General features: G+C 30.8%; 1 protein-coding gene across 1 annotated transcript; it reads left to right on the forward strand.

Moving 5' to 3' along the window:
* Positions 1-3,089: 3,089 nt before the first annotated feature.
* Positions 3,090-89,129, forward strand: m (zona pellucida domain-containing protein miniature). Its single transcript, XM_088257382.1, has 10 exons — positions 3,090-3,256; positions 44,088-44,207; positions 70,997-71,144; positions 74,430-74,528; positions 77,331-77,507; positions 80,043-80,165; positions 82,008-82,116; positions 83,274-83,486; positions 85,873-86,233; positions 86,334-89,129. Exons 2-10 carry the CDS (start codon positions 44,112-44,114, stop codon positions 86,991-86,993), a joined length of 1,986 nt encoding a protein of 661 aa, XP_088113508.1. The 5' UTR covers positions 3,090-3,256; positions 44,088-44,111; the 3' UTR covers positions 86,994-89,129.
* Positions 89,130-128,090: the final 38,961 nt, after the last annotated feature.

Consider the following 128,090-nt stretch of genomic DNA (forward strand, 5'->3'; position numbering starts at 1 on the left):
AATTGTAGTAAGTCATTGTTTAATTAATATTTTACGATTATGCATAGAAATAACATAAAAAAAATAAAAATAAATTCTGATAAGGAAAATGAACTTGTAAATACAATTTGTTTAGTAGCAATTATTAAATATTTCAAATGCTAAAGACATTCCTTCAAGACTTTCTTTCAGTAAATTATTAGCCTGTGTCGTGGATAATGGTCCAAAATTGCTAGATGAAATGATGTATGCGTATCGCTTATTGTGTTTATTATCCATGTGTTGAGGTAACATGTGCTCCGTTGGTATGTAGATATAATATATTGTACGTTTAATATTCGCTATAGTGAATAAACCAGTTTATTTAACATATTCGTTTTATATGATAAAAAAAAACGTACTATTGGGCGAGTTAATTATTTAGAACTAGCACAGTTACCCACAAGTTTAGATTGTATGGAAAAATGACAGTGTAAATTTTATGAAAGCAAGAAAAATAATGTTTTTTCGGTTTCTTTGAGTATTTTGTGATGTGTTTTTCTTATTTTCATTAAAAACACTTTGTTTACTGACTATTAACAATGCCGTCAAATCAAAACTCACGGGTTGAATACTGATAAATATTAAAATTAAAAAACACAATAGTATTAAAGAGAACTTTAGTTTGTTTATAGCTTTAATTTTATTGTTAGGATTTATTGTTTTATTTGACAATCGTGAACATTTAAAATTTGTGATTAATTAAAAATAATTAACATGATTTAACAGAAGGACAGATTTTTTAACATTTAAATATTTCTGTGTAAACTAGAGTTATAAAGTGACAAAAAAACAGTAGTTAGAAAATTTTAATTTATGTTAAAATAACTACATTAAATAAAATTAAAAAGACCTTTAATATTATTTGAGTTATAATAAGTCCATCGTATACCAATGCAGCATTTATAATGCAGGTCAAATACCAATAATATTTCACACATCCCTACAATTGAATACAATTGAACACTTCCCTACAATGAATATAAAGTGACAAAAAAACAGTAGTTGGAAAATTTTAATTTATGTTAAAATAACTACATTAAATAAAATTAAAAAGACCGTTAATATTATTTGAGTTATAATAAGTCCATCGTATACCAATGCAGCATTTATAATGCAGGTCAAATACCAATAATATTTCACACATCCCTACAATTGAATACAATTGAACACTTCCCTACAATTGAATATAAAGTGACAAAAAACCAGTAGTTGGAAAATTTTAATTTATGTTAAAATAACTACATTAAATAAAATTAAAAAGACCTTTAATATTATTTGAGTTATAATAAGTCCATCGTATACCAATGCAGCATTTATAATGCAGGTCAAATACCAATAATATTTCACACATCCCTACAATTGAATACAATTGAACACTTCCCTACAATTGAATATAAAGTGACAAAAAACCAGTAGTTGGAAAATTTTAATTTATGTTAAAATAACTACATTAAATAAAATTAAAAAGACCTTTAATATTATTTGAGTTATAATAAGTCCATCGTATACCAATGCAGCATTTATAATGCAGGTCAAATACCAATAATATTACACACTTCCCTACAATTGATAAATAAAAAGTTTTATCATATAGATTGAACCTAATAAAAATAGTCCAATATTTATTTAGATATTCAGTCAGACGGGAATCGACCGGGGCTTCTAGCATGGGACCCAAATGTGCTAACCACATCGAGTTGAGTAGAGGTGGTTTCATTATAACAAAGAGATGATAAACATTACAGATTGGATGCTGTAAAACCATTGCCCAAATTTGATAACATTACCCACGAAATGGTTAATAAATGATGGGTAATTCTCCTTCGTGGCTAGAAGAATCAATATAATATGATGTAATATAATATGGGAAGGTAATATTGTTATTGTTATTGGCGCGTAGACGTCATTACTCGCGGTGCTGATGGGTTGCTCATGACCACTATAAAGTTACGGACATTAATACCGCGATACACGTCACGTAATTCTTACCGTAATGCGATGTGGTACCGAAAACGATTCGGCGATTGGCCCTCTTTCAACTTCTGCTCTCCTGGGAATATTAAATATTGAAATTTAATTATTATCACAAAAAATATAACTGCCAGTGCTCAAAATTGCCACTTCTGGGTATCATGTCTAATGGTCTAAAATGAATGAATACCCAAAGCTCTTTTTGGAGTTTTGTTGTAAACTGTATTTGTTTTCTGTGATCAGAACTTATTTGGTGTAACTTTTACGATTTTTAACACATATGAACAGTAAGTTCTTCTACCACCTATAGAGAAAGAAAGAAACGGTTTAGTGTGATAACCATTGAAATTTTATTAACAAAGTAGCTTGTCCAACATTTAAAAGCTTACTCGAGTACAGGTATGCAATTTCGAGCGCACTGGCCATTGCTGGTATTTTGACCGTTTAAATTAATAGTACCTACCTAACTAGAATTCCTCTAGCATTTCCTTATTCATATAACGGTAATGCCCATCTTTTAAAGTTCCTTCACTCACGTCACTTGTATATCCACTTATCTGCATCATTTTCTATTCATATAATGAATATTGAGTCAACATTGGTGCACTATGTATTATTAGATGCAGCGTAGGATAAAATGAACCACATTTTAATTAAAATTTAAACGAATTTAGTTATAATTTTTTTAAACATGATTTTAGATTTATTTTCATATTCTTTTTATTTTATTTAACTTTTATTTAACTTGAACTAATATCAAAGATACCTGTAATTTTCATAAAAAAATCTTTTTCCTCCTAACTTTTATCTAACTTACTTATAATTATTTTTGTGATATTTTATTTTATTATCATTTCGTAACTATTTTTAGTGAAATATATTGTGTAATTTTTATAATATTATTCTAAGCCAAGAATATCTTCGACAGATTTAAAAAAAAAAATGTATTCATCAAATTTTGGCCTATTAAGTAACATTACAAAATATTTGAAATTATCATTACAGATCGCGGATCATTAAGCGCGCACCACATCCTGCCATCTACACCCAAAGAGAACGAGTCACACCGAAGACGAATAACGAAATAACATCATTTTTGATAAACCTAAAACACTACCGACAGTGATTGAATCAAGTTTAAAAAAATAGTGGTGTTGTATACATTTTGAATATCAGTTTTCCTTGGAGTTAAGCGGCAAGCATTATATGGACATCCTTACGATCGAGTTGTCTTCATACTGATCAACCTACATTAGAACTGCAGGTATGTTAAAATATTTTTTATTAACTTTTTTAAAAGTTTCATTTTTTCATTTAAATTTTGTATATTATCCACGTATTTATTTGTACATTAACTTAATAACCCTCGTAATAAGCCTGTGTACAGTTAAACGATATATATATATATATATATATATATATATATATATATATATATATATATATATATATATATATATATATATATATATATAAATATATCTATAAATATGTATATATAAATATATATATATATATATATATATATATATATATATATATATATATATATATATATATATATATATATATATATATATATATATATATATATATATATATATATATATATATATATATATATATATATATATATATATATATATATATATATATATATATATATATATATATATATATATATATATATATATATATATATATATATATATATATATATATATATATATATATATATATATATATATATATATATATATATATATATATATATATATATATATATATATATATATATATATATATATATATAGTAAGTTGAATCCGATTGGTACGAATATTATATTCGAATTATTGCGGTAAATTTTTAATATGTTCCTGAAATACAAGTAATTTTATATATGTATATTAATAATAAAAATAAAAAACTTATCCACACCCCAATGGTGCAAAGGGCACTGTGTTATATAAACCCAGTGTTATTTTGATCGTTTACACATGAAGAAAGGTAATCAGCCCTCCGCTTCAGGTACCAGTCCATGGTAATATTGAATAAATATAACAGTGAAAAAATCACTAAAGTATGAAAAACGTATAGTTTATACAAAGGCCGTAAAAGTAGAAGTTAAACAGTAATTGAATAATTAATTCCAAGTCTGATAAATTCACTCAACCTTTAGTGTAAACGCTGAGGACCGTTTTGTTAAATTTAATTTTAAACCTTTTAAATTTTAACTGAAAACTTACTACTTCCGGTCGTTAATTAGTTTGGCATTTTTTCAATTACCTGAATGCCCATTTGCAACAATGATAGTCCCAGGTATGAAATTAAAATTACGAATTCCAATTATTTAACAACTCGGCCAACTTTTTTCATAGCATGTGAATTCATACAAAGTAAACATTAAAAAAATATTAAAGTTGAATTAATTCAGGTTCATACAACATTTTTCTTGCGTTCAAAATTAGGATATATTATTTAATAATAATAAAAATATAATATAAAAAACACTATGTAGTTTTTTCCACACATATTTTATTTGAACCATGACCGGGTTTCGTCGTTTGCCAACATCATCAGTCTGGTGATGTCGGTAACAACTAAACCCGATCACTGGTCAAATAAAATATATGTGGAATAACCATTATGCTTATAATTTAATAATAAAAAATGCAGTTAAAACAAAAAATGTCATTACTAAACATTAAACTAAAAATCTTATTAATATGAATACTTATATGCAAGTGTTTCTTAGTTAATATTCTTAAATCCCTTTAGTCTTTCGTCCGCCCCGTAGTGTAATGGTCAGCATGCTCGCCTACCGTTCTGGAGGTCCCGGGTTCGATTCCCAGGGGGGTTTAATAAATATAAGTGATTTTTTCACTCCAATATTTATTCAATATTACACTGGACTGGTACCTGAAGTGGAGGGCTGATCACCTTTCCTTCATCTGTAATCGATCGAGATAACACTCCGTTTATATAAAGCAGTGCTCTATGCACCATTGGGGTGCGGCAAGGGATTATTATAGTCTTAAGTTATTAGCCAAAAATATTGTATTTTAACTCAACATTATATTCAAATATTTATTTAACATATTATATTTATCTTTATAAATAATATTATGAATATTCGTTTCTTTATATCTTTAATCTCCTAAAGTTAGTCATCTATTAGATGTTTAAAAAAATGTGTTTAACTGAAATGGCAGTACCATCTATTGAACGTAATAATTAATATTGCTTATGGTGGACTGCGTGCACCTTGACAGCTGCGACACTTATCATTGTCAATGTTATTATTTCATAAGACAACTTCACAAGAATTGTGAAATTGAGCATATTTGAAATATAGGTGTTTTGTTTGAAATATTTCTTTTGCATTTAACTAGAATGAGCCGCAGAAACTGGTGGCAATGGATACATGTAGAAAAAAAAACAAGTACGTTTTTGTGATACATTAGATATATGGCAAAGCTTCCTCTCTCTCTTATGTTTCAATTCATACGATGGATGAATGAATCTACATAGATTTGAATTTATTAAACAAGCCCACTTAACATAATTTTGATGTGTTGTTACATTATTATGGAAGTAGTGCAAGAAGCGCAGGCGTTTCGATAGTGAATTTAAAACGACCCATATATTAATACCTGTTCATATTAATATACACCCCATATCACTTCTTGAATTTAAATAATTAACACCGCCTCCGTAGTGTAATGGTCAGCACGCTCGGCTACCGTTCTGGAGGTCTCGGGTTCGATTCCCAAGGGGGGTATAATAAATATAAGTGATTTTTTCACTGTAATATTTATTCAATATTTTCATGGACTGGTACCTGAAGCGGAGGGCTGATCACCTTTCCTTCATGTGTAAACGATCAAGATAACACTGCGTTTATATGACACAGTGCCCTATGCACCACTGGGGTGCGGATAAGGGTTTTATTATTTATTTTATTAACAAGAGTATTTAAAGAAACAAATAGAATTAACACGTTTTCCAGATTTACAGATTTATTATGTAGAGCAACCTTCATTGGCAATCTTTTGAAAATTTTCAGCGTAAACGCTTGTTAGTTTAATTTTAATTAATTAACTAACCATCAACCTGCTTCTCTTCAAGATAGAAAGGGCCAAAACGACCCGCGAAAAAATTTCCGATCTATATTTTAATGTCTTACAGCATCCCACATACTCTCCAGACCTTGTTCCTTCAGATCTTTACCTCTTTAAGTTAATGGAGCAATCATTACTGGAAAAAAATTATAAATTTGTAAGACGTCGAAAATCATTTAGATTTACATTTCAAGTCCAAACAAGCAAGTTTCTACAAAAAAAGGATCGAAAAACTATCCGAGAGATGACAGATAGTCAAAGATAATAGAGGAGAATATATTTTGCAATGTAAAAAGTCTTATGCGAAATTTATGATAAAAATATGTCTCAAATAAAAATAATGGATTTTTTTTCGGTACCCCTGATATATATATATTGTATATGTATATACATATATATATATATATATATATATACATATATATATATATATATATATATATATATATATATATATATATATATATATATATATATATATATATATATATAATATATATATATATATATATATATATATATATATATATATATATATATATATATATGTATATATATATATATATATATATATATATATATATATATATATATATATATATATATATATATATAAATATATATATATATATATGTACATATATTTATATATATACATATATATATATATATATACAATATGTATGTATATATATATATATATATATATTATATATATATATATATATATATATATATATATATATATATATATATATATATATATATATATATATATATATATATATATATATATATATATATATTTATATATTTGATAGCAGCTGTTTTATTTCGTGATAGGAGCTTAACGTTTGAACATCTGTTGATTATGATTTCCTTACCCAATAATAATTTTACAACTACGATGTATTCAGGGAACCGTATTGTTGATTTCTTTGGAACACGATCGCACTGACCGTTATGCTGTACAGAGCCAAGCAACAAAAAGGTGAATTATCATGCATTATTTTATTATATTTAACATCATTCAGCGTATGAATCGCGGACAGTAAGTAACACACATAATTGTGAATTGTAACAAACGCCTAATTAGCTTCAGACGAGCCACATATGCGCGGGGCTAGATGCAAACTCAACTATCTCCATATTTTCGTTTTTACTACAACATTTGCATTTATCTTTATAATAAGCTTAGACATGTTTGCTATCGTACATAATCATGCAAGAAATCTGGGGCCAGATGTAACTCGAATCCAGGCATGCAAAAGTAAATACTTTTTCTGCGTGGATTTTTTAATTAAAAGAGTAAGAATTAAAATTTATAAATGGGAACAATATTTTTTTTTTCAATATGCGCCCAAATCAAAAATAGTTCGGTTTTTTAATTTTTTTATTTAAATTAACATTTTTTATACTGTCATAAATTTAAAATCATAATTTTTCTGGAACAAAGCCGTCGCTTCGATTTTATATGTAAAATATAAACGCAACCCGATTCTGCATGTACATTATGTTGAAAGTGGGAAAATTGGGAGTTCATCATCGTTTCTATGCTTTTGTTTGTTCAAAGAAAAGTCAGTTTGTTTCTCTTAGTTATGGCATTTTTAAACAACAAGGCGAAACAATTGTCACAATACAAAATTTTTATTTGTTTTTCAAATAAAATACAACTTTGTAGAATCAAAAAATCTGTGTTTGATTTAAAAATATAAACATAAATTATAATGGAGTTCTACAAATTAAACGCTAAATAAATAAATAAAAATGTGGAGGTAAGTGAGTTTGTTTATAGACCCCTCATGTGAGACATGAGCCTCTCAGGTCTGAAGCCCCAATAACGGTTCCCTTGAAGATGAATATTCTGACTTTCGTTTCACTGTATTACGGGAAATATTACCTGCATTATTCATTACCACGTTATTTCCGCTATCCGAGCAGATAACTCGAGATGATAGACTCTCACATGTGAGCGGTAAGTAGCCCAAATAATTGTGCCTCTTGCTAACCGACTCAACGAAATTGATTCCTGAAGAAGAACCAATCAATTTGCAAGTCCGACGTAATATATCGTACGGACGGTGGCGGATATACCTGCGACAGAGGTGGCAAACACTATTGGTTAAATTAAATTAAATTAAGGTTTAAATCATCAGACAGGCACCGTGGCGTAGTTAGGTAGACACTTAACTGCGAAACTGGCATCGCGGGTTCGATTCCCGCCGATTGCAAAATGAATTTAAGAAAGATTTATTTTCAATTGGTCTGGGTGTTTGTGATGTATTTTTCACATTTACCTTCCCTATCCTTACTATCCTACCTGCAGACAAGCATCTAAAATAGAGGCTTTGCGGGTTATTTTTTTTTTAAATTATCACTTTAAACTTCAAAAGGTGTAACCATTCACAATTTTACCTATGATTGATTTCTCAAACTTCGAAAAGTTCTCTATATGTATAATATGATACACATATTATTTTTTGACATATCAACATAGATAAAGAAGGACATGGAGGTCTGGGCATTTACGGGGCTTACTACCGTTATTGGCTGGTTTAAGTGATCACTTTACACACGTGTAACATTCACCAATTCTACCCATGATTGACAACCACACTACTCAAATTCTCGGAAGTTCTATATGTATGATCTAATTTCGAAACATTTTTCTTGGATCACTAGAATTTCGCTGGAGACATCTAATGGTAAAATGAAAAGAAGCTTTTTATTGAGCAGAAACTCTTTTATTGTTATGTGAGGTCCGAATGCTAGATTATAATCACATACATGAGAAACGCTAGAAAATATTATTTTCATTTTTATTATTTTTTAGTTTATAATTTGACCAGTTAATTTATTTACAACATTTTGAGTGTGTCCAAATACTTTTTCCCAAATCTGTTTTATTTCCAATAAGGAGTTATTTTCATGTTATTTTTGACATCTCAACATAGATGAAGAAGGATATGGAAGTCTGGGCATTTACGGGAATGCCCAGACTTTCATATCTATGTATATTCGAAAATAGGTAGAATAGTGAATGTTTATTTAATTATTACTTTTAAAACAAAATGGCAACGGCATTAATTAAGCATAACATCAACACGTGCAAAAAATAGCAAAAATAATTTATGGCAGAGAGCGTGCTTCTTAACAGCTACTATAATTTTTTTATGTTTTCAAATACATTGTTGTCTCATTACTATTTAATGCCATTGCTCACAAGGATTTTGAAATTAAACAAACTACAAATGTGTGCTTTCTTTTGTCTTTCTTTCCCATACGGATAGTTGAAAGTAAAATACGCATCAGAGTAATGGAATTTTGAATTTAATTTATTTGGGCAAACAGTACATATGGTAAAGTGTAACTTTTAAAAAGATCTCGCACTTTCACATACAATTATTGTTTTTAATGATCTGTCTTATTCTGATGATTATAACTAGTGGTCATTAGACGGATTCTCGATTGATGTCAAATAGCGGATATGAAATCAGAGGTTCACTCTTCATATCCCCATATGGCGCTAACATTTTAATAAATACAGTCTTGTTTAAAAAAATAACATATATCATTGAAATATTTAGATTAAAAGAACTTAACTAAAAATTTTTAGCAATGATTGCAATCATAATTTCACTCGCGTATTTTGGTATGTAAAACTTGAGAATTTGTTGTTATAATATAATAGTCTATTTTGTCCGCCTCCGTAGTGCAATGGTCAGCACGCTCGGCTACCGTTCTGGAGGTCCCAGGTTCGATTCCCAAGGGGGGTAAAACAAAAACATAAGTGATTTTTTCACTGTAATATTTATTCAACATTACCATGGACTGGTACCTGAAGCGAAGGGCTGATCACCTTTCCTTCATGTGTAAACGATCAAGATAAGACTGCGTTAATATGACACAGTGCCCTATGCACCATTGGGGTGCGGATAAGGTTTTTATTATATTATTATTTATTATTTTAGTCCAGTGGTCTTTATTCCTTTTAAAAATGTAAATAATGATTGCAATCATAGTTTTAGTACAGCATTCCGACATTTGTAAATTTAAAATTTTGTTACTTTTTTAAAAGAAGTCCGTTTGAAGTTCAGTAGTCTTTATTTCTTAGAAAAATGATGTACATAAGTGATAACTGCAATCATAATTTTAGTTGCGTATTTTGGCATGTAAAACATTAAATTTTGTTATAATATAAGAGTTTGTAGTTCATTGATTTTTATTTCTTAGAAACATGGAAGTGATGATATCAATCATAGTTTTATTTGCGTATTTTAGCATACAAAACTTTTAATTTTGTATTAAATTTTCATTTTCTGTTATAATATAAGAGGCCGATTGTAGTTCTGTGGTCTTTATTCCGTTGCATTCCGTTAGAAGTTCATAGATCGACCTCACTCCGATATATATTGATTTCTATTTTAAAATTCAAGTTTAAGGACTTATTAAAAGCATCATATAAACTGTATATTGGCTTGAAACGGCCTTAATTCCCATTAAACACCTTTTTAAATACGAGTATAAGTACAATAATTAAAGTTGGGAAGAACGTACTCGTATATTACTTGAAAACGATTACTTTTATAATATATGACATAAGTTGAACGTGGATTCATTTGTCCTGTCGTTTATTTTTCATTAAATTTTACGAAAAAAACTCAATAAAAACACAATTTAACTAAATATGATTACGTATTAACAATATTGAACTTTATATGTATGGTATATTAGTATTTTATGTTTATTAGTTTTCGTTCTTTTCCTCTCGTTAAATGACGGGCTATTTTAAAATAATAACGACGGTTTCATAATATGATAAAATAATTTTTGTTTTACAATCTCATATTGATATATGATTGATATAAATTTACTTTAATTAAGTGTCAGCCTCCGCAGTGTAATGGTCAGTACGCTCGGTTACCGTTGTGGAGGTCCCGGGTTCGATATTCAGGGGGAGTCAAATAAATAAAAGTTATTTTTTCACTCTAATATTTATTCAATATTACCCTGGACTGGTACCTGAAGCGGAGGGTTGATCAACTTTCCTTCGTGTATTAACGATCAATATAACACTGCGTTTAAATAATACGGTGCCTTATGCACCATTGGTGTATAGATAAGGGTTTGATTGATTGATAATTATAAAGTATACTCCATTTCTTTTTAAACCACAAACGCACTAAAATCAATATTTTTAAACAAGTGGAACCAGAACCACCCTTCAATGCAGACATAAATAATTGAACAATCTATTAATTTCTCGACTGCAATTCTTTTTCCTCTATCGTATTTCTTATACTAGCTTCCTAATTGCTAATTACGCAAAGTTTACTTCTCGCGCATTCTCATCAATCTCTCTTAAACTTCATTATGTCATCTTCTTGACGGCAAATCATCATTTCTTATCGCTGATGCAGATCTATACTACCCATTCGATCATTATCTTAAAACATCTAAGGCAATGTATCATTCAAATAAGAAAATTCTGGTTTGAGGCATCCAAAAGGACATTTAATTAAAATAATTGTCACATACGCTTAACATCCAAATTAAGAACAACATTTTGAGTGTGTCCAAATACTTGTTCACAAAATCTGGATTATCTCCAATTACATGAGTTATTTTCATATTATTTTTTAACATCTCCTCAAAGAAGAAGAAGAATATGGAAGTCTGGGCATTTACGGGGCTGACGATCGTTATAGGCTGGTTTAAGTGATTACTTTACACACGTGTAACATTCACCAATTCTACCCATTATTGACAACCACACTACTCAAATTCTTGGAAGTTCTATGTATATGAACCAATTTTGAAACATTGTTCTTGAATCACTAGAATATCACTAGAGACATCTATTGGTGAGATGTAAAGAAGCTTTTTACTAAGCAGAAACTCTTATATTAGTATGTGAGGTCCGAATCCTGGATTATAATCACCAGAAAGTACCATTTTCATCTTTATTATTAAGCTTATAATTTGACCAAGAACAATTCAAGAACAATGTTTCAAAATTGGTTCATATATATAGAACTTCCAAGAATTTGAGTAGTGTGGTTGTCAATAATGGGTAGAATTGGTGAATGTTACACGTGTGTAAAGTGATCACTTGAACCAGCCTATGACGGTCGTCAGCCCCGTAAATGCAAAGACTTCCATATTCTTCTTCATCTTTGATGAGATGTTAAAAAATAATATCCAAATTAATAAATTCAAGCCTTAATGTTTTAATTTTTTCACAAAACTTTTAAGTAAACTTTTTAACTTTTCGTTTTTTTTTATCTTAGGAATAATTTGAGGAAGCAAATAAGATAAAAAATAGTGTACGTTTGTACAAATATACTGGATTTAATCCCGTAAGTGTTTTTTAATCAAGATTTTATGAATAAATGAGATTATAATATGAAAAAGTCTAGGAATTTACGTTATGTTTTTACGAGTGTATTATTAACAGTTCTATCCACAAAAAACAACCAAATACCTTAATTTTTCGAAACTTGTATGTAACAATTACGTTACATATTTTCAGTGCTACTATATGTTCAATAATAATTTATATCATTAATTTTGCATATGTATTCAGGAATGTCTCACTCGCTTACAGAAGAGAGTAATTTTCTTAAAATTATAAATTATAAATTAAACAGTATTTATCGATTTTAGTAATCAATAATAATTTTTTTTCCTACTTGAAATATTTCCTCGCCTTCAGAGCAAAAATAATTTAATTCCCAAGGAGCTCAAAAATAAATACGAGTACTTATGTTTATGCGATTTGTATACTAATATTGATTTCATATTGCCCTTTACTTTGTTTTCTGATCCTGAAGCACAATAAAAGATCTAATATATATGGCACTGTATCGATACTATACAGTTTCCTATGAAAAATCGGTTACGGAAAAGCTTGTAGGAAGAAGACATACAAGTAAAATAAAATAAATAAATAAATGTATGCATGTATGTGCATGTTTGTACATATATTTATAAAGATAATAAAGAAAATAAACTTATAATTGATGGTTGAGACCTAAGAAGTTATCCTTTAAATTATTCCTAGATAAATTCATTAATCTCAGATTTTTCCAACGATGTATACCGGTAAAAAAAGTGTATTAAACTCGCTACTTTCCATCATATCAGATGATAATATGGGATACAATAAAATTTCATATTTAAAATTTTGAAAATGAAGGCAAACTGATTCATTATTGCACGTTTCGTGCATAGAATCACGCATCACGCACAAAACACGCGGAACTAATGCTAGTTGCAAAAAATAGTACTTCCTTCACAGTCCAGTTGGTTTTCAGACTCTGACTGTTTATCAATTTGAGTAATTTGTCATGGAATGATGTATAAAAAGAGCTTTGTGCTTTAATTACTGAGCATAATGCCTATTAAGAATAGCCGCGTGCTTGCGGAAGAATTGGAATAAGATCCGAATTAGGTTGTGAGATAATTTTAACTTACTGCAATGCATTAGTCAAATATCCGTATTTGCGAATTCCGATAATATTTGATCTTGTACTGAGAACTTCATACAAAAGAGATAAAAGGTGGATATTTACACCCAATATATTACCAGTTACAAGATCTCTGTTGGTTTTTGTCACGTGGGTCTAGATCAGTGGTCGGCAACATACTACCCGGGGGTAATTAAATTACCCACTACGACATTTTAAATTACCCACCAAGAACACACGATGATGCTATGTTTTTTTAATGAAATTATTTATGTAGTAAATCTCGATTCCTCTATTTGACTCAAGTTCCCCAAAAGTTGAAAAAACTTTCTTGGAAAATTCAAAACCAAGGGAACCACGAATAAAGCATATTTTTCATAAATGTTTGTTTTACAAAATAAATTTGTATTTGCACACACATGTATATATTTTATTATAAAAAATATGTTTTTTTCACTTAAAAAAATTATTGTAATTATTAAACGTACTTTTACCCACTTATCAAATGAAATTTTCAAAATTTAATTTTGAAAATTACCTAGTCTCTCAAAAGGTTGCCGACCACTGGTCTAGATCAAAGGTTTTCAAGCTAGGCAATATCGCCCACCTCTGGGCAATGGAGAAATCTTGGTGGGCTATAAATAATTTTCGGCAGAATTTGGTGGGTTATATGAGGAATCAAGTGGACAGTAAAAGATTGTTGAAAAACGAATATGTTTTTTTTACATGTTGAAATTTTAACCTTGATGAAAAAGAACATGAACTCTGGGTATTTACAGAGCTTATGACCTATCATAAGGTGGTTAAGTGATCACTTTACACACGTGTAACATTCACTATTCTACCCATGATTGACAATCATACTACCCGGATTTTAGGTAACTCCTAGATATATGATTAATCTCATGACACAATACATATAACTCCACAACAGCCATCTATGTCAGGTTGAGAAAGCTTTTATTTATCAGACACCCATTTATGCAAGATCCAAACATATGTAACATGTGAACACGTGTAACATTCGCCATTGACAACCACTGTACCCAAAATTATGGAACTCATACGTTTATCATAAATCTCGTGTTGCTTCATGTTTTACTAAGTTGATTGAACCAATTTAATTATTCACACCAATTCAGCACTGGAATTCTCGGTCCTAAGCACAACAGGTACAACGTCTCGTCTGGTTTATTTGACGCATACTATTTTGAACCTGAAATGGAAAATGTGGATCAATCATTGTACGGTTTGGTTCTGCGCCTGTGTCTGCGCAAATAGTGCTTTCGTCAGGATGGCAATTTGATGTGATGCTTAGACGCTACAGGTCGTTAGGTATTACCGGTTAATGTGGCTCGAGATAACCACAGAGGTAATGCTCATGCGTGTTATTATGTATCAATAATACTGAAACAAATATGAATACAAATATCATAAACTTATGTACACAATCTTGAGTATAATTTCGTTTACAGTTCATACGAAAAGGTTGTCTTTTCTTGTTATTGTAAATAATTACATGTAGTTTTCACGAAGTAAGAAAATTGAAGTGACATGGTTTATTGATGCGTTTAAGCTCGAAGGCTTTTATGCATATAGTATATATTTATAGTAGATATATATTGTTAGATTAAAACCAATATTTTTAGCTTTTCCACTTTATTTTTATTTGACCAGCGACCGGGTTTCGTCGTTACCGACATCATCAGACTAACGACCAAACCCGGTCACTGGTCAAATAAAAATAAAGTGGGAAAGCTAAAAATATTGGTTTTAATCTAAAAATATATTAAAATGCAATTCCATCACGAAGTTTCAGTGGATAATATAAATCTATTTATAGAAGAGGCAAAAGAGGCTAAATTAAGGGTGAATAAAATGTATGTTTTTGTTTCAATTTTTATAAAGAAAAACGATGAAGAGAATAGAAGGAATATATTAACCATTTATTTGGCATTTACTTTATGGAATAATATGATGATTTATTTATAAAAATAAATTATTTTCAAACGACATTTTTTAAAGAATATTAGATGTCCTCAAGACTAGTCGTGTTCACATTAGAATGCTCAAAAAATGGTCTTTCTTATATATGTATTTTGATGTTATATATATTATAGAATCAACTTATATATGAAAGAGTGGAATATTTCATAAATCATTTATTTTTTAAAAATAGATCGAACTAAGAGAAAAAATCATAAAGACACTCAAAGTGTATCGAAACGACGATAAATGAGATTATAATATAAATATTTTATTCATTATACTATAGAGAGAAATAATATGTTCTATTTTTCAAAGTTTTAAATGTTTAATACTTTAATTTTTTTTTAACTACGTACATAAGAAAAAAATCAAGCACCCTACATACTCGTAATAATGATAAAAAAAACGTTGTCAATATAATATAAAAAGTCGATGGTATAAATACCCAGCTTTATGTATCATATAAGATAAAGAAGTAATATATGTTGATTAGATTTTTTTTAAATATGTATATTAGTTTCCATTTTTAACTACATACAAAGAGAAAAAAGAATTGAAACACCCTAGATACTTTGAATGACGATAAAATAAAAAGTTTCTAAAATAAAATTAAAAATTTGTTTATATTATATATACAGCTTTATTTCTTTTAACGGGGAGTCAATTTATAACTCAAGAAGGCCTGACAAATAACAGCCTTGATGTTACACCATTAAGATACCCGAATGTGTTAAATTTGATAATTTTACAAACTACGCCATTGAATTTTGTTTAAAAGCCGTCTCCTCCAATTTTACGGGCATCCGCAAAGCATTCCTGATAAGAAAATACGATTTTTGTTAGCGAAATATTCAATACAAATTAATGTAATCGGCGAAGAGGCATTATTTTTGTGTTTGTGGTGAAATTTGCATGTATTATATATGTGATAAAATTTGGCGTATATTACATTAATTTTTAATCAGTGGCGATCCAAGATGACGACGTAATGTTTTCTTTTGAATGTGTACCCAATAAAAAAAACTTTCTACATAAATTTAAACGTAAATCCGAGTGTACAACATTTTTGGTGTGTCCAAATGCTTATTCACAAATCTGGATTATCTCAAATTATAGGAGTTATTTTTCACATTATTTTTTGACATCTCATCAAAGGTGAATAAGAATATGGAAGTCTGGGCATTTACGGGGCTGACGACCGTCATAGACTGGTTTAAGTGATTACTTTACACACGTGTAACATTCACCAATTCTACCCATTATTGATAACCACATTACTCAAATTCTTGGAAGAATGGATTTTATAAATTCCAAAATTCAGGAATATGAAATATTTGTTTTCATAAAATTGGTTCATATTATTTTTCTAAGATAAAAATGTGTTTTTTCCTACTATTATTACTAAAAAGATTTTGCCATTTAAAATATATGTAATCTTAAATAAGACACTCGAATATATATACAAAACTATTAAATTTGTAACATTCATATGTATATTATATAAACGGTTAATTTGTGAGAATTCACATTCAATCTCGTTTATTGCGAGTTTCGATATTTACCGTGCGTTGAAATAATATTGCAGCCTGAAGAAAGCGCATGATATTACAACAATATTTAACTGGCACTGCGATGTTACATTTTTAAAAAATCTGACTTTTAAATTTACTTAATGATTTTCTGAGATTATTTAAATAAATGATGCATATTCAGGGTAAAAGTAATGCGTTTACGGGTAAATCATTGTGAATTACTACTACATATTTTAGGACTCGTTGTTCACAAATCGCTCATTCCTTTCAACAACGTCACATATCAAAAATCGTCAATTTTCAGTTGTGCATGTTTTCGGAATGCCCAGAAAATGTACTTTATCCCAGCAAGAGCGGCATATTTTAAACCAAATATACATTTAAACTTACTTGCATATTTTTAACTTACACCCGCTACAGGGCAGAAAGTGTTGTTTTTGCATTTTGGTTAAAAGGTATTGTTTAAACAAATGGAGAAAAAATATTCAGATTTTACCTAAAAAGATCTGTTGCACAGTAAAAAGTTCAATAAGTGGGTTGATATTTATTTTTAATACATTGTATTATATTTTTAAACATTAAAAACGACCTCCTGAAAAATCAAGTTTTTTGATACATGACGTTGTTGAAAGGAGTGAGCGATATAACTTGTATATTACTGTGAGATGTAGGAATTCCTGGATTTGAAACCGATTAAACCATAAAAAATCATTTTATCTATTCTACGAACCACTCAAAACTAGGTTTATTTCATTTGTTGCTATTTCAATTTAATTTTTAACCGCTGAACGAATCTAAATTTTCCTCATACTGTGGCGAAACTGATACGTTTATTTCTAAGAAATTTACATTGTACATTGTTTTATAGTTTATCTTTACATATAGGGGAGATCGTGTATGATTATCAAATTATGTAAAAAAAATATAAGTATGAAAGCAGGCTCCCTTTTTAAGTACCTTCACATAATGATTTGGTGAAATTGTAATGATTAACATAAGTGCTCGGAACGGAAAACTTCAGACAAAAAATCAGGTATTTTGGAGCAAAGCTGGCGGCGCCGTTCATCGCTTAGTACAGTACCGATAAATCAACTTCTCATCACAGCTCTCGAGATACCCCAACATATAATCAAATTCCGTTCCAACTATAGGACTGAGGTTTACGGTAAAGTTTCCTAATATCGCCTTTTTTACGTATTGTATCCTTAACATTGATCACATGAATATTATATCATGAGAACGCAAAACGTAGCCTTTTCATATGAATATTATTTTCATACGTAAAACTATTAAAAAAAACTTGAACTTCGAATCCTGTAAAGCAGTCAGGAATGTCTGTTTTGGTTGTATTTTTTCAGAATTAACCAAATAAGTGTTAAAGAATTACTTTAAGTTCTTTTTGAGAACAAGTTACAAGTTAGTCTTCGAAGAAAAAAATCATGAGTTTATTAATATTTCTTATTCTTGAAAACAGTATTAAAAGAATAAGAAATATTTATATCACAGAGAAATAAGCTACATTTTCATGAATTAATTACTTTTTAAGTATTTCGTGTAGTTAAGAATGGTTTTAGTAATATCCTATCTCAAATATTTATTTTTATAAGGGATTATAAATTGATCAATACTAGCTGCATCCAATGGATGTATTTTTTTCTTCACACATATAACACCTTAAGATTAAGACGATAATCGGAACTATTACCTTAATACCTTAGCGTCTTACTAAGTCGTTCGACAGTAAACAGAAATTTGTATTAAAACCTATGTTTACAGGTACATTACTCTCAATGTCGGGACTAAATAAACAAATTTAATCCATTATAAGGGACCGACTGCACAATGTTTATTATTTAAAAAATGAATTAAAATCATGACTTTTGACCATATCAAAGTTTTAGGAATTATGTCGTACGTAATGTTATATTATGTTTTCCAATAAAACATAATTAAATCAAATAACCAGCCTATTACAAGTTATAAGCCTTCTAAATATCCAGGCTTTCTAATTCTTCTTCGTCTATGTTGAGATGTCAATTTTTTTTTAATGACTTTACATATTTTGAAAGTATTTATCCGATATTTTGTCGCACATTACATGAAATGTCTAAAATAAACGTATTTTTTGTACTTTTTCAATACCTTGTCTTCTTCAGAAATGGATAGATACCATTTTACTATTTAATTTAACAAAATAAAATTTAATTTATTCTTAAGTTTATACGAATACGATTTTAACATAAGAATTCATTTAAAAATTCTATTGTTTTATGACACATTGTAATAAACTGGTGAAAATTCAAATGTTTTTAGTATAATTTATTATATATTTATTTTTATTATTATATTTATTATTAAAAAAAAAAATTATGCAACATTTTTTTGATAATATGATTATAATAATGCAATTCTAGAAACAAATTTTTTTTTTTTAAATATATCCTCAAAGTTTGTATGTTTTTAGTGAAAATATTTAAAAATAGGGATAATTTGAAAAAACGATTGATTTACTACAATTTGATATACCAATATCAAAGCTTTGATGACTTTTTGTAAGAAATTAAATTGAACAATTATTAAAAATTAAATATGTTATAAGTACATGTAGAGGGATTGGAATGCTTAACAATAACGGGAAAGTTGGAAGAAGATGTACCCCATATGGGTAGTACATTAGCTGTACCTAGGGACAATATCTGTACGTAGTATAAATGTATTGGTAGGAACACACAACCAGTTTTTTTTCAAGAATGTGCCTTAGTGATTCAGACACAAAGCTTGACATTATTATTTTAAAGGTATTTACTGTAAAAGCTACAACACCACTTGTATTGCATTATAACAGGAGTAGGGTGTTGTGTATACTCGTACAATTTTGTACCCATTTTTATGTTCAAATATATTATTTTTAAGAGGAAGAAGAATATGGAAGACTGGGTATTATTTCATCTATGCTGGGATATCAAAAACAATGTTAAAAAACTCATATTCGGAGATAATCCAGATGTGTGAACAAGTATTTGGACTCACACACTCAATATTTTGTTTATTGTTTTAAATTAAAGTTTCACTTGGTAAATACCACTAATTCTTGATATTTATTATGACACATGTTTCGGTGCATTACGTATCATTTTCAAACTCCGTTTGTGATGCTAAATTTTTTGAGTTGTTTCCTTGAGACGTTGAAAGATGAGGAGGGGTGTTTCTTATTTTACCAAGTAAAAGTTTAATTCAAATTACATTGATATTTCCACAAAGTAACAGTCAGATCAATTAAAGAAATGATTTTTTTATTGTAATGTGATTTATGCGTTTGTAAAAATACGTGTTTTTAATGTGAGTAAACGATATTCATCATTAAATTATTTTTATTTCTTAATTATTAGTTAAAAGTAATATAAACTTAAGTACTGTATATTAAAATATGGATAAATGGAACCAATATAACCCTTTTTACAAACAGCAGTAAACTTTTTATTTATTCATTTATTAAACTTACTGTACATAATGTTGGTACATTAGGGGATTAATACAATTATTTGAAATAAGTGGATAGACAGTCTTTGTACATAGGTAGGTATAAACAAAAAATATCCAAATTATAACTCATCTCGGTATTAATGAACAAATAGTTGTAATACTTTAAATTTATGAAAATATGGAAGGTAAAAAAAGGATCTCGTAAAGAGTTGAGAATAAAGCGACCCAAGTGTAGGTTTTTTATGAGGGTAAGGCGATAATTTAAATTTTATTTACTAACACCAGCAAATATCATATGAAGAGCGACTAATATATATATATATATATATATATATATATATATATATATATATATATATATATATATATATATATATATATATATATATAATATATATATATAAATATATATATATAAATATATATATATATATATATATATATATATATATATATATATATATATATATATATATATATATATATATATATATATATATATATATATATATATATATATATTTACTAAAACATGCGATAACTCATTCCTGTGATGTAAGTTCATATAAAAAATCAACATTGATTTTTCTTTTTTCCCATTATAAGACTCTTTAAAGCGATTTTTTGACTAACAAATTACTTGCGTGCGCCCTTTTAACACTTCATGCGACTTTTGTTGATAGCTGTATAAAATATAATTATAATTACCGATTCATTTAAAATAACTTAAAGCGTGTCAGACTGTTGAAAGATATCATTTTATGATTTATTTAAAAAAATATATTGTACCTTTAATCCGCGACAGGTGAATTTTCGCCTGTCTGCATAAAGTGGCAGACATAAAAATGAATTACCCCCGAAGAAGGCGTTCTAAATAAGTATACCGGTATCCCATAGCATTCCATAATGCCACGTTACACGCTTAATTGCCCTTTTGCCATAGTACACCCGTTTCACCAGTTACTACAAAACGAATCAAACTTACGCCAGCTAATAGGCACACACACAAAAAACCCAAAATGAATTATATAAATAAATAAGATATTACATATTTTTTTAATGAGTGCCGTAATTTTCTATGCCCGGGTTGTAAGCGGGGAAAATTAGACGGTTGCAGCCGCGCAAAAAGGCGTAAGCGGGCTATGTAATTCCGGCATAATATTTATACTATTGATTGGGGTTTTTTACTCGTTGGTCATGGATCTGGCAGTAAGTGCCTGGCTCCAGCCCGGCTTGATGCGTGAGAACATTCCTCCGGTGGCGGCGTGTGTGCGCCCGCGGCGCTGTTTCAGCCGACCGACTGCGAGCCGCAATCGCCATTACTCCACCGCACTCGCCCAAAACTTAACAGTCAGTTCGCCAAAACGACGACAAAAAATAATCGGAGCATCGCGGAGGGAGATTGATGAATTCGCCCACATTTAAATTATGAATAAAGAATTTGAGAAATTAAATTTCCGCTACTTTTATTACCGTCTTGCATATATAATGTACCTGTAATAATTTGGAAGAGGGTTCCTCTCTCGGAATTGACATGAACATGCAATCATTTGTTTTACATCGAAATTATTTGAATTTTTCAACTGCTAATATTTTTATATGGGTAATATTAAATCCTAAAAATTATGAAATTAAAAATAGAATAAATCATAAACTATATTTGTAAACAATAAAATAAAAACACATATATTTTATTTGACCTATGACTAAATTTTGTAATAACCGACATCATCAGACTAGCCAAAAAATCTGTAAACTATATAGCTAGTTCCACTTTTATTTTATGGTATATATTATACGCACATTGATGTCTCAAGATAGCTAACGAAGAATATTGAAGTCGGGCATTTACAGAGCTTTCGATCTTTCACTGGCTGGTTTAAATGATCACTTTATACACTGTCTAACATTCATCATTTTTTCCATGAATTACTATTCTACTCAAACTTCGGAAGTAATATTTATGGTTCAACTGCATAGATCTTAAGTATGCGATATCTATGATTACAATTAGTAAGATTTTTTCATTGGCAAAAACCTTGATGAATTTAATTTCTTTAATATATTATTTCGTTTATTTGATAAGTGACCCAGTTAAACCCGTTCAAATAAAATTGAGTTAGAAAAAACGAACTCTCAACTCCTGTCCTTTATATGTAACAGAAGACGTCTTAAATGATGAAACCCGGTCATTAGTTGAATAAATTAAATGTGGAAAAACTAGAAAGTTATTGTTTTACTGTACTTACTGAAAGTTCTGTTCACCAAAAAGTAAAAAAAATCTAAAGTAAGGTCTATTTCGTTTGTTATTGACCCTTTTTAAAACATATTTTTCATTATTCGCTTACATTTTTGCAATGTATGTATGTACATATGAATATATTATTTAGTCATAATTGATTTTGTTCCTACCTATATGAAATAATTTTTTTTTCTCTAATAATTTGACGCGATTGTAAATTAACATTTTTTATTATTTTTGTGCGCTGGGTGGGAATTTTAATTTCTATAAATGAATTGTAAAACCACCTCGATATTATGACAAAATACTCATATTAAATCTACTTTGTTTTTTTTTGGAATGTTTAGTAAAATTCAGTTATGTAGTTCAATTGTCAACCGGGGTCTTAAAAAATGTCACGGCCCAAAGAGAAAACTCTTCATTTACATAACTAGTTATGTTGGAACGTGCTCCGTTCTCGATTAGCATAAACTTGCACAAATTCTTCACTATTCTCTTAATTTTCGGAACATATGAAAACATTACTCTAGTGATTTTCGAAGATTTCTTTAACATATGAATTATTGAAAAAGCAGTTCAGATTAAATATGTAGGAGCAAAATATTTAAGTTCCTTTAATTGTTATTATATTCATGTCAATTCTGTCTCTGAATTCAGACGTAATTCAATTTACGATACATTTAAGAAATACAAATTAATTTTAAATTAAATTCTCATGAACAAAAGTTGTGATCTCGTATGCATAACAGATTTTTTAGTTTATTCATGTTAACACTACTAGTTTCGAGAACTACAGACGTTCTCATAATATGAATACATACTGTCTCAGCATGTTATTCCATGTATAAATGTGTATTTACAATGTTTTTTAAATAAACTTAATTTATAAAAATGTACTCGGCAATTGAACTGACCTGAGAAAATGTTTAAAATACATGCAAAATTAATTATTTTTATTTTTAAATATCATATTATGATTTTAATCTTTACAATTTTTTCAGTATTTTTGTTTCAAATCAAGAAATAAAAATGGGTAGAAAATATGTTGGGATAAAATATTAAGAGTTATAAAATGAATCATTTACACAAAACATATATTCTTTGACAGATTATTTTCTTCCAATTTAATAAAAATAATCAAGAATTACTACATTGTATTATTTCTCGATCAAGATCATTGGTCCTTTTTATCCGAATCGGTTTCTGGCGTACTGGCATCTTAAACTTTTCTCAATTCTCTACGTAATGACTATAAAATTAATATATATAAAACTAAGTATTTCATTATTTATTCGCTAGCCAAGATGGTTTAGACTCGAAATAAATTTAGTTACGTCTATATCTTCTAAACATAAATACAATATTTTTAATCGTATAATGATTTAATGGTATAGTACCGCGGTCGCTTGTGCTTACAATTTACGATTAGCCCGTCGTTTTATTATTGGAATTAAAATTTATGTTAAATTGTTTTTCGTGTAATTTGGTTCTTTAAAATTAAATGCTACCTACATCTTAATTAATATTATTATTAACTTGAGTTGAATATGTACAATAATTATTTTATTTACGAAAAAAAAATTGAGTAGGTCAATTTTTTTTTTTAAAGTTTGATTTTGTTCCACTTGTAGAAGTTATTTGTATTTACAACATTTTGGATGTGTCTAAATACTTATTAATAAATCTGGATTATCTCCACTAAGAAGTTATTTAAACGTTTTTTGGCATTTATAAGAATATGTAAATCTGGGTATTTATGGGGTTTATGACCTATGTGGCAGGTTAAGTGATTACTTTACACACGTGCGAAATTCACCAATTCTACAAATAATTGACAACCACACTATTAAATTTTTTGGTACTCCTAAGTATATGATAAATCTTACTACACAGTACATATGAGTTCACAACAACCATCTATGTTGGATTGAGAAAGCTCATATTAAGAAGAGTCCCCTTTTTTTGGATATTTGCAAAATCCGAACCCCAGATTATTTTTACATACTGCAATACGCCTAAAAACATGTTTTTAAATAACATATGCAACTTATACTTTTATATATACCTATTTCTTGAATATTTTTCGTATAAAATTTGCACTTTGACCAGTTATATTTATTCCTAAGTTTTTGATTGTGCCCAAATACTTGTTCAAAAATCTGAGTTTTTCCGCAAAGACGACCTTACCATAGAAGAATATGGAAGTCTGGGTATTTACAGGGTATGTAATGGTTAAGTTCTTCTTCATCTATGATGAGATGTCAAAAAAATTTAATAAATCACTCCCGGATGGAGAAAACCCAGTATTTGGAAACACTCAAAATTCGCAACATTTTGAGTGTTTCCAAATACTTGTTCACAAATCTGGATTATCTGCAATTACAGGAGTATTTTTCATATTATTTTTTGACATCTCATCAAAGATGAAGAAGAATATGGAAGTCTGGGCATTTACGGGGCTGACGACCGTCATAGGCTGGTTTGAGCGATCACTTTACACACGTGTAACATTTACCAATTCTACCCATTATTGACAACCTCACAACTCAAATTCTTGGAAGTTCTAAATGTATGAACCAATTTTGAAACATTCTAACATTAGTGAAGTTCTAGTGATTCAAGAACAATGTTTCAAAAGGTTCATATATATAGAACTTCCGAGAATTTGAGTAGTGAGGTTCTCAATAATAGGTTCTTCAATAATCAGCCTATGACGGTCCCTTAAATGGTCAGACTTCCATATTCTTCTTCACCTTTGATCAGAACTCAAAAATTGTATAAAAGTGTTGTTGACGTCTCGAATATTTTTTCTTGTTTCGGAATAAGCGGTGCTTTACGCCGTATCGAGGTTATGTCTGCACCGCGAGCTCCCCAGATTGCGTGTGAATGTTACATATTACATATTACGATAATATGCATACATAAATAATAGCAAGCGCGTGCGTTGTGCGTTCGTTTCGCCTCGAAGGATCGCCGATCATTAACCTGGATTTACGTCTGCTCTTGAAATATAATTGAAGATCACGGGAAAAACTCGTTAATTCGAATAAATGCGTTAGCACGCTTTTTCTCGAAATAAGCGGTAAACGAAATAATAAAAATGCACCGTTTTAGTGCTGAGATTTTTTTCTTATATTGATATAAAGACTTTTTTTAAATTGTCCATTTCAAATTTAGTAGACATTATCCTTATAACGAAAACAATAGGTTTTTACATATAAATGTTTTTTTCTCTCACTAAAAATGAGTTGAATTTAATTTAAGTTTTACTTCGTTAATACCACTATTTATTAAAACCTATTGTAATACGTGTTTCGATGCATTTCGCATCATTTCGTCTGTATATCGACGGCAAATCATGCTAGAGACGATTTTCAGCATTTAAACGGATAAATGAAGAAAAAAAGGTTTTCCACTGATATTTATTGGTGGAACTGCATTTTATATAATAAGACAAGAATTTTATACCTTTTTTCACTTTTATTTTATTTGACCGGGTTTAAACTAACCGGGTTTTGTCGTTACTGACATCAACAGAACGGTTTTGCAAATTTTTCCCATGGATTTAACTTTATGTTTATTTTATAAAATTTATATTGATAAAATGCTTTCTAGGCTACCTTATCGTAATGGTTCACACGCTGTAGATATTAGGATGTGCTACGACATATTTGATTTCAATCTAATTGATTATGTTGAGGAAGTGGAAGAAAGTAGAAAACTGGCTTCACCTCTTTTATTTATATTTTCAATAAAATATTTTCACAGCAAATAAATCATCAAATATTTCAGTAGACAATGTCAAAAAAATAACTCCTAAGCGGAGGACTCAGATTTGTGAACGAGTATTTGGACACACTTAAAATGTTGTGAATAAATATAAATTACTGCTACTCATTTTAAAACTGTCACTTAGAATTGTATAGCTACATAAGGACCGTCAATCCATTCGATCTTCACATTCATTTGATAATGACATAACAAGGCGAAAGAATTATCACAATATTAATTTTATGTGCTTTTGTTAATAAAATACATCTTGGTAGACTCAAAAAATCTGTGTTCGATTTAAAATTAACACATAAAATAACTGATCAAAGTAAAAGCTGCATAAAAAATATTTTCAAAACCGGGTTTTTAGGCGTTTCCCAACATGTTAAATAATCCGGGTTAGGATCTTGTATACAAATTAAATAATCTCTTCTAAATGAAAGCTTTCTTAAAGTAAACAAAGATGGCTGGTATGAACTCAATTACGGAGCGTTATAAGATGGATCATATACATATCGCTCACTCCTTTCAAGAACGTCATAAATAAAAAAAATCATCAATTTTCAGATGTGCATGTTTTCGGAATGCCCAGAAAATGTACTTTATCCCAGCAAAAGAGGCATTTTTTAAACTTAATATTTACCCGCTACAGGGCAGAAAGTGTTGTTTTTGCATTTTGAAGAAAAGGTTTTGTCTAATTATTTTTTTAAATATACCTTTTATTTTTCAAATGGAGAAAAAACCTTCAGGTTTTACCTTAAAAGATCTGTCGGACAGTAAAAAATTTCAATAAGTGGCTTGATATTTATTTTCAATATATTGTATTATATTTTTAAACTTTAAAAACGTTATCCTGAAAAATCAAGTTTTTTGATTTATGACGTTCTTGAAAGGAGTGAGCGATATGTATGATTTCCAAAAAAAATGAGTAGTGTGGTTGTCATATCAAGGGTAGAGTAGTGGTGCGTTTAGACTGCTACTTAGCGATATTGCTATTACCGATATCACCATGTCAAGATACTTGGATACGCTACCTGTTACCAGATACTAGTCTGCTAATCACTCTGGTTCATGCTCCTCGTATCTTGTACTGTGCGCTAAATCATTCAATATCGAAATATCTGTGATATTTCGTATCTCCGCGTATTTCCGAACTCGGTGAGTCCTGAGCCGAGTAATATTTAACACGCCATGACTGACATCGTCTCTTTTTATCATTTGGATCTAATAATCCAATAGACTAAGAAAGAGATAGCTTTACAATATACAATACAAAACGACTGACCGGCAAATGATTGATAAGCTAAAATTAGTTTTATGTTTTATGAGTGACAATGTTATCGCTGGTATATTCGTTTGAAATAGATTTGTGAGATTTGACTAATGGCTAGTGGCTAGTACGTATTACAGCTCCATACAAGTATCATGATATAATGATCTCTTGACGTCTCATAGTATTTGTACCTGTGACTGATATACTATGAACACCTCTAGGGTACAGTAGTGAATATTACGCGTATGTAAAGTGATCACTTAAAGAGCCTATTACAGGTCGTAAGTCCTGTAAGTACCCAAACTTCCATATTCTTATTATTTTTTGTTGAGATGTCAATAACATTTAATATTAACCAGGACGCAGTATTACTTTGAAATATTTCAAATGTTTACAGGCAATTCAAGATTATCAATACATTATATTTTCTATTTAATCTATAAAAAAATACCTTGATAATTAAAACGACAATTATGGTCAAGATCATTGTCAGAAACCTTGGCTTTGTAATGTGAATAGCAATAACGGTCATTACATTATAATATGAGAATAAACATTCAGTGCACTGACATAGTAAAAAAGCATCTACACAACAATACACATTAATTTTAAATAATAAAATAAAACTACCCTTTTTACACTATTCTCTTACTGTATATATATTTCGTATCGGTTGGATCTAGTTCAACGTCTGATATACAGGTACCAAACGATTGTATGTTGAGCTGGCAAAATTATGACCACCAAACAAAAATGTACTTTTTATTTATTTATTCCGTGTTTTTTGGCTAAGAATTGAAGTTGTATTTTTTTACTGAGCGCCTTTTGGCTTCCTTTGAACTGTGTTGTTATCGCGTGGCACTACAGAATATAGGACACCTGATCAGCAGACAAGAAATTCTCCATGAATGTACAATAAATACATGTGTGAGTGGAGTAAAATGGGTGTTAGTTTGCTGAACCTGAGTAAAAAAGAATACTAATATTCAGATTTCCCACGCCGTAGTAATGTATTTTTTTACTAATTGGTCATATTTTGACGGAATATTTGTATTCCATCAAAGGTGACTCATTTCGAATTCTGATTCATCGAAGATCGTGTGAAATTCATTGAACTTGGGTTTATTGTGAATAAATTATATGAATGGTGCCATTTGAATATTTTAATTTGTAATAAATACATTTGAATTAATTTATATTTTCTCTTATCTAGCCTGCTGTTGCAAACGAATTAGCTATGTAGTGAAGATAAATTTATTTCTTGACTTTTATTTCTTACGACTTTGGTATTTTAAAACCGGTCCTTCTGTGTTGGAAGGAAATGATTTTTACCAGAAAAATAAGTGTTTTTTTTTAAATTGAAGTAAATTTAAATTGATCTGCGCTACGTTGATGTAGCGTCTATTATCGAGGCCTAGATATGTGCTATTTAAGAACATGAGGGTTGATTTTTCACCTTCTTTCTTTGATTTATATATTTATACACACGCACACACACATATATATTCTTCTTCTTCCTGGATATGTCCTTACATATCGTCTATGTAAACTATTAGGGTCAGCTTTCTTCGTTTTCAGGTTGTAGATACTTTTATCATGGACAACATTAGTTTTCGTATTTTTTCACTCGTCAAGTGACGGGCTATTTTAAATAATTCCGGATATTCCATAAAATTAAACAATAAAATTAATATTATTTTTTGACATCTCATCAAAGATGATGTAGAATATGAAAGTCTGGGCATTTACGGGGAAAATATGAAAATAACTGTAATTGGAGATAATCTAGAATTTGTGAACAAGTTTTGGACACATTCAAAATATTGTAAATAAAATTAATATTGCTTTACACTCTCATATAATGTGCCTTGAAGGTAAAATTAAACGCTGATTGTAACAGCCGTTATAAACAAAGTGCATCTGATGCTTAACTATTTTTACATTACGATTAATTCTAATTCATTAAAAACATTTGTACTTATATTTAATTTTAATTATTCTATTACACATAGTTACAAAAGTAAGCAAGTTATGTTTCAAGAACATCTATACTTCTCAAAAGTAATCGTTTTTACGTTGATAAACTCAAAAGTAGCCTTTTGCGAATATTTGATTGATATTTTTTTATCATTGTATTTATAAAATACAATGATTAAAATAGTTACAAAGGAAAAACTAGGTATTTTAAGTTTAATAACGATAACGTAAAAACAACTAAATATAACGGAGGTCAGAAAGCCAAGGAATGGTAGGAGGTATTGCTAGCAGGGCTGTTGACTCGGTAGAAAAAAACACGACTCCGACTCTACGACTCCACGACTCCGACTCAAAAAATCTCAATATTTCAGTTTGTTTCCTACCTTTCCATATAGCCATTTTTTTGTTATAACATTTTCGTTGACTTTATGCATGAAATGGATCTCGGTGATTCAACATATCAACGCGACTTGCGCCTGCAAGACTAATATTTGTGCAAAAAACACATTAATTTTAATGATAAAAAAGTATTTTAAATTCGAACGAAAAAGTAGTCGAAGTTGCTCATTTTTTACGACTCCTACTCCGACTCCGACTCCAGCTTAAACACCGCGACTCCGGCTCCAACTCCGAATCCGACTCCACAGCCCTGATTGCTAGGCATATTTACAGAGGTCTCTACAGGCGATTCTCTGCATTTTCTAGTATTGCAGATCTGTCAGATGCATAAACACCACATTATCTCAAATAAATCTAGTACGTGAATCATAGATGAGCGTAGTTATTCATAGGCAAACCTAAACTGTATGTGTGCTAGCATTACCAGTATAGGTGTGTAATAATGTATGCCTTAATTAACAGTTGTAATTTACAATCAATTTGTTCACGGTCATAAAAAAATCTTTTCAATGTATTATCCGATTCCCTCCACTTAAGTAATTATTACCTAACGGAACGTAATGTGAGATTTTAATTTTCTTTAAACGTTGTTGTGCCTTAAAAAACAGTATATTCAAAATGATGAATTGGCTATTGATTTGCCGTGGGAGTTGAATTGTAATCCCGTATTTTGTAAGTTTGGACGATTACCGCACAGCTATCTTTTTCAAAAAAAAATTCATAATAATAATGATATTTGTTTAAATATACATGTACAACCCTTGCCTACCCCTGCGGGGAACCAGCGTGATTAAAGTAATAGTAGTACAAAACGAATCACATTAATCAATTTATAATATTAACAATTTCTTGGGATTTCAGCAAATGTAATTGTGATTTTATTTTTATTGAAATTTTACAGTGTTGTAACACGTGTTTTGATGCATTCCGCATCATTTTCAAACGTGGTTTCAAAACAATGATATTTGTCAAGTAAAACATATATTTTTAACGGTTAGATGAAACCACAAAGTGACTGCCGAATCAATGAATGAAAGTTATGATTTATGTTATTTTAATTTTAGTTGGTTACTACTGTTTCTTAAAATCTAATGTGGCACCTGTTTCGATTCATTTTGCATCATTTTCAAACACTGAAATGACGCGGAATGCATCGAAATACGTGTCAAATTAGATTTCAAGAAATAGTCTTATTTTCCTGCTAAAATTAAAAATGGATAAATCCACAAAGCGACTGCCGAATCAATTTCGGATTATTTTTTAAACCATAAGCATAGTGTAAACTTTAGTCAGTTATTTTCCTTAGGCACTTATTTCATAACGGTATGTACAATATATCGTTATTATAATCGTTTTGTAAAATAAGTGAATAAAATTATGCTTAATAAGTTATAGGTTTAAATAGGTAACATGAAAACTACTATTCTTGCGAAAAACAAATTGTCTTATTGTAAATTTTTAATTATATTTGTTTTTTCAGAAATAATATATCTTGATTGACTTTATTCAAATCTGGCATTCATGGTCTATAAGTGATGATTTTTTTCCTTATTCAAGTGACTCATCGATGCATTCGTATAGAAGTTGAGAATGGCGTGAAACACTTATATGGTACAATTTTCGAAAGCTTTCAGCAAATAGTTCGTAAATCTTATAAATACAGACCGAATAACGGGGGGGTTGATTGGTCACATTCCGTTTCATTATCTATATGCTTTCCTTAGTAATTACTGAGTGCAACTTTCTCACACCTAGAGAAAGCTTAGAAATGCTCATTTGTAGGATGTTTATCATTTCTGAAACAAGTTCCTTCAAGTATAGTTTACATTTGCACCTCATAATCTAATAAATTTATTACAACCTGATAACTTGCTTTAACCGACTTTGAAAATAGTAATTAAGTGTAAGTTCTGTTGGATTGCAAATGAAACACTGACTATCTTTATTTTTATTTATAAAGCTTCGAAAACGAAAACAATTTCTAAAAAATCGATATAGGTACTAATTTAAATAATCTCTGGTTAAAAATCTTAAATCTCTTCACGCTACGATGTTCTTATACGAAACTAATGTGAGGCTTATATATTTATATATATTTATATAAACTTATATAAATCAATTGAGTGCTACCTATATAAAAATAATTATTAAGGAACTAAGGAGTGTCAAAGGTTTTAATATGCCTACTTAGTGTTTTGAGAAATATGTGACAAGTTAGGTGTCTTTTGAAATGTGAGAATCTAATGTGATTAAAATACTGGTATATTTCCATTTCCGCTAGGCGTGAGAAATCGGTTTTCAACACATTTCCACTGCTTAAAGAAGTTCGATTGATTAATTAATAAAAAAATTAAACGACGTGATTATTTAATTATTTACTCATATATTGCTTCGATTAATTTATTAGTTTATGATTAAAACGGCGCTATTTATGGATGAAAATAAATTTATTTGAATTAAATTGACTTCCTTATATAGATGGAGTGGAATAAAGCAGTCTGGGTATTCACAGGGGTTACCACCTGTCGTATGCTGGTTTAAATGATCACTTTGTACACGTGTAACCTTCTCCATTCTACCCATGATTTACAACCAAATTACTAAAATTTTGGGTGTTGTATTTATCCTTCAATTGATATCTTCTTTCACATGCGAGTTCTAGGCACGATCTATGGTTGAGTTCAGTACGTTTTATTTTTATATTTTATCAGAAATCTTTATGAAATGTTTGTAAGATTCTTCTCAAATTATTTTACGTACTAAGATACGCTTTGAAAAGGCGATATGATACAGTCAAAATATTTTTTTTTAATACGATCCTTATCATTAATCGTTCACTCCCTTAGATCTATAGTCTACATTTGACCCGATGATGGAATAATTATTCCGAAACTGGTAGTCATGAAGTAGTGTTTTTAAGTGGTATTACACAAAATGAACAATGAATGATAAAGAGAGATGTTATATTATCATACCAAAAAGTTAAAAATAAGAAGTTCCCCGAAGGGACTTTTACATATCAGCAAATATCTAACTTACGAAGCTTGTACAAATGCGTATGTGCAACCCCAAGTGCTTTAGATATTTCATATATTCTTACTTTCTTACCAATCAACTCTCCCCCGTTCTTTTTTCCTATACATAATCAATATTTTTCATCTTGCACTCCTTCACAAATAACACATAATTTAAATTCTTTTAAATACATTATGCTTCTAGATCAAAAATTTAAAATGTAAGCCTGATTACCTTACATTCATATAATTATGACTTTTATGATGGCAAAATAATCAGTATAGTTAATTTATTGCGATGCCCTATATACCATTTAGATGACGATAGAGGTCAAACAAATATACGAGTACTTACTATATCTCGATGTCTGTAATAATAAATTTGGTACAAATTTATTTAATTATTATACTTTCTTAGCCATTAAATCGTGATTTTGAGTGCTCCGTCATTATATAACTGTTCACTAGTTATTATAGTTCTCTGCCGATCTTATCTTGTAACAATGCGATATTATACTTTATAGTTCAATGATTATTGGACTGCGAGTCGTGATTATCAGATTATACGCAGTGTCATCACAAAGTTGTTTATTCGTTTTTTTAACGCGCGCCAAAATAAATACGCGTACCTATGTAAATGTACATAGGACACTTTTTCTTGATAAGGTAGTGTTTATTTTGTAGATGTTGATTTTAAACAGTTATCTAAATAAAACAGAAAAAATATACTTCAGTCATCGTTTTATTCTTATCTTTGTGGAATTACTGTATTCCATAAAAAAATAACAATTATCGTCCAATACCTGATGATTAACGTCATATTTTCTCTTATTTTACTTGTATGTGCACAATTATCAGTCAACACTATCAGTAAGATGATTTTTCATTAGAATAAGACTAAACTTTATCATGGATTGAAATAAATCATTTTCAATACACAACATTTTTGGTGTCTCCCAATCATTATTCATGAATTAAAACACACGATACTCGTAGTTTAAAAATAAATATAAAACACTTGTTTAAGACCACTTTTAAGTTTTATTATTATTAAGGGAAGCGGTGTGATGGTTAGTCAGTTAGTTCGTTGGTGTTTTAGTATGGGTAAGGTTCAAATGATTTAAGCACCAAATATTGATCATTAATTTATTATCGATCCGCCATAGAATCGAATCTGGGACGTCGTGCATGGTAGTCAGATAAGATAACCGCTACGCCACGGAGGCGGGAAAATCCATGAAATATACGTATTTACAAGAAGCACCTACCAAAAGAGATTTCTTTTGCGGCATGGATCTGATATGAAATATTATTACACAGTTTTTCTAGGAATTCTTCCTTCTCTACTCTACCGACGTTGATTATTTATTTATCTAGACCGCGTAGTACGTAGCTCAAATACGCCCGCTATCGAAACTTAATCCAATTACACGATCGTGAAAATGTGCATGCGACCAAAACTAGGCTTCAAAAATGGACGATAATTATTATCTGAACAATTATAAAAGCTTTTCGAGCAACCACAAAAAAGATAACATTCGAGGTGATTTATATAATGCTTTTACGAGGCATGGGGCCTATCAACGATCAATATTATTTTTTAAACTAAGCACTTGTAAAGTATCTTATTCTTCTTCTTTTTGTAGATCCTTAGGGATCTGTTTGTGTTTCCGCATGTCGCATACGCGTGGAAGTCTGTCTTCTGACATTCTGTTTATATGTTCATTTCAGTATCGCCTTCGTTGTCGTCCCCACCTTACGATATCCTCTGTCTTACACATGCTCCAGATGTCGGTATTTCTTACTCGGTCTCTTACTTGTAGAATATAAAACCACTTATTGTGTTTTTTTCATTACATACGACAAGTTTCGAAAACTGGAGATTTTTTCATCAACGGGTGATTACAAACATGATTATCAATTTTTATAACGCTTATAATTTGACGCATTTTTTTATTCACAACATTTTGGGTGACTCCAAGTTCTTGTTCACAAATCTGAGTTCCTTCACTAATGAGTTAGGTATTTTTACACTTTGACATATCATTATGGATTCTCATGGTGAATATTCCACAGTGAACAAAGTGATAATGATTAAAGAAAACACTTGTTTTTTACCACTTGAGTTTTATTATAGACTACATGTTTCAGAAGTTAAACTTCCATCATTCAGGTCTGTATAATAACTAAAATATAAAATATAAAATTGTTCTATAAATAAGGATTCCTTATTTATAGAACAATTTTATATTTTAGTTATTATACAGACCTGAATGATGGAAGTTTAACTTCTGAAACATGTAGTCTATAATAAAACTCAAGTGGTAAAAAACAAGTGTTTTCTTTAATCATTGTAACATGTCTTACCACAAAGTTAATGCCGAAACAATAAATAAAAAACAAAGTGATAATTTAATTTAGCCAATGTCATGTTCATGTTCTGGGAATGCCAAGATTTAAACATTACTTTCCTATAAAACAATGGTATTTTTAAGGAATAAACTTCAAAGTCCAAAGGAAAGTAGGAATAGGGAAGAAAGATATGAAAAATACATCAAAAACACCCACACCAACAAAAATAAATATTTCCAATGACCACGAATCGAATCCGTGACCCCAGATTCACAGTCGAGAGTCTTTCGAGCTACGCCACGGTGCCTACCTTGGAACAACCTGTCATTCAACAGTTGAATAAATAAAACATTTTTATATTTTCATCTGTTTGAGAGATCATCTGTAGATCTTGAAATTAGTAGTATATTGATTAATAAATTGTCTTAAGGTGGAGACTGACCGGAGCATTTCTGAGTGCTTGAATGCTCACATCGTAAAGTGTTACGTTACGACAAAATGCTCTGGTCAGTCTCCACCTTAAGCTGTATACTTAAGTGTTTTATTTTAATATTATTTTTTGACATCTCATCAAAGATGAAGAAGAATATAGAAGTCTGAGTATTTACGGGGCTGATGACCGTCATAGGCTGGTTTCAGTGATCACTTTACACACGTGTAACATTCACCAACTCTACCCATTATTGACAACCACAATACTCAAATTCTTGGAAGTTCTATATATATGAACCAATTTTGAAACATTTTTCTTGAATCACTAGAACTTCACTAGAGTCATATATACTGGTGAGATTAAAAGAAGCTTTTTATTCAGCAGAAACTCTTTTATTTGTATGTGAGGTCCGAATTCTGGATTGTAATCACACACACGAGAAACGCCAGAAAATATCATTTTCATTTATATTATTTAGGCTTATAATTTGACCAGATAATTCATTTAGAAAATTTAGTGTGTCTAAATACTTGTTCACAAAATCTGGATTATCTCCAATAACAGGAGTTATTTTCATAATATTTGTGAAAATAACTCCTGCAATTGGAAATAATCCAGATTTTGTGAACAAGTAATTGGACACACTTAAAATGTTGTTTTATTTTTACATTAAAATCTAAGTTTTACAACTTAATTTTCTGAATGTAATACGATATTGGAAACAGTTACCGTTGGTAGTCTATGTTCATAAACATCGCGATCCAATTAAAGTCGGGATTTATTAAATCAAGCGATTGCAATCAATGTAAAATATTACTATAGCCCGTATTCACAAAAATTGTCTATTTATGAGATGCTCCAATTGCAACTTTTATCTGTAGATAAAGCTCCTTTTTAATAAAAACAACTTTGTTTTAACCACTTTTTATTGGTACATTTTTTCCAACTGGTTTCGACAAGAAACTTGTCATCATCAGGGCTTACGTACTAATTCTAAAACATTGAAATACTCATAGTAAGGTTTTAAAATTCCTGTACTTTTAAATAACATTTTTTAAAATCACTTTTTCATATGGTGTACGGAGTGCGTGGAAGTTTTGGCATCGTAAGGGAAGGGTAATTAACTATAACCTTACTATGAGTATTCAATGTTTTAGAATTAGTACATAAACCCTGATGATGACAAGGTTCTTGTCGAAACCGGTTGGAAAAAGTGTACCAATAAAAAGTGGTTAAAACAAAGTTGTTTTATTTTATAAAGTTTACATATTCTTCCTTTTGTATGTTGAAATGTAAATAATATTAATTCATGTAGAACATCCGTATTTTTTGCTGATGAATCATTATTAAATGGCTGTAAAAAAGCTATCAGTAATAAATTATGTATTTCGTTACCGGGTCAAAAATATGACTGATACTTTTTATGGTGAGATGGATACTGAAGGTGGTACCACCATGAGAAATTTCTCGTGATCTTTGACATCGAATGCTGGGAAGACTAAACAGTGAACACAGGGAACGATTTTACACTACTGAATGCATAGCCAATGTAATTTATTTATAATCGTGAGACCATGGGTTCGATTCCCGCCACCCGTAAGACAAGCAGCTATGCAATTTATTTATTGTTTTGCAAATGAAATCATATGCATTTGCAGTGGGTTACTAGAACAAGTACATCGATTCTTAAGGCGGGATAGTAAATTGCCCACAACTTAATTTATTTTAAACTCAGGTACCATTTACCGTTTTTTTTTTAAATAAAAAGATAGTGAAAGACGTTGGTAACATAAACCAAAGCACGACACAAAATGCCGAACCTTTTTCTAGTGGAACGAAAGGTCTGTTGATGACAGTCAACAGTCCGCCTTCTCCTGAGGAGTTTTACGTAGTTTCCTCCCAGCAATGAGCAAATGCTGAGGAGTTCCTGTTTGGTCCACACTAGATTATACCTCCTGTTCCCAACACAGATTCAAATAAAAACATATTTAATTAGCTAGAAGAAATAAAAATCCATTAAATGATCTGTAAACCTTGTACATAATAAGCAAGGTAAATAATAAATGCAATTCCCATCTAAAAAAACATTTAACGTAACTGCATTTTTTGCTTGAAACAGTGTTTTTGTATTGATAAAAGAAGTTTTTATTTAAAATAAATTTATGGTTCTGGAAAGGAAAGATTGATTGAAAGGGAAGGAGTTTTAAATTGTTTTTTTCCTAATTCCAATATATATCTAAAGAACGGTGTTTCGAGAAAAAATTCTATCACCTTAAATATTAACACTCTCCTTATCTTTCACTTTGTGTAATACCACTTTAAACAATAATGGTAACAACATAATGTAACAAGAGCTAACAATGCTTTTAATACACAAAATACCTGAAATATTACCTAGGTAAAGATGTGGGCTATCGAATAAGGAGGAAGAATCTCGCCTTAAGGAGATTTAAAATTTATGAAGTGAATGTAGTTGCGAATAGGAGCAGTGAAAGACCGAAAAAACTTAAACATTAAGAATTAAAAATAATTCAAAGTAGTCAGGGCAGGAGTCAGAATAATCGATGTGTATGTATGAGGAGAAGATATGTTGAAAAGAGGAAGAGGCGAAGATTGTTTTCAAGACTGGTGTGGCTTTCTATTCTTTCTGTCTACCCCTACAGGAGACGGTTAGTTTATGAGTTTCTGTTATATGATAATACTATTTAAGGTACTCATCCAATAAAATAAATATTTTGTCTTTTTTAAAGATTTTAAACATTAATATTTTACCGTGTTAAAATTTCAAAGTAATCCGTAAATTAAATTGCCGTTAGAAAATAAATAGCAAAAAACAAACACGAAAAATAGTTATTAACCTTTTACGTGCCGTTCCCCAATATTTATCATGTGAAATATGTGTTGAATAAATATCCGACGACAAAATAACTCACGACCGTTAAAATCCCCACGTGGCCGATGAACGAAATGGAAGGTGTGTTCCGAATCAGGAACGGTACTTCGGGCCGGACACATAAAATGTTATTATTTTTATCTCACTGCGTTTCAGCAGGTCTTCCGCACAGAGTGAGCAAAGAACTTTAAAGAGTACGATTTATACTTTTTTTAAATTATAATTTTTTTCTTCAGTACTTTTTCGTCGACTTCCTCAGCTTAATGGTTATCAAGTTCAACTAATTTGATTTCCGGAGAAGTCAATATATTGTTATGACAAAAGAGATGGAAATGGTGAAAGATAAATTGTTAATTAAGAAGTATAAATATAAGTGATCCAAAGATAAAAAAAATGTAATAATTAGCACAACCGTGACTACTAATTTGACTACTATGCTGGGGGTTTGGGTTTGTTTTCCAGGGGGGTAAAAAAAGTGTTTTTTCATTCTGATATTTAATCAATAATACCTTGATGAGAAAATTACACACTTTTTAATGTATTGAATCACTAAGTATATAGAAGTGTTTCATTTTCTCATCGATTATTGGAAAAATATTGATGGCTTCCTTAAAAATTCTTCAGCTCTATTTTATCGCAATATTTACATAAGCGAACATTGACTTATGCCTTTATCTCTTAGTGCGTGTCGTTAATGGCTTTGGATACTAATAATAATTTTCCTGAATGGGCCATTTGAAACTGTATATTTGTACCTACTCCTCTACAAACATTAGACATTAAACAACAATAAACCAGTTATTTATTACGATTTAATGTACGGATTTAGCAAATTCGATGTTTATCTTATCGCTTTCCGACACCTCATACAATGCATGAATGAATGAGTGAATGGAACATGTGTGTGAAATGTTACATGCTATCAAATCATACGATATTTTCGTAATAAACTCGCCATAAAATTCATACATCTTTGATTTGTAAGAAATTCAATTTTATATTACAACCAAATTTAACAGTATATTATAAACCAATGTGAATTTACGATTGCAATAAAAAATATTTGTTTAAAAGTTAATATAATTAAATAAGAACCAGTTTTTATTTTTTTAAATATTAACTGGCGTTGATACAGAAGTTTGTTTAGTGACTATATAGTGAATCAGAAGCACATCATGTCAAAATTTACCAGCATTTCAAGAATTATAAAACCTAAATAATGAAATACAAAAATTGATACAAATTTTGCGAGTTAACCACCCTACTCTCGAGTTATTTTTTGAGTTAATTCTGTAGAAAAAATCATATTTTTTGTACAGAATTATGTAAACACATTTTTTTTCGCCATAATAGGTGCTTTTAAGACGGAACTGATGTACTTTTTCATTAGCGCGTTCCCTCTCTCTGTCTCGCATTAAATATTTTTGCCACAGGGTTAGCGCAATGGTGCGGAAAAAAGACGCGTATCGTAAAGATAATAAAAATGAAAATGGTATTTTCTGGCGTAATAAAAATAATAAAAATGAAAATGGTATTTTCTGGCGTTTCTCATGTGTGTGATTATAATCCAGGATTTGGATCTCACATACTAATATAAGAGTTTCTGCTTGATAAAAAAAAAGCTTCTTTACATCTCACCAATAGATGTCTCTAGTGAAGTTCTAGTGATTCAAGAACAAAGTTTCTAAATTGGTTCATATATATAGAACTTCCAAGAATTTGAGTAGTGTGGTTGTCAATAATGGGTAGAATTGGTGAATGTTACACGTGTGTAAAGTGATCACTTAAACCAGCCTATGACGGTCGTAAGCCCCGTAAATGCCCAGACTTCCATATTCTTCTTCATCTTTGATGAGATGTCAAAAAATAATATAAAAAAAAAAAAAAAAAAAAAAAATATCGTAAAGATATTGAATACATTAAATCTATTGTATTGTTTTTAGGAATCAACCTAAGTAATTTATTGACTTATACATACAATCAGTATTCTTTTTACGAAATACAAACTAAATATGTTATATGTAAATCTTTGTACATAATAGGCAAAAAGAGATTTTCTCAGGCACCTAATAAATATTTTAAAAAGCATTTACATGCGTTATAACATACTACAATTGAAACTATATTGTTGATTATTATATATTAAACCATATCCGCTCCCTAGGTGGAGCATATAGAGTCAACAAACTGTCTCCAGGCTTTTCTGTCGGGTGCCCCTTGCGTCCTCTCAAGTCAGACCCGCGTCCCGAAGTTCTGACGAGAACTGCCGAGGAATTGTCAGAAGTGGTCGTCCTGGGCGGCGCGAGCCTGATGCCTTATAAAAGAGGCAATCTTGATTAAGGGTCTCAATAGGCATGCGGAGTACATGGCCAAGCCAACTGAATCGGCTTTTCTTGACGACAGTTGTGACCAAGATTTGCTGCATCCTACTCCTTATCTCTTCATTCCTCACAAAGTCAAACCACTATTGTTAATTACATTAAATAATTGTGATATACACATTTTTCTTTTAGAAAACGTACATTGACGTGTTTCCTTTAATCTTTGTGAGGTTGTTTTATTTATATTTTAAAATTTCAGCATGAAAGATTGCTATGGAACTCGAGCGTTAAATTTTCTAAATTCGCGGTAAACGCACGTTAACCTTTATAAGAAGCATGAGAAAACCTTTTAGAAATGAATGACGCGGCGCATAGCAGTGAGAATAATGTTGACTAACACAAAAAGGCTGTATAAAATGGGTAACCATTAGGTAAAAGCAGAAAATTCTCTAAAGTATGCGAGCATAATTGGGTGTATTAGATTAAAGTGTAAGAAATTTAATAGACAGCTTTAATACGTATTTTCATTTGTAAAAACTTAGTTGAATAAGACTATAAAGACTACTAGTTTGAGGTCTTAAGATATAAATGGCTAGAATTGATAATTTGAAACAATAAAACCTTATGCAAATTAGTACCTCAACGGAATTATTATGTTTTTATTTGATTTTATATTAGACATGGGAAAGAAAAAATGTAAAGCATATTAATGTCTATTTTATTGTATGCTTACGTATTTTACGTAGTTGTACAAAAGAAATGCAGAATATCACCTGCAAAGACCTCCATCATGATCACATACCTCCCAAAACAAAGATAATTCTTTTGGCTTTCTATCCAACATTTTAGTAAGTGACTTTAAAATCATTGTTGCTAGATAAGAGGTTTCAACAGGCCTCTAATAGAGGTTTTGCGAGTCATCCCTATATAAAAAATAATCATATTAAAAAAATACATAGGTATATATTTTTTAAATAAATAAAATTACTTTATAAAAGCATATTAAAAAATAGTAATAATATGAATACAGGTTTTTTTTAATAAATATTAAATCAATCCCATGGTCTTTCGGTCACGATGGTCCGTTCCTTTAGTGTTGTTGTCAACGCGTTTGGTTACTACATTGAAGGCACCGGGTTCAATTCTTAGGAGGGTTAAAATAAAAAAAAATCACCATAATAATTATTTTCTATTACCCTGGACTGGTATCTGAGTAGCAGGACTGATCATCTTTCTTTAGTGTATTAAAGAATCAAGATAACACTGCTTATGTACGATGCAGTACCCTATCCGGCACTGAGTGCGAATAAGGATAAGAAGAAGAAGAAAAAAACTGACTTACTAATTAATCATCATGCCGCTTCCTTGAAAGATATTTATTTTTATTTTTATAACCCTTATCAGCACCCTATGGTGCATAGGGCACTGCATCGATTTGACGCAGTGTTATCTTGATCATTACTTATACGAAGGCAAGGTGATCACTCTTGCGCTTCAGGAACCAATCCAGGGTAATATTTAATAAATATTACAGTGTAAAATCACTAATAAATCATTAGTAAAATCCTTGAAGGATAGGCGGAGAGAAAATAACTCCACATAACTTTTCCTTTAAAAACCACTTTCAAGTATTTGAAATATTTGATCAGGCCATGTTTTCTTCGCCTTTTCTCTGCTCCTACTTCCGATTTCATGCAACTTGTAATTTTGTTTAACCGTTCTATAAGAATAACAAAATTTACTTAATTTTTTCGAGTAATTTTTTGATAAATCACAAAAAGTGGGCCATAAAGACAATTTTATTTTAAACAGTGTGAAAAACAAAAATATTTGTTGTTTCGGCATTTACTTTGTGGTAAAACATGTTGAAATTATAAAGAAAACACTTGTTTTTTTACCACTTCAGTTTATTTATGACGACTTCTTTCGGAAGCTAAGCTTCCATCTTCAGGTGTAGATGTTTACATTTTGACCTGAATTATGGAAGCTTAGCTTCCGAAACTAGTCGTCAAAAATAAACTCAAGTGGAAAAAAACTAGTATTTTCTTTAATAATTTTAAATAAAAACATGACACACATGAAAAAATGATTACCCTTTTAAAAAGTATCGTGCACATCAACTTTAACATTTTCGATCTTTAAATACATAAAAAACGGCTATAAACCTGCAATACACTATTTTTTTAGTTATGTTATATAAATATGAGAGTGAAAAATCACATGTAATATTTATTTTTTGTCCGCCTCCGTAGTGTAATGGTCAGCACGCTCGGCTACCGTTCTGGAAGTCCCGGGTTTGATTCCCAGGGGGGGTTAAATAAATATAAGTGATTTATATTATCCACTGACACATCGTGATGGAATTGCATTTTAATTTATTATTAGATTAAAACCAATATTTTTAGCTTTTCCACTTTATTTTTATTTGACCAGCGACCGGGTTTCGTCGTTACTGACATCATCAGACTGGGGTCTGTTGATGTCAATGAAATCCATCCCCCCAGTCTGATGATGTCGGTAACGACAAAACACGGTCGCTGGTCAAATAAAAATAAAGTGGAAAAGCTAAAAATATTGGTTTTAATCTAATATTAAATATAAGTGATTTTTTCACTCTAATATTTATTCAATATTATCCTGGACTGGTACCTGAAACGGAGGGCTGATCACCTTTCCTTCGTGTGTAAACGATCGAGATAACACAGCGTTTATATGAAACAGTGCCCTATGCACTATTGGGGTGCGGATAAGGGTTTTATTATTATTATTATTTAATATTTATTTTAAAACCTTTTTAATTTTTTTTTATTTTTCATTATTTTCAGGGTCAAGACAACCCTGGCTACATCATGAGACGAGCGAGAATAAAAATGGCAGACAGGGGTCCGGGAATATTTTTCAGGAAATACCTGACTGGAACGTGTCTCGCTTTTCTCATATTTTTGGTAAGTCACTTATTTAAAAATCTAACCTATCATCTCACAATACAGTCTTAAAAGATTATTTATTATTATTATTAAAAAAAAAAACATATGACAATAATACTTAAGGCAAACATAAATAATATTCTCGACGAGTAATTTGCATTATAGGAACATTCTGTTAGCCTAAGCGGCTCATTATTAGAAATATGTATTGAATTGTGGTAGAGTGGGTTCGAACCGAGAATCTCTGACTTAAGAGTGCGCGACACTAACCACGGGACCACAACCCGACACAATTTAACAACGTACATGCAAAAATAACACAATTTTAAAAGAAAGTAACTAAAATAAGTATATAAAATAAAAGCGGAGGGTGAAATATAGTAAAAATTATAAATAAATATTTTAAAAACATATTTACGACAATAGTAAAAAATAAACAAGACTGAAACACAGAAAAATAATTATGTATTGATTTAGCGTTGTAAATTTATAGAACTCTTTTTATTTATGTTTTAATTTTAAATCAAACACAGATTTTTTGAGTCCACTAAGTTAAAAAAAAACGCATTAAAATTAGTATTGAGGCAATTATTTCGCCTAGTTATGACATTTTCAAACGAATGTGAAGATTAAATGGACTGACGGTCCTTATGTAACTTTACAATTCTAGGTACTTAAGTGATAGTTTTAACATGTTCAGTAATAATTTATGGGAGTCAACAATAGTTAATGGGGGATGTAGGTACGAACGCTTATATTTATTTTTCTGGGAAAGGAAGAATCTATTGACATGGCAATTTGTGATAGAATTAATGTTTTGGATCATAATGCAATTGTTGGTAATATTATTTTGAAAAATTTATTTACATATGTAGATATGTATAATTGTATTAAAAATTATTAATTTATTATTAGATTAAAACCAATATTTTTAGCTTTTCCACTTTTTTATTTGACCAGCGACCGGGTTTCGTCGTTACCGACATCACCAGTCTGATGATGTCGGTAACGACGAAACCCGGTCGCTGGTCAAATAAAAAAGTGGAAAAGCTAAAAATATTGGTTTTAATCTAATAATAAATTAAAAATGCAATTCCATCACGAAGTGTCAGTGGATAATATAAATCTATTAAAAATTATTAGTTCATCAATAACGCATCATGCAAGCGTTTAGAATTTATGAATTGTATAGCTACATAAAGGACCGTCAGTCCATTTAATCTTCCCATTCGTTTAGAAATACCATAATAACTAGGGAAAACAATTGTCACAATACTAGTTTTTATGTATTTTTTCAATAAAATACAACTTAATAGACTCAAAAAATCTGTGTTTGACTTAAAAATTAATAAAAAAAGTAAAAAGTAAAATAAAGAACTTAACTATGAATATGTTGATGTTTTAGAATTAGTACATGTTTAACCCTGATGATGACAAGGTTCTTGTCGAAACCGGTTGGTGAAAAAATATACCGCTGTAAAAGTGGTTAAAAACAAATTTGTATTATATTATAAAGTTTATAAAATGTGCCACAAAGTATCTGCGAAAAACATTCCAATAAATGTAAAGTAATCACTTAAGCCAGCCAAATGCCAGATCGTAAGCTCTGGAATACTCAGACTTCCATTATATTCTTATGAAAAACAATAGATACTTCGTCTACTTAGAGACAACTGTTATATATAACTAATGTAATGCTCAGGTTGATACAAAATACAAGCATTTGTTTCATGCACAACTCAACGCATGGATAAGCGCGCAAACTTTAAAAGAAAAACATATTTTTCTGAAGATATATACTTTTTGCCTATAAAAGCACTATTTGTGTGGCCATCCTTATTTGGAATAAGTAACTATAGACTTATAAATCATCGAGACAATGCTATAAATTTTTCAACACGCAGGTACGCTGATAAATGTGAGTAAAAATTCTAAATTGCCTCATTTTACCACCATTTTGCCACCAGAGACAAATAACATTGTGATAATAAACTATTTCAGGAAGCTTCATATCACATTGTTTTAATTTATTCTACTTCTTTATTTATTGCAGTCAACCTACGTTTGCATTTGACAAGCAAACAAATTAATATTTTTTTATAAAAAAAGACGTTTTAGATAGTTTTAAAAAAAGGTTGAAATGATATTTGAATTTATTGTAAGAACTTCCTCACATAAATAATTACTTTGATTATTAATTTAATTGAGCGATTAATTAATTATTAATTCTTCTACTGCCATCATGTCGTTTCTCTGCAGGGGTAGGATAACAGGATGGAACGCCACACTCATCTGTCCTGACGTACACTCGTAGCTTCCTTCATATCCATACATTTATTAAAACATGCCCTCCGATTACATAGACTTTTGACATCATCAGATTTTAGGTTTTAATTTATCTGGGAGTGAAGTTTTTTTATCTGTCCCGTTCTGTTCTCCCGTTCACATTTGCCCAAATATACTTTCTTGGTCATTTTATCTCTATCTATTCGCTCCATATGTTCATAATACATATCTTAAAGAACTTTTGGAAAGATCGTAAGCCCTGTAAATGACCTAGACCTATGGACAATTTTGTGGTGATAAAGGTAAGAAGAAGTAGAAGATATTTCCGTCACTGTTTCTTTTATGTACTTGTACCAGCCTATGACAGGTTTGAAGCCCTGTAAATACCCAGACTTCAAAACATTTAATTTTATATACTTTGTTCATGTTGAAATATCATTGAAAAATCCTATTAAGCAAATTATTCAAGATTTAATTAGCTGTCGAATAATTGTTTATAAAACCACTTATATCCACACTTTTATACAAACACTTAAGTAGGAACTCGAGTATTTATTCAACAAATAACTCAAGTATTTGATTAAGATAGTGAGCAAATTGACATAAAATATTACACTAATTTAAAATCGTGCGGATCTTTGGGCCGATAAATGCCACTTTTAAATTAAATCTATTCACGGGTAGCCCATTGAGATAAATAATATGAAATATACGAATTTTCACATACTTTTTTTATATTCATAAATAAGTATTTAAAAATAAATTAAAATAACTTGATAAGTGTGCTGAGTAATAGCCCAACAATTTCAACTTAATATATTTTGAACAAATATCTATTATTTTTGCTATTTATTGCTTTGGTTTTAACTTTCTCGAACAGAACGAAGATATAAAAATGTAAAAATAAAACACTTGTACCATACCAATATTTCAGGTTATTAATGAAAACGCGACAAGTTTCAAGAACTAAATATGATTTCATCAACTGGTGAAAATACAAACTGTTAATGAAAACATCCGTAGTCCCCAAAACTTGTCGTGTCCACACTAATAAACTCAAAAAAGTAACCATATCGCTCACTCCTTTCAAGAACGTCATAAATCAAAATACTTGATTTTTCAGGAGAACGTTTTTAAAGTTTAAAAATATAATATAATGTATTGAAAATAAATATCATGCCACTTACTGAACTTTTTACTGTGCAACATATCTTATTAGGTAAAACCTGAAGGCTTTTTCTCCATTTGAAAAAAAATTAGTATATTCAACAAAATAATTAAACAATACCTTTTCTTCGAAATGCAAAAACAACACTTTCTACCCTGTAGCGGGTAAATATTTAGTTAAAATATGCCTCTTTTGCTGGGATATAGTACATTTTCTGGGCATTCTGAAAACAGCACAACTGAAAATTTACGATTTTTGATTTATGAAGTTCTTGAAAGGAGTGAGCGATATGCCAGTGTTTAAATTTTTATAGGAATATTGTAATACTGTATGCTTTAAAGCCCACTTTGTGATTAATCGTAACTTAATTTATTTTTAACCCAGGTAACATTTGACGTAGTTGATTTTTAAAAAACTTAAAATACCGTTTTTGGATTGAAATAATGAGTTTTTCTTCGAAATAAATATATGGCTTTGAAAAAAAAAGGTTATTGAAATGTAAGAAGTTAAAAAAATACAATATTTTAAAATTATGTTTAAAAAAAACAATTACCAATGTACATTTAAAAAAAATTGAGCGTGAAAATACGTCTAGGTCCTAGAAGGACGTTCGACATCTCAGCCTGAATTAACTCAAAAAGTTGCCGAATTTCAGTTTTTTTTTATTTTTCCAAATAAATAAATCATTATTTTATTCGACAAAGTTATTGCCAAATGAATAAAATATATACATGATAACAAAAAAGTCTAATCCAACAGTTTTTGTATTTTTTAAATACACAATATGGCTATCTATTGATTCTTTGTGAATTAGTATTTGGACATACTTAAAATGTTGTTAATAAATTATCTGGTCACATTATAAGCTAAAATAAAAAAAAGGATATTTTCTGGCGTTTCTCATGTATGTGATTATAATCCAGGATTCGGACCTCACATACAAATATAAGAGTTTCTGCTCAATAAAAAGGCTTCTTCATCTCACTAACTAACTAACCATCACGCCATTTCTCCGCAGGAGTAGGCAGATAGAATCGAACGCCACACCACTCTGTCTGTGCATACATTCTTCACCTCTTCTACATTCATGCATCTCCTCATACATACTCGACGATTATAACGACTCCTGACCCGGCCGCTTTCAAGTATTTGACATACCTGATTGTGCCAAGTTTCCCTCGGTCTTCCTCTGCTTCTTTTCCCGACTACGAATAGATATCACTACTGTAAATTCTAGTGATTATTGTACAATGTTTCATAATTGGATCAAATATATGGAACTTCCAAGAATTTGAGTAGTGTGGTTGTCAATCATGAGTAGAATTGGTGATTGTTACCCGTGTGTAAAGTGATCACTTAAACCAGGCTTCTATATTCTTCTTAATCTATGTTGAGATGTCAAAAGTAAAAATAAAAGTTTCTTTAGTAGTTTAGTTTATCCACCAATTTAAAGTTTTTGTAAGATTCGACACGTAATGTGAGATAATAGTAAAGTACTCGGAGGTAAGCCGTGAGTAGTTGGAGCGCGCACGATTCTCGCTCTAGTTGCTCCTGCGTCCCACCTGCCCAGGTAGCGTATAGGTAGGTAACACACATGTTCCGTAACCTCATCCAATCATCATTGTAAATCACATTACATACCCGGCGTTACTCGTCATAAATTCTCGATGAAAATAATAACATGTAATATGGAATCGTTAAAATGTAAATATTTCGACCGTCAGTCAAAGTTTTAAGTCCGTCGAGCGGATTTATTATTAAACATTTATGTATGATGAAAATTTCTTTCTCTATGATCGGAATATAATTGATTGTAATTTAATATTGAGCAAAGTTTTTTTTTTCTATTTTTAATTTTATTTTAACCACTCAAAGGATTTTTCTGCCAGTGTTAAGTCTATGAAAAAAATAACGATTATTTTTTTGACATCTCAACATAGATGAACAAGAATAATTAATTCTGGGCATTTACGGGGCTTACGACCGTCATAGACTGTAACATTCACCAATTCTACCCATTATTGACAATCACACTACTCAAATTCTTGGAAGTTCTATATATATATGAACCGATTTTGAAACATTGTTCTCACGAATATATGTGTGGTTGTCAATAATGTTTAGAATTAGTGAATTTTACACAAGTGTAAAGTGATCACTTAAACCAGCCTATGACGGTCGTTAGCCCCGTAAATGCCCAGACTTCCATATTCTTCTTCATCTTTGGTGAGATGTCAAAAAAAAGAACATAACTCCTGTAATTGGAGATAATCCAGATTTTTTAACAAGTATTTGGACAAACTCAAAGTGTTGTAGATATAAATTTCCATTTTGCAAGCCAACCCGTTTCAGATTACTACATAACATTTTCTGTAGCAAATGCCTACTTTTATACGCCTTTAAAAAGGTTATAAACGATTTACGTCGAACTAACTCCTAAGATCATCTAACGAGAATGTGATTATACGCATATTAAAAGATTTTGATTGGACATAAAATTCTTTGTGACTCCTGCATTCCTGAGCGTTTAATAAAATCGGTAAGCTTAAAGTTATGACATGGAAATAAGGCCCTATTAAACGGAACTCATACCTGTTGGCCGTAAATGCAATATAACTTGCTTCTAATAAATCTCAGTACAGTAAGTTCTCCAGTTACGTGATTTTGACTTATGCGAATTCGTACTTTCACGATTTAAGAAAGAAAAAATCCGCTAAAAGTCGTTTACGTAAATTATTCTTTTGATGTGATAGTAAAAGAGAATAAGAGAAACGGCATTGGCACATGCCTTATAACCACCTTCCGCCATTACTGTCCACAGGATGTGATTAAGGGCTAAGTCATAATTTTGATTTATTTCTTGTTAGTTACGTGGTCAGGATACTTTCCATGTTTTAATTATTTACAAAAAAACATTGTTTTGAAAGAATTAACCCACAGAGTCTTTAAAGACTTGTCTGTAGGTAGAATACTTGGGATAGGGATGGTTGATTACGATAATTATCAAAAATTAGGAAATTTTAAGAATTAATAAGTATATTTTGTATATGAAAAGCATTGATAACTTTGTGGTTTGGTAATAATTGGTAATAATAAATAACACTCTCCTTATCATCCATTAATCACTTTGTGTAATAATAAATTAAGTAATTTGTACTAAAATGTGACTATGTATTTACACATAAATAATTGTAAACGTATTAATACTTGAAAAAATAATAAAGTTTCATTAAATAATTGCATATACATCTATTATATTATTAAACAAAATACTTGTTTTTTTTACCACTTGAGTTTATTTTTGTGACGGCTAGTTTTTAAAGCAAAGCTTCCATCTTCAGATCTAAATGTACAAAAAAAACTGTATTTACATTTAGATCTGAAGATGGAAGCTTAAATAAATAGTCACATAAATAAACTCAACTGGTAAAAAATAAGTGTTTTCTTTAAGTATATTATCTTACCACAAAGTGAATGCCGAAATAAGAAATAAAATACATCTATTCTGTTTTCTCATATCGCTCACTCCTTTCGAGAACGTCATAAATCGAAAAAACTTGATTTTTCAAGAGAACGTTTTTAAAGTTTAAAAATATAATGCAATGTATTTAAAATAAATATTAAGCCGTTTATTGAACTTTTTACCATGCAAAAGATTTTTTGAGATAAAACCAGATTTTTTATCTCCATTTGAAAAATATTTAGTTTTTTTTTAAAAACAATTAAACAATGCCTTTTCTTCAAAATTCAAAAACAACACTTTCTGCCCTGTAGCGGGTAAATATTAAGTTAAAAATATGCCGCTCTTTCTGGGATATAGTCCATTTTCTTGGCATTCCGAAAACATGTACAACTGAAAATTGTCGATTTTTGAAATATGACGTTCTTGAAAAGAGTTAGCGATATGCATGTTTATCTTTTAAAACTAGTACATATTATTGTACGTAAAAAAAATATTTTCGACTTACACGATTTTCCGATTCACACGAAAACCTTTGGATCGAATTAATCACGTAAGTAGAGAACGTACAGTAGATTTATGCGATTAATTAAACAGTATAATTTTCAGTACATGCCAGACGATTGTATGTAACTACTGCTAGTATAATATTATTCTTATGACTAGTGGTATGTTTCAAAGGTTGCAAGTTCAAATTCCAACTCATCTGAGAAAACAGTTTATGAATTAAAGATGCAATTTGCATATTATTACCATAGAGTTTAGTGACATGATGTTTATGACTAAGATATTATTTAATTACCTGTTCTCACGTTCATATGTTTTATTGAATAAATCATATAATAAATTCTCAATTCGCGTGTAACAAATTAAATTAATATTTTAAACTTTATAAAATAAACAACTTTGTTTTAACCATTTTTTTATTTTAAGGACACTTTAACCTGCCGGTTTCGACAATAACTTTGTCATCAGCAAGGTTTATTAAATTGTTAAACATTAAAAATATTAAAAAAACTCATGATTATGAATATGAGTATTTTAATATTTTTAATCTTTTAGAATTTAATAAATCCTGACGATGACAAGGTTCTTGTCGAAACCGGTAGGTTAAAGTGTACTAATAATAAAAAAGTGATAAAACAAAGTTGTTTCATTTTATAAAGTACATAAAATGTGCCACAAAGTATCTCCGAAAAAATATTTTTTAATTATTATAACAGTTGAAGCCCCCACATAAATACAGAAAAGCATTATGAATAAAATTAAGAAAGGTGTGTTGAGATGGTTTGGGCATATGGAAGAAATGAGTGAAGAATGAGTAGTAAAATAAATTCATGATTTGAATGTAGTTGTAAATAGGAGCCGGGGAAGATATATTAAAACATGGCATTACCAATTAAATACTCGAATATGGTATGGTCACGAGTAGAAATATTCGGCGCGTAAGTATGAGGAGATGCAATAATGTAAAATACTTGAAGATTGTTTGAAATGACATATTTGTGTTGCGTTCTATTCTCTCTGTCTACCACTACGGCGAAGCAGCGTGATAGTTACTTAGGTAATTAAAAAAAACATTTTTTTATTACAAATAACCCTGTATTTGTGCTCTGATTCGTGTGATAAGGTTTAAAACAAAAACCGATTTTTTTAACGATTTATTTTTAAGAAGTCTTTATTCGGTCGGTTTTTAATTCGATCGCCCATATCTGAACTACATCCGTTTTAAAAGATTTTTAAAATTACAATTAACACTGTATTTTTCCACAGATTTATGTGACTGATTTTAAAACAAAAATCGAATTATGTTATGACTTATTTTTAAGAAATCTTCATTCATCGCCCGTGTCTCTACAGCCTACTACATATCTCTACATTAATTTTAAAAGAATGCTTAAAATTACAAATAGGCTTGCTAAGAGCTTTTAATCTGTTAAAAGCACAACGGTGATAGGATGCGGTTACACGTTGAAGAAAAGTGGAATGGTGTCACGGCGAGTAAAAGCGCACTTGACCCGGCAAGCGCTTTCCGGTTGGATGGCCTTTGTTGACATTCCTCCGTATAGTCGGATGAACCCAGGGCGGAGCATTACTTCTTGCAGCGCCACATTACACACGCTGCAGGTACGGACTTGGAATAATGGCGAAGAAAATACATTTAAAAAATAAGATGAAAAAAACTTTATGGAATCTCTAACGAATGAAGATTTTCAATGACACTCTTCATGTTAAAATGAATGATTCTTCTTCTAACCCTGATCTTACACCCTATAATAGTTTATAAGGCAATGTATCATATAGCTGCAGTGTTATCTTGATCTGTAATGACATGTATGAAATGTGATCAGTTCTGCGCTTCAGGTACCGGTTCAGTTATAATTCAGTATTACAGTTCAGTATTAGTCCAGCAAATATATATTTTTTACTATCTGTATATTTTACGAAACACAATTGATTTATTTTTGAGTATTTTTTAATAGCGAGTCGCTTCTCTACTTGCTCGTTTAAGGCAGGGAATAATACCAAAGTTTTTTCATAATCCCTTGGTAAAAAAGGATTTTTATATAAAATATTTTTTCATAATTTTAGATAAAAGGGTATTCACATTATGTTTTTTTTCTCTCACCTTAGTAATATGTTTGTACAGTAAAAGTAGCCGAATAAAAAAATCTAATTTTTGTTTTATTTTTATATTTCAATTTGGAAATATTCCACAAAACATAAACACAAAATTGTTATACGTTATTTTGAAATTTTTGTACTAAAAATTATATTTGTTTTTAGTATTTTTTTGTTGCTCTTAGAAAAAAGTACGTCGATACATTGATTGGGTGTAATTTTTTTAAATGTTAAAAATACGAAAAAATAAATTGCGTCCCAAGTCTGGCCCTGAGTGAGATGTTAGCTATTTGTCTTCATACGCACAAATGGTCACTGCGGTCACTTCCTCATGTAGTGTCATCTTATGGTCAATTAATATCCCACTGGGAAACGGTGAACAAGTCAAACATTCAAATAAATAATGTATTTCATTCTACGTTCGAACGTGGCTCACATAGTGGTAGAAAACTGTGCACATAATGGTAGAAAACTGCGCACATAATGGTAGAACATTGCGCACATATGGCAGAAGCGCACGTAATGGTAGAATACAGTACACATGATGGTACAACACTGTGCACATAATGGTAGAACACTGCGCACATAATGGTAGAACACTGCGCACATAATGGTAGAACACAGCGCACACAGGGGCGTGCCTTCCATATAGGCAAAAAAACAGTGCCAATCCTGACTTACCCGCGTGACGTATAAAAAGGCAATCAGTACCTACCTACCCTACTTCAATCAGCTCACCTTACTACCTACCTCTACTTACTACCCTAGTACGTAGTACCTAGCTTACCTTACTACCTACCTCCACTGCCTACCCTAATTAATTCTCTGTGCACGCTACTTAGCGCACATAATGGTAGAACACAGCGCACAAAATGGTAGAACACTGCGCACATAATGCTAGAACACCATAACAGTCGCCCGTGCTCATATTCTCAGAAGCTAATAACCAATAACTAATAACACCGCTCTTGCGAGTACAATACGAGATGTATGTAGGTACCCATTGCTAGTAGAAAAAGGTGCAGTAAGCAGCTACTCAGTGAATGGAATGCATAATGAGCGCATGTTACTCGTCTAATTAGGATGCATACAATCAAGTGGTTTATTTGCGATCATTACAGTACTTTTTTCAATTGTTTTAGAGATTTTTGTTCGAGTGACTTCACCGCTTGGCTACCGTTTGAGCCAATATTGTGAGATACGTAAATGTTATACTACAAGCTAACTATCATGCTGCTTTTGTAACTATAGATAATCAAATAAATTTTAAATACTTGTTCACAAATCTGGATTATCTCCAATTATAGGAGTTCTTTTTCATATAATTTTTTGACATCTCATCAAAGATCAAGAAAAATATGGAAGTCTGGGCATTTACGAGGCTGACGACCGTCATAGGCTGGTTTAAGTGATCTCTTTATACACGTGTAACGTTCACTAATTCTACCCATTATTGACAACCACATTACTCAAATTCTTGGAGGTTCTACATATATATATGAACCTGTTTCGAAAATTTGTTCTTGAATCACTAGAACTTGACTAGAGACATCTATTGGTGAGATGAAAAGAAGCTTTTTATTGAGCATAAACTCTTTTGTTAGTATATGAGATCTGAATCCTGGATTATAATCATCAACGCTTCTAGTTGCACCTAATGTATAAAACGATTGCGTGTAAATACGAATTAAGCTTTCTTGCAAGTTGATGGTTTATGGCTGTTGTGAAAGAATGGCGGATGCAAGCTCGCCAGGCATGGGGAGATGGTGTATAAACACCATTGTTGCTAAACGTTTGTATGAATAATGCGGCATTGTCAGAAAGACCTCCTTTCCGTACGGCAGTGGTTGACAGGTAACAAGACATGTTTGCTTATTTCCCTACATACCGGACCACCTGAGGCTTAATGACAAAATGCATCAAGTCAATTTGAATATTTTATTGCCGGGAATTCGGTAACCGTTAGACGTATCAATTATGATGATTTTTAATCAATTTGAGACGTTGATTAACTGCTGTCGTATGTGGAGCCGATTCTCAAACGTTTTATTATCATATTTGTTTGAATATTCAATGAATAGTCAGTGTTTTGTGTTTATTTTAAAGTAAATATGTACGACTATTTCCTTAAATCAATTGTCACACTTTTTTTTTATTTTGCATTATTTTTGCTTGAAAATAATGCAGAATGAATCAAAATACACGTTACAATAGATTTTGAGAAATATTGGTATGTACTCTGTAAAAGTTAAAATTTTTCGTCTCTTAAAATTTCAATAATTGATTGTAACTGAGGCCTTGTCCTAAGTTTTATACTTATGTAGTATTTTCCTATGTAAATAAATATACTTATAAATAAAAAAGTGTAATACCATAGAAAATATAATTATAGAAAATATAAAATAAATTAGTAGGTAATGAAAAATAATAAACTTCCTGCGTTGTCTTCATTTAAGCAATGAGGTTTAAAATAGTGTTTTAAAGTAGGTACTTACTATTTTAAGCAAAAAAGTATTGCCATTATAAATAATTCCCAAACAAGCCCTCTAATACGTGTGAAATAGCGTATAAAATAAGTCGTGTATTACTAGTCTCAACATATTTTCTTTCGGTGGGAATAAATAGTACCTGGGTAATTTTGTACCCACCTGTTCATTGTACACGCCTTCGCTGGGCCATTTTCTTAGAAAAAAAAAAACACATATAAAACTTAAATTAAAACCGCAAAGGTAATCGACTTTATACACTCAACACACCTTAATTTCAACTAGACTATTTTATGACTATTGAAGTCTTGATAAGTAAATGATCAGTAATATATATTTATATTAAGAGAATATGAACATTATAAAAGCAAACATTTAAAGTTATAACAAAAAGATCATCACCTTAACACGTTAAACACCATGGGGGGCACCGGTGACCTCGCCTGTGTTGGACCGCAGCGCCATGGGAGGCACCAGTGACCTCAATCAGGAGCTATATTCAAAATGCTTTAACTATGGAACCCATCCTCAAATAAAATAAATAATATATATTAAATACATAATATTATTAAAATACTTAATAAACCGATTATGTTTTTTAAATTTCAAAATTGATAAATTTTAGTACTAGCATTTAACGCTTTAACAATAAAAATCTCGAAATAGTAGATGAATATACGGCTGTCCAAACTCAAAACATAGTAAGGGACATTTTAGATACTCAGTAGATTCTACTTTGTCCAAAAATGCAAAAAAAACGTAATACAAAAAAATGTCCCTTACTGTGTTTTAAGTTTGGACAGTCGTATATCGCTCACTCCTTTCAACAACGTCATATATAAAAAAAAATTTTTTCAGGAAATCGTTTTTAAAGTTTAATAATATAATAAAATGTATGAAAAATAAATATCAGCCACTTATTGATTTTTTTACTGTGCAACGGATCTTTTTAGGTAAAACCTGAATGTTTTTTCTCCATTTGAAAAATTATTAGTATATTCAAAAAATAATTAAACAATACTTTTTCTTCAAAATGCAAAAACAACACTTTCTGCCATGTAGCGGGTAAATATTAAGTTTAAAATATGCCGATTTGCTGGGATAAAGTACATTTTCTGGGTATTCCGAAAACATGCACAACTGAAAATTGACGATTTTTGATATATGACGCTGTTGAAAGGAGCAAACGATATATTTCTTGGTTAAACTGGATGAAAAAAAGCAAACGATGGAACTTCCAAGAAGAATAGAAATGACTTGGGCAGCTTTTGGCAAACTTAGACACATACTAGATAAATAAAGAGATTCCGACTTGTCCAAAAAGGAGAACATATTTTTCATGTATAGAACCAGTGAGTACATATGCATTAGAGACCATGCCTCTTGACAAAAAGAAATGTAGAAACGCTCAAATGCACACAGTGATCCATGGAAAGATCTATTCATGGTATAAGCCTAAGAGATAAGAAATAAGGAAGTTAGGTGCAGAACAAAAATAGCTGATATCATGGATCGCTTTGCAAGACTGAAATGTCAATGGGCAGGACCTCATAATATGGACCCGAAAAATTGTCTGGAAGCAGCAAGCGACCAAAAAAAGTGGAAGGAAATAGAAGAGTACTATATTCAGCAGTGAAGGATTGTTGAAGGCTGAATAATAAATGGAGGATGAATTTAATATTATTCATTCATTCAAACCATTATTCGCATCCCAATGATGCATAGGGTACTGCATCATATAAACGCGTAAACATATGAAGGAAAGGTGATCAGCCCTCCGCTTCAGGTACCAGTCCAGGGTAATATTGAATAAATATTACAGTGAAAAAATCACTTATATTTTTTTGACTCCCCTGGGAAACGAACCCGGGACCTCCAGAACGGTAGCCGAGCGTGCTGACCATTACACTACGGAGGCGGACAAATTGTGAATTTAATATCACCTACGCCAAATTACATTTCCTTGACAAACTTCACCGTAGTAAATACGTTAAAAGATTTTTTTAAAAGTTTATTTTAAGATAATATAACCAGTAGGTATAGTTTTGTTCATCGCACGATGCTGGTCAGTTAAACTCTGCATCATATTTATCTTTGGTGAGTTATGTTCGTGAACTTCGCTCGTGATAGTTGACTGGTTGATGAAAAACTCGTCCAATGCTTAGGATTGTTTAAGTGGCCACTGTACGATTATTTAAATTACAAATTTCCGGCGCAACGCAAGAAACCGAACCGCTTATTGCTAAGTATAACATCATTAATCATTGATTTACTAATGGTTTTCCGTTTAAATATATTACATAAGTCCTATTATTAACGTTAAAGTGAATAATCTAACGTGGAGATTATTTTGTACTACAATATTGATAGCGGTGGTTACTTGATACCGCTTTTTTCAATTTTGACAGCTGAGATACTGGTGTTGTTTGAATGTGATAAAATACGGGCTTTCCTTTTTGTGAATATTCCATTTTTATTGTTTTGTTGCGCAGATAAAGATTTTTATAAGTATAAATGATATTTTAAGTGGTGTAATAGTTAACACGCTCGGCTACCATTCTGAAGGTCCCGGGTTAGATCCCCAGGGGGGGGGAGTCAAATAAATGTAAGTGATTTTTCATTCTTATATTTAATAAATGTGATCCCGGACTGGTACCTAAAACGGAGGGCTGATCACCATTCGAATAATGAGCGATTATTCGAGTATTAAAATTATAAATATATGAATCTTAAAAAAGGACATCCTTGATATTACAAAATATTTTAAGAACAACTTAAAGCAACGCCAAGCTTTTTCAACAAAATTTTAACAATTTATAGGAACAAATATTTTTACCCCCCCCCCCGATCGGATATCAAAGAAAAAAAATTGAATTATTAAAATACTTATGTGGTGAATGTGGTTGATAATAGATGCAGAGAAAGTACGAGGAAAACTTACTTAAAACAATAATTTGTACGAATATGAATAATCGGGTACGTATGAGAAGATACCTGAATGTGGAATATTTATTTATTTTAAAACATTTTACATACATGAGTTACATATATGTATGATATTCACGATGAGTAAATTCCATAACTCATTTTGGAGAATAAGAGATGAAGATTGTTTGCAAAGACTGATTGGTATGGCGTTCTATTCCCTCTGCCTTTCCCTGCGGGAAAGCGACGCAATGCCTAGTTAGTCGGTTAAAACAAGACTGGAATAAGATACAGATATTCTGCGCATGCGCTTTGATGTCCATAAGTTATAACTGAATACCTTTTATGGAGTGTTTGACTTATGATAAGGATAAAACTAATGTGATTTGCTAGTTGATTTGCTAGTCGATTTGCATCAATTATTAGCTCTTTTAAAAGCTTACACCCTTTGTTCTACAGACTTTATATTATTAAACTTTAGATCTAGTCAGTCTACGCGGAGTTTGCAAGGCTTGTCGATGAAATTTATTTCCCTCAGATAAACTTTTACGAAACAACGTAATTCAGTCAGTTGTATAGAAATGTAACGTACGAGTATATTATCCCAAGTGGTTTATCAATTGAATTATGGTGCCGTTATTCAACAGTTATTTTACATTTATACTAACTATTACCGCGTATTTATGACCAGAGTCAGGGAAAGAACTAGACTTTTGAGTAATATAAACCTTTTGACCATCAAATTTATGCAGCATCATATACTGTTATTGCTTACAACCTGGCCAAAATTTACTGACGATTTATGTCGAAAGACGTGTTAAAGAGAGGTCTCGCAAACATATTATAAACCTTATGGATTTCGCACGATAAAAGTAAGACTTCTGTACAATATGGTTTGTTTATAATAAGAGCCGTTAGTTAATTTTGGCTGGACTGTAGGAATCTTTTATAATGATTTCAGGCATAAACATTGACAATTGTAGTAATATCAGGTATTTTGTTTTTATTTTTTATTTTATAAATATAACATACTTAATGGTATGTTATTTAAACATATAAAATGTATACAGACTTGACACGATCAGATTAATCACAACCTAAAATCAGGTGGTGTCAAAAATCTGCATAATCGATAGGCATTTATGACTAGATGTATGAATATGAAGGAAGCTAAGAGTGTATGCCTAGAGCAGTAATAATGCATCGGCGTGATGGTAATAGTAGAAGTAGAAGAAAAAACTGTTAATAAACACACACCCATTTAAATATAAATATATACACACGTTTACATATATATATATATATATATATATATATATATATATATATATATATATATATATATATATATATATATATATATATATATATATACGTATACATAATTTACAATCATTTAACGTTATACGCAAAATAGAAATTGTAGATACAAATTCGATTTCTTAACGAAACAACGTTAACTAAATAAAAATTACTCTCTGAAAATCAAATTAATTTTTACGTTTTACAAGATTGATTAAAACAGACATTTTAAGCCGCAAATGTGGTAAAAGACTCCATTGAAATTAATAAACATTAAAATAAGGTCAATATAACACTGCTTTTGTACTACATATCGCTCACTCCTTTCAAGAACGTCATAAATCATAATACTTGATTTTTCAGCAGAACGTTTTTAAAGTTTAAAAATATAATTCAATGTTTTAAAAATAAATATCAAGTCACTTATCGAACTTTTTACTGTGCAACAGATCTTTTTATGTAAAACCTGAAGGTTTTTTTTCCATTTGAAAAATATTTCGTTTATTTAAAAAAAACAATTAAACAATACCCTTTCTTCAAAATGCAAAAACAACACTTTCTGCCCTGTAGCGGGTAAATATTAAATTAAAAATATGCCGCTTTTGCTGGGATAAAGTACATTTTATGGGCATTTTCTGGACACGCACAACTGAAAATTGACGATTTTTGACTTATGACGTTCTTGAAAGGAGTGAGTGATATGTACTACCCATGCAAAATTGGGTATGGATAAAGGGAAGAAAAAGAAGATGAACCTGTGATACGATAGTATTAAATGTAACGCTTCTTACAAAAAATAATAATTTGAGTTGAAGTAGTCTCAATGCTTTATACATCTTGAACCGAAGCATTGACTTCTCGGGTGAACTTGTCTATAAAATATACATTAAAAAGTTGACTCAGCGTATAAAAGCCTTACTTCGCAATGTTGCTAAGATCACAGTTAATATACCAGTGGCCACTGCTACGAGAATCTTGTAGCTTAGTTGAGATTTTTATCATATACTAAACCTACCTGACTCGAAGCATTAAATATTGTATTTCATGATGAGTAAAATGCTATTTATTTATTTACTAAAGTTCTTGTAATGAATGTATGTACAACATTTTGAGTGTGTCCAAATACTTGTTCATAAAATCTGGATTATCTCCAATCACAGGAGTTATTTTCTAGTGAAGTTCTAGTGATTGAAGAACAAGGTTTCGAAATTGGTTCATATATTTAGAACTTCTAAGAATTTGAGTAGTGTGGTTGTCAATAATGGGTAGAATTGGTGAATGTGACACGTGTGTAAAGTGATCACTTAAATCAGCCTATGACGGTCGTTAGCCCCCTAAATGCCTAGACTTCCATATTCTTCTTCATCTTTGATGAGATGTCAAAAAATAATATGAATGTATGTAAATTGTTAAACTTATTGTTTTGAGGGATTTTTTTTTATTTAAGTAGGACTTGGTAAATACCACTAATTCCACTTGTTTTACTTGGTAAATAGTGGTATTTGCCAAGTAAAACTTCAATAAAAATGGATGTATATATATTACTACAAAGCGACTAGAGAATAAAATAATGAAACAACCAAAAATAAACGTTATAAATGTACGTTCAAGGTTTGTACCTTATACAGCTGATTAAAGTTAGTAAATTCTAACTAAATAACTAACTTACCATAAAGTCGGTTCCCCGTTAAGGTAGGCGGAGAGTATAGAGCGCCACACTAATCTAACTTTGCAAATCAATCCTCCCCTTTCTCACATTCATACATCTTTTCATACATTTCCGACGATTATGCCGACTCCTGACCTGACCACTTTCAAGAATATCAATTACTTGATCATGCCAAGTTTCCTTGGTCTTCCTCTGCTTCTATTATAAACTATATTAACCTCATAACTTCGTTTTACTGTTCTTTCTTGAATCATACATAGTAAGTTCTTGCATCAGTATATAGTATATACTCGTAAGCATATTTGTAACATGTAAATGGCAACGTAAATTAATGAAAGCGAGGAAGACGAGGAGTAAGAATTTTACGTCTGTAAAAATGTTTTTTTTTCATTAAAAAATATGCCTCTAATATCATATATTCGTTTTTATGCATAAAAATTTCTGTTTTTTGTATAAAGTATAAAGCAGTACAGCGTGTTTGAATTTTAATACAATGTTTGATATTGATTAATTGTTCCTTTTGCTTACATTCCAGAGCGTTAAGGAATGTGTTCATCATTTATACAAGGAAATAGATAAATAATGCTGAAGTCATGATTTCTGCAGCCCATTTGTTAATAATCCGTTAAACCGGAAATGTACCTTCCTTCATAAATTTATGACTGACTGAAATTGATACCTCGACAATAATTAATCTCCTACTAAAATATCATCGAACCCGCGTGAGAAAACTACAAATCTTAGAATTTTATTTATTACAAAAAATCTGTATTTTTTTTATTTCCTCTATATCTTAGAATTACTTATCTTTTGTTTATAAATATCCTTCCTGGCTCCATCGTAACTTATCGTCTCTGTAGACAATTGGGGTCAGCTCTCCATGTCCTCAGATTGTAGGTCCTTCTATCATCAACAATGTCACCTAGGCCATGCCTTTAAATCATATTATTTTTCTGTAGCATCCATGAATTTTTTACTCTTATTTTAGATGTCTTTCGAAAAAAATCCATGATAATCGCCTTGTTTACAATGTGTTCATTATCTATTGTACATAAAGTAAATAAACTAAATATTTTTTAAATGGAGAAAAAATCTTCAGGTTTTACCTAAAAAGATATGTTAGACGGTAAAAAGTTCAATAAGTGGCTTGACATTTATTTTTAATACATTGTGTTATATTTTTAAACTTTAAAAACGTTCTCCTGAAAAATCAAGAATTTGATTTATGACGTTCTTGAAAGGAGTGAGCGATATGTACCTACAGAGATATGAAGTTTATGATAAATTTACAGATATATGACGATTTCTTAAAAATTTGTTTATTTTCTTGAAACATTGAATTTTATAAAATGTAAATTGTTAATTTTGTAAACGAAATATAGCAACATGAATATATTCTACAATGTAACATGAAGTTAAATATCTCAAAATATTAAATATATGTTTTATATTTAATATTACGAGTTTCGCGTGCCATCTGTTGGAAAGCCACACAAACACTTAAAAAATTTCTTCTTATGATATACGGGCGTCTTTAGAATGTGCTGAGAAAGGCATCTGAGGCGGTTATAAAATGGTTGTAATCTTATTTCAAATCGAGATCTGTTCCCGGGGGAAGTGGAGTGCTGATGATCACTTGTTTTCTCGCAATATTTTGTATTTTTTCCCTTACGTTTTATGTCTTTTTGACGACTTTGGTTCTTGGAACGGTACCGGAGAGCTAGGGGGCCCCATATTGCAATGTCTGCACGTATGCGACTGCAAGTATCCCTCGTTCGGAAAGAATTCGATTAGAGCGATGGAGAGTAATTAATCTCCGCGTCCTATCATTAAGGATTCCTCGCTATGTCACCCGCCTTTTCGTGGAATTGTCGTCGCGATTTACGACCGACGCCGCGGACATTCCTAGCGCGGGCAGAGACGCGGGAAAGAGCGGCGGAACCTGCGCGCGCAGATGCCAGCCGGATAACTGTCCAGGGCTGCCATAACGCGGACACGCCAAAGCGCGGTAGCGAGTACCTACCCGGTAGCGAGGCAACTTTTTTCAACTCATTCAAATTCATTCAAACCCTTATCCGCACCCCAATGGTGCATAGGGCACTGCATTATATAAACGCAGTGTTATCTTGATCGTTAACACACGAAGGAAAGTTGATCAGCTTCAAGTACCAGGGTGATATTGAATAAATATGAGAGTGAAAAAATCACTTATATTTATTTGACCCTCCCCTGGGAATCGAACCCAGGACCTCCAGAACGGTAGCCGAGCGTGCTGACCATTACACTACGACGGCGAAGAAACACACAGAAAACTTGCAATTATTTTATGTTAACATAGTCTCAGTGCTAATTTAGTGTCATCCATAGAAACGTAACCTCACCAGATGTGAATTTTATTTCGAACGTTCGTTTGTATTTTCATTGACTCTAAAGTACAATTTAAATAAGTCAAAATATAAGAATTGATCACTGATAATTTTCACCGTATACAATTGATCAAAGTCGAATAACAGTAAAGATATTACGTTAACTACGTAGTATAACTATAAAATAAATAACATCTAAAAATTTATTTATTTTCAAATCAATATTTTCCTGATAATGCTGATTTATTGTTAATTTAAAAAATATGAAATCCGGAAGTAATGTTGAAGTTATCTAAACTACAAAGTTATCTATTCACCGCACCCTGTTCTAAAGACTGATAAAAACTTTCCACCCTTGAAAAAATGGCTTAATAACTGTTTTTAATTTTCAGATACGAGTAATTTGACAATCTCAAACATATCAGACATTTATATAATATGTCCAATCACTGGCGGTATCATTTTATTAGATCGATATTAGTATCCTTATCATTGCAAACTTTACAAAGCATCATCAGCTTTGATAATGATACAATTTGGTTTGTATGTTAGGGTAGTTATGTCTAAAGTCTCACAATGCTGGGAAACCCTATCATTCTATGGTTTTAAACAGTGTTCCGTCAATACATGTAAGCCTAAAACTCCCTTAGTTAAAATTGGAAAATAAGAACGTTTGGAATCATTTTAGAAATAGTTATTTTTTTAACCTTTATCCATTTATCTTTCATAGGCCTTGAAAATATCTGATTAACCTTCCATATAAAAAGTACTTACTCATTCGTTGAATAGGTGGCAAATAAGTACCTATTTGGTAGCCAGTAGGTACCTACCTGGTGACAAGTGCCATCTCGGGGTGTGCTATGCGCTATGCTCGATTTATCTTAAGATCTATTTGATAATTAGTCTGAGTAGATGCTGGAAAAGGAAGACCATTACAAACAGGCTGGTACTTGTACCATTCTATTATGGAGACACAGTTAACGCCTAAATAAGGCTAAACTCGTACAGTAATGCGACAACGTAAATTTCAGAATCAATCAATGCCTTTGTCTAAAAAATATGTTTTCTCTTGAATTTCTAAAAAATAAAGCAGTCAAAACAATTGTTACGGATAGGGTGAAACAGATGATCTGTCTCATTTCTTTTGATTGAAAAGGCTATATGGCAGAAAATAATAATAAGTAACTAAAATGTAGATAAAAAAATATTTGAGAATGGTGAATTTCAAGTAAATAGGAACGTAATAATAACCTATATCGAAACGTCTATCATTTTTATACGAAAGAGAGAATCTACGACTAATATTTGAAGTATTATTTGGCTGGCTTTAAATGACCACTTTATTTATTTGTGATCACCATTATGTATGTTATAGAACATCCGTGTTGCATTATTTAAATTATTGTTGTTAATAGATTACTTTCGTATGTTAGTTGAAATTTTGATAGATGTGGAATTTTGGTTGACGGTAGTACTAAGAGTTGAGAATTTGTGAAATAGATAGCTTTTTCAATGGGAAAAAGTTGAGATTTATTTTGAATTGGTTAAAGTGTATTTTTTCAAGTTTAATCCAGTGTATGATGATATGTGATTTACTTCATATAAATCACTTAAAATTGTATTTTTTGTGATCCAGAGAGAAAACCATAAATGTTTTATAATCACAATACCAAACTTCATACCACGATAAAAATATGTAACACAAATATTAAAATGAAAACATTATTTACATACTTTTGTATAATTTTAATATGTAAGTTTCCATGTGGCTAATATGAATATTTGCAGCTTTTTGTATGTTTATATCACGTTCAGACACCATAAAATTACGCACAGAACTGGATTGTTTTAATCAAATGTAAAATGGCGTACGCGTCTAAAAATAACCATTCATAATCAGTAATAAGTGCCAGTCGGTGTTTGATTTATGGCAACAAAAAAAACTTAATTAAAAATCAATTTCGATCAACTTGTTATATAGCCATTTGCTTTACCTCCTATTTCTAATGAAGATCTAATTCACGTTTTCTCATTTGCTCCCATATCAAATTCGAGTATAAGGGAGATAACGTTATCCAGGGGTGATCAATTTTTGACTGGAGGGATGCTTTTAAAATTATTTATGCCTGAAAATACTTAATATAATCTAAAATACTTGATTATCACCAAAAAGCATATACCTGAAATTGTATTGTAAACACTTAACAGTCAAAGAATATGGAAGTCTGGGCATTTACGGGGCTGACGACCGTCATAGGATGGTTTAAGTGATCACTTTACATACGTGTAACATTCACCAATTCTACCAATTATTGACAATCACGTTACTCTAATTCTTGGAAATTCTATACTTTTATATGAACAAATTTTGAAACATTATTCTTGAATCACTAGAACTTCATAAGAGGCATCTATTGGTGAGAGGAAAAGAAGCTTATTATTAAGCAGAAACTCTTTTGTTAGTGTCAAATTGATGAGATTTAAAAAAATAATATGAAAATAACTCCTGTAATTGGAGATAATCCAGATTTTGTGAAGTATTTGGACACACTCAAAATGTTGTAACAGTCAAACATTATTTAATGATTTTTTGTTTGTTTTAATTTTATGTTGTTGACTTGGTCTTTCTTCTTCTGTGCGTGTCATATCACGTTTCCCTGACGTCAACTATCACTTGAGAGTAATTCTCCTTGTCGTGGGCAGCTCTAAACAGCGTCTCGACGGTCCTGAACCCTCGTATATTCCGGACCCAGCTGCCTTCTGCCCATACCTTGTCGATCCTCTATTTTGCCTTTTATGATTTTAGGTGCAATGGCTTGTACTTATCTCTTTTAAGTATATAACTCAGATATGATACCTTCCAAACCTTTATATCAGTCAGCAACTATTTCCTCCTCTTGATGTTTGGAGCACATTTTTATAAACTTAGTATTAGAGTTTATTTATTCTTTGTCGTCCTTAAAAAATAAATATCGACAAAAATAAATAAATATCGATAAACATTTTTTGTGAAAACGTTCATAGAAGTTGTTGTCTTCTTCGTCACTTTGGTCGTGAAACTCTAAGGAAGTGACGATATTGACAAACGTCTGATTCGACCTGATCCTATTTTTTTCTCTTATTCTTCTCTATCTTTCATTTTGATAACATCTTCGTAATAAGAATTTCTTTCGAATATATTTTTTAAATTTATTCGTTTTTATATCTTTAAAAATAATAATAATAACCCTTATCCGCACCCCAATGGTGCATAGGGCACTGCGTCATATAAACGCAGTGTTATCTTGATCGTTTACACAAGAAGGAAAGGTGATCAGCCCTCCGCTTCAGGTACCAGTCCAGGGTAATATTGAATAAATATTACAGTGAAAAAATCACTTATGTTTATTTTACCCCACTTGGGAATCGAACCCAGGACCTCCAGAACGGTAGCCGAGCATGCTGACCATTACACTACGGAGGCGGACCTCTTTATATCTTTAGAATAGAGAATTACACTGGGATCAAATCGAGATCATTTAAAGTTTGAGATAATTAAACAAATATCTCCTTCATCCCCACTTCATATTTTATAATATTCTCTTTCTTTAACATTAAAAATATCCAGAAAAGAGAGGAAAATACATAAATCCTTCAAAAGATACGGGCCACAGTTTGCACAGGCCTGGCATAGTCCGATCGTTCATATTGGTCGCAGCTCACATGACGTAACACCTAATTTAATATCTCAAGCACTAGGTTTTATTAACTCTTAACACAAAATGGAAACTGGTTTAATGCTTTGCCGATGAATGAACGTCTACGAAATTTCAGTCACAATATTGTTTTGTTTTTATCTTTTTACGACCAGTGTTCAGCCAATGTGCTAAAAGTGTTAAAAAAATACATATTGATATATTAGCTAGTTATTTTCTCTTGGCTGACTCACCAGTTTGCGTCAATCATAAAATGTTGGTATTTATGGCGGGAGGTATTTGAGTGTATTTATATGGTGCGTAATCGATCGATGATTTCAATTTCGAGGTTGTCTTATTGTGCTGTTCAGACAACTCCATTGGAAAATTGTTTTGGATGCTGTCTTGACGAATCTAATTGCATTTTTTTCTTTTAAAAAAATGCATATTTTTCAATTTATTTATTGACATGTAAAAAATATTTCGGGTCATTGACAATAGCTAGTCAGAATTTTAAATAATTTTTTAAGATATTTTAAATAAGTGTTATAAAATTTCACTTATTAGAGATTGATAAAAAGCAGTTATTTAACCATATTATAATCAAATACACAATATTCAAGTTAGCTCTAGATAAAAGGTTTCATTAAGGTTACAAAGTATTATATCAAATAATACTTTTATTAGAATCCTTGGATTTATAATAAAATATAAAATTTACAAAAAAACTATAAATTAATTAGAATAAACTATAAAAACGAAGAAAGACAAACCGAGGAAAGCTTAGCATATAAATCAAGTTGTTGTGGTATTAATTTAATGATTAATTAAATGAAGGTGATCAGTCTAGTATGCCAAAATCGCAGATATAGGAGTGGAATACGAGTATGAAATACTTAAGTAAGGAGTTAAAGTGTGAATGGTATTTTTTTAGGTAAAAGAAAAAAATGAAGAAGTTATTTAAGTTAGAAAAAAGATAAAAGCGTATTTTTGGATATTAAGGGAGTACTCGCAAACCCAAAATTCAGTACGCGATCGGCTGTGTAAAAAGCCACACGTGTTTTTATGCACACTTTTTAAAGAATATACTGTACTCGTTTATTGGAATAAATTTTTTTTAAATATTTATTTAAATGAAACTTTTTAAAATTCCTTACCTTTCAATAACTAATTTTTTTTTTATTACAAAAAATGGTGTTTTAAACAAAAATATAATTACCTTAAATGTAACCTGAGTTTCAAAAACATTAAGTTGCAGACTATTGAATCTCTAACCATATTTTTTTCAAATTCATAATAAGTTTAATGAATTTAAAAAAAATGAAATTGAAAATATTATATTTAAGTATAAAATAATGTAAGAAATTATATTTAAACATAATTATTGATACAAAATTATATTTTTACTTGTTATACGTTTGATGTTTACCATGTATTTATTGAAAGGGGTAATAAAATATGCAATTTAAATCCGTAACGCTTTCATTAATGCCTGTGTTTAACTTGTCCCTCATGCTGTTAAACATCGTTAGGTCGACAATGTTTCAATCGATTCTAACCATAGGATACATGCATACTCTAAGCAGTATCTTAACCATGATATTATGTGGGTGGCAGACCAACCCATAAACATTGACAGATTTATGAAGGTTTTGGAACATGTGCATCCTCTTGTTCAACCAATGATAATTATTTTTACACAATCATTACTATCTTTATGAGTATTTCAAATACTTAAATGTAGTCAGGTCAAGCGTCGGACTAATCGGCGTGTATGTATGAGAAGATGTATAATTTATAATTTTTAATATAATTTTTAACATAATTTTTATATTTATTTCTTTAATAAGCTTATATTACACTAATATAAACTATTATTTATACTTAATTTACATCATATATCGCTCACTCCTTTCAAGAACGTCATAAATCAAAATACTTGATTTCTCAGGAGAACGATTTTAAAGTTTAAAAATACAACACAATGTGTTAAAAATAAATATCAAGCCACTTATTGAACTTTTTACTGTGCATCAGATCTTTTTAGGTAAAACCTGAAGGTTTTTTCTACATTTGAAAAATATTTAATATATTTATAAAAACAATTAAACAATACATTTTCTTCAAAGAACAAAAACAACATTTTCTGCCCTGTAGCGGGTAAATATTAAGTTAAAAATATGCCTCTTTTGGTGGGATATAGTACATTTTCTGGGCATTCTGAAAACATGCACAACTGAAAATTGACGATTTTTGATTTATGACGTTCTTGAAAGGAGTGAGCGATATATGTTTACATCTTTTAACAGTACACAAAACATTTATTTTAAAATTCTTTGAGACTCTTTTCATTCTTCATACATTCAGGCATCTCTAGTCTAGTGATTCAAGGACAACGTTTTGAAATTGGTTCACATATGTATATAGAACTTCCAAGAATTTGAGTAGTGTGGTTGTCAATAATGGGTAGAATTGGTGAACGTTACACCTGTGTAAAGTGATCACTCAAATCAGCTTATGACGGTCGTCAGCCCTGTAAATGCCCAGACTTCCACATTCTTCTTCATCTTTGATGAGATGTCAAAAATTAATCTGTAGATAATTCGTAGACGAAAGTATATTAATATAAATATATATGTATAAGTATATGTACATACACACATAAAGCTTTAAATGCAGTTATTTGTATAACAACAAAGTATCTTTTTAATTCATTTATGAGTACGCTTTGTCTCATATGCCATTAAAATTTAAGAGTTTCCTTATCGACTCGTGACAAAAGCGGCCATCTTTGGTGAGGTAACTTTCTTCAAAGGACTTGTTGAGTTATTGTATGATCGTTGTTCCAGATATCATCCTGCGGAGGAGAGTTATGGCCTTTGGAGAGGCCAGAAGGGATGCCTGTCATCCAGTCCCTGGAGGTCATGTGCGGAAAGGATCACATGGATGTGCATCTTTCTTTTTCACACCCTTTCGAAGGAATCGTCTCATCAAAGGGTAACTAACCTAATATTATTTTTATTGTTATTTTAGAGGCTTGCCCGCAGGTAGGATAGTAATAATTGGGAAGATAAATGTAAAAAATACATCACAAATACCCAGACATGTTGAAAATAAATCTTTCTTCAATTTATTTAGCAATTGGTGGGAATCAAATCCGCGACGCCAGGTTCGCAGTCAAGCGTCTACCCAACTACGCCACGGTGCTTGTCTTTGATTTACGCCGGTCGTTGATTCGGCATTAAGTTTGAAGAATGATATATTGATTATTTTAAAATTAAACCCTTATTATAGTACCACTTAAGAATTTTATTTCATTACACACGACTTGTTTTCATCGACAGGTGATTACTAAAACAAAAATTAATGTCAGTTTTAGAAATCACTTGTCGATAAAAACAATTGTGGTTTTCGAATTTAGTCGTGTGTAATGAAATAAAAGTCAAGAAGTGGTATTATACATTTGTTTGATTTTTCAAATAATTAAATATTATATTTGTCTCGTTTTACACACCAACATACGATGAAATACAAAAAAACCCATCATTTTTATTTTAACTGAATATTCTCTTTGTAAGAAAGTTACAGCATACTAGTAAATGTAAAAGATAACTTTGCATTTTGAAATCAACACAAAAATGTATGATTATTTACTGATATAGTAAAACCAATTTCACCTTCATTGATAAATGTATTAAACCTTTCATTATATTTTCTTCCTCAATTTATTTTTTCGTTTATTTATGCCCAAATCTAATTAAAAAAAAGTGTTTAAAATTAAAAAAAGGAGATTCATGGCGATTGCCTGGTTCTCAATATGTGGTATTCTGCATCCTATGTGCTTTTACCGTCTTAATTGCATTTCCTTTATCTTAACAACCATCTATATGAAACAAATATTGGTCATTAAGTGAGAACTGACTAACGATTTGAAGATATTGACCCTTACTGTTTCCAGCTGTTAGTCTATTTCCAAATAATGTTACCCAATTCTCTTGTTTCCAGCAAAAATATTATAAATTTAATTTTTCATTAAACTGACAGTGCGAACCGTTTTATCATAATCGTAAACTGGAGTGAATTAATTAGCCGAGTACAATACATTTTTCATTGTGTGAGTAATTAATTAAACATGATTTATATATTTTTAAATATATTTATACACAAGTATTCAAGTGCAGTCATAAAACAAACAATGCTTGATAGCTCATTGAATTATTTTACATTAACTAATGAGATCATCTCATTGTTCACATTAAAAATTATGACTTAATATTAATTCGATGCGATTAACTTGTTTAAATAAGATAACTAATTAAGAACGATCATTGAATTTTATTTGTTTTTAACGAAATGTTTAAAATTTTGCGTAAATATGTTAACGATATGTTCAAAGTATTTTCGGTGTGTTCTACTTTTTTATTACAAATTCTGGATTTTGCTCTATTTAAGAGATTTAATATAATGAATATTTATTAATATAATTAATATTAATAATATTTCAACATACTAGTAGACGAATTAGAAAATAGAGGCCTGAGCATTTAAAGGAATTACGACCTTCTATAGGCTAGTTTAAGAGATCACTTTATACACGTAACTCAATATAAAATCTTCACATTGATTTATTACTTAAATGAATAATCAACAAAAAAAATATTTGAAATTTTTTTTAAACACACAGATATTTTGTGTTGATTTTAAAGGTATTTGTGTAAATACAATGAATTGTAAACATATTTTATAACCATAGAATGCAAAATGTAATTTCATTCTTTTGCATACCATATTGTTCACTCTTTTCAAGAACGTCATAAATCAAAAAACTTGATTTTTCAGGAGAACGTTTTTAAAGTTTAAAAATATAATACAATGTATTAAAAATAAATATCAAGCCGCTCATTGAACTTTTTATTGTGCAACAGATCTTTTTAGGGTAAACCTGAAGGTTTTTTCTCCATTTGAAAAATATTTAGTATATTTAAAAAAATGACTAAACAATACCTTTTCTTCAAAATGCAAAAACAGCACTTTCTGCCCTGTAGTGGGTAAATATTAAGTTAAAAAATATGCCGCTTTTGCTGGGATATAGTACATTTTCTGGGCATTCCGAAAACACGCACAACTGAAAATTGATGATTTTTCATTTATGACGTTCTTGAAAGGAGTGAGCGATATATGTATGGATGTTAAATGTCTCTAGAGGTTTTTAATTACTTTTTCCTGATACTTATCACATCCCTTTACTGCGTTTTAGTGACATGCATTTAACATTATCGATTTCAAAACACGTCAAATGGATTGAAAATTACTGAAGCCAAAGGCAAAGGTTGTAAAATGTAATCTTTATAGCCAGATAAACCTATTTTTCTATGCTAATGACCCCAATATCGGTTAAGATAAAACGCAATAATATATTTTTATAGCTCTAAAAAGGTATATTAGCCAGATGTTTCTATATTTCACTAGCACTAAGCCCTTTTTAATTACTTAAAAAAATTACTATAGAATTGCAATTGTAAAGCTTAATTCATCAGACTTAAATTTGTCTTGTGTTAAGTCTGTCAAAAAATTGTAAAAAAGAAGAGATCATTTTACATGTAACATAAATATTTTATACATATTTATTGTATATATTTACAGTGACATGAGTTTTGTCCGCCTCCGTGGTGTGATGGTTTGCGAATTTAGCTGCCGTACTGGAGGTCCCGGGTTCGATTCCCAGGGGGGCGGGGTTGAAAATAAATATTAGTGATATTACACGCTAATGTTTAATTAATATTTTACCCTGAAGCGCAGGAGTGATTGCCTTGATTGCCTTGCCTTCGTGTAAGTAACGATTAAGATAACATTGCGTCAATACGATGCAGTGCCATATTCACCTTTGGGTGCGGGTAAGTGTTAGGAGAAAAATATTATGTTTAGGACTGAACACAAAGAAGTTACTGTAAAATTTTCAAATCTCAATATGTCCTCTTGAAAAAATATCCGATGAAACGAGTACTAAGTACGGGACATAAAGTAAGTGGAACAGTGAGGATTAAAAATATTTTTTAATGTGTGTTTGAATAAAAAAATCCATGTAAAATAAAATGAATATAAAGTTAAGTCTCAAATGAAATGTGTGAATAAAAAATACCGTTTATTTGAAGTAAGCTACAGTGAGATTCCACGAAAAGTCTTCACCAGCTCAAATGTAGAAGAAGTCACATTAATTTTATCGATGGACATAAATTTTAGAGTGTTGAGATGGTTAATAAAATATTCGGTGTTGATCTTCAGGTCAGCACGGTGACCCGAGGTGCGTGTACGTGCCCCCTTCTACTGGACAGACCTTCTTCTCATTCAGAATAGCGTATGCTCGCTGTGGAACTAAACCAGGTATGTTGTTACACCAATTAACTCCTAATATTTAACGTGTGAAATTATAACAGGTATGTTTTCACACATTTCAAATTCTAATATTCTAAATGTGGAACTTAACCAGGTATGTTGCTACACCAATCAACTCCTAATATTCAACGTGTGAAATTAAACCAGGTTTATTTTCACACATATCAAATTCTTATATTAAAAATGTTTAATTAAATCAGGTATGTTGCCACAACAATTAACTCCTAATACTCAACGTGTGAAATTATACCAGGTATTTTGTCAAACATATTAAATTCTAATATTCGAAATGTGAAATTAAACCAGGTATGTTGTCACACCAATAAACTCCTAATGTTCAAAGTTTAAAATTACACCAGGTATTTTGTACCACATGTGAATATCTGATATGCGAAATGTGAAATTAAATCAGGCACATTGTCACACATCGCTCACTCCTTTCAAGAACGTCATAAATCAAAAAACTTGATTTTTCAGGAGAACGTTTTTAAAGTTTAAAAATATAATACAATGTATTAAAAATAAATATCAAGCCACTTATTGAACTTTTTACTGTGCAACAGATCTTCTTAGGTAAAACCTGAAGGTTTTTTCTCCATTTGAAAAATATTTAGTATATTTTAAAAATTATAAAACTATACCTTTACTTAAAAATGCACAAACAACACCTTCTGTCCTGTAGCGGGTAAATATTAAGTTAAAAATATGCCTCTTTTGCTGGGATATAGTACATTTTCTGGACATTCCGAAAACATTCGATGTAAACTGAAAATTTTCGATTTTTGATTTATGACGTTCTTGAAAGGAGTGAGTGACATATCAAATTCTAATATTCAAAATATTGAACTAAACCAGGTATGTCGCTACACCAATTAACTCCTTATACTCAACGTGTGATATTATACCAGGTATTTTGTCAAACATATTAAATTCTAATATTCGAAATGCGAAATTAAACCAGGCATGTTGTCACACCAATAAACTCCTAATATTCAAAGATTGAAATTACATCAGGTATTTTGTACCACATATCAACTTCTGAAATACGAAATGTAAAATTAAATCAAGCACATTGTCACACGTATCAACTTCTGATATTCAGAGTATGAAACTTAACCGGGTATATTGTTTCGTTTATCGGTTTTCTTAACTCCTACTGTGAGATAAAACCAGGTAGGTGTGTTTCTAGAACAATTAACTCATAATATTCAAAGTGTGAAATTAAACCAGGTATATTGCTACACATTTCTACTTTTAATATTCAAAATGTGAAATTGAAACAGGCATATACGGACGAAAAAATCTCAGCAAGAATGTGTTGCTTTTTAAAGAACACGAGTTAATATTAACAAAAAATACCAGCGTGTAGATAAATATTGTATTAAACTGTGTCAAATTTCTATTTTAAATTAAATTCATAGTTGGCGTTGTACATTTTTGAAGAAATTGAAAGGAATTCTGATGAATATGAGAGTTATCGATCTCGTCATAGGAATGTACAATTCGCTTTGACGATATTATATTAATCCAACCGGAAAAAATGGAAAATAAAAAAAGGCTTCAAGTGGATTTTGTGTCAATCCCATGAGAATCCCGTTAACAAAGGTGTGTCGATGATTCAGCGGTAACTACACACGTATTTTGAGCAATCAGATGCCATTTTTCATCTAGTGGTCATCGGAATGGGTTTATTGACATTTGTCCGCGAAGATCACCCATTGGTCCATCTGTTTCGGAATTCACTAACAACGCTGGCAGAATACAGATTGAACTGTGTTTCTATTTGGTTAAATTGTTCCACTTACTTTTCGGTCCTATTTCGGATTATTGAAGCATTTCGAATCAGGGTTTTGATTATTACATACATCCTTTATTTATATTTGATATACCATAATATATCACAACCTTTTGAGTGTATCGAAATACTTGTTCACAAATCTGGATTATCTCCAATTACAGAAGTATTTTCCATATTATTTTTTGACATCTTATCAAATGATTATAATCAAGTGATTGTAATTCAGGATTCGGACCTCACATACAAAAAGAGTTTCTGCTCAATAAAAAGCATATTTTCATCTCACCAATTGATGTCTCTAGTGAAGTTCTATAAATTTGAGCCAATTTTGAAACATTGTTCTAAATTCAAGAACAATGTTTCCAAATTGGTTCATATATCATAGACATCTCAATATTGATGAAAAAGAATATGGAAGTCTGGGCATTTACGGGGCTTGCGACCTTCATAAACTGGTTTAATTTTACACACATGTAACATTCACAAATTCTACCCATGATTGACAACCACACTACTCAAATTATTGGAATTCCTATAAATATATTTGGTTCCATTTTGAAACATAGTGCTTTTATCACTAAAATTTCACTAGAGACACCTATTGGTGAGATGAAAGAAGCTTTTTATTGAGCAGAAATTCTTTAATTTGTATGTGAGGTCCGAATCCTGGATTATACATGAGAAAAGCCTGAAAATATCATTTTCATTTCAATAGCAAATAATTTGACCAGTTAATTTATTTACCACGTTTTGAGTGTGTCCAAATGGAGATAATCCAGATTTTTGTACAAGTATTTGCCCAGACTTCCATGTTCTTCTTCATCTATGTTGAGATGTCAAAAAACAAAGATAAAATTAGATACCGATGGCTACCCAGCTACTAATGGGTGGCCCATAACTGTAATGATCACCCGGCTTACGTTACGATTTTATCTTCCGAAATATACTTCCTTACACTTTATCTTCGTATAATCTTCCGCTATCTGTTTCAGACCTCCACGGGCAGTTCTATGAGAACACGGTGGTTGTGCAGTACGATAAGGATCTGCTAGAAGTTTGGGACGAAGCCAAGAGGCTGAGGTGTGAGTGGTTTAATGATTACGAGAAAACTGCCTCCAAGCCGCCAATGGTCATCGCAGATCTAGACGTCATACAACTCGACTTCAGAGGTAATTTTTTCCATAAGAAAATGAATTGTTCCCCTAAGATTTTTGGTATTTACAGGCATAAGTATAAGATTTTTAGAACTCGACCACTTCTTATCTTCCCTCCCAATTGTTAATATTTTAACAGTAAATATTTATGTGAGGAGATACATGAACATTGCACGAAGCCATGCATTTACTGAATTTAAGTAAAGTTGAATTATTCTTCACGTAAAAATATTCCGTGTAATATTTTTTCCGTGTAAGTTATGTTGTTGGTAAATGAATGTTTTTTTTTGTGAATATTAAAGTACATAAACTAAATAGTTATTTATTTTAAATAAAACGCATTGTGGCATTCTTTCTCTGTTCTTGAATGTTTTCCGCAGATACTTTGTGGCACATTTTATAAACTTTATATAATTAAATAACTTTTTTTAAACCATTTTTTATTAATACAATTTAAACTACCGGTTTTGACAAGAACCTTGTCATCATCATCATGGTTCATTTTAATTAAAAAACATTAAAAACATTAATGATACTAATAATAATAATAATAATAAAACCCTTATCCGCACCCCAATGGTGCATAGGGCACTGCATCATATAAACGCAGTGTTATCTTGATCGTTTACACATGAAGGAAAGGTGATCAGCCCTCCGCTTCAGGTACCAGTCCAGGGTAATATTGAATAAATATTACAGTGTAAAAATCACTTATATTTATTTTACCCCCCCTGGGAATCGAACCCGGGTCCTCCAGAACGGTAGCCGAGCGTGCTGACCATTACACTACGGAGGCAGACAAAACTAAGTTATTTAATTTTATAAAGTTTTTCTTTCTCTCTGTTTACCCCTGCAGGAGGCAGCGAGATGGTAAGTTAGATATATATATATTTAGTTAGTTGTATTTCATTAATTCTCAAGATTATGCTGTGTGCAAATGAGAAATAAAGGGATAAATTCGTTGTCATGACTAAACAATGTTCACTAAACAAAAGTGCCTTTGGAAAAAATCGATTGAACCTTTACCCTTTTTAAAGATACAATAAATTAAAATAGACGTTTTAAGTCTCAAATGTGGGAAAAGACCCCATTAAAAAGAATGACACAATGAAAAAATATGAATTGATGGTTGATTGTCGAAATGGTATTCGTGATACCATAATTTCTCCTAATTGCATTTTAATTTTCAATTTTAAGCTCAATTTATTATATCTGAACTATTAAGATGCATGCCATCGATACCGTGTGACTATGGACTTAGCAATAAACGGATAGATTGAGCAAGAGCGGTCGACTTTATAGTTTATTTGTAATAGTTACGATAATCATTAAAATGATAGAAATGGCTCTACTGATTAGTTCTTTAAGTAATATTTCTTGTGAGCTGAATATTTTTTTGTATCGGGGGTCTATCACAAACTTTTATTTGTTTTGCTTCGAGCGATTGAATAATGAAATAAATTAAAAACTAAAATGGGTTTGACCCCTTTTCAATTAAGTTAAACGTTTACTACTGACCCTTATTTACACTCAATGGTGCGTTGGGCACCGTTTCAAATTAAATGCAATCTTAAATTGATCGTTTATTTTATAAAGGCAATGTAAACAGTCCTACGCTTCAGGTGCCAGTCCAGGTAATAAACAAATATTAGTGTGAAAACAATATGTTTGAATGGTGATAAGAGGTAAAAATGCGCGGCTGAGATAAGCATAACTCATGAAATTAAGAAAGGTTTGTTGAGATGGTTCGGTCATGCGAATCGAATGAGTGAAGAAAAAATAGTAAAACAAATTTATGAGTCGAATATAGTTGGTACTAGAAGCAGAGGAAGACGGAATAATCAGCGGGTATGGTATGAGTAGATGCATGAATGTGGAAGAGTACCGAGTCAGCAATGACTTGCCTTATGTATGAAATCAGTTACTGACTCAATGTAAATCTGGCCTGACTACCAACTAACACAAAGAAGCATTTGTAATAATAAGACTTGAGAACAAACTTACATAATTTACAAGAAGACCCATATATATTCATATGGTTATATTGTCCGCCTGCGTAATGTAATGGTCAGCACGGAGGTGTCTACCGTTCTGGAGGTCTCGGGTTCGATTCCCAGGGGCAGTAAAATAAATATAAGTGATTTTTTTCACTGTAATATTTATTCAATATGACCATGGACTGGTACCTGAAGCGGAGGGCTGATCACCTTTCCTTCATGTGTAAACGATCAAGATAACTCTGCGTTTATATGACACAGTGCCCTATGCACCATTGGGGTGCGGATAAGGTTTTTTTTTATTATTATTAAATTACGTTATTTATATGTAGGTGTATAAATAATTAATTAATGTCATTCTCTCCTTGTCATCCATCGTTCACTTTGTGTAATACTACTTTAAATTACACAAAGTGAACGATGAATGATAAAAAGAGTGTTATATTACCATACCACAATGTTAACGATGCTTCAATGTACAAACTATTTCATGATTTTTTCAAATGTGTTTTATAAGTCATAGTAATAACATGTTATTGATGGGCTGTTTCAGGAGATAATGTGGATTGCTGGATGGAAATTCAGCATGGGAAAGGGCCATGGGCGCCTCCTGTTAGTGGAATCGTCCCGCTAGGATCAACTCTAACACTTGTGGTTGCTATCAACGATTACAGAGGTATAATAATTTATAATAATAAAATATTTTTTATCAATTAGTAATATAATTTAAAAATTCTTAGTTTCGTAAAATTAGTTAAGTCGGTAATGACGAAACCCAATCACTAGTAAAATAAAATAAAAGCTGGAAAAACTTAAGAGCTGTAGTTTTATCTTATTGAATATAGTTCCACTAAGAAATGTCAGTACAAAACCTAATAATAATAACCAGTTAAATGTTTTTTACTACTTCCTTCCTTGTTTCCATCTTTAAGTTTAAATATAAACTGATGAGAACGGACAAAATTTGATGAGATGAATTTGAGTAGTGTGGTTGTCAATAATGGGTAGAATTGGTGAATGTTATACGTGTGTAAAGTGATCACTTAAACCAGCCTATGACGGTCGTCAGCCCCGTAAATGCCCAGACTTCCATATTCTTCTTCATCTTTGATGAGATGTCAAAAAATAATATAAACTGATGATGTAAAGATAGCTTGCGAAACTAGTCCTTATAATAAAATGAACTCAAGTGGTAAAAAACAAGTGTTTATCTTTTACAATTTCATAAAGTCTTACCACAAAGTGAATGCTGACATAATAAACTAATAAATGATATTTCTAATTTAATTGTTTTCAACTTTCCTAAATATTCGTACAAACATACCATTATTCCATTTCATTTCTCAAAATGAAGCATGGTCCTTTTTTAATTGAATTTTTACTTGGTAAATACCACTATTTCTTAAAATGTAGTGTGACACGTGTTTCGATGCATTCCGCATTACTTTTTAACACCGTATCCCACCAAATATTTTTTTTTTATTGAAGTTAAATAGATTTAACACAAAGTAACTGCAGAATCGATGTATAAAATTATTGAAAAAAATACAATCTGAGCACAATCGGGTTTAAATGTCCGCTACGTTAATATACGTTTATATGTTACATTGAATTAATTTTTGATGGGCACATATGTTAGCCGATGGCCATGCAATCAACTGAAATAAATGCAATTAGAGTCCCGAGCTTTGTTTGCTTGATGGCTGCAAGCGGCAACTAAATCAGAATACTGGGACATAAAATATATTATAAATGAATTGAACATAAAACCATTCTATCGATAATTCCATTATGCTTTGTTTTATCATGTCCTCCTGGTATTAAATACTTAAATTTAAATTAATAACTATCATTTATTTGTTATTGCTGGCTGCATATATTGTATTTATAACTAGATTACAGAGCATAGCGTTGCTGTGCCTCAGTCTAGTTAATTGGAAAAGAAAGAAAGGAGAATAATATATTGTTTCAAAATATATTGTTTCAAAATTCTTCACCTTTGCTTTCCATTTTTCCTTTGTTTTCAAACTCCGCCCTTGACTAACCCCCTCCCCCTAACTTTCCACGTTCCTTATTTAATGAAAAAAATTATATTTTATATTTTAGTTATTTTTCAGACCTGAATGATGGAAGTCTAACTTTCGAAACATGTAGTCTTCAATAAAACTCAAGTGGTATAAAACAAATGTTTTCTTTAATCATTGTAACATGTCTTACCACAAAGTAAGATAAAAAAAGAAAAGAGAACATTCACATTTCTTTTATGTTTAATTCCACTTTGCCCTTAGGTAAACAACATTTTAGTTGTTGTCGAGAAGCACACTATCCACCATGATCATTGATTTCTTTGAAATGTATTGATTTTAAGTTCAAGCGATGGCGCTGCCATTGCGTTAATTTTTTTTTTACAAAAATAGGATTTTACAGGGAAAAATAAGAAACATACCAAACAAAATGTTATTACAGACAACAAAATCTGATGTTGATATTTAACATTTGTATGTTTTCTTGTTTTCAGGAGAATTTGACATGAGGGTGAAGTCCTGTGCTGCTTCAGACGGGGCAGGACATATAATAGACTTATCTGATGAAGCTGGTTGTGTCCTTAGACCAAAAATGATATCTAGGTAAAAAAGTGTAAAATAAGCCAAATAGAAATTTTAAAATGCTTCTTACCTTACGTTTTTCTCATTTATTTATTTTACATATGCTTCTGATGCCTATTTATTATACCTGTTTATTATTTTTATATTTTGCCATGTATTAGTTTTGGATATTTAAAAAAATCTTTTTTGTTACTTTATTATTTGTGTTCCACTTTTGTTAACCTAAATCCATGTCCCAAAATGAGAAGTAGAAATTACTCATCGGGAATATTATATGTACATATGACTCATGTATGTAATATGTTTAAAAAAAAAAAAATTAAATTCTACCTGGTAAATACAACTGTTTCTTAAAATCATAATTTAGCATCATAATCAAATTACCGTATAAATTGAATGTATCGAATGACTTGTCACTAATAATTTATAAAAATAGTGGTATTTACACAGTAAAATTTAAATAAAAGAGTTAAATAATACCATAACGTAACTGCTAATAAATTCACGAAAAAAATAGTCCGTCAAATCTAGATTTAATCTATGCTATTTTTTTTAATCAAAATTCAATTTATTTGGTAAATGACTTCCCCCTTATTTCCATGATTTACATGAAATAAGAATTAGCTTACGTTCCTTCTTTACCTTCAACGTCCCAAGGGCATAACTCACAAAATTCGGCTAAGCTTTACATACGGTGTTTGATAATAATGCTGAAAGCATCGAAACACGTCACAATAGATTCAAATAAATAAGTGGCATTTGAATTTCTTGAATGTTTTCCGCAGATAATTATAAACTTTATAAAATTATATTACTTTGTTTAAACCGCTTTTTTATTAAAACAATTTTACCTCAAATTTACAATCATCAGGGTTTACTTTAATTAAAAAACATTAAAATACCCTCACCAAAAACTTCCACACACTCCGTAAAAATCCTAAATGTTATTTTATATTTTTTAAATAACAACATTTTGGATTTATGCGGAGTGTGTAGAAGTTTTTGGTGACAGTATTTCAATGTTTTTTAATTAAAATAGACCCTGATGATGACAAGGTTCTTGTCGAAACCGGTAGGTTATATTGTATTAATAAAAGAGTGGTTTAAACAAAGTTTTATAATTTTATAAAGGCATTTGAATTATTTAACAAAAATCTTTTTTTTTTCTTTCCCCTAAGGTTTTTGAAGGCTAAAGCTGCTGACGATCGAGCGTCCGTTATAACGTACGCGTTCTTCCACGCATTCAAGTTCCCTGACGCCCTCTCGGTCCACATCAAGTGCAAAGTAGAGATCTGCAGACACGGCTGCCTGGAACACTGTCAACTTCCTGGCCAAGGATCATTGCTGGAGAGAAAGGACGATTCGGATCATGCAGACACTCATCACCATAGGTACTACTACCAACTGATGACAAGTGAAGAGGCTACGTGGTTTCCTCCCAGCAATGAGCAAATGCTGTGAAGTTCCTGATTGGCCCACACTAGATTATCCCTCCTGTTCCCAACACAGATTCAAATAAAAACATATTTAATTAGCTAGAAGAAACAAAAATCCACTTAAAGATCTATAAACCTTGAACATAATCAGCAAGGTAAATAATAAATGAAATTCCCATCCAAAAAAAAGTAAAAAGGCTAGCTATTTCTATGTAGGTCAGAATTTTGAGAAACGTGAATTTTATTTAGAAACTAGGTCACAATGATTTATTTCTTGTGTGGAGTGAAGAGGGTAGGTCGGTTCCACGTACGCTAAATATTAAGATACACGAATTTAATTTTGGATACTTCATCGCAATGATCAATTTCTTGTGACAAGTGAAGAGGCTAGCTATTCCCATATAGGCCAAAATATTGAGAAACGTGAATTTCGTTTACGAAACTTGGTCACAGTAATCAATTTCTTTTGACAAGTGAAGAGGCTTGCTATTCACACGTAGACCAACATATTGAGATACGTGAATTTCATTTAGGAAATTTGGTTACAATGATCAATTCCTTCCTAAGGGAGAAAGAAGGGGATTCATTTTATGTCATTAATTTTATTAAATACAAAACTGGGTTCTCGGTCTAAATCAAATAATATTCCGATTCTTATAAATTAATTAACTTCACAGCTATCTGATAGTTACGCAGTATAATCGATATAGATCTGTGCTGTACCTACAGTCTTCCCATATGACCGTAGACTAAAACGGTCTTAGTGAAGTTTTATTTTTTAGGGGAAAACATTTATTTGTGCTTAAAAACGTGCTCACAGTTATTGGTTTGGAGAAGGAAAATTTAGTGTAAATTTATTTTAATTTTTTTTTCTCACATAAATTTTAACATATTTATTGTTTTTCTCACATTTTTTTTTATTTCACATCAAATATTTTTTCCTCATTATCCTTGGTACCTTGGTGTGCATAAAGAATTCGTGAATCATTAAAATATCAGATATTTTTTCAATGGCGGAATGGTGATCGGTACACAAGTATATAAAGTGATCCGAATTCGAGATCGCAAGCCCTGAGTTGCTCAGACTTCCATCTTCTTTAACATAAAAACGATAGATGTTTTATCCCAAGTTGAGACACTTCAAAATTCTACGTAAAATCTCATTTCACTCTCTCATTTCAATACAGAATGCAAAGTGTTAAGAAAATAAAAGGCAAAACTATGAAATTGAATAACGATAGGTTACAGAATTCATGACGTAGTCAGAAAATATTTACACACCCGTCAGCATTTATCAATTCAGCATTCGAAAGAAACTTACAACCTCCTTAGAATTGCTCTTTGTCTTTGGAGATTATTTTCCACGAAGATAAGTTTCTGTTAAGCATCGATTGTTGATACGGTGTCCATCTTACAACCTGTTCCCGCTAAGGTGTATTAAAGCTTTTGTTTGGGCGTACATTTTGTACATAAATTTTGATTCCAGAAGTGACTTATAGCGTGGAAATCGCCTACAGGCAGCAAACGCTTCATTGTGTTACAAAATTGCTTTGTTGTATAGTATGAAGGGTTAATGGACCAACGTTAGTTCTAGTAGATTCCGTTTTACGTTTCTTTTTAATTGATTCACGAGTCAAAACCGCCAAAGAGGGTCTTTCACATATTTGTAAATGTAAATTTAAGTATTTAAAAAAGACTTGCCGTGTCTGGAAGTTAGTTTTGTCAATTACTTACATTTAACACCATATCACTTGTATGCACAAATATCCTAAGTTGCATAAAAGTCAATTTCATTTATACTCATGTATTGTGAGCTTTTTGCAACCGATGTTGTTGTGTAGGAAGTTTTTAACTTAAATTAATAGTTATTCATACATCATGGATTTAAATATTTAAAACAAAATTCTGCTTGATGATTCAGAGAATTCACTTTTGAATGTGACATTAACTCCTCTGTATAATTTCTTTAAATTCATATATGATGGTTTTGCTTTCAAATTATGATATTGTCTTTTTGATGAGGTTTGCGTTTAAAGCCACCACCGACAAGACACATATAATGGCTTGTTGGGTATCTGCAAAAAAAAGTAAATTATGTTTATGAATTTTTAAAGTTTATAAATTTTTAAATGAATGTACATATATAGTATATGTATTTATATGTATATACATAGTTGACAAATAAATGTTTCAATTAAAAAATAAAATAATAAAGAATGTGAGAGCAAATTGTAAGAAATGAACGATATAAAAATCATTAAAGAATTCCGATTGTGTTCCTTACTATCTACACGCTTATCAACTCAGTTAGGTATATTAAATTATTTTATCAATTTTTCAGGCAATCCATATCCGAGAGTATCGAGAACTCGAATCTGAATACAGATACTCTGTATGACGATATCGTGTCTGATGGGGACGATTCTGCTCTGATCAGCGGTTCGCCTGGTAACACCCAGCGACAGGTGCCACCTCACGCGCCCCCGCCCCAACAGTCTCCTCCGCAGAGAGCCCCCGGAGGGGCGCAGCGCCCTCCTCCGCCCCCGGGCCCGGTGCACCCCCCACCAGGCCCCATGCAGAGACCACCACCACCCAAAAACAAAGGATCACCACATGCGCCCTTCGATCATCACGACTACAGATACGATGAGTTTGAAGACGGAGATTTGGCCATTGCTGAAATGCTTCAAAAGCCATTTGAGGTGCAATACTTTTTCTCTAAACAAATAATCAGCCTTTGTTGCGCATACTTTAGTTTATTTTTCAAATATACGCGTACTAATTTAATAATATTATTTTTAGGAACCAAGTTTGCACGAGAGCCAAGAAAGATTTCCTCATGGTCCAAGGAACTTGGAGGAACAAACAGAATTGCTGGACGGTGAGGTCGATTTAGAAGACGATGAAAATAATCCATCACCGCTGCCAGCTCCACTTCCTGCAGTAGCTGGTCCGAGAAATCTCGACTTAGATGCCATGCCTCCTATGGAAGATGACACCAAGAGAACTGAATATAAGGCGCACGGCTCTGAAAACAAATCTTCAGAAACACCGCATAGAAGACGCAGGTCAATCGTCGTATCAGACAGAAAAGTAAGAAGCGCTGATGTTGGAGTCAGCGGATTATACGAGGTCATCTCGGAAGCAGACTTAGCCTTTAGTCCCGACAACAAGGCAGAAGCTGTCACCGTCTTCCAAGGGAGGATTAGAGAAGAAGTGGTTTATGGTATCTGCCTTCCAGTTCCAGGGTTCAGTGCCCTGTTTGTTCTCGTCGCCGTATCCGCTGTGGTATCTGCCTTAGTTGCCGGAGCATTGCTGTACAGGTATCAGGTACAAAGGGAAAGGGCAGCAAGGCAAGTGCCAGCTATTGCGGCTCAATCGTTGGCCTCGTGGATGGCCCTCAGATTGCTGGGAAGTAGACAGGAACCGCCAACGCCACCAGTGGCCCACACAGAGAACTAGCCCAAAGATGAGCAGTTGCTAGTTGTACCATTGAAATTGGTTTTTTCTTCCAGCGATTCTCCGTGGTCAAATTTGTATACTATTTAAGATTTTTCGCATAAAAATCCAAAAGAAATTCAAGTATTTTTTCAAATTCAATGGATATATTAAAAATATTTATAAAAAATAGGGATGGAGTGAATCTTTCAAGATTTGTTATAGGAGTTGATTTGATTTTTTAAAATTTTTTATTCCTGCTCTGGAAGACGTGTAATAAATTTGTGTTCTAACAAAACAACATTAGTTTTTCTATTAAAGTGACGGAATAATTTGGACATGCGAGTGTGTCAGTAATATGAGACAACACGTTATACTAGTAGAGACAGTGGATTGAATACTGAAAAATGGTGTCACAAACATCAAAGTGTTGTGATCTTCGATTGTGAAATACTTTTGTGAAATGAAATCCGGAATTTTAGAGGAAAAGTGAATCTGGGAAAATTTGCAATAATTATCATAGCTTAATAGGTGCGCTAGATATTAATAAAACGTTCAGTTTATTTATGATATTTATGTAGTTAAGTATTTAAGTATTTTAATTAAAGCAAGCGGGAATCTGATGTTACAAGCCATTTTGTATTAGGATATTTGACATGCTAATCAAATATCAAGATTTTGGAGAAACTTGTAAAATAATTTTCTTTATAAACGAATACATTATATATATTTTTTTTTACTTAAGTAAGCGAAATGATTAAAAATAACATATTATTTATATTCTTAACTTATAGCGTTTAATCAATAATGGTATTAAGATGATGCTTAATATAAATTAGTATGCAGTATGAAATAAGTTACGAAAATAAGTACTTATGTAACATTAAAATATAGATTTTGCGCTTGTACCTGATATTTCAAAATGTTCAATGGCTCGGTTTTTCGGTGAGAGTTTTTTATTAGACAAATCTTTTTTGCAATTACAAAAAAATACTTTTATATGCGTTACTAAGCTTTTCATTAAACCATCCTTTACATTGAAAATACTCTTTTTTATCTTAAATAATTAAACGAAAAATGTTGTAAATTTTAATTTAAATTTTATATCAATTTAAATATGACCAATATAAGTTATGGTACATATGCTTTTTAATAAAATTATATGCAATGTGAGCTTTAACAATTCTTTTTAAAATACGAATGACTAATATTTTTTGGCCAATAAAATAAATATATATATCTTAAGTAAAATTATTTCCTTTTTCTTTTCTTTTAATTTTTATTTGAACTTTTTGTACAATATGTGTGTACATTGGCGGGCTTATTGCTATAATTTTTGATTTTTTAAAGGAATAACCCGCAAAGCCTGAGCTTTTAAAAGCTTGCCTGCAGGTAGGATAGTAAGAATAGGGAAGGTAAATGTAAAAATCATCAGAAATATCCAAAAAATCTGTCTTGAAAAATTATTTTGCGGTCGGTGGGAATCGAACCCGTGACGCCAGTTTCGCAGTCACGCGTCTACCCAACTACACCACGGTGCCTGTCATAACGTTGTTTGTTTCAAACTGTATATTGAAATATTTTTTTAAATCTTTTAGGCTTAAAATATAAAAAAGTTTATTTCTCACATTTTAAATCAGTGTAATATTTAATCTTTTGTCGAAAAACCGAAATGTATGTCAAGTAATGAAGGCAAGTTGACCCGATTCCCGAAATTTATTTATAATTGATAATATTTATAAATATATATTGTACGTGAATGGTATAATTTAGGGAAATTATTTAAAACATTCGAATTTGAAAAATAAAAAATAAAACGACCATTCAACGTTGTTGTATATTTTGATTTCAATCAAAATATTTTTTTGCTATAGGTTAGGTTCACACGATGTGTATTTTGCTGTTCTGTTATGATATAACGTAGAAATACAAAATAAACAAACATACAAATGTTGTTTTTAGTTTTTTAAATGTATAAGTGTAATATTTTATTTATTGTTTCGGCATATACTTTGTGGTAAAACATGTTAAAATTGTTATATACAACATTTGTTTTTTTACCGCTTGAGTTTATTTATTACTTTTAGTTTCGGAAACTAAGCTTCCATCTTCAGGTCTAAATAATAACTTAAACATAATTAATTGAAAAAACTATTATAAAAATATGGAGAGGGGTAAGTTAGGGGGAGGGGGGGGGGGTAAGTCAAGAGGGCGGAGATTGAAAATAAAGGAAAAATGGAAAGCAAAGGTGAAGAATTTTAAAACAATAAATTATTATTAGATTTGTTTGGTTTGTTTGGATTTTCAAATTTTCTAAATAATTCATAATATGGCCTTTGTATGGTACAAGGTGTAATCATTTTAGTCTATGATTGATTTGTATCTATTATGAGATTTGAAACTAGTAGTCGTAAATAAACTCAAGTGGTAAAAATCAAATGTATTATTTAATAATTATATTTATGTAATTACTACTAAAAGTATTAAATATAATTTTTCTAAGCTGTAATATTATATTTCGCATAGCAGAAAGCCAAAATAAGCAGTTATAAATATTTGGATCACATCCATGTTTAAATATAATATTGAGTTAATTATGTTTATAGCAAACGCTTGCATAATATAAAATTAGATTATTTAGTTTATAAAATATAAAGTAAATTCCTTTTTGCGAGGTTAAATGGTTGTGGTATTTTTTCTTTGTCTCGGATGATTTTCAATAACTTCCAAAAAATAAACTTTAATTGCTAAACTTGCCCAATTGCTTTGGCCATTTTTTCAATTTTATTTTAAGCTTTATTTATTCGAAAAAAGTTTAGTGTTATTTTTTTTCAATGATGTATTTAGCATAATATTGATATGATTCTATTCTGATAACACCTGTGTTTTTGCTCAAATATGTTTTGTTAAGAATCAAATCAGATATAAAACAAAATTATTACGTTGCTGAATAAAATGGTGCTTTAATATTTTATTAATTTATTGGATTATTGTATAAAATAATATTTAATTTTAAAATAAACAGTAAAAATTGATTGAACCTTGTGAAAGCTTTGAAATTAATAGAAACAAACTCAAAGCAATATATTTAAAAAAAAATAAAACAAACTTTATGACAGTTATTCTTTTTACAAGAGGTTTGATTTAATTTATGTGTTTGTTAATGGTTTCTTTGTTAAGGTTTTTGAAGTTTTCATTTAAAAAAAGTATACTAGTGGTTTAATGAAGAAATTGCCACTTTTTCTCAAAAACATTATCCCATTTTCAATTTTAATTTTTATAAGTCAATCGTAATATTTGATTACAGTAATTCACTAATAAAAAATATTTTTTATGTGGAAACTTATATATTTATATATATATATATATATATATATATATATAAATATATATATATATATATATATAAATATATATATATATATATATATATATATATATATATATATATATATATATATATATATATATATATATATATATATATGTATATTTATATATATATATATATATATATATATATATATATATATATATATATATATATATATATATATATATATATATATATATATATATATATATATATATATATATATATATATATATATATATATATATATATATATATATATATATATATATATATAAATATATATATATTTATATATATATTTATATATATATATATATATATATATATATATATATATATATATATATATATATATATATATATATAAATATATGTATATACATATATATTGTCCATATTTATTAAGATTAAAAAAATAGGACTTTATTTAAAATATTTATATGTAATTAATTAAGCATGTTTTAATAAAATGAATATTGTTTGATTTATTATATTTAAGCAAAAAAAACCTTTGTGTGCTTATTATTTATAAAGAAGTGAGTGAATTGGTATTTTTATACGTATAATCAGTAATTACCTATTTATAAATTTGTATGTTTATATTATACTACATATTAAATATATATTTATGTATATTGGTAATTTTATTAATATGTATGTATTGAATACTATATTATAATGTTATATGTATGTATTTGAAGTCAGAAATAAAAAAAATGAAGCAATTTAAATGTTTTCTTATTTATTTACGTAATTCTTAAGGTGAAAACTTTATCTATGAAATAAGTTGCATCTATCTATATTCTATAATATTATACGTGTTAAAACCACAATTTATCATTTATTACTACTACTACTACTACTACCATCACGCCGTTTCCCCGCAGGGGTAGGCAGAGAGGATGGAACGCCACACTCTTCTGTCCTGACATACACTCCTAGCCTCCTTCACATCCATACATCTAGTCATACATGCCCTCCGATTACGCAGACTTTTGACACCTAAATAATCAATCTGCGTAATCATTTATTACAATAACTCACATTTTCTTCCTACACTTATATTTTAATTTTACAAACAGTATCTTCGATAAATTGTATTTTTAATAAATTTTTGTATCTCACAATACATTTTCGATCCTCTGTTCATCAAATCATATTGAGAATTCGCGCTACAGGGTGACCAGCAAACTTTTTTGAGTAACATACGAGAAAGTCTGATTAACAAAAAAAATGTACATACATCTGTAGATGTTCTTACGTGACTTCATCTTTGGCCCAGAGAAATGATATGACTTACGTACAGTGATAAAGTTCAAATTTTAGACACATACAAAGTACTAGGGAATGATACAAGAAATATGAAACTCGAAAGCAAAATTTAATGAAACTAAATTGATAATACGGTTCAACTTATGCCCTAGGTAAATACGTACATATGGTGATTATACTGCTTAGTAATAAAGAGCATTTAAGCAAAAATATTTTATAAACTATATAAAATTAAACAACTTTGTTTTTGACCACTTTTTTAGAAGTACATTTTTCTCCAACCGGTTTCGACAAGAACCTTGTAATTATCAGGGTTTAACATGTACTAAAACCCTGATGATGACAAGGTTCTTGTCAAAACCGTTTGGATAAAAAAATGTGCGTACCAATAAAAAAAGTTATTTAAAACAAAGTTGTTTTATTTTATAAAGTTTATAAAATGTGCCACAAAGTATCTGAGAAAAACATTCAAGAAAATATTTTATGAAGCTAAACTCAAACTTCTCCCTCCTCGGAGTAATGACGTCATTCGGTAAATGGTCAGATATTTTACCAGAATAGAAATATGTAATCTTTCATTAATATTAAACGTATCGCTTATCCTTGAGAAATTCGATCCGAAAATTCTCTATAATATATATTTCAGCCTCATTGACCTACCTTTACAATAGTATATGTATGTACATAAAATGTTTTCCTTGTTGAAGAGTAATTGATGCGAACCTAAGAGCAAAGTATTTATGAAACTTTTAAGAATAAGAAGGGCTACTTGAGTTAAAAAGTAGTCACGTCATCCAAAACGAAACATCCTGATAAACGTAAACTTTTCTTAGATTGGTTTGCAGCTTTTTCTAACCCAGGTAATATTTGAGTTACATGATTTTATTTAAAACACTGATTTAATATCAACAAAAAAATTCTTCGAAATAAATATATGATTTAGAAAAAATTAAAGCTTTTGAAAGGTAAGGAGTGAAAAAATATTAAAAATATTTTCCAACATATTTATGTTTTTGTGGGGGAAAGACGTTTAGCCCCTAGCGCAGACAGTCGATTTCTGAATCTCTGCCTTAAGGGCGTTTGTTTTTATTTTTCGGTGAATTATGATCAAGAATAAATTAATAAATAAAGTAAATAAATATAAAACAGTGGTTTACTAGATTTTTATTTATTGATCAATGAAAACCTAGTGACTGTATCTTTTTTATTATAATTGGTCCAGTAAGTATTACATTTCACATATTCATTTTTTTACAATAACAGTTTTAAAATACTGTATATTGTATAGAACATATAGTTTTCCTTTAAATAAATGCGTGTTAAGTATTATATTTCGAAGTCTTAATAAATTAAATTGGGATTCTAAAACATGCAGTTATATTATTCACAACTAAGTAAGTTTATTTTACTAAGATAATACATACACTCACAGACATATATATATATATATAAAGGGTCCGCCAAATAACTTTTTTTTTTCAAAAACAGGGCGCAAAACATTGAGTGTAGCTTCGGCTGTGTGGCACGTAGCGCCGTCCTGTTGAAACCAAATGTTGCCAATATCCTCTTCTTCAATTTTTGTGAACAAAAATCCGTTCAACATGGCCCGATAACGATCGCCATTGACTGTAACGGCCACTCCTTGCTCATTTTCAAAGAAAAATGGCCCAATTATGCCTCTGGACCAAAATCCGCACCAAACAGTGACTCGTTTTGGGTGTACCGGCTTTTCAATGTATGCGTGCGGGTTTTCTGTGCCCCAAATACGACAATTTTGCTTGTTTACATACCCGCCAAGATCAAAATGAGCTTCATCCGAAAAGATGATTTTTTTGGCAAAATCGGCATCTTCTGTAAGTCGATCGCAGCTCAGCGAAGCGAAAACGCATTGGATGGTCAGTTGGCTTCAACTCCTGAACCAATTGGACTTTGTATGGCGTCATACCAAGGTCTTTATGCAAAATTCGTCTCAATGATGTCTCCGAAATGTTCAATTGTTGAGAACGACGGTGAATTGATGTTGATGGCGCTTCACGCACACTTTCTGCCACAACATCGATATTCTCGGGTGTACGCACTGTTTTTGGCTTTTCACGCTTTGGTTTATCGATGAGGATGCCAGTTTCTTTCACTTTTTTCACAAGATAACGAACATACGGAGCTGACGGTGCTTCTCTTCTTCCAAAAACCGTACGCAATTTTCGCACACATTCTGCAACATTACCATGATTTTCAAAGTAATGTCGCAATATTTCCCAGCGTTGTTCAAGCGTATACACAACCATATTCGCTCAGCGGAAGGATAAAACTAATTATCTGTCAAATCAAACATGAGCTAAGTGTTACCATTCACGAAATAAGCACTAGTTGAAAAAAAAAACTTTAGATGGCGGACCCTATATATATATATATATATATATATATATATATATATATATATATATATATATATATATATATATATATATATATATATATATATATATATTTATATATATATATATATATATATTATATATATATATATAAATATATATATATATATATATATATATATATATATATATATATATATATATATATATATATATATATATATATATATATATTTATATATATATATATATATATATATATATATATATATATATATATATATATATATATATATATAAATATATATATATACATATATATATATATATATATATATATATATATATATATATATATATATATATATATATATATATATATATATATATATATATATATATATATATATATATATATATATATATATATATATATATATATATATATTTATATATATATATATATATATATATATATATATATATATATATATATATATATTATATATATATATATATATAAATATACATCATAGGATGGATAAAGAGTTAGCCAACTTATTTTATGCATAGGTTATTCAGAACACTACTAAGATGTTTAAATCCGATGTACGAGAGATGGCGTTAATGAATAAAGAATGCAGTGAAATAGGTACACGATACGTCTTATATTCCAGATCTCATTTTTCTATTCTAGATCTTATTTTTCTCGTCCAGATCTTATTAATACTATTCTAGATCTTATTTTTCTCGTCCAGATCTTATTAATACTATTCTAGATCTTATTTTTCTTACAGGACTGGTGGACAGTATCAGAGTAAAACTTAAGCAAGCTAATAAGAATACGGGGATGCAATTCCAAGTGCCATTTATAATAGTATTGTTCTCCATTTGTTTTCCCAGATTGCAGTTTTGTCCTTCACTAAGGTCATTTTTATTATAATAAACTCATTCCTTTTTATGTTTGTTTTCCTTTTCGAATATTCATTTACAACGTTTTTAACCATCTCATAATTGAAGTGACTAAATTATATTTTAAGGGTTCAGTTTTTGTTTGATATTTATGATATTTTTATACAGTAGTACTAACCAAGACAATTTATAGTAAAAATGGATTTATATTATTACAAATTAGCTTCAGAAACCCAAAATATAGTTTACTAAAAAATAATACGTTTTCGTGAATCTCCAAGTATGTAAAATAATTCGGGAAGAATCTTACATCCGTGCATGCATTACATGAAGGTCTCTGCTAAATAAAAATAACCTCAATTCAACCTTGGATGGAGCTGAAAACTCACGCGTTAAAGAAGGTCATTCAAAACACAACATCAGAAATTTGACTAGTGTGGTTACGTGGGTAGTATGATGACTGTAACACCAGCCTATGACAGGTCATAAGCCGTGTAATTACCCAGACATGTTATTCTTCATCTTTATTGAGATGTCAATAAAAATAATTTTTAATTGGACAAACCGCGATATGTGGACAAAGATTTGGACAGACACAAAATATTGTGAACAAATGGGCAGAATGAAAATAAAATTGTTTTATTTGTACAATATGTATATTTTTTCTAATACGTTTTTATTTTTTCAAATTCCGGTTTTTTCAAAATCATCGGTTTTGTCGGCGCGGTAATATCTCGCACGGTTTTGTAGGCGCGGTAATATCTTGCCCGGTTTTATCCGTCAGGTAATGTACATATTACCCGGTTCAGTCGGCGAGGTAATGTCTTGCCCGGTTCTGTCGGTTCGGTAATGTCTAGCACGGTTTTGTCGGCGCAGTAATATCTTGCTTTGTTTTTTCAGCGCGGTAATATCTTGCTTGGTTTTGTCGGCGCGGTAATATCTTGCCCGGTTTTATTAACGCGGTAATATCTACCCAGTGCTGTCGGCACGGTAATGTCTTGCCACGTTTTGTCGGCACTGCGTTGTCATATACGCCTCTATCGGGGTGTTCCGCGTCACCTAGATTGGTGGTAATCGAAATACAATTTGCACCTAGTACCGAAAGGATGTGTAAAGTAGTACTAAACTTGCGGTTCATTGATCTAGATAGTAAAATCAAGATTCTACTACTTTTTATGCGTTCGATTGGTCCTTGAACCAGATGTTTACAATATGAATCTAATATACTTTTAGGTCAATTTCTTTCGAGATGGTGGTTAACGGGGTGACCATGATTTTTGTCGATGTAAAAACGTAAATATTTTGCGCCATGCATTAACTCGTCCAAACAAAAATTTATCACGCAATTGCCTTGAATTCTATCCTAAAAAACATTTAATATTAAATACAATTTTTATATGTATTCTTGTACATATTATTTTTCACAAATTCAAAGTGTCCCCACTGGATTTTCCTTGTCTATATACATTACGCAATACCCTTTTTTTTAAATGATTTGTTAAGCAATCTTTTATCAGTACTATTTTTTTTCCCAATATTAATATTATTTATTTTATCAGTACTGATTATAGATATTATCGGTCAGTATTATGTCATATATAGGTGTCACCTATGACATTTTTTCTCATTTTGATAGAAGTTCATAACATTTTTGAGTGTGTCCAAATACTTGTTCACTAACCTGGGTTTCCCCATTTAGGAGCTAATTTACATTTTTGACATAACAAGATGTTCTTGCATACAAATAAAAGGGTATCTGTTAAATAAAAGCTTTCTTAATAAGATCATAGATAGCTAATGTAAACACAATCACGGAACGTCATGAGATGGACTATACAGGTATAACTTCCAAAATTTGTGTAGCGTGGTTGGCAATCATGAGTAGAATGGTGAATGTAAAGTGATGACTTAACCAGCCTTTGACAGGTAAGCCCTGTAAATTCTTACACTTCTATATTTTTTCTTGAATTTTTTCGCAGATACTTTGTACCACATTTTATAAATTTATGAAATAAAACCACTTTGTTTTTAACCACTTTTTTACTGAAACATTTTTTCTCCAACTGGTTTCGACAAAAACCTTGTCATCATCAGTACACGTTAAACCCTGATGATGACAAGGTTATTGTCAAAACCGGTTGGAGAAAAAATGTACTTAATAATAAAGTGGTTAACAACAAAGTAGTTTTAGTTTATAATGTTTCCTATACTTTGTTTTAACCACTTTTTATTGGTACACTTTATCCAACCGGTTTCGACAAAAACCTTGTCATCATCAGGGTTTACGTATTAAATTCTAAAACATAAACCCTGACGAAAAATTAAATAAAAAATAATGTGTACCAATAAAAAGTGGTTAAAACCAAGTTGTTTTATTTTGTAAAGTTTATAAAATGTGCCACAAAGTATCTGTGAAAAAAATTCAAGAAAAAATATAGAAGTCTGGGAATTTACAGGGCTTACCTGTCATAGGCTGGTTAAGTCATCACTTTACACACGTGTAACATTCACCATTCTACTCATGATTGACGACCACGCTACAGAAAATTTTGGAAGTTATACGAGTACCATTCAAGAAATTTCCTATATTTTTCTTCATTTATGTTGAGATGTCAAAAATTTATTTAAGTTCTATTAATTTAGAACTTACCCATTTCTAGGAAATTTTGGTCACCGTAGCTCAGTGATTGTCTATACCCAATCCGCTTCGATTCCGTTATAACCAATTTGCATAACGATTGGGACGTCCGAAGAAGGCCAAATCTGGCCTCGGCCCGCAGCAATCAAAGACTTGCAATTTACAAATACCTGTGTATGGTTTATATTAACAGAGTTATCAGCGCACTAAAACAATAGACGGATATCTTGTTATGAGCCATAAATAAGGAAGGAGGAATACAAATACACGTTTATTTACTTTAATAACTAGAATGCTTGCAGGTGTTCGGCAAGTATTTGTGCTTAAACAGTTAACCGCGAGCTTTGTTTTGCGTTATGTTTAAGTTTACTTAAGCTTTTATTTTAAATTCACACCCCCATACATTTACAGTACTTAAAAAAAACTAAATTATTTATTGTTACTGCAGACAGTTGGTAGAATTCCATATTAAATTGTTGGGTAATATATCCAAAATAAAACAAGTTTTTGATGGATTGAATTCTACATCTATTTATGTATATCTTAATACGTGACGCGTTTCGTCTTCTTAGGACATTACCATCACATGTGTTTGATAATGTCCTAAGAAGACGAAACGCGTCACGTATTAAGATATACATAAATAAATGTAGAATTCAATCCAACAAAAACTTGTTTTATCTTGGATATATAACCCAACAATAAATTAAATTATTAAAGATTGAATTATTTCTTGAATGTTTTTCGCAGATACTTTGTGGCACATTTTATAAACTTTATAAAATAAAACAACTTTGTTTTAACCACTTTTTAAAAAGTGGTTAAATACAGTTGATTTATTTTATAAGTGTTGAACTAAATTACAATATTTTGGGTGTGTCCAAATACGTTTTTCACAAATCAGGATTATCTCCAATTAAGAGTTATTTTTACATTAATTTTTGATATCTCAACATAGATGAAGAAGAATACGAATGTCTGGGCATTTACAGGGTTTACGACCGTCATAGGCTAGTTAAGGTGATTATTTAAACTAGCATATGATGGCAGTATAATAGATGAAGAAGAATATGGAAGTCTGGGCATTTTTTAATTTTTTTTACAGTGTTTACGACCGTCATAGGCTGGTTATGGCGGTAATCAGTTTTTTAGTATTAATCAGTCTTGATAAAAAAGCGGTTAGCTTCGAATCCGGTAGACATTATAATTATGTTATAATAAAATATTTAAAGTTATTTTAAAACAAAGTTACATTTTAATTATTAAATGGAAAATCACAAAGTAAGTGCTTCAAATATAAACTTTAGTCATATTTACAGTAATAAACTCACAAAAGTGGTCTTACACAAATGTTTTTTTACAAAAAAAATTATATTTCAACTGTTTTTGTCTTATCATATTTTTTTATGATTGGATGATTAAAATTGAAAAGGCATAACCTAGAAATATTTTTTTAGGTTATACCTTTTAAAAAAAGGAAGGTTATAATTTTCTGTATTTTTCTGTAACTCGTAATTGAGCATTAAACAGCTACACGTAAGATTGAATTTTGAGAGGCGGCGAACGCAGCTTTAATAGTGCTATGAAACGTTTAGAAAATGCGCCTGTTAAGACCCAGCATTCGTTAAGGGGATATTCGCTAACACATAATTCATTCCACCGGAGACCACCGGAGAGATCTCGTGTCAGTTCACGCCCTATTTTATGAAAGAATGTATACAGGATATTTTTTGTTATTGAAAATATTTATTTATTTGTCTACCTCCGTAGTATAATGGTCAGCGCGTTTGGCTACCGTGCTGGAGGTCCCAGGTTCGATCCTCAGGGGGGTTAAAGTAAATATGGGTGATTTTCACTCACATGTTTATTTAATATCACCCTGGACTGGTACAACAAGTGCACTTGATTATATTTTTGAACTTTAAAAACTATCTTCTGAAAAATCAAGTTTTTTGATATATGACGTTGTTGAAAGGAGTGAGCGATATAAATATACACGTATATAATTTGATACAATACGAGTGTGAGTAGCATAAAGACACCAATATTGGATATTGCATTATATCCCTTGTTAGATTAGGCAAGAGATAGCTCGCGAAGGCGTATAATCTTTACTGCCGGCATAAGGTGTTGGAGCGAGTAGAAAATAATGATCGATGTTATAAAACGCCGATATTACTGTATCGTGATGTTATCTCCACGCAAAGTGTAACACGACAAGTATTTACACATTTATTACACGTGCGGACACGTGTAAAGGGGATATTCGCTAACACAGAATTCATTCAATTCATTCAGAATTCAGAATCAGTACCGTGGTTAGTGTCGCGGACTCTTAAGTCCGAGTTTCTCGGTTCGAACCTCCTCTACCACAATTTGATACCTATTTCTAATAATAAGCCGCTTTGGCTCACAGAAATAGTAATTAAAATATTTTTTAATTATAATAATAAAAACACAAATAATTAACTTTTTTTAAAATACATATTATTTTTTTATATAAGTAGATGAAGAGGAATATGGATTTTAAACAATTTAATTTTTTGTGTCATATATTATTACGTGATTCATTTATTTATTAAGACATTTAACAGGACATTAACATAAATACATTTACAATAATGAATAACAAATAAAACAGGTAATCGTAACATTCCAATTACAAAATATCACAAATCGCTCACTCCTTTCAAGAACGTCATAAATCAAAAATCGTCAATTTTCAGTTGTGCATGTTTTCGGAATGCCCAGAAAATGTACTATATCCCAGTAAAAGAGGCATGTTTTAAACTTAATATTTACCCGCTACAGGGCAGAAAATGTTGTTTTTGCATTTTGAAGAAAATGTATTGTTTAATTATATTTTTAAATGTAGTAAATATTTTTCAAATGGAGAAATAACCTTCAGGTTTTACCTTAAACAGATCTGTTGCACAGTAAAAAGTTCAATATGTGGCTTGATATTTATTTTTAATACACTGTATTATATTTTTAAACTTTAAAATTGTTCTCCTGAAAAATCAAGTTTTTTGATTTATGACGTTCTTGAAGGAGTGAGCGAAATGTTAAATGAGTTAAAAGTAAACAGCAAGAATAAAATATAGCAAAAGTTAAGAAGAATAATAGGCAGACTTAATTTAGAGCTAAACTAAAATTAATAATAAAAAAAAACATAAACAGTTATGTATAAGATGTGCAAGTTGAGAAGAGCAATAAAATAAAAATAAGTGCCATAAGGCAACAGCAAAAAAAACAGTAAACACATAAAACAGAAAAAAAGCTTATTCATATATTGATACGTGGTATCAATATATAAATATCTCCTATGTGAAGAAACCTAGTGCAGTAATCAAAAATTTTAACACACTTTAAGTATTGTCGTATTTCTCAAAAATCTGATGCTGATGTGATGTTGTCTTTTCATGAAATTATCGTAACATACATAATGAAATATTTCCATTGTATTTTGTGGTACACTCCAGACAACTGGGCGTCTAGTAAAACTGTAATTAAGTACGATTAAAGTGTAGGCCGAGTGGAACTCCACTCGCATTTCTGTCGAGAGGGACATGACCAGTTGAGGTAGTGAGTTTTTTTCCGCGAGCTGATGAGTTCGGCCCGCTAATTGCTGTACATTCATGTCTACCTACTGCCGGATCTGGTTGGGCCCCACGAGCGGTGGATGCGGAGTCTGTCAAGTCTTGGCTCTGTCAGGGTCGGGACGAGGCATTTTGGCACTTTGGGCACACATTCGAATAAACAGCTTATATGGCTCCGAATCCTAGACGATGTATAACACCTAATCTAGGCAACTAGAAACTGCTGATATGCGAATACTTGAGTGTCCCTTAGAGATGAAATAAAGAGTTCACACATTCGTGGAAGCCTGGGTGTAACTGACATCAATAACAAGGTAGAAGAAAGGTAATTGAGATGCTATGGGCACATATGACGTAGAGAACCTGAACATATTGTAAACCAGGCGATCGGCATGGATCTTCTTCGAAAGACATCTAGAGCAATACCAATAATTTGATGGATGCTACAGAAGTATTCGAAGGCATGACCTAGGTGACGTTATATATGATAGAATGACCTACAACCCGAGGACAAAGAGAGCTGACCCTAACAGTCTACAAAGATGATGAATTGTGATGGAGCAAAGAAGAAGATTAGAATATATAGCCCAAAAGTTATCATTGAATATTTTAGTCTGACATTTTCTTTTGTGCACTCATTTCATAACAGTAAATAAAATGTATCGTTATTTCAATCGCTGTGATCTGCACATGAAATTATTTGATTTAAATATGCAAAATGAATAAATATCGCGGAAGTAAATATGTAAGTTGTCATCAGAATTTGACGTATTTGCTGCGCAGTGCTCAATATAAGCAACATTTAGGAGTTTTTTCCCGTTTTTTGAATCACATTTTTTAAATCATATTTTCATATGGTGTACGGAGTGCATGGAAGTTTTTGGTATCGTAAGGGAAGGGTTATTAACTATAACCTAACTATGAGTATTCCAATGTTTTGGAATTAGTACATAAACCCTGAGAATGATAAGGTTCTTGTCGAAACCGGTTGGAAAAAGTGTACCAATAAAAAGTGGTTAAAACAAAGTTGTTTTATTTTATAAAGTTTATTTTATAAATATCGTGGGAACTATAATTTTCGAAACATATTTACTTTTACTTTTCAGATTTAAAATATCCAGATAGTCTACACCTTGCACCGACTCTGCCATCAGTTAATGGTCTTACATCTTATTGGTCGCGGTTGCTTCTTGCTCAATGCCCTAGTTCTGATAAAAATGTGGTATCAATTGGAAACATACCGTACAACAATAGTCAAAATTTTATTTGATTACATTTAAAAAAATGTTCAATATCGTAAAATTCATTATAATATTTTGAGTGCGTCCAAAAACTTGTTCACAAATCTAGCTTATCTCCAACTATAGGAGCTATTTTTAATAATCTTTTTTCACATCTCAACATTTTTTTTTAATTTTAATTTTTTATTTGTATACATTTATTTTAATCACAATTTATACAAAATAAGACTTTTTTTCCAGAGACCCACCAAGCCACGCTGTGTGTCTTGTCGGTAATATAGACACAAAAAAGAGAAAAAAAATAAGAATATAAACATTTTACAATTTACATAAAATTAACTCTTGATCCCATTCTTTTATTTTGCCTTTGCTCCATATTTTATTTTGACCTCTAACATCTGTCGGCAACAAATTAAAAATGTTCGGAACGATACATTGCAGCGTTCGACTCCCATATTTATTTTTTTTATTTCTTGGATAACATAGAATCTATGCTGAGATGTCAAAAAATAATATGCATTTAAATGTTATGTTGATAAGTGTATGGTAGTTAAGATGAAGAAGCTTTTCTTCCCACTGGGCCACTCCCGGGCAGACCACTAAAGATATGGATTTGAAGCTGGAAATCAACATCGCAAGGGGCTAAATCCCTCTTAAAAATAGGCCACAAGGCCTTCATCAAGAATTGCCAGAAGAATAAGTAACGAATCGATTTTTGCAATAACAAAGAATATCGGGATATACAAATGTTTCCGAAAGAAATCTGCATAGTATTGCAGATTGAGATTAAAACGTTATGTTGCAACGTTATGTTGTTAGTGCACAACGGAGTCCTAGTTCCAACCCTAATGTATGGAAGTGAAACATGGAGTTGGCAAAAGAAGGATGAAAGTAGACTGAATGCGGTCGATAAACGAAATCTCAGAAGAATGTGCAATAAAACGATGTATGCTAGATGTTCGAATAGTGAAATTAGGAAGGAATGCAAAGCTGAAATAAACATTATCGATAAAATTAAGAAAGGTGACTAGAGATGGTTTGGACATGTAAAACGAATGAGTGAGGAAAGAACGGTAAAACAAATTTATGAGGCGAATGTTAGCGGGAAAAGAAGCAGAGGAAGACCGAGAAAAACTTGAACGATCAGGTATGCCAAGGTTAGGAGTCAAAATAATCGGCGGGTAAATATGAGGTAATGCATGAACGTGGAAGAGGCGAAGAATGTTTGCAAAGACAGAGCGGTGTGAGGCGTTCTATTCTCTCTGCCTACCCCTGCGGAGAGCGGCGAGATGGTTAGTAGTTAGTTATGTTGCAAACTTGAAGCCACATAAAGAAATATGAATATGTATCGGTTACGTCCACAAAAAATGGTTGGTACCCGCCAAAACGTATCAAATATAATTGAAATAATTCTAACAATATCAAAAACATAATTATTGGTATTATATATAATTGAACTGACACAAATATCGCTGTCCACTCACAGTGGTTGGGCGAAATAACATGTCCAAGCCGCATAACGTTAATTGCTCGCCAGCCAACTGTATATGGTTCGTGTAAAATTAAGGAGAGCATTTAGCCATCCGATAAAAACGAAACGTTAAATATTTAGGTCTGATGTCTTTTATGTGCTTTTTGCCAGACTTGCGGTTTGAACGGGAGAAACTATGCATAGCTCCAACATGCTTTATTGATTCGCATATTTTATCTTTTGTTTCGTGGTCAGTGCCTCGAACTATGAGTCAGAGTTTCTGGGTTCGAATCCACTTATTAAAAAATTATATAAATTTTTCGATTGCTCGCGAAAAATTACGAAATTGAAATATTTGTGTAAGTTACAAAAAAAATCTTAAATATTTTTCAACAAAACACTCTCCTTTATCATTTATCGTTCACTTTGTCTAATAACACTTTAAAAAAACAATACGTCGTGACTACCGGTTTCGGAATAATCATTCCATCATCAGGTCAAGTGTAGACGTAAGTGAAATTTATACATGACATTTATGACATTTATGACAATGACATTTATACATTTATGCTTTTAATATAAAAATCATATTTTTCTTTGTTTTTTTTTCAACAGTTATAATAGCTACTGATGCTTTATATAAAATTGAAATGACAATTTAATAAAAAAAATTAAAAATCGTCATTGATAATAAAATGTAAGAACACATTATGACTATCGTAAATTGCCTAAAATGCATAAATTCCCTTAAAAAAAGCCAGTTAACCCAATTTTTAAGAAAGTATCTGTCAAGTTTGAAAAGTTATTGCAAGTAATGGATTACTATTCATTGCTTATAGTGTGTAAACACGACAACATAAACACTTTTACTCAAGGGTCGAGTAAATGTCGGACATTGTTCAGCGACAAATCAGTAACTGTAGAATCTACAACATAGGGGACATGCCATAAATAAAGTATAAATAATACGATAAAAACGCATTTGTTCATATATAAATTTCTTTTGTTAGATTTCATAACATTGGTTGTATATGAGCGGCAGTATCTTATTGGAATAGTAAAATTACTTAAAGTAACTAACTAACTAACTAACCATCACGCCGCTTCCCCGCAGGGGTAGGCAGAGAGAATAGAGCGCCACACTACTCTGTCCTTGCAAACATTCTTCGCCTCTTCCACGTTCATGCATCTCCTCATACATACCCGCCGATTGTTACGACTCCTAACCTGGCCACTTTCAAGTATTTGGCATACCTGATCGTGCCATGTTTTTCTCGGTCTTCCTCTGCTTCTTTTCCCGCTAACATTCGCCTCATAAATTTGTTTTACCGTTCTTTCCTCACTCATTCGTTCTACATGTCCAAACCATCTCAACACACTTTCTTAATTTTATCGATAATGCTTATCTCAGCTTTGCATTCCTTCCTTATTTCACAAATGGAAATAAGGAATTACTTAAAGTATATTTAATCTTGATCGAAATAGTTTGATGTTTTAAAAATGTATAAATAAATTAATTACAGCGAGTCTTTATGCAACAAATAGTCAAAGTTAATAATATAATGTCTAGGAAATTAAAGTTTTTTTTAAACCCATTAATTCAATGACATAATTTGTATGGTAAAAAGAGAAGACTAAAATTCTTTAAAAAATCTTTATATAATACAAAACTATTCGTATTAGATAAAAGGACCTAATAAAGATAAATGGATAAGTATTTTAATTTACTCGGTCTGGTTAAATTAAACAACAAATTGTATTGGAAAATTAATCATATTCTACACGTAAGCGTTTTCTTTCCTTTCTATTTTATTAAACTAGAAAGAGCCACAGCAACGCGTGGCAAGAAAGTTTTCAAGTATTCGTATAGGTTTCCAACAGATGATACGCGAAACTTAAAATATTTGTTCGATCATGATAAATTTTAGGAGAATTTTAATAAAGACACTTTATTTGTTAATTTGATTTAGCTATATGTAATTTTTCAAAAACTTTTTTTTTTTTCTTTACTTCCCTCATTCTTCTTCTTCTTTCGGTACCATATCAGGTCCCGCTGACATTGGCGATAATTCTAGAGAAATCACAACAGAGAAAAAATTACAAAAAATAGCAACTCTCTACACTCTTCTTAAACTGGTCCAATCTCTTAATTTTACAGCCATCTGCATTCTACACTCTCCTCGTACTCCCACATGTTTCCCTTTCATGATAAGTGGAGGAAGGCTTATTTCTCTTTTATCAGCACGTGGCCCAGGTATGAGATCTTGTGCTTTTTATATAGATACCATTTACTTATTTCAATATACAATAAAAACATCAATTTTATTTACTCAATAGCAAGTCCTAAACTTTAGTTGGGATGAAGTCAAGGCTTGACATAAAAAACCTATTGATCTCGATGATGTGACACGATAGATATCTATCCGCTCAAAGGTGGAACAGATCCGGATTGTTTGATTAAAATCTTATAGACGTTAAAAACTATTTCAAAGTCATGGGCTACTAAAAGAAAAAGTTGTAATGACATTAGTACACATCACAGATCACTAAATAAAAGGATGCACGGATTTTATTCAAGATTTTTGAAGTTTCTCTTGCACGTATTTCAACGTGACCAGGTGCAATCAAGGAAATTCTTCTTCTTCCTCATTGTCAGCCTTCTGCCTTCCACTGTTGGATATAGGTGTCTTCCATTTCTAATATATATATATATATATATATATATATATATATAATATATATATATATATATATATATATATATATATATATATATATATATATATATATATATATATATATATATATATATATATAAATTATATAGCATGTGATTTATAGCAGACATAACAAGAACCAAAAATCACAGATATTACACTTGTTGAGCCGGAACTCAATATGACTTTAAAACTTCAATTAATAATGAATAAATCCGGTCTGAAGTAGTCCGGTGCATGAATCAATTTATCAAAAAAATTGTTACAATTTTTATTACCGTGTTTATTCGTTTTTCTACCTGTTTAACTGTTTAATTAAAACTGCTTTTCTTGATTTTCCACCTATTTTTAACCATGTTGTATATTATATGAATGTATACTCAGTGAAATGCCTATGTGGTATTTTTTTTAAATCTTTGATAATAAGTCCCTCTCCAAGCACAAGAGTTTAGTCTCTTTATTTGAGAGAATTGTGTTATTATTTTAAGATTTTAAATGTAGAAATGTCTAGAAAGTGAGTTAAAATTATAAAAAAAAACTTTTGTAACCATATTAAGTATAAAAAAATAGCAATATATAAAATTAATGCAAGTCCGATGAAATTTTACATGTAAATAAAAAAAAATACATTGGCGAATGAATATATTTCAAGATAAAATTAGTATTTTAATTTTTAATTTTAATTTTACATGAAAAATACCACTTTTTCATAAAATATACTGTGATACGTGTTTCAATGTCACACCTAAAACACGTATCACAATAGATTTTAAGAAAAGTCCAAATTAACCAAGTGAAAATAAATAAAAAATGTTGCAAAAATTAATATAACATGCAGATATTCAATAATAGGCAGAATGGTGAATGTTACACGAGTGTATTTAGCGATCGCTTTAGCCAGCCAAATGCCAGGTTCCAATTTTTTTCCCAAATTTCCAGGAAGAGTTCTTTACGGTGGTATGGACATGTGAAGCGAATGGATAACAAGAGAATGACTAAGAAAATATGTGTGGTGAATGTGAGAGGGAAAACAGAACGAGGATGACCGAAAAAGACTTGGCACGATCAGATCAATCAGAACCTAAAATCTGGCAGTGTCAAAAGTCTGCGTAATCGGATGGCATGTATGACTAGATGTATGGATGTGAAGGAAGCGACAAATGAATGTCAGGACAGAAGAGTGTGGCGTTCTATCCTCTCTGCCTACCCCTACGGTGAAACGGCATGATGGTGGTAGTAGTATATATATATATATATATATATATATATATATATATATATATATATATATATATATATATATATATATATATATATATATACATATATATATATATATATATATATACATATATATATATATATATATATATATATATATATATATATATATATATATATGAATATATATATATATATATATATATATATATATATATATATATATATATATATATATATATATATATATATATATATATATATATATATATATTTTTACATTGGACAAGTCATACATGACTCATGATAGACAAATTACTTATCAGATTTCCATCTTCTTTTCACAAAAATAGCGATAGATTTTTCATATCATCCGTAGGGTGAATAATCCAGCGTCTGATATAATAAATAATAAAATTGTTAAGATGTTTGCAGGCGTACTGAGCGGAGACGGCTAGGCCTTTGGTGGCAGTGAACCAATGATTGACCCGGCGGCGGCGCGACCTGGATTCATACCAACGACCTCAGTTTTTATTACGGATACATAAAATACATGCTAATATCTGAAAACAGTGGTTCGGAAACACATTGAGACCTTTTGTTGCCATAACAATTCCCACGGAGCGATGGATTATGTGCGCTGGTCTTAATTATGCTTCTCGCGAATGATGCGCGAGATTTTTTCACAGTATTAAACTTGTATTCGCATCATTAATCATGGGATATGTGGGACATTTTGATAAAATATTGTTTTATTTATTTATTTTATTTGGGAATTAAAAAAAAAACAGTAACAGCGAGTTGACATACTTTATGGAAACGTGCATAGAATTCCAAGATCCAAAATGCAGAAACACAACAACATTTTGGGTGGCGAGTTAACATACTTTATGGAAACGTGCATAGAACTTATACTTACTTACTTATAACCCTTATCCGCACCTAATGGTGCATAGGGCACTGCATCGAATTGACGGAGTGTTATCTTGATCATTACTTACATGAAGGCAAGGTGATCACTCTTGCGCTTAAAAAATCCATAGAACTACAAGATTCAAAATACAGAAACACATGAAACTAACAACATTTTGGGTGGCGAGTTAATATACTTTAAAAAAAAACGTGCATAGAACTACAAGATCCAAAATACAGAAACACGTAAAACTAACAACATTTTGGGTGGCGAGTTAATATACTTAAAAAAAAAACGTGCATGGAACTACAAGATCCAACATACAGAAACACGTAAAACTAACAACATTTTGTGTGCGATTGTTCCAATTACAAAACTCCTCATTTGTAAAAATATCCGGAAGAAGGACGGGAGGGAGGGAAAGGAGAAATGGAAAATTTCAAATCTCAAGTCAAAGACAAATTGTACGAAATAAGGGATATATTCCGATATTAATGTTGACTGGCAATTTTAATTGATCTCAGCGCTGATAACGTAGAGTTGAATCAATGTCACCATGTTCATGGTTTACCAATTTTGATGAATGATTAATATGGGAACTATGTTCTGCTCATGCGAAGCGCTAAGGTATCAGTTGTCCTAGTGATTCGACTGGAAACTCTAAAACATATACGCCCCAGTGATTCTGGCAAGTCAAACAAGTTGATCAATAAAAAAATCTTTTTTTTAATTAATGTTTTGCTGAGTAAATACTACTATTTCTTAAAATCTACTGTGACACGTGTTTCGATGCATTCCGCATCATTTATGTACAATCACCGTGAAAATGATGCGGAATGCATCAAAACACGTGTGACAGTAGATTTTAAGAAATAGTAGTATTTACTAGGTAAAACGTTAATTAAAATGGATAGATTTTACCACAAAGTGACTGCCGAATCAATAAATGAAGTTATAAAATTTTCAATGGATCACATTTGCTGATTTTCAGCGATCATTTAGAGAGTTAATTTTAAAGAAGATCGCAGAGTTCTCTTGAAAAATCAAGTTTTTATTTATTTATGACGTTCTTGAAAGGAGTGAGCGATATGTCATACATATGAAAAAAAATAACACGAAATTCTATTTCATATTGGTCATTATTTTAATGGCTATGTCGCTGCCGAGAAATCGGTATTAAATTGGTAAAATGATTCCAATTTCGTAAAGAGAGAAAGTAAAGCGGTGAATTGTTCCAGGCTTAGTAAAGGTTTTCTCCGTAATCATAATTTTCATAATTCTCGGAAGTGCACTTTCGGTTTCGCGGCATACCACACGAATCAGTTTCCTGTGCTTTTCCAGCATGGCGGCAAGAGGGAAGAAGAAGCGAAACGAAGAATGGAGAGCAGCAACACACGGCTCCGTGCACTGCCTTGATCGCCGATCTTAGATACGGTCTCAGCGTAATGCATGGACTTATAATCCAGGGTACGCGCTATAGAAGTTTTCCGAAGTGTATGACCGTAGTGTGAACATATATACACACACACATATATATATATATATATATATATATAATATATATATATATATATATATATATATATATATACACACATATATATATATATATATATATATATATATATATATATATATATATATATATATATATATATATATATATATATATTCCACGTATATATATATATATATACGTGGAAGAGGCGAAGAATGTTTGCAAGGACAGAGTGGTGTGGCGTTCTATTCTCTCTGCCTACCCCTGCGGGGAAGCGGCGTGATGGTTAGTTAGTTAGTTATGAACATTTACAACATTTTGAGTGTGTCCAAATACTTGTTTACAAATCTGGACTATCTCCAATTATAGGAGTTAATTTTCATATTATTATTTGACAACTCATCAAAGATGAAGAAGAATATGGAAGTCTGGGCATTTACCATTGGACCATCTTGTCTGGGGCCTACTCACGCTTCTGTGTCCTGTTGTAGTCCTCCAGTCAATCACCCTTTTCATCCATCTATCCTCAGACATACGTGCCACATGACCTATCCAGTTTCATTCTTTGAGCCAGATCTTTTACCTTTGCCTTCTCCCTTATGTAAACATGTATTTTTCAGTCCCTTTGTCCAAATAGATAGCTATAGTTACTTTAAACGACTCCAATAAACATAAACTGCTATCATTTATAATTCCCAATGTTGTATTGTATTTGATAGATCTTTAATATATTCAATGCTTGCAAGTATTGTGAAATGAAACATATTATGAATATGCACTTTTTATTATCATCACTATCCATTCATCGATAAAGCTATAGCAATGCATGGCCGGCAGGGGCGTGCCTTCCATATACGTAGAAAAGCAGTGCCTATTCTAACTTACCTGACATGTAAAATGCGTGAATATAAAAACACAACCAGTACCTACCCTCCCTTACTAAGTGCTACCAGCTTTGCTTACTACATACCTCTACTGCCTACCCTATTTAATTATCTGTGCACGCCACTGATAGGCCGGGTATACACAAAAAAAACGGATACGAAAACAATTGTAAAACATGCATTTTTTATAATTAATAATGAAACATAGATAAAACGGAAACCATTAAAATAATTCGTCTATATCCGTTAAAGTGCCCTTTAAATAAATACTTTTAACATTTAAATCTAGCTCTTAGCAATTTTATTAAAATAGGTACCTACTGTAAAATACTGCAACAACTATTTGAGTACTACACATGAGGGCAAGTCCCAAAATACTACAATTATTTCATCTCTGTCCTAACGGTACGCTTTTTTACCGCCTTTTTTACGCGGCAAAAATTGTTTTGCACACACATAGTGTTGCCATTTTTTGCCCGCTGCGATTATTTTATCGAAATTGATGTTGGTATTGAAATAATGTGCCATTTGTGGGTATAATAATTAGGCTGCTGGAGCAGAATATCCACTGCTCTGTCTCTCTCTGCCCATCTCACATCTCACGCGGTATGTTTGTGGTCAGCTTTATGGTATTTGTTAATGCTTAATACAGTGAACGGGTAACCATTTACCATTGTTTCACAGTACCTACTTTAATTCAAAAGCATGTACATATAGAATGACATGCAAGGTGGCCATTTCTTTTTATTTTCTTCTTTAGAATTTCAATGTATTCGTGTTATTAATAAGTTAATATATATAAAAAAAATAAAAAGTCCGCCTCCGTAGTGTAATGGTCAGCACGCTACCGTTCTGGAGGTCCCGGGTTCGATTCCCAAGGGGGGTCAAATAAATATAAGTGATTTTTTCACTCTAATATTTATTCAATATTATCCTGGACTGGTACCTGAAGCGGAGGGCTGATCACCTTTCCTTCGTGTGTTAACGATCAAGGTAACACTGTGTTTATATAATGCAGTACCCTATGCGCCATTAGGGTACGGATAAAGGTTTGAATTGAAATTGAATTAATATATAAATTTTATATTATCTATTGATTGGGTATTAAGTATATGGAATGAAAGTTTGATTATTCTAAAACATTTTTAGTAATCATCTGTCGATGAAAACAACTTTAGTTTTTGAAACTAGTGGTGTGTTTTGAAATTAAACGCAATAACTTGTAGGTAATATGCAAACGTTTAATTTTAAATGTATATAAATTTTACTAAATCCAGATTGTATCCGTTAATATCTCAACATACAGGAAGAATATGGATGTCAAGTTAAGATGGTTTGGACACGTGGAAAGAATGAGTGAGGAAATAACGAAAACACAAACAGTTGAAGTGAATGTAGTTGGAAAAAGGAGCAGAGAAAGGCCGAGAAAAACGTGGCTGGATCTACCTATCAAACTCTTTAAAGTGGATAGCTCAAAAGTCGAAATGAGGAAAAATAATCGGCGGGTATGTATGAGGAGATACATGAACTTGGAAGAGGCGCAGAAAGTTTGCAAAGACAGTAGTGTGGCGTTCTTTTCTCTCTGCCTACCCCTGCGGGGAAACAGCCTGATGGATAGTTAGTTAGTTGATTAGTTAGATAGTGCGTTACGGTACGCATGCAACAATAATGGCATCAACAGAGGTTTCGGGAGTTGTTCCTTTCAAAAAATCAACATGCTCACCCAAGGGGTGAGGAGAGAAGACATGTGGGCAGAAGAAGAAGAAATGCTGATGTGTGTTTGAGGAACACCAGTGTCCGGCCAGTCTAGCTCGTCCGGCTCTAAGTGGGGGAACGGCATTCCGGGGAGGACGAGGACGGAGCTATGGACCAGAGCGAGATGGAGTCATGGACCACATTGAAGAGAAACGCCGGGTTAAACGCAGCATTTTTTTTTATTTGCACATTTTTGACGCGGTCACTACTCTTCATTCATAGGCTTACTAGGGTACAACTTATGCTGTTGAATAGTGATGGGCGATCGAATTTAGTAACGACTTCTAGAGAAGTCTTAACTTAGTTCGGTTTTTGGATTCGATCTCATAACGCTAATCACTATATCACTCCCCAAATTTGATTATATGTCATATATTAAGTACATATCTAAAGCTTTTGATATATATATATATGACATGTCATCATAAAATTAAGACAGAAATAAATGCGCGGACTTTTGAGTCACAGTTTCTCGGTTCGAATCCACTCTACCACAATTATTGTAAAAAAATTATCTGGTCAAATTATAAGCTTTAATAATAACAATGAAAATTATATTTTCTGGCGTTTGTCATGTATGTGATTATACTCCGGAATTCGGACCTCACATCCTGATAAAAGAGTTTCCACTCAATAAAAAGCTTCTTTTCATCTCACCAATAGATCGGCTGTCCAAATTCAAAACACAGTAAGGGACATTTTTTTGTAGTACATTTTTTTGCATGTTTGGACAAAGTAGATTCTACTACGAAAAACATGTCCCTTACTCTGTTTCAAGTTTGGACAGTCAAGATGTCTCTAGTGAAGTTCTAGTGATTCAAGAATAATGTTTCAAAATTGGTTCACATATATAAAACTTCCAAGAATTTGAGTAGTGTGGTGGTCAATAATGGGTAGAATTGGTGAATGTTACACGTGTGTAAAGCGATCACTTAAACTAGCCTATGATGGTCGTCAGCCCCGTAAATATTCTTTCAGACTTCCATATTCTTATTTATCTTTTATGAGATGTCAAAAAATAATATAAAAAAAATCTTTTAGACTTTGGAAAATATACTGAAAGATGAGTCTGTGCTTTTTGATAGACTAAGTTTCAATTTTAGGTATTGTCCCTCGCTCCCCTGCTTATGCACCTGCATGAAGTGGTAACTGCACACATCACAGTTCTGAATATCATGGTCATTATGTTGGTGAAAACTGACCAGGATTTTTAATAATCACCTTCAATCCAACTTAATTAATTGACATCCTTCATTCATTATTTAAATATCATTTGTAAATAACAGGAGACCCTTACCACGAAACGAAAAACTTTATTTCGTGGTTAAGGTTTAATCGTTTAATTTTATATCGACGTGCCCTACGTAATGTGCTCTAGCTACATTTTTGTCAAATTTGAGATATTTGGTGTATGTTATCGACTGACCGTTATCTCCAAATATAAGCAAACAAAATATAAATATTTATAGATATATATATATATATATATATATATATATATATATATATATATATATATATATATATATATATATATATATATATATATATATATATATATATATATATATATATATATATATATATATATATATATATATATATATATATATATATATATATATATATATATATATATATATATATATATATATATATATATATATATATATATATATATATATATATATATATATATATATATATATATAAATATATATATATATATACATATATATATATATATATATATATATATATATATATATATAATTACGTTTAGTTTTCAGGCGTATAAGACGCTATCTACAACGAATTTTCGAAATGAAGTGAACTCCTAAAACGTACTTAATTTTAACAAAGCATAAAATTTTAAAAAGATTTTATATATTATTTTATCGTGTTTTTAAATGTATGATACAAGTTAAGAGTTTCAGGTAAAATCGTTAATTAATAAAAAAATCTTTTTAGCTCTCTCCTGTAAAGTATTACATTTTCAGATAGAATACTTTACGCAGGTAATCCTCTAACATTTTGCTCACTCCTTTCAAGAACGTCATAAATCAAAAAACTTGATTTTTCAGGAGAACGTTTTTAAAGTTCAAACATAAAATACAATGTATTAAAAAAAATATCTATCCATTTATTTAACTTTTTACTGTGCAACAGATCTTTTTAGGTAAAACCTGAATATTTTTTCTCCATTTGAAAAATATTTAGGATATTTAAAAAAATAATTAAACAATACCTTTTCTTCAAAATGCAAAAATAACACTTTCTGCCCTCTAGCGGGTAAATATTAAGTTAAAAATATGCCTCTTTTGCTGGGATATAGTACATTTTCTGGGCATTACGAAAACATGCACAACTCAAAATTGACGATTTTTGATTTATGACGTTCTTGAAAGGAGTGAGCGATTTCTTATCAAATATATCCCTCAGTTCTTTTATTCCACTTACGTATTCAACTTTTTACTTTACAGGTCATGTAAGGTAGAGTATTTATTTCATAAATATTTATATGTATGATATTTTTGTCATATTATACCTTCGATTAAATTCGCGAATATATTTGGCTTTCGTTAGGTCAATTTATGTATTTATTTTAAATTTATTATTCATCACATACATAGTAACAATTTATAAAAATGCTACCTCAATGAGTTTTCCCCGTGTCGATTTTGCTGATACCGGCACATTTTGCAATACTTATTTTAAAATATTTGAAAAAAAAATGTTTATGCCATGCTATCAATTACAAGGCAAATTGATGCTGAATCTTTTTATGATCTACTCACCTCCATTATCTATTCATTTTGTACTTAGTTTATTTTAAAATTTAAATTTTTTTGTCCGCTTCCGTAGTGCAATGGTCAGCACGCTCGGCTACCGTTCTGGAGGTCCCGGGTTCGATTCCCAAGGGGGGTAAAATAAATATAAGTGATTTTTTTCACTGTAATATTTATTCAATATTAACATGGACTGGTACCTGAAGCGGAGGGCTGATCACCTTTCCTTCATGTGTAAATGATCAAGATAACACTGCGTTTATAAGACACAGTGCCCTATGCACCATTGGGGTGCAGATAAGGGTTTTATTATTATTTTTTTATTTATTTTAAAAATGATTTCATGTATAATGGATGCCAGGTAGTACAACATTATTGCATAATAATTACATTTATTTTAACTAAAAGTAGTATGTGTTTGGCTATGTTTGATGTGTTTCTGCGAGTGATAATTATCATTTGTGAAATTTTTTGCTTTGATTATTTAGCAGATCTTATAGAGCAGTGATTCCCAAAGTGGTTTATATCGATCCCCAGGGGTCTACGACGACTTGGAAGGGGTATATGTCAGCAAAAAAAAATTGGAGGTCCATGAAAAAGAAATGGAGGTCAACGACATCAAGTCTATTCCTAAGACTAAAAGCTTTTATTTTTTGCTTATTTATTTAATTTAACAGAGTGATTTTAATTTGAATGTGTGTATTTTTTGAATTTTCATTATACTTTATAAATTATCATACAAGTTATAAATTTTAATCTTTCAATGTGCACTACATACATCGACTTTCAAAAATACATTAGAAGATAGTGAATTTGCTGAAAAACAATATCAGGTAAGGAGGATCTACCAAAAATCGAAAAACATGGCAAGGGGTCTACGAGACAAAAAAAGTTTGGGAACCTCTGTTATACGTATATGTTAGGTTGTGTTTGATGTATAAATTGTGATTTGTGTGTTTTTTTTTTATATTTTGAGAAGGTTTGAGGAAATGGGGGTTAAGTATTATATTCTTCTCTTCTTCAAACTCTTATCCGCACCCCAATGGTGCATAGGGCATTGCTGTGTTATCCTGATCGTTAACACATGAAGGAAAGGTGATCAGCCCTCCGATTCAGGTAGCAGTCCGGAGTTGAATAAATATTAAATTTAAAAATCACTTATATTTACTTGACCCCCCCCTGGGAATCGAACCCGGGACTTCCAGAACTGTAGTCGAGCGTGCTGACCATTACACTACGGAGGCGGATTTAGTAATATAAATACATTTAAATCTATTTCATACGTGAAAATTACTGAATTACAAAATATGTAGATGACTGAATTTCATGAAATATCATCATCCGTTTTCAAAATAAAATTCCATCTTTGCTCGCTCTAAGGCGCAGAAAATGCGAGATGGCATTGGTTTAAATTCAATACAGGAATCAAATCAAGTTAGCTGATTGATTTCTGCGAATCTGATGGTCGCGGACGAACGGTCAGCCCTACATAGCGACGGGCGACACCTAGTTAGCGAGCCGCTTGCACTTCACATCCTGCTGAGATTGGCAGTGTGCCAACTAAATCGTTGATTTAATCATAATGCTGACTTTGAGATATTAAGCATCGATACTCGGCATAATTAAATAGAAAACGCACGGGAATATTTGCACGGTCATCCGATAGTAAAGGAGCATAATCGATTTAGATCTATGCTGTTTCTAAGTTCTATGTGTGAAAATCCCAAATGACTGTGAACCATAAGGGTCTAAGTGAAATTTTATAATATTATTTTTAGACATCTCATCAAAGATGAAGAAAAATATGGAAGTCTGGGCATGTACGGGGCTGACGACCGTCATAGGCTAGTTTAAGTCATCGCTTTACACACGTGTCTCATTCACCAATTCTACCCATTATTGACAACCACAGTACTCAAATTCTTGGAAGTTCTATACATATGTAGCAATTTTGAAACATTGTTCTTGAATCACTCCAATTTTACTAGAGATTTCTATTGGTAATTACTATTACTGAAAATAAGCTTTTTATTGAGCAGAAACTCTTTTATTAGTATGTGAGGTCCGAATCCTGGATTATTATCACACCCATGAGAAACGCCACAAAATATTATTTTCATTTTTATTATTCTTTTGTTTTACGGAAAAAAATATTCATTTCTGCTTAAAAACGTGTTCATGGTAATTGATTTAAAGAAGAAACATTTTTGTATGAATTTTGAACATTGAATGGTTAAGTGATCACTTTACACTCGTGCGTCATTCACCATTCTACATTGACAACTACACTACTCAAATTTTCGGAACTTTTAGATATATTGATCAATATTTTGACACAGTACAAATGAGTTCTCAACAGTCTTCTTTGATGGAATTCTAGATCCGAATATCGGATTATTTTTTATTATTGGGAAACGCATAAAAACATGATTTTTCAATAGTTTATAATTTGACCAATTAATCAGGCTCAGTCTGAACATTTACAGGTCATTAGCCCTGTAAATACCTAGATTTCCATATTCTTCTTCATGTATGTTGAAATATCAAAAAATTAAAAATTACTCCTAAGTGGAGCAAACCTAGATTTGTGAACATGTATTTTGACACACTCAAAATGTTGTGAACATCTAGTTTTATGATCAAAGGTAATCTCATCTAGAATAAGCTAAATAAATACGTCACAAATTTTATATGTCATATTTCATCAATGTATCGAAAACCTTACCGGTAAACGGAAGGATTTAAGACCATTGCATAAATACATGTTTCAAAAATTAATGCGATAGGATGTTCAATAATGGACAGAATGGTGAACGTTACACAAGTGTATAAAGTGATCGCTTCAGCCAGACAAACGCCAGGTTCTAAGCCCTAGGATGCTCAGAATTCCATCCTCTTTCATAAAAAAGGGAAGAACGATACATGCTTCATATGAAATTGAGACACCTTTAAAATAAAAGTGCTCAGGAAAAGTTCATGGCTTAGATAAATGAATCATAATTTAGTTTGATCGGTCCAATGACTACGGATATCGGAACATCCGGATAAAAATTAAACGTAATAATATTATTTAGACCCAAATTATTGATTTATTTGGCGGTCTCCTTCTGAGAGGAGGAGCAATAAAGAGTCTAAACGTGTTATTAAAAAACGGATATTATCCGGATGTATACGTTACACAGCCGCTTTAACCTTCCCCTCGCGGTGATTTGTATTTACTACAACTCGACTTTAAAAATGAGAATATCAATATAAAATATAATAGATACGGGATCACAATTTTTGTATTACTCCGTAAAACTTTAACGTGTTACATAAAAGCATTATTGTTAAAAGTTATTCATTTGCAGCGACGGTAATAAATAAATTGTAAAAAATCAGGGATAGAATCACCAATACGCAAACGTTCTTTAGAGTATGCGTGCGTGCCGCACTTCCGACAATCACATTTTAGTTGCGCATAAGTCATCGTTAAGGGTGGTTGTGTCGCTATGGCGGCTACTTGCGATGTATTTTTTCCCCTTTTTAGATACTACGAGAGCTAACATTACAAAATTGATACATTTGAACTTCGACTATGCTCAATAAAAGCATCATTTAGGAATATTTGAAATTTTCCCGTTTTTAAATAGCATTTTTATATTTTTTTAGGTTAACAACAGCAACACATGTAATACAAAACATGAAAAGATATACATTAAACCAGCCAATTATAGTTACCCACAGAAACATGAAGATTAGTACAAAATATTTTGTGTAGATCTAGAAAATGAACGCGTATTTATGAGAGAAAATGTGCATGTGTGAAGTGTGTAAGAGGGTGTGTATGGGTGCATGTGTGTGTGTGTGTGTGTGTGTGTGTGTGTGTGTGTGTGTGTGTGTGTGTGTGTGTGTGTGTGTGTGTGTGTGTGTGTGTGTGTGTGTGTGTGTGTGTGTGTGTGTGTGTGTGTGTGTGTGTGTGTGTGTGTGTGTGTGTGTGTGTGTGTGTGTGTGTGTGTGTGTGTGTGTGTGTGTGTGTGTGTGTGTGTGTGTGTGTGTGTATGTGTCTGTGTGTGTGTGTGTGTGATATTGATTCTAGTAGGGACATACATACAATGCAGAGAAGCATAGTTTTTAAAGATCCTGAGAGTACAATATGCTCACCATCCGATTTTCAATACAGATTTTCCGCAATTGAAAATGTCAACTTGGCTAAAACATAAGTTATATGGTGTACAAAATACATATCACCGATGCACGCGGATGTTTTTAGCACCGTAAGGGAAGGGTTAATGCGACTCGACAAGTACAAAATAATAAAACCATCATGACTTCATCGCCTCCATAAAACGTTGAAATTGGTACCTCCGAACGAGGCCTCAGCAAATGCAGAATACAACAATTATTTTGATCGAATTCCAATAACGTGTGCTGGTAAATTCCTCAGTCAAAGCAACATTCTCCGTACACCTGTTATGTCGAACCGCAATTTTACGACCAACCAAAAAGGCCCCATTTAACTAAAAGTCGTTTCATAAAAAAACGCTTAAAATACAATAACCAATTTAGAAAAAAATAATTTTATTTTCGTGTTGATGTGACATTCATTATCTTTGCTCATCGCTTATTAATAAAAATATAGAAAAACAGCGCAAGTTGTATTAAAATATGTCAAAAGTAAAAATGCCTAGCAAATGAATTAAATTGTAAATTTTTAAATAATAATAATAATAATAAAACCCTTATCCGCACCCCAATGGTGCATAGGGCACTGCGTCATATAAACGCAGTGTTATATTGATCGTTTACACATGAAGGAAAGGTGATCAGCCCTCCGCTTCAGGTACCAGTCCAGGGTAATATTGAATAAATATGACAGTGAAAAAATCAAATATATTTATTTTACCTCCCTTGGGAATCGAACCCGGGACCTCCAGAAGGGTAGCCGAGCGTGCTGACCATTACACTACGGAGGCGGACAAATATTTTTACTAACTGTATTTAAAATTCCAAAAATAAATAAATTTAAAGTTACTATGATTCTTTATAATATATTTCTAGATATATATTTGAGATATCTTAACAGAGACGAAGCAATTTTATGGCACAAACAGCAAAGAAACATGGCATATACAGGGCTTGCTACTTGTCATCGTCTGTTTTAAGTGATTATTTTTACGCGTGTGAAATTTACCGTTCTGCTTATATTTTTATATCCTAATCACTTTGATTTCTTAATTAGCAAGTTAAGTCGCCATCTGGAGAGATTTTTCGAAGTAAATCCCTAAAACTTTCTATTGATAAATGTTGAAATTGTATCCATTAATTAATGTCTTGACAGAAATGAAGCAATTTTTATAGAAAACTGGGTATATGACAAAATCATTATTCATCATTGACAATCTCCATCAAAATTTTAATAAAAACTTACTCAATTCAAGCATAGATGGTGCCGAGAACTCGCGTATGAACGAAGAAGGTGTCAATTAAAGTTTAAATCAAAGTAAACTTCTGAAATTTGTTTTGTGTCAATCATGGGTAGAATGATGAATGTAACACGTGTATAAAGTGATCGCTTAAACTAGGCTATAATAGGTCATAAACCCTGTTAATACGCACACTTCCACATTTTTATTCATCTATGTTGAGATATCAAACCTTTTAAGTAATAAGGTTACAATTCTCTGCATTTATTTTTATGTACATTTTTGGAACCATTGTTTTTAAACATATAAATAATTAGTTCAGTACTTCAAAATGACAAAAAATTTAACATTGACTACGTCCAAATCATTGATCAAGAATACTGGAGATCACCCGCAAAAACGGATTGTACTAAGCATCGTTTAACTTACAAATTTGGTCGGTGGGACCAGTACCTACCCAATTTGTAAGTTGAGCTATGAAACGATCGCAAATGGATGGTAGCAGTATCACTCGGCAGCTATGTGGCTCAAGCCTTAGGCATTGTATTGATTAGAACTTCCAACAACTCTTGAATCTAGATTTTGGTCTGATTTTGGACCAGAGTCGTGGGAAAACACTGCCGATTTCATTCTGAATAGATGCTTGTGTATACTCCGTCCCAAATATAATTGTTTTTAATTAATATAATAGTATGATTTACAGTCTGGATACTTATAAGGCTCACGATCAGCTATCGGCTGCCTTTGGTAATTATATATATTTTTTTTGCATATTTCTCAAAATGATGAAAAGTAATATAAAATATTTATAGATTTGGCGTTTAATTTGTAGAACTTCATTATAATGTAATAAATGATAAATCAAACACTAGATGAAACAACTGTCACAATTTTTTTTGTGTTTTTTTAACAAAAAATACAACTTAGTAGACTCAAAAAATCAGTCTTTGATTTAACATTTAAAACAAAAACTAACTCCAAAATTTAAAAAAGGTTTAAACGAATAGGAATTAATATAATCTATAATAAGATACCGATAAAGAAATAATAATTTATTCTCAAAAAAGTGAGCAAGTTAAAACATATTAAAAAAATTATATAAGGGATCATCCAAGAAAGCAAATTAATTAAACAATCCATTTATTACGATAAAAATATCGTTGAATTGACAAAGATTAAAAGTTTATCCGGGGATTTCAATATTCGGCAATTTTAATAATTGGAATTTCAAAAGTTAAAATTTAAGTCAAAATTACAATAAGGAACAATTCGTTACCTATTTTTAATTTGAACATAAATTTATTTTTAATTTTATTTGTAGCATTCATATCTGAAATGAAAAAAAACTGATTTTTCATTTTAAAAAAATGTGAAACGGGTGATTTGACGCACCCTCAATATATAAATATGTATATATATATATTTATATATATGTATATGTATATATATATATATATATATATATATATATATATATATATATATATATATATATATATATATATATATATATATATATATACATATATATTTATATATATATATATATATATATATATATATATATATATATATATATATATATATATATATACAATATATATGTTTACATATATATATATAAATATATATATATATATATATATATATATATATATATATATATATATATATATATATATATATATATATATATATATATATATATATATTAAATATATATATATTTATATATATATATATATATATATATAAATATATATATATATATATATATATATATATATATATATATATATATATATATATATATATATATATATATATATATATATATATATATAAAATATATTATATATATTATATATATATATATGTAAATTATTATATATATTTATATATATATATATATATATATATATATATATATATATATATATAAATATATATATATATATATATATATATATATATATATATAATAAACAAACACTTCTTTAATTTTTTTTATTTATATAAATATATGAAATATAAATATCCACAAATCGTTTGAACAGACTATAGCAAAATGATGTTATGAATTAATGTTATGTGTGGTGACGATAATGTAGAGCAATAGTATTTATAATTTATTCGGTGTATTACTTCAGTACAAGTATTTTAAAAATATTCGGACATAAACCGAATATGTTGAGACCAGTAAAAATGTATCAACGATTTTATTTTAACACATTGAATCCTGAATTCGCATTATAAAAAGGATATATAAAATATATATATACATATACATACATTTTTTTTCCTTTGGGGGTCAAGGGATCTTGCATCCCTTATGTCACCGCGACCATATCAGGTCTATTGTGACTTCCCTCTGTATTACAGCTCACTGCCAAGACCTACTTGAGTCATGTAACTTACGACCTGTCTTGCTGGTAGGAGCTTCACCTTCTCGGAGTCCAGTAGAGGTCCTCCAAGGATGTAACTTCGTTTGTGAGCGAGTGCGTCACAATAGTAAAGAATGTGGATTGGCTTTTTGCTATCCTATACAAAATCTGCATACTGAGGAGTCATGAAGTGAGATTTTTGTCATGTGTCTCCTCAGTCTGCAGTGTCCTGTCAAGGTCCTGGTTAGGATCCTTATTTGTTTTTTGCTAAGCTTTAGAGCTACATGAAACGCATTTACATACATAGTTTCAACACCAAATTTTTACCAAATTAAAAATTAAAGTAAATAAACATGTTTAAGTCTTGAATTGTATCATTTATGTTTTTTTTAAAGTAATATTATATTTGATCGCTTACGTACTGTTGTGGTTAACACGTTTAGCTACCGTGCTGGAGGTTCCAGGATCAATTCTTAGTTGCAGGGTCAAAATGTCAGGCGAAACAATTTTAACAATTTTTTTTGTGTTTTTTAATAGTAAAATACAATTAAGTAGATTCAAAAAAGCAGTGTTTGATTTTAACATTTATTATATTAATCTAAAATTTCGACTTAGCTTCACATACGGTATTTGAAAATGATGCGGAAGGCATCGAAACAGGTGTCACAATAGATTTTATGAAATAGTGGCATTAACCAAGTAAAACTTAAATTAAAAATAAACTATCTCACATTAAACTTTCATACTTAAGTATCACTTACCTAAGTTCTTATAACTAGTACTGACCTATTTTTTCCGATATTTGTCTTGTGATAAAATTAATTAAAACGTTTTTTAATGTTGGTGTCAATGTGTTAATGGTCTCGATGGCATTGAGATGCTATCGCCGATATCAGGAAAGCATGAATTTATGGAGATCGTGTGTCATTTATTTCCGAATTTCTTCATCGGGTCAATTAAAATTAAGGTTGAAATGATTTAGAGCTGAAGTTATTTAATTTAGGGAACACTCTCATTTAATTTATTGGCTCACTTTTCTGTAGAGAATCTGATTAAACTGATAGTGACCCACCTTATTGGGCGACATTCTTCGGGCGTTGAAAATCCATAGTGGGGATAATCTAAATATTTCAAAGAGCGCATTTAATCTTTGTTGATACATTTCGTACGCTTTTAGAAACGAATTCACTTAATCGAGAGTTCCAAATTGAGAATTTTACACATTTTAAATGTGACATATGCATTTACACTTACTCTATGCTATGTGTGACGATAAAAGTGTGCATTTTAAATTGGGCTATATTTTTAGGTGAATTTTTTGTATATACATGTGTCATTAACAATATTGAGTGTCCAAATGCTTTTTAGTTTTTTTTTTTAATTTTTGTCATCTGAGATGTCATAAAATAATATGAAAAATAGCTCCAATAATTGGAGATAATTCAGATTTGTGAACAAGTATTTGGACACACTTTATATGTTGTAAATAAATTAACTGGTCAAATAATAAGCTAAATAATAAAAATGAAAATAATATTTTGCGGCGTTTCTCATGTATGTGATTATAATCCAGAATTCGGACCTCACGAACCTACTAATAAAAGAGTTTCTGCTGAATAAAAAGCTTCTTTTATCTCACCAATAGATGTCTCTAGTGAAGTTGTAGTGATTCAAGAACAATGTTTCGAAATTGGTTCATATATATAATATATGAACCAATTCTTCTTCCTTTGCCCTCCTTATTATCGTCTTTTGTTAATTTATGTTTCTTTTTAAATGTCAATTTGTAATTTATGTTTTTTTTAAATGTTCAAGTACTATCTGCCCACTGATTGCAAACGGATATATATGGTATCAAACGTTTTGATCAATATCACTAGTCCGTCTTTGGTCGGTTGGAAGATATTGCTTTTTAGCAATAAGCCCGCCAATGTACTTTTTATTTTCTGTACATGAAGTTTAAAATAAATAAATAAATAAATAAATAAATAAATAAATATACAGAACTTCAAAGAATTTGAGTAGTGTGGTTGTCAATATTGGGTAGCATTGTCGAATGTTACACGTGTGTGAAGTGGTCACTTGAACCAGCCCATGACGGTCGTCAACCTTGTAAATGCCCAGACTTCCATATTTTTCTTCATCTTTGATGAGATGTCAAAAAATAATAAGATAAAATTGTGGCACCCATTCTCTCACGCATTCAAATAACGACAAATTATCGTCGTAAATCAATTGTTCCTTTATGACACACGCTGCGATCATTTGGGTCAGAGACAAGGTAATAATATGTGTGTGTGTTTATGCCCATTATACGAAGTGACAGAGCACCAGTGTCGGACATGACCAGTTTAGGTTATCGCCTATTATTTAGCATGCATCCGTATTGAGTAGCCCTCATTGCAAAATGTCGACCACCGAGGTACGTTCTGGAAACAAAAAGGTTTTTTTAATGGTCATTTAAAGCTTTTTGTAATCAGCTTTAGTCAATTGTGGGATTATCATGGTAATTAGGAACGATATTCTCTAATTGACGGTCTGTTGAAATTGTTCAAGGTATATTAGCACTTTGAATCGGTGCAGGATGCGCAGATAAACCAAGTAATCAACTTATGTATTAATTTTAAATCAAACACAGATTTTTTGAGTCTACTAAGTTGTATTTTATTAACAAAAAATTATATTGTGACAATTGTTTCGCCTTGTTTGGGCATTCGTTTGATAATACCCTAACAAGGCGAAACAATTGTCACAATATTAATTTTTTATGTGTTTTTGTTAATAAAATACAACTTAGTAGACTCAAAAAATCTGTGTTTGATTTAAAATTAATACATAAATTAATATGGAGTTCTACAAATAAAATCCCAAATCAATAAATGACTAATTAACTATAACGTCGCTTCGCTGCAGGGGTAGGCAGAGTGAATAGAACGTCTCATCAATTTGTCTGTGTAAGTAAATGTACTGTTGAGAGAATAATATAGGGATTGTAAGTTATAAGTAAATGGAGGAATAGTTAGTTTTATCATGGTAGAAAAAAAGGAGATTGGTACTTATGGCTAATGTTGGATTCTACTACTGATAAGGAAATTCGTGAGTGTGGAAGAGGTGAGCATTATTTGCATAGACAGATTGGTGTGGCGTCCTATTTTCTCTGCCTACCCCTGTGGTGAAGCGGTGTGATGGTAAGCTATTTTTTAATTAGCTATATTCCCTGGAAAACCTTTCAAATCACAGAAAATTTTAACAATTAATAAAAATAAAACATAGTGATGCAGAACAAATTCCCATGACAAAGATTACAGCTGATCAAACCATTCTGATTCTTAATGGTGTACTCGCAAATATGCAATTCAGTACTTGACCGGATACGCGAGGAGCCACACGTGTGTCCACACACAATTTTTCTTAAATATATATTTTATAAAAATATTTTTATAATTTTTCAACTCCTTACCTTTCGATGACTCTTTCATTTCTAAAACATTTGCATATTTATTTCAAAGAAAACTAATTATTTCGATACAAAGACCGTGTTAAAGCGAAAATTCAAATACCATAAATGTTTCATTAATTGATTCGGCAGTCACTTTGTGGTCAAACCTTTACACTTTTAATTAAAATTTTTACTCAGTAAATACCACTATTTCTTAAAATCTACTTTGACAAGTGTTTCGATGCATTCCGCATCATTTTCAAACAACTTATACGATGTTTTAGCGTACATAGTAGATTTTAAGAAATAGTGGTATTTACTAAGTAAAATTTTTAATTATAAACCATAAATATTACCTGGGCTTAAAGAAAATTATGCTGCAGGCTATCAATTTTACCCCCTTAAACGAAAGTTTGTTAAAAACTTGATTTTTTTGTAACAAATCATATAATGGATTATTGACCTTCCTATAAAACCGTGCGTTGTCGGGGAACGCCATTGGTGAATAAAATTTCGTATGACAATTACTGCAGGATTTATTCATTGATCTTTGCGCGGAACTGTGCGCAGTACGCATTGCGCAGTATTCCAATAAGGGGCAGCGGAGACTTGCGCCTTCAGCAAATGCTTTATGGCCAAAGCTCGACCGCAATGCCATTACAGAGTTCAATAAAGAGAGACTTTCAATGAAACAATTTGGCCTATATTTTGATTTTTTATTTTTAAAACATGTTTTCGTATGATTTTTTATCAATTATGCGTAAGGATATATCGAGTACTATTATTACAAGTAATTTTTCATATCATGCAAGTGATTTTTTTTATAAACAACTTAAAAATGGTTGTTCATAAAAATATCACTCATTAGTCTTCAGTGGTAAATTTTAATATAATTAAATGTGTCCAAACCCTTGGTTATAAATCTGGGTTTCTTTAAATAGAAATCATTTTTATTCTATCTCAACATGGAAGGCAGGGCATTTACAGGGCTTACGACCTGTCATACGCTGGTTTAAGTGGTCACTTTATATAGTGTAACATTTACCATTCTATCCATGTTTGACAACCAAATTACTCAAAATATTGGAACTCCAATTTAACAGGTCGTAAGCCCTGTAAATAACCATATCCTCATTTCAAAATTCTTCATCAACTCTGTTGAGATGTTAATATAAAAATAATTATCATTCTAAAATACTATCATTATTTGATTCGGCAGTCACTTTGTAGTA

Source organism: Brachycentrus maculatus, unplaced genomic scaffold, assembly GCF_059751285.1.
Source record: "Brachycentrus maculatus isolate JH-2025_06_01 unplaced genomic scaffold, ASM5975128v1 h1tg000081l, whole genome shotgun sequence".
Taxonomy (NCBI): domain Eukaryota; kingdom Metazoa; phylum Arthropoda; class Insecta; order Trichoptera; family Brachycentridae; genus Brachycentrus; species Brachycentrus maculatus.

Bases quoted from the DNA above. Each gene is read 5' to 3' on its own strand.
- m (XM_088257382.1), top strand. From the start codon at position 44,112: ATGAGACGAGCGAGAATAAAAATGGCAGACAGGGGTCCGGGAATATTT. The intron at 44,208-70,996 runs GTAAGTCACTTA...TCGTTGTTCCAG, and splicing joins TCGCTTTTCTCATATTTTTG to ATATCATCCTGCGGAGGAGA. The intron at 82,117-83,273 runs GTAAAAAAGTGT...CTTTCCCCTAAG, and splicing joins AGACCAAAAATGATATCTAG to GTTTTTGAAGGCTAAAGCTG.